The sequence below is a fragment of the Bufo bufo genome, chromosome 3 (genome assembly GCF_905171765.1).
Source record: "Bufo bufo chromosome 3, aBufBuf1.1, whole genome shotgun sequence".
In the NCBI taxonomy this organism is placed as follows: domain Eukaryota; kingdom Metazoa; phylum Chordata; class Amphibia; order Anura; family Bufonidae; genus Bufo; species Bufo bufo.
The window spans coordinates 614,246,641-614,390,819 of record NC_053391.1 but is presented as its reverse complement, the minus strand read 5'-3'; the positions used below and the strand labels follow the sequence as shown (position 1 = coordinate 614,390,819).

Here is a 144,179-nt window from a genome sequence, read left to right as displayed (position 1 = left end):
AGCTGCACTGCAGTAACGTCATGGTTCCTGCTGAGCTGAGCAGGGGGAGAGCACAGGATAGGGGGAAGGTGTGCTCTAATCATCTCGGGAACTGGGATAGGTGAGTATTACTTTTTTATTTTATTAAAACTACAGGGCAGCACTATTGTGGGGGACACTAAGGGGGCAACACTACTGTAAGGGGGGCACTAAGGGGGCCACACTATTGTATAGGTGGCCTTGTAAGGCTGCACGAAGGGCCAACACTATTGTAAGGGGCATTAAAGGGGCAACATTATTGCAAGACGGTGACTAAGGGTACTTTCACACTTGCGGCAGGACGGATCCGACAGGCTGTTCACCCTGTCGGATCCGTCCTTCCGCTACGGCAGTTCGCGGTGAGAGGCCGCCAGACTAAAAAGTTGGCCATGCAGTACTTTTAGTCCGGCGGCCTTTCGCCGTGCACTGCTGTGCTGCACGGGAGCTCCGCCCCCGTCCCCATTATAGTCAATGAGGACGGAGTGGCGGTCCGGCGAAATAGCAGAAGGACGGATCCGACAGGGTGAACAGCCTGTCGGATCCGTCCTGCCGCAAGTGTGAAAGTACCCTTAAAGGAAGCAAAATTGTGAGGAGGGCACTACTGAGTCAGCCTTACTGTGAGCAGCATTTATAAAGTGTGTGGGGCACAGCAATGTGTTAATAGGGCAATACTTCCAGCATTAACAAGGACAGAACATGCAGGATCAAGTTGCATCAAAGCCTCCCACTGAACTGGTGAGCACATATGAAGTCACAGTCCAGTCCCAGCCAAATAGGTGTCAGCTATCCAGGGAACAGACGTTATGGGAATGGATGTAACTATGCGCTGCTCCCCATACAGAGACAGCTCCTCACACACAGAGACCCCTCCTCATATTCAGACAGCTCCTCATACACAGGTTGCTGACCGTGATCTCCAAGTCTCTGCTCGTCACGCCACCACCCTCACCTCCCTCACTCGCGAGTCGCATCTTCTCCTCCAGTTCCGGCCAGTACTGCCACGGGAGCGGGAACACTCCCTCCTCTGGCTGAGCCTGCACCTACATACAGTGCTCTGCCTCCGCCCCTCTGAACTTAGCCGCCGGCGCCGCCTGCAGCGCACAAGTATTGCCCGGGCCAGGGCTTTATCCTTTATCTTCTGGGGGGCCCCGTGGGCCCCCCTGAATTAGGGGCCCGGTCGCAATTGCGACCACTGCGACCCTTATAGCTACGCCACTGCTGCTCCCTCATCTCCATCTACCACGCTACTCGTGCGCTCCGTTCTGTTAGCGACCTAAGATTAATAACCTCCATAATTTGTACCTCTCACTCCCGTCTTCAAGACTTTTCTCGAGCTGCACCTACTCTCTGGAATACTCTGCCCCGGAATACTAGGTCAATTCACAACTTCTCCACCTTCAAACGTGCCTTAAAAACACATCTTTTCAGGCAGACTTATCAAGCTACCTAAACTGACTATTCCCCGACTAAACCTCCCCCCACTAACTCCTCTGGCCTGAACTCGATCCTCTAGTAGTCCCAAACCCGAAGCAGATTGTCCGGCACCACTCCTGTGAGTTCAATAATGGCTCAAATCTTACTTATCACAATCAACTACCTTATGTGTCACCCCCAATTCCTCAAAGATTGTAAGCTCTTGCGAGCAGGGCCCTGACCCTGACTCCTAGTGTTTCAGTTGCATATTAGCCAGTTAGTTTTGTTTCGTACATGAACCCTATGAATTTGTAAAGCGCTGCGGAATATGGTGGGGCTATAAAAATAAATGTTATTATTATTATTATTAGTAGTAGTAGTATAGTATTCCCACTAGTATCTTTTCTGTAATTACTGCTAACCACCTTCTTCCCTCTATTAGGAAGTTTTACATCTAAGAAGGTAATGTCCTTAACCGATAATGTATAAGTGAACTGGAGAGTTATGTCATTTTTATTCATGTACCTCACACAATTAACAAAATCCTCTTCTGTGGAGTTCCAAACCATGATGATATCATCTATGAACCTCCCATACCATACGATCGAGGACAAAAATATATTGTCCTCGGTCATAAGGTAGAATTCTTCCCAATGGGACATTGGGACATATATATATTCACAAACGAGGGGGAGAACTTGGCACCCATTGATGCTCTCCTCGTCTCCAAATTAAAAGTCCCATTAAAGGAAAAATAATTGTGGCTAAGTAGGAACTCCACGGACATGTATAGGAATTCTTTTAGGGCTGTGCTGTATTTACTGTACAGATCTAAGTGTCTTTTCAAACTAGCTAAGCCTAAATGGCATGGGATCGAGGGATAAAGAGCAGCGACATCACATGTCGCCCATCTAAAGCCCTCTTCCCAGTCCAGATTACTGATTAACTCCAATACATGTTTTGTATCCCTCAAGTAACTTGGAATACGTTGCACAAGAGGTTGTAGATGGTGATCCACCCAAGCCCCCAAACGTTCTCCCTGACTCCCTATACCCTATACAATCAGAGGTGCACCTAGCCTTTCTGCTGCCTGAGGCAAAAATTGAAAAAGCGTCCCCCCCCAACCTATACCAAATTCTCAACCTAACCCCTTCCCTCCTAACATTATGTATATCACTACAGAACATACAGGCTAATACAGCACCCCATACCTCTTACATCCAGTGACGTTTCCTCTGATGTAGATATTCTCTTTCCTCATCTTCTCCTTTCAGACCAGACCACCATTTTTCTGTCATTTCTCGTCTCTGCAGTTTGACAAAAAAAATCTTAGTTTACTACTTTTCCATCATCCTCTCATCTTCTGGACAAATCATCCTACCACCCCCAATACTGTGCTGCTGTGCTCCCCAATACTATAGTGCAGAAACAAATAAACCCCCTGATAATTCTAGAACCATGCAGATAGTGCCCTTTAATAATTATTGTCACGCAGTGTCCCAAAATAACTGCACCCAGCAAACAGTGCCCTTGACACTAATGTGTAACTAGTGTAAACATAATGTCCCCTAAAAATCATTGTGATAAGCAGATACTGTGCCAAGGTGCCCCCACGGTAATAGTGCTCCCAAAAGTCCCACCAATAGTAATAATTCTTTGCTAGAGCACACATGGTAGTAATACTGCCCTACAGTGCCCCCAACATGTCCCCACAGTGCCTCAGAAGTAATAATGCTCCCATAGTGCCCATATTAGTAATCGAGTTCCCCATAGACCTCCAGTAGTAGTAAAGCCCACCATAATGCCCCCAGTAGTAATAATTCTCCTTATAATGACAGTACAAAAAATGCCCCCTTATAATGTGTGCCAGTGCAAAAAATTTCCCCTTATAATGTGTGGCAATGCAAAAAATACCCCCTTTTAATGCCCCTAGTTGAGCTAATGTCCCCATAGTGCCCCCCATAATGTATCAGCGTAAAATGCCCCTATATAGTGCCCCAGTGTCCCCCATATTTTGCAAGTAAAACATACCCCTTCTTAGTACCCCCGTAGATGACCCCATAGTACTCCTCTCCCCCCTTCCCCATAGTACCCACCATAATGTGTCCCAGTATAAAATGCCCCTACACAGAGCCCCCCACATAAAATACCCCTTCTTTGTGGCCTCAGTAGATGCCCCCATAGTGTTCCTCGCCCCCCTTCCCCCCTAGAGCCCCCATATAAAATACCCCTTCTTTGAGGCCTCAGTAGATGCCACCTAATAATGTGCCAGTAAGAAGTGATCCCATAGTGCCACCCAATAATGTGCCAGTAAGAAGTGCCCCCCATAGATGCCCCCCAATAATGTGCCAGTAAGAAATGCCCCCAATCATGTGGCAGTAAGAAGTGCCCCCCACAGCGCTTCTCTCCTGTACTGTACCATTTAAAAATAAATAAACACATATAATTACCTCCATCAGGTTGGCAGCGATGCGATGCAGGCCTCTTCCGGCGTGTGTCCCGCGCTGTACAGCTCAGGCGGCACGATGTCGTCATCGTGCCGCCTGACCGGCCTCTGATAGGCTGCAGACTTGTGCTTGCAGCCTATCAGAGGAACGGGGAAGGGAGACGCCTCTCCCCTGCCCCGCAGCATCTATCTGTATCACTGTCCTGAGGACGGCGATAAAGATGACTATGGAGATGAGCGCTTCCACAATGGAAGTGCTAATCTCCCTGTGCCCTGCCGCCGCCCCCCACTTGTGACCGGGACCGCGCCGCCTGAGGCGATCGCTTCACCTCACCTAATTGGCGGTGTGGCCCTGGATACAATAGGTCGCATCGGGAGGGGGGGGGGGGGTTTTCTTGTGTACTTTAGGGAGTGAGAGGAAAACTGGTACTACTGGCTTATTCACTAGGAGATAATCTCTAAGACTCAAATCAAGAACTTCTAATGAAACTCCCTCATCCAACAATTTGGTTAAGGCCAAAACAAACTCTGTAGTGGGATCTGATCTAAGTACCCTGTATATGGACGTATCCCTCAGTAAATCCTCATTGCATTTTTTAGATAAACCTGCATCCAACACAACAATGCAACCACCTTTGTTAGATTTCCTAATCACCAGATCTCAATTAACCCGTAAATTACTGAGTGCCCGTCTCTCCTGTCCAGTAAGATTGTCCTTCAATAAATTATTTTGGAGAAAAGGATAAGCCCTTTCTCAAAAGATAATAAATAACTTGATAGATTCAAAACTTCATCTTCTATTTCTGTTTCTCTACTGCCCTCCTTGGATATCTGGTGCTTTGCTGTGCCCCGCTCTCCTTGTTCGTTTTTTTACTTGTTCTCAGACTGTTCAGCTTGGGTGCTTATCTTGAGACTTCTCATATCCATTCTTATTTTTATTCCTATTTTTACTCATGTTTTTTAGAAGTTTTTCTGTAGTTGCTTAGGAATAACATCCACTGGACTGTCCCCTTCCTGCGTAGAAACAGTTGAATGCAATGAGTGTTCAGTACTCGAGAAGCTAATTCTATGTTGAGAATACTTCCTATGTATTTTATTTCTCAAGATGGATTTTGGTAAATCTGAGGATTTCTGTCTCCATGTATAGACCGTATCTGAAGAATAGTCCTGAAGATCTCTTCTGAACTTAGTTTCCTTTGTATTAATAATTTTTTCCTCCAGAGCAATAATTTTTTCTTTAAAAATTTTATCCATCGAAATGAAATCCTTCTTTTCATTAAACAATAACAAAGAATCTTGTATTGTCCTGATTTGTGAACAGGTCACTTCCAGGAGTTTATCTTCCTGTTCAACATAGATTGATGAGTTTCAGTGAGCATTCTGATAATGTGGCATTCCAGTCCTGCATAAATTCTGCCGAATAAATATACGTTGGTATTTTTTTCAGACTCAAACCTCTGGGAATCATGGATTTTTCCAGGTAGGATCTTAGCGTTTTCGCATCCCACCAGATCCTCATCTGTACCTCTAGGCTACATGCACACGACAGTGAAAAATGGCCATGTGACGTCCGTCTAAGTAACGGCCGTCACACGGCCATTTTTAGCACCAGTGAAAGTCTATGGGGCTATTCACATGGCCGTTCTTTTAACGGCCAGTGAATAGCGTCCGTCCAAAAATAGGACATGTCGTTTCGACCCTATCTAAATCAATTGGACCGTTTTTAACGGCCGATTGACAGGAGTGCACCCATCTAACGGCTGTTAAAAACGGGTACACAGGCCATTTAGGGGTTAAAAAAACCTCACCTCATCCACTTGCTCGCGGTGTGGCAGTCTCTTCTCTCTTCATTGAACAGGACCTGCCGAAGGACCTGTGATCTGCGTGGTGACGTAACCACGTGGTAGCGTGCAGTGACATCATCGCACAGCGTCGGCAGATCCCGTTCTGTGAAGAGAAATGAGACTGCTGCAGCGCGAGCAATTGGATAAGGTGAGGTTTTTTGTTTGTTTTTTTTGGCTGTGGGACTCTATGGGGGCATTATATAAACCATGGGGGACATTATAAAGCTGGGGGCCCTAAAAAACAAACAAAAAAAAAACACCACACACTATGGGGGACATTATTTAAGATGGGGCTCTACATTAGGGGCAATATTAAAGCTGGGGGCAGTAAAAAAATAAATTCTTACACTACGGGGGAAATTATTTTAGCTGGGGGCCTACATGGGGGCATTATTAAAGCTGGGGGCAGTAAAAAAAAAAAATCTTACACTACGGGGGAAATTATTTTAGCTGGGGGCCTACATGGGGACATTATTAAAGCTGGGGGCAGCAACAAAAAATAAATCCTACACTATGGGGGACATTATTTTAGCTGGGGGCATACCATCCTGTGGATGTTCTCAGAACGGTGGGTCTATAAATAACTGCCAATCAAATTCATCCATTTGTCATGTCTGTTTTTAACGGACACGAAACACGGATGCAAAACGGACATGAAAAACAGACACATGTCCGTTTTTAACTGACTTTTTTTTCACTGTCATGTGCATGAGGCCTAACAGTTTAAAAGTGAGGTTTAGGAAACACCTCTCGGATATCTCAAATTTAAAAATAGTGAATGTCTCTATGTTATCCCGACATTTTAGGGATATACATAAGGGGGATACAACAGATTTGGAGATCATGGGTATTGAGAGGGATTTTAAACCGACTAGGGGAGGGGATGTTAATAGATTGCCTTTTAATAGGGAATCCTTTTGGATTTTTTCCTTAAATACTAGAATCCCTAAAGGCATGAATTATAGACATGATCTTATTTTCGAATATTGATTCAGGTTCCTTGCTTTATTGTGTTGTAATCATATGCAGTTTATTTGTATTTTATTATGCCACTTGACACGCTCTCGCTCCTGATTCAATGATTATTCAACACATGGATAAGGGGGTGTGCCTGCAGTGCGGGATGATTTTTAAATCAGTAAGTTTGGTAATACACTATGGTCATTATTAAGACACTTTGTCGAAACACATAGCCCGCCACCTATTCCGGTCAGCCTATGGAATTTTAGAAGAAATTTAATAAAGGATTTGGATTTTACCCGTAGCCTGCGTGCTGGAATTTTGCTCCGTTATGGAAGAGGAGGTGTAATGATGTGGGGGTGCTTTGTACTTGACACTGTTGGTGATTTATTAAAAATTAAAGGCACACTTAACCAGCATGACTACCACAATGACATCCCATATGGTTTGTGCTTAGTGGGACCAACATTTGTTTTCAGGACAATGATACCAAACACACCTCCAGGCTACCTAAGGGTTATTTGACCAAGAAGAGTGACGGAGTGCTGCGTCAGATGACATGACCTCCACAATCACCCGACCATAACCCAGTTGAGATGGTTTGGGATGAGTTGGATCATAAAATAAAGAAAATGCAGCCAAGTACTCAGAACCTCTGGACACTCCTTCAAGACTGTTCGAAAACCATTCCGGGTGACTACGCTGGCTGAAATAATGCCAAGAGTGTGCAAAGCTTTCATCAAAGCAAAAGGGGCCTACCTAGAAAAATCTAAACTTTAAAACATATTCTGGTTTAACACTTTTTATGTTTACTACTTAAAGGGGTTTTCCTATCAAACCAGCACCTGGATCTGAATACTTTTGTAATTGCGTGTAATTAAAAATTTTGTATAGCCAGTGAGTTATTCAGTAAAATGTATCTGTCTAGTGCCACCTAATTTCTTATTTCTTTGACCGGCTCATTAAGAAGGCCACACATGCTCAGTTTCATCTTTCAACTGCCTCCTGAGCTGTGATACTGTAGTAGAGAGCTGCAGCAGAAAGGATACGCCCCCTTAGCTGCCAGCTTGATATAAATCTATCAGAGCTATAAATGGGGACATCTCTGGATCCATGTAAGGTACAGGACTGGTTCTAGCTTTGTTATAAAGGGTTTGTCATATTTTATATGATGTCTGATTTTCATTTTTTACATTATTCATGGGAGAACCCCTTTAACCACTTCCCGCAACTGTAACGCCGAAAGGCGTCATTGCGGCGGCTCCCCCAGGCTACGCTAACGCCAATAGGCGTCATCTCGCGTGAGCCGAGATTTCCTGTGAACGCGCGCACACAGGCGCGCGCGCTCACAGTAACGGAAGGTAAGAGAGTTGATCTCCAGCCTGCCAGCGGCGATCGTTCGCTGGCAGGCTGGAGATGTGTTTTTTTTAACCCCTAACAGGTATATTAGACGCTGTTTTGATAACAGCGTCTAATATACCTGCTACCAGGTCCTCTGGTGGTCCCCTTTGTTTGGATCGACCACCAGAGGACACAGGTAGCTCAGTAAAGTAGCACCAAGCACCACTACACTACACTACACCCCCCCCCCCCCCCGTCACTTATTAACCCCTTATTAGCCCCTGATCACCCCTGATCACCCCATATAGACTCCCTGATCACCCCCCTGTCATTGATCACCCCCCTGTCATTGATCACCCCCCTGTAAAGCTCCATTCAGACGTCCGCATGATTTTTACGGATCCACTGATAGATGGATCGGATCCGCAAAACGCATCCGGACGTCTGAATGAAGCCTTACAGGGGCGTGATCAATGACTGTGGTGATCACCCCATATAGACTCCCTAATCACCCCCCTGTCATTGATTACCCCCCTGTCATTGATTACCCCCCTGTAAAGCTCCATTCAGACGTCCGCATGATTTTTACAGATCCACTGATAGATGGATCGGATCCGCAAAACGCATCCGGACGTCTGAATGAAGCCTTACAGGGGCATGATCAATGACTGTGGTGATCACCCCATATAGACTCCCTGATCACCCCCCTGTAAAGCTCCATTCAGATGTCCGCATGATTTTTACGGATGCACTGATAGATGGATCGGATCCGCAAAACGCATCCGGACGTCTGAATGAAGCCTTACAGGGGCATGATCAATGATTGTGGTGATCACCCCATATAGACTCCCTGATCACCCCCCTGTCATTGATTACACCCCTGTCATTGATCACCCCCCTGTAAAGCTCCATTCAGATGTCCGCATGATTTTTACGGATGCACTGATAGATGGATCGGATCCGCAAAACGCATACGGACGTCTGAATGAAGCCTTACAGGGGCATGATCAATGACTGTGGTGATCACCCCCCTGTCATTGATTACCCCCCTGTAAAGCTCCATTCAGATGTCCGCATGATTTTTACGGATGCACTGATAGATGGATCGGATCCGCAAAACGCATCCGGACGTCTGAATGAAGCCTTACAGGGGCATGATCAATGACTGTGGTGATCACCCCCCTGTCATTGATTACCCCCCTGTAAAGCTCCATTCAGATGTCCGCATGATTTTTACGGATGCACTGATAGATGGATCGGATCCGCAAAACGCATCCGGACGTCTGAATGAAGCCTTACAGGGGCGTGATCAATGACTGTGGTTATCACCCCATATAGACTCCCTGATCACCCCCCTGTCATTGATTACACCCCTGTCATTGATCACCCCCCTGTAAAGCTCCATTCAGATGTCCGCATGATTTTTACGGATCCACTGATAGATGGATCGGATCCGCAAAACGCATCCGGACGTCTGAATGAAGCCTTACAGGGGCGTGATCAATGACTGTGGTGATCACCCCATATAGACTCCCTGATCACCCCCCTGTCATTGATTACCCCCCTGTCATTGATTACCCCCCTGTAAAGCTCCATTCAGACGTCCGCATGATTTTTACGGATCCACTGATAGATGGATCGGATCCGCAAAACGCATCCGGACGTCTGAATGAAGCCTTACAGGGGCATGATCAATGACTGTGGTGATCACCCCATATAGACTCCCTGATCACCCCCCTGTCATTGATCACCCCCCCTGTCATTGATCACCCCCCCTGTCATTGATCACCCCTCTGTAAGGCTCCATTCAGACATTTTTTTGGCCCAAGTTAGCCAAATCTCACATGAACTCACCATACCCCTCACGGAAACCAAATGCGTAAAAAATTTTAGACATTTATATTCCAGACTTCTTCTCACGCTTTAGGGCCCCTAGAATGCCAGGGCAGTATAAATACCCCACATGTGACCCCATTTCGGAAAGAAGACACCCCCAGGTATTCCGTGAGGGGCATATTGAGTCCATGAAAGATTGAAATTTTTGTCCCAAGTTAGCGGAACGGGAGACTTTGTGAGGAAAAAATTAAAAATATCAATTTCCGCTAACTTGTGCCAAAAAAAAAAATTTCTATGAACTCGCCATGCCCCTCATTGAATACCTTGGGGTGTCTTCTTTCCAAAATGGGGTCACATGTGGGGTATTTATACTGCCCTGGCATTCTAGGGGCCCCAAAGCGTGAGAAGAAGTCTGGTATCCAAATGTCTAAAAATGCCCTCCTAAAAGGAATTTGGGCACCTTTGCGCATCTAGGCTGCAATAAAGTGTCACACATCTGGTATCGCCGTACTCAGGAGAAGTTGGGGAATGTGTTTTGGGGTGTCATTTTACATATACCCATGCTGGGTGAGAGAAATATCTTGGTCAAATGCCAACTTTGTATAAAAAAATGGGAAAAGTTGTCTTTTGCCAAGATATTTCTCTCACCCAGCAAGGGTATATGTAAAATGACACCCCAAAACACATTCCCCAACTTCTCCTGAATACGGCGATACCACATGTGTGACACTTTTTTGCAGCCTAGGTGGGCAAAGGGGCCCATATTCCAAAGAGCACCTTTAGGATTTCACAGGTCATTTACCTACTTACCACACATTAGGGCCCCTGGAAAATGCCAGGGCAGTATAACTACCCCACAAGTGACCCCATTTTGGAAAGAAGACACCCCAAGGTATTCCGTGAGGGGCATGGCAAGTTCCTAGAATTTTTTATTTTTTGTCACAAGTTAGTGGAAAATGCTGATTTTTTTTTTTTTTTTTTCATACAAAGTCTCATATTCCACTAACTTGTGACAAAAAATAAAAACTTCCATGAACTCACTATGCCCATCAGCGAATACCTTGGGGTCTCTTCTTTCCAAAATGGGGTCACTTGTGGGGTAGTTATACTGCCCTGGCATTCTAGGGGCCCAAATGTGTGGTAAGGAGTTTGAAATCAAATTCTGTAAAAAATGACCTGTGAAATCCGAAAGGTGCTCTTTGGAATATGGGCCCCTTTGCCCACCTAGGCTGCAAAAAAGTGTCACACATCTGGTATCCCCGTACTCAGGAGAAGGTGGGGAATGTGTTTTGGGGTGTCATTTTACATATACCCCTGCTGGGTGAGAGAAATATCTTGGCAAAAGACAACTTTTCCCATTTTTTTATACAAAGTTGGCATTTGACCAAGATATTTATCTCACCCAGCATGGGTATATGTAAAAAGACACCCCAAAACACATTCCTCAACTTCTCCTGAATACAGAGATACCAGATGTGTGACACTTTTTTGCAGCCTAGGTGGGCAAAGGGGCCCATATTCCAAAGAGCACCTTTCGGATTTCACAGGTCATTTTTTACAGAATTTGATTTCAAACTCCTTACCACACATTCGGGCCCCTAGAATGCCAGGGCAGTATAACTACCCCACAAGTGACCCCATTTTGGAAAGAAGAGACCCCAAGGTATTCGCTGATGGGCATAGTGAGTTCATGGAAGTTTTTATTTTTTGTCACAAGTTAGTGGAATATGAGACTTTGTATGAAAAAAAAATAATAAAAAAAAATCATCATTTTCCACTAACTTGTGACAAAAAATAAAAAATTCTAGGAACTTGCCATGCCCCTCACGGAATACCTTGGGGTGTCTTCTTTCCAAAATGGGGTCACTTGTGGGGTAGTTATACTGCCCTGGCATTCTAGGGGCCCAAATGTGTGGTAAGGAGTTTGAAATCAAATTCTGTAAAAAATGACCTGTGAAATCCGAAAGGTGCTCTTTGGAATATGGGCCCCTTTGCCCACCTAGGCTGCAAACAAGTGTCACACATCTGGTATTGCCGTACTCAGGAGAAGGTGGGGAATGTGTTTTGGGGTGTCATTTTACATATACCCATGCTGGGTGAGAGAAATATCTTGGCAAAAGACAACTTTTCCCATTTTTTTATACAAAGTTGGCATTTGACCAAGATATTTATCTCACCCAGCATGGGTATATGTAAAATGACACCCCAAAACACATTCCTCAACTTCTCCTGAGTACGTAGATACCAGATGTGTGACACTTTTTTTGCAGCCTAGGTGGGCAAAGGGGCCCACATTCCAAAGAGCACCTTTCGGATTTCACTGGTCATTTTTTACAGAATTTGATTTCAAACTCCTTACCACACATTTGGGCCCCTAGAATGCCAGGGCAGTATAACTACCCCACAAGTGACCCCATTTTGGAAAGAAGAGACCCCAAGGTATTTCGTGATGGGCATAGTGAGTTCATAGAAGTTTTTATTTTTTGTCACAAGTTAGTGGAATATGAGACTTTGTAGGAAAAAAATAAAAAAAAAAAAAAAAAAAAAAAAAAAAAAAAAAATAAAAAAAAAAAAAAAAAAAAAAAAAAAAAAAAAAAAAAAAAAAAAAAAAAAAAAAAAAAAAAAAAATAAAAAAAAAAAAAAAAAAAAAAAAAAAAAAAAAAAAAAAAAAAAAAAAAAAAAAAAAAAAAAAAAAAAAAAAAAAAAAAAAAAAAAAAAAAAAAAAAAAAAAAAAAAAAAAAAAAAAAAAAAAAAAAAAAAAAAAAAAAAAAAAAAAAAAAAAAAAAAAAAAAAAAAAAAAAAAAAAAAAAAAAAAAAAAAAAAAAAAAAAAAAAAAAAAAAAAAAAAAAAAAAAAAAAAAAAAAAAAAAAAAAAAAAAAAAAAAAAAAAAAAAAAAAAAAAAAAAAAAAAAAAAAAAAAAAAAAAAAAAAAAAAAAAAAAAAAAAAAAAAAAAAAAAAAAAAAAAAAAAAAAAAAAAAAAAAAAAAAAAAAAAAAAAAAAAAAAAAAAAAAAAAAAAAAAAAAAAAAAAAAAAAAAAAAAAAAAAAAAAAAAAAAAAAAAAAAAAAAAAAAAAAAAAAAAAAAAAAAAAAAAAAAAAAAAAAAAAAAAAAAAAATAAAAAAAAAAAAAAAAAAAAAAAAAAAAAAAAAAAAAAAATAAAAAAAAAAAAAAAAAAAAAAAAAAAAAAAAAAAAAAAAAAAAAAAAAAAAAAAAAAAAAAAAAAAAAAAAAAAAAAAAAAAAAAAAAAAAAAAAAAAAAAAAAAAAAAAAAAAAAAAAAAAAAAAAAAAAAAAAATAAAAAAAAAAAAAAAAAAAAAAAAAAAAAAAAAAAAAAAAAAAAAAAAAAAAAAAAAAAAAAAAAAAAAAAAAAAAAAAAAAAAAAAAAAAAAAAAAAAAAAAAAAAAAAAAAAAAAAAAAAAAAAAAAAAAAAAAAAAAAAAAAAAAAAAAAAAAAAAAAAAAAAAAAAAAAAAAAAAAAAAAAAAAAAAAAAAAAAAAAAAAAAAAAAAAAAAAAAAAAAAAAAAAAAAAAAAAAAAAAAAAAAAAAAAAAAAAAAAAAAAAAAAAAAAAAAAAAAAAAAAAAAAAAAAAAAAAAAAAAAAAAAAAAAAAAAAAAAAAAAAAAAAAAAAAAAAAAAAAAAAAAAAAAAAAAAAAAAAAAAAAAAAAAAAAAAAAAAAAAAAAAAAAAAAAAAAAAAAAAAAAAAAAAAAAAAAAAAAAAAAAAAAAAAAAAAAAAAAAAAAAAAAAAAAAAAAAAAAAAAAAAAAAAAAAAAAAAAAAAAAAAAAAAAAAAAAAAAAAAAAAAAAAAAAAAAAAAAAAAAAAAAAAAAAACAAAAAAAAAAAAAAAAAAAAAAAAAAAAAAAAAAAAAAAAAAAAAAAAAAAAAAAAAAAAAAAAAAAAAAAAAAAAAAAAAAAAAAAAAAAAAAAAAAAAAAAAAAAAAAAAAAAAAAAAAAAAAAAAAAAAAAAAAAAAAAAAAAAAAAAAAAAAAAAAAAAAAAAAAAAAAAAAAAAAAAAAATAAATCAGCATTTTCCGCTAACTTGTGACAAAAAATAAAAAGTTCTATGAACTCACTATGCCCATCAGCGAATACCTTAGGGTGTGTACTTTCCGAAATGGGGTCATTTGTGGGGTGTTTGTACTGTCTGGGCATTGTAGAACCTCAGGAAACATGACAGGTGCTCAGAATGTCAGAGCTGCTTCAAAAAGCGGAAATTCACATTTTTGTACCATAGTTTGTAAACGCTATAACTTTTACCCAAACCATTTTTTTTTTACCCAAACATTTTTTTTTTATCAAAGACATGTAGAACTATAAATTTAGAGCAAAATTTCTATATGGATCTCGTTTTTTTTGCAAAATTTTACAACTGAAAGTGAAAAATGTCATTTTTTTGCAAAAAAATCGTTAAATTTCGATTAATAACAAAAAAAGTAAAAATGTCAGCAGCAATGAAATACCACCAAATGAAAGCTCTATTAGTGAGAAGAAAAGGAGGTAAAATTCATTTGGGTGGTAAGTTGCATGACCGAGCAATAAACGGTGAAAGTAGTGTAGTGCCGATTTGTAAAAAAGGGCCTGGTCTTTAGGGGGGTATAAACCTGTGGTCCTTAAGTGGTTAATTCAATATGTGTTCCTTCATCGTTTTCATGTCTTCAATATGAATCTACAATGTGGAAAATAAAAATGAAAAAACAAAACGAGATGAAATGGTGTGTACAAATTTTGGACTGGCAATGTAGGTTAGCAGTGCAAGTAAAAAAAAAACCATAGCAACACAAATGACGTGTGAATAAATTCTAACTAATTTTGTAAATAAAACAAGTTTAACCCGTAGAGGACCCGCGTCATACATGTACGGCGCAGATGTCCGTGACCTAAGGACCAGCGCAGTACATGTACGGCGCGGTGATCGGGCGGGTGCAGGAGCTGCGCGGTGATCGGGCGGGTGCAGTCACTGACAGTCGGACCTCTGCTGCATGGGGCGGCATCGGTGAAAACACCGATGCTGGCGCATTAACCCTTGATGTGCCGCGGTCCATGCTGACCGCAGCACATGCGCTGTCCATGCGGGGATCAGAGCTGCCATCGGGTCCCCGCGTTGCTGTGACAGGGACCCGATGGCATGGAAGGCAGCCCGATGCATTCCGGGAGAGCCTGTCTGTGACCGGCCGGGAGCTCCTCCTACTGGTAAGTGACAGGTCTGTGCGGCGCATTGCTTAATGATCTGTCACTTACCAGTAGGAGGAGCTCCCGGCCGGTCACAGACAGTGCAGCAGGTAAGTATAATGCTTCTAATATTGCTAAGTAACCATGGCAACCAGGACTGCAGTAACGTCCTGGTTGCAATGGTTACCGATCTGAGCCCCAGCGATTAAACTGGGACTTTCCGCTGCCACCAATGATCGGCGGGGGGGGGGGAGGCCGCACACTGGCCACCAATGATATTAATACAATAGAGGGGGGGCCGGGGGGGGCGCACACTGGCCACCAATGATAATACAATAGAGGGAGGGAGGGGGGCCGCACACTGGCTACCAATGATAATACAATAAAGGGAGGGAGGGGCCGCACTGGCCACAAATGATATTAATACAATAGAGGGAGGGGGGCCGGGGGGGCGGCCGCACTGGCCACCAATGAAATTAACATTGGGGAGGGAGGGGGGTCTGCCCCCTGCTGCCTGGCAGCCCCTGATCTCTTACAGGGGGCTATGATACGCACAATTAACCCCTTCAGGTCCAGGCAGCAGGGGGCAGTCATGTACACAATTCGTAGTATATTCTAACTAGAAGCGTCCCTATCACTATGGGAACGCCTCTGTGTTAGAATATACTGTCGGAAAAAGCTTTTATGCAGACGGATCTTCGGATCCGTCTGTATGAAAGTAGCCTACGGACACGGATGCCAATCTTGTGTGCATCCGTGTTTTTTCACGGACCCATTGACTTGAATGGGTCCGTGAACCGTTGTCCGTCAAAAAAATAGGACAGGTCATATTTTTTTGACGGACAGGATACACGGATCACGGAGGCGGATGACAAACGGTGCATTTTCCAAGTTTTCAACGGACCCATTGAAAGTCAATGGGTCCGCAGAAAATCACGGAAAACGGAACAACGGCCACGGGTGCACACAACGGTCGTGTGCATGAGGCCTTATACTGCCGATAGTATGGCCAGCAAAAAGTTGATGACAGGTTCCCTTCAAATAAATAAAAAAAAGTATACATAATAGGTATTGCCACGCCGTAACGACCGGCTCTATAAAAATATCACATGACCTAACCCCTCAGGTGAACACGTTACATCACAAAAAGTGTAATAGCAAGCGATCAAAAAGTCACATGCACCCCAAAATAGTGCCAATCAAACCGTCATCTCATCCTGCAAAAATTATACCCTATCTAAGACAATCGTCCAACAACTGTAAAAACTATGGCTCTTAGACTATGGAGACACGTTATTTTTTTTGTTAAAAAAATTATATCATTGTCTAATACTTACATAAATAAATAAAAGTAGACATATTAGGTATCGCCACATCCTTAACAACCTGCTCTATAAAAATACCACATGATCTAACCCCTCAGGTAAACACCGTAAAAAAATTAAAAAAATAAAACGATGTCAAAAAAGCCATTTTTTGTCACCTTACATCACAAAAAGTGTAATAGCAAGCAATCAAAAAGTCATATGCACCCTAAAATAGTACCAATCAAACTGTCATATCATACCGAAAAAAATGAGCACCTACACAAGACAGTCGCCCAAAAAATATAAAAAAGTATGGCTTTCAAAATTTGGAGACACTAAAAAATCTTTTTTTTTCAAAAATGCTTTATTATGTAAAACTGAAACAGCAGCCGCCGAGCATCCTTCCCTCACTGCGCCTGCGCCGAATGCTGAACAGCGCGAGATTTACACTGCAGACATGGCCGGCGGGAGGAGAGCAGCGCTGCCCTGGCCCTGTCAATCAAGAGAAGAAGAGCGTGAAAAAAGGTGGGCAAACGGAGCCTCTAGGAGCAGGCGCAAGGCTAATTAGCATATTATAAAAGTTTGTTTTTCTCAATAAAGGCTTTATGCAGTGAGATAGCACTAATATAGTTATGTTAAGCTGACATTAGCACATCGCTAATCTCAGCCAGCTTAATACCCATTTTTCAGGTGACAGAAACCCTTTAAAAAGTGGGTTTTGGAAATTTTCGGAAAAATTTCAAGATTTGCTTCTAAACAACTAAGGCTTCTAACGTCCCCAAAAAATAAAATGGCATTCACAAAATGATCCAAATATGAAGTAGACATATGGGGAATGTAAACTATTTTTGGAGTTATTACTATCTATTATAAAAGTAGAAATATTGAAATTTGGAAATTTGCTAATTTTTCCAAATTTGGTATTTTTTTATAAATAAAAATGAATTTTTTTGACTCAATTTACCACTGTCATGAAGTACAATATGTGACGAGAAAACAATCTCAGAATGGCCTGGATAAGTAAAAGCGTTTTAAAGTTATCACCACATAAATGGCCTGGTCGTTAAGGTGAAATATGGCAGGGTCCTGAAGGGGTTAAAGAAGACCTGTCATCACAAAATGCAATGCAATCTGACAGCACCATGTTATAGAGCAGGAGGAGCTGAGCAGATTGATATATAGTTTTGTTGGAAAAGATTCAGTAAAACGTTATACATTTATATCCTTGCTTTTCCTAACAGCTATCAGTATAAGGCCTCATGCACGCGACAGTATTTTTTTGCGGTCCGCAAAATGGGGTTCCGTTTTCCCGTGATCCGTGACCGTTTTTTCGTCCATGGGTCTTCCTTGATTTTTGGAGGATCCACGGACATGAAAAAAAAGTCGTTTTTGTGTCCGCCTGGCCGTGCGGAGCCAAACGGATCCGTCCTGACTTACAATGCAAGTCAATGGGGACGGATCCGTTTGACGTTGACACAATATGGTGCAATTGCAAACGGATCCGTCCCCATTGACTTTCAATGTAAAGTCAGGAGTTCCTATTATACCATCGGATCGGAGTTTTCTCCAATCCGATGGTATATTTTAACTTGAAGCGTCCCCATCACCATGGGAAGGCCTCTATGTTAGAATATACTGTCGGATTTGAGTTAGATCGTGAAACTCAGATCCGACAGTATATTCTAACACAGAGGCGTTCCCATGGTGATGGGGACGCTTCAAGATAGAATATACTGAGAACTGTGTACATGACTGCCCCCTGCTGCCTGGCATGACCCGATCTCTTACAGGGGGCTGTGATCAGCACAATTAACCCCTCAGGTGCCGCACCTGAAGGGGTTAATTGTGCGTATCATAGCCCCCTGTAAGAGATCAGGGGCTGCCAGGCAGCAGGGGGCAGACCCCCCTCCCTCCCTAGTTTGAATATCATTGGTGGCCAGTGTGCGGCCCCCCCCCGCCCCCCTCCCTCCCTCTATTGTATTATCATTGGTGGCCAGTGTGCGCCCCCCCCCCCCCCCCCCCCTCCCTCCCTCTATTGTATTATTTTCATTGTTGGCACAGTGTCCGGCCCCCCCCCTCCCTCTATTGTATTATCATTGGTGACCAGTGTGCGGCCCCCCTCCCTCTATTGTATTATTTTCATTGTTGGCACAGTGTGCGGCCCCCCCTCCCTCTGTTGTATTATCATTGGTGGCCAGTGTGCGCCCCCCCCGCCCCCCCTCTATTGTATAAATATCATTGGTGGCCAGAGTGCGGCCTCCCCTCCCCCCCCCCCCGATCATTGGTGCCAGCGGAGAGTTCCGATCGGAGTCCCAGTTTAATCGCTGGGGCTCTGATCGGTAACCATGGCAACCAGGACGCTACTGCAGTCCTGGTTACCATGGTTACTTAGCAATATTAGAAGCATCATACTTACCTGCTGCGCTGTCTGTGACCGGCCGGGAGCTCCTCCTACTGGTAAGTGACAGGTCTGTGCGGCGCATTGCTTAATGATCTGTTACTTACCAGTAGGAGGAGCTCCCGGCCGGTCACAGACAGCGCAGCAGGTAAGTATGATGCTTCTAATATTGCTAAGTAACCATGGCAACCAGGTCTGCAGTAGCATCCTGGTTGCCATGGTTACCGATTAGAGCCCCCAACTATTAAACTGGGACTCCGATCGGAACTCTCCGCTGCCACCAATGATCGGGGGGGGGGGGGGGGGGAGGCCGCACACTGGCCACCAATGATATTAATACAATAGAGGGGGGGCAGGGGGGGGCACACACTGGCCACCAATGATAATACAATAGAGGGAGGGAGGGGGGGGGCCGGACACTGTGCCACCAATGAAACTAATACAATAGAGGGAGAAGGGGGGTCGGGGGGAAGCAGCACTGGCCACCAATGAAATTAAAATTGGGGGGGGAGGGAGGGGGGTCTGCCCCCTGCTGCCTGGCAGCCCCTGATCTCTTATAGGGGGCTATGATATGCACAATTAATCCCTCAGATGCAGCACCTGAAGGGGTTAATTGTGCGTATCATAGCCCCCTGTAAGAGATCAGGGGCTGCCAGGCAGCAGGGGGCAGTCATGTACACAGTTCATAGTATATTCTAACTAGAAGCGTCCCCATCACTATAGGAACGCCTCTGTGTTAGAATATACTGTCGGATATGAGTTTTCACAAAGTGAAAACTCAGCTCCGAAAAAGCTTTCATACAGACGGATCTTCGGATCCGTCTGTATGAAAGTAACCTACGGCCACGGATCACGAACGCGGATGCCAATCTTGTGTGCATCCGTGTTCTTTCACGGACCCGTTGGCTTGAATGGGTCCGTGAACCATTGTCCGTCAAAAAAATAGGACAGGTCTTATTTTTTTGACAGACAGGAAACACGGATCACGGATGCAAAACGGTGCATTTTCCGATTTTTCCACGGACCCATTGAAAGTCAATGGGTCCGCGAAAAAAAAACGGAAAACGGCACAACGGCCACGGATGCACACAATGGTCGTGTGCATGAAGCCTAAGGCCTATAATGGCTTTTTCAGTGTTTTGCGGTCCGTTTTTCACGGATCCGTTGTTCCGTTTTTTGTTTCTGTTGTGTTTCCGTTTTTGTTTCGTTTTTCCGTATGGCATATACAGTATACAGTAATTACATAGATAAAATTGGGCGGGAAAAACGGGGGAAAAAAACGTCCGTGTGCAGGAGGCCTAAGGCCTATTGCACACGACCATATGGCTTTTTCAGTGTTTTGCGGTCCGTTTTTCACGGATCCGATGTCCTGTTTATTGTTTCAGTTGTGTTTCCGTTTCTGTTCCGTTTTTCCGTTCCGTTTTTCCGTATGGCATATACAGTATACAGTAATTACATAGATAAAATTGAGCTGGGCATAACATTTTCAATAGATGGTTCAGCAAAAAACGGAACAGAAACGGAAGACATACGGATGCATTTCCGTATGTGTTCCGTTTTTTTTGCGGACCCATTGACTTGAATGGAGCCACGGAACGTGATTTGCGGGCAATAATAGGACATGTTCTATGTTAAAACGGAACGGAAAAACGGAAATACGGAAAAGGAATGCATACGGAGTACATTCAGTTTTTTTTGCGGAACCATTGAAATGAATGGTTCCGTATACGGACTGTATACGGAACGCAAAAACGGCCAGTAAACGGGAAAAAAAAAACGGCCGTGTGCAGGAGGCCTAAGGCCTATTGCACACGACCATATGGCTTTTTCAGTGTTTTGCGGTCCGTTTTTCACGGATCCGTTGTCCTGTTTATTGTTTCAGTTGTGTTTCCGTTTCTGTTCCGTTTTTCCGTTCCGTTTTTCCGTATGGCATATACAGTATACAGTAGTTACATAGATAAAATTGGGCTGGGCATAACATTTTCAATAGATGGTTCAGCAAAAAACGGAACAGAAACGGAAGACATACGGATGCATTTCCGTATGTGTTCCGTTTTTTTTGTGGACCCATTGACTTGAATGGAGCCACGGAACGTGATTTGCGGGCAATAATAGGACATGTTCTATGTTAGAACGGAAAAACGGAAACGGAATGCATACGGAGTACATTCAGATTTTTTTGCGGAACCATTGAAATGAATGGTTCCGTATACGGACCGTGTACGGAACGCAAAAAACGGCCAGTAAACGGGAAAAAAAAACGGCCGTGTGCAGGAGGCCTAAGGCCTCTTTCACACGAACGTGTTTTTTTTCTCGTTTACGTTCCGTTTTTTTGCGTTTCATATACGGACCGTATACGGAACCATTCATTTCAAAGGATCCGCAAAAAAAAACTGAAGGTAATCTGTATGCCTTCCGTTTCCGTATTTCCGTTCCGTTCAAAGATAGAACATGTCCTATTACTGTCCGCATAACGGACAAGGATAGGACTGTTCTATCAGGAGCCAGCTATTCCGTTCCGCAAAAAACGGAATGCACACGGACTTTATCCGTATTTTTTGCTGATCGCAAAATACTGAAAAAGCCATACAGTCGTGTGCATGAGGCCTAAGGGTCCATTTACACGTCCGTGGTATATTGAGGATCCGCAATACACCCGGCCGGGCACCCCCCATAGAACTGCCTATTCTTGTCCGCAATTGCGGACAAGAATAGGACATGTTCTATTTTTTTGCGGAGTCGCGTCCCGGAAGTTCGAAGCCCGGAAGTTCGGGGCCGCGCTCCGGAAATGTGGATGCGGAGAGCACATAGTGTGCTCTCCGCATCCTGTTCTGCCCCATTGAGAATGAATGGGTCCGCACCCATTCCCCATTTTTTTCTTTTTTTTGGGGGGGGGGGAGGCAAGGTGGTCAAGGTGATCAAAAAAGCATATCACACATTTTGATTTTTTTAAATGTCATTACAGCATTCACCACGCTTAAATAGTTCAGACATTTTTGGATGCATAGGCACTAATTATGTTCATGTCACGGCTGTAAGTGAGCAACTAGAGCATACACAGAAAATAGAGCCACTGACCGGACCCAAACTAGGGAGGATAAAGGGTGACGCCTGTCAGACCCTCAAAGCTTTCCCTATGCTGCTAAGCACATACCCGGATCCTAATGGTGGAACGAGGCATGCCCGCGTACCTAAGACTGATGACCACTGTAACCCCTACAATAGAGGAAGGGGCACGGCCACCGGTGCCCTGCTCAGTATATGGAGGGAACCGTGGTCGCCTCGGATCCGGTCAGAAAACAAACAGATACACTACAATGTCTGCACACTTAGCTGAAGGTGCTGCGGCAGCAGAGAAGACGGATCCAAAGACAGGTGGCAATATCCGGAGTACTTGCTGCAGCAGAACAAAGGTCCAGTGAAAAGATAGCATACAAGTGAAGATACTCAAGCAAGAGCTACAACTCAAATGAGAAATATAATCCACACTCTACAAAAGGAGGAGGGGTGATTTAAAGACAGAGAAATCAAACATAGGTGGAACAGCTGGAATGAAGCAAACAGAAAGTAATGACCTCATCCCAGGGGCGGAGAAACAGAGCAGTGAGAACTCCTCCAAGCTCTGGTAGTGACATCATCACAGGGGTGGAGAAACAGAGCTGTGAGAACGTCTCAAAGCTCTGGTAGTGACAGTTCATTTATTGTTTACTTTAGATTTATAGACTTCATTTAGATTTAATACAATGATAGGGAGAGACTTTTTTATATTTGTGTGTGTTTAACATTAAAGGATAACTGTCACACTTAGACCCTAATTTCAATTTTCATATATGTAGTTACTAATAACATGATATTCCAGAATCAGTTACTATTAGGCCTCCTGCACACGACCGTATTATTTTGCGGTCCGCAAAAACGGGTCCCGCTTTTCCGTGATCCGTGACCGTTTTTTCGTCCGTGGGTCTTCCTTGATATTTGCAGGATCCACGGACATGAAGGCTACTACAGGTGCTGCCAGGCAGCAGGGGGCAGCCCCCCCCCCTGTAGTTAACACATTGGTGGCCAGTGTGGCCGGCCCCCCCCTCCCTCCCCTGTAATTAATATTGGTGGCCAGTGCGGCCGGCCCCCCCTCCCCTGTAGTTAACTCATTGGTGGCCAGTGCGGCCGGCCCCCCCCCTGTAGTTAACTCATTGGTGGCCAGTGGGCCCCCCTCCCTCCCCTGTAGTGAACTCATTGGTGGCCAGTGCGGCCGGCCCCCCTCCCTCCCCTGTAGTTAACTCGTTGGTGGCCAGTGGGCCCCTCCTCCCTCCCCTGTAGTTAACTCGTTGGTGGCCAGTGGGCCTTCTCCCCTCCCTCCCCCTCCTAATTAAAATCTCCCCCCTATCATTGGTGGCAGCGGAGTGTACCGATCGGAGTCCCAGTTTAATCGCTGGGGCTCCGATCGGTAACCATGGCAACCAGGATGCTACTGCAGTCCCGGTTGCCATGGTTACTTAGCAATTTGTAGAACCATTATACTTACCTGCGAGCTGCGATGTTTGCGTCCGGCCGGGAGCTCCTCCTACTGGTAAGTGACAGGTCCGGCCGGGAGCTCCTCCTACTGGTAAGTGACATGACCTGTCACTTACCAGTAGGAGGAGCTCCCGGCCGGACGCAAACATCGCAGCTCGCAGGTAAGTATAATGGTTCTACAAATTGCTAAGTAACCATGGCAACCGGGACTGCAGTAGCGTCCTGGTTGCCATGGTTACCGATCGGAGCCCCAGCGATTAAACTGGGACTCCGATCGGTACACTCCGCTGCCACCAATGATAGGGGGGAGATTTTAATTAGGAGGGGGAGGGAGGGGAGAAGGCCCACTGGCCACCAACGAGTTAACTACTGGGGAGAGGGGGGCCACTGGCCACCAATGAGTTAACTACAGGGGAGGGGGGGCCGGCCGCACTGGCTACCAATGAGTTAACTAGAGGGGAGGGGGGGGGGCCGGCCGCACTGGCCACCAATGAGTTAACTACAGGGGAGGGGGGGGGCCCACTGGCCACCAATGAATTAACTACAGGGGAGGGGGGGGGCCGGCCGCACTGGCCACCAATATTAACTACAGGGGAGGGAGGGGGGGGCCGGCCACACTGGCCACCAATGTGTTAACTACAGGGGGGGGGGGGCTGCTGCCTGGCAGCACCTGCCAGGCAGCAGGGGGCAGTCATGTACACAGTTCTTTTAGTATATTCTAACCTGAAGCGTCCCCATCACCATGGGAACGCCTCTGTGTTAGAATATACTGTCGGTTCTGAGTTTTCACGAAGTGAAAACTCAGCTTTGAAAAAGCTTTTATGCAGACGGATCTTCGGATCCGTCTGTATAAAAACTAACCTACGGCCATGGATCACAGACACGGATGCCAATCTTGTGTGCATCCGTGTTCTTTCACGGACCCATTGACTTGAATGGGTCCGTGAACCGTTGGCCGTGAAAAAAATAGGACAGGTCATATTTTTTTCACGGCCAGGAAACACGGATCACGGATGCGGCTGCAAAACGGTGCATTTTCCGATTTTTCCACGGACCCATTGAAAGTCAATGGGTCCGCGAAAAAAAACGGAAAACGGCACAACGGCCACAGGTGCACACAACGGTCGTGTGCAGGAGGCCTTAGACTGACTTACCCCATATTTAATAAGATTCAGCCCTTAGCAACCAGTCTGCATAAAACTGCAATTTCACTATTCAGTTAAGATGGCCGCCACTGCCCTCGCCCTGAGGCTAATCCCACCTGCCCTCACTAGCCAGTAACAATAGCCCCCCAAAAATGTCAGTAACCAGAGCCCTCCCCCCCTAAAGGGTTAATATCCTGCAGCACAAAGGGGTCCTCTTACCACATGTTGCTTTCATTTATACACTGAGCAGACGGCAGATCTCCCTTCCCTGGTCTGCGCTGCTTCAACTCTACTTCTTCAGCTCTGCTGAGTGAGGGAGCGTCTGCGAAGTGCACACAGCCCAGGCACTGTTATCAGCTGCTGGGGAGGACCTGGCTTTAATCATTTACTTACAGTCCCTGGCTGTCAGTAATCTGACCCTGCACGCTGCGTGCTCCGTCTATCTGTTTAGACGGACCATGCCTAGCAACCCTATTTTAAGCACAGGTAAAAGTAGGCAGTACAGGGAACAAAACTGTGGAATTAAGGGGTAATTGAATACACAGTGAAAAGTTGAAATAGGGCCACCAAGGTGATATTAATCACCACAATCCAATACTCCAAAAAAAAAATATACGACAGTTATACTTTTTTAACATTTTTTCTTTATTATGCTTTACTGTAATTTTTAGTCCCTTTAAGGGATTACAATAGACTACAACAATATACTATTGCAGTCTGTGGGATTTTTACTGCCTGCCTTTCAAGACCACAGGCTTGGGAGCCTTGACAAAGCCCAAGGATGCCAAAGCAACAGACTGGAAGCCCACAATTTCACTGCAGACGCTCCGACTGAAGGAAAGAGGAAGCCTTCTCCCCCTGTTTAACCACATAGATGTTGCAGTCGCTACTGACCTAGAATAAAATGACCAATATCAGAGTTATATCCAATCATGATCACTGCAGCCAGGTGTATTACATATTGTAGCTGGCACTCGCTGTGTATGAGCAAGCTCAGATTGTAAACCCATTCCATATATTCCCCACTCTCAAGTGACATACACATTATTTTGTGTTAACCCCTTATTGACCACCCATACACATTTTTATAGCGGTCACTCAGGGGCCTTAGGCTGGGCCACCGCTTTTTTTTGCGGTGGCCCAATCTGAGAGCTGCACGGTATCCCTGTGCAGCAGGGATCCGGCTATCACGAGAGCCGCGGCCTTGCTCTAACAGCCCGGACCGGCAGGAGTGCCGATCCGGGCTGTTTAACACTTTACATGCCGCGGGCAATGGCACCTGCCGCATGTAAAGTGCTGACAGAGGGAACGGACTCCCTCTGTCTCCCATCGGCACCCCGCAAATGCGATCGTGGGGTGCCGATGTGTGTGAAGGCTGCCTGGGGTCTGATGTAGGCCCCACACCAGCCTTGAGTAATTTCCAGCAGGCTGCACCTCTCTGGAGCAGCCTGCTGGTCAATGTCAGAATAGCATTGCCATTAAAATGCAATGCACTATAGAATCTGTGTTCTGTAGATTGTATTATTTTCCCTTATAACATGGTTATAAGGGAAAATAATAGCATTCTGAATACAGAATGCATAGTAAAATAGCGCTGGAGGGGTTAAAAAAAATTAAAAATAATTTAACTCACCTTATTCCACTTGATCGCGCAGCCGGCATCTCTTCTGACTTCTTTCTTTGCTGTGTGCAGGAACAGGACCTGTGGGTGACGTCACTCCGGTCATCACATGATCCATCACCATGGTAAAAGATCATGTGATGGATTATGTGATGACTGGAGTGACGTAACCATAGGTCCTGTTCCTGCACACAGCAAAGAAAGAAGACAGAAGAGATGCCGGCTGCGCGATCAAGTGGATTAAGGTGAGTTAAATTATTTTTTTATTTTTTTAACCCCTCCAGCGCTATTTTACTATGCATTCTGTATTCAGAATGCTATTATTTTCCCTTATAACCATGTTATAAGGGAAAATAATAATGATCGGGTCTCCACCCCGATCATCTCCTAGCAATCGTGCGTTAAAATCGTACCGCATCCGCACTTGCTTGCGGATGCTTGCGATTTTCACGCAACCCCATTCATTTCTATGGGGCCTGTGTTACGTGAAAAACGCACAAAATAGAGCATGCTGCGATTTTTTAACGCAACGCACAAGTGATGCGTGAAAATCACCGCTCATGTGAACAGCCCTATAGAAATAAATGGGTCGGGATTCAGTGCGGGTGCAATGCGTTCAACTCACGCATCACATCCGCGCGGAATACTCGCCCGTGTGAAAGGGGCCTTATAGTCCCCTTGTGGGACTATTAAGTGGTAAAAAAAAAAAAAAAAAATCCTTTATTCAAAAAAAAAACTCCCATTAAAAAAATTACGCTTTTATTCCCATTGAAAATATGTTTTTCAATGAAAAAAATCTTCCCCATATGTTTGGTATTGCCGCGTCCGTAACAACCCGGACTACATAAATATCACGTAAATTATCCCCTATGGTGAACGCAGTAAAAAAAAAATAAAAAAAATTTAAAAAAATTGCTAATTTATTCTATTCGAAAAAACGCAATAACAAGCGATCAAAAAGCGCATTTAGTCCAAAATTATACCAATGAAAAATAAAAATCGTCCCCCAAAAATCAAGCCTTCACGCAACTCCATAGAAAGAAAAATAAAAAAGTTATGGGTCTTGGGAAGTGGCAATGCAAAAACTTTTTTCTTTAAAAAAAAGGAGTTTTATTGCAAAACAGTAGGAAAACGTAAAAAAAACTATATGTATTTGGTATCACTGTAATAGTACTGACCCAGAGAATAAAGATATTATGTTATTTATACCGAAAAATGAACGCCGTAAAATTTATAACATAAAAACGCAGTGGCAGTATTGCTGTTTTTCCCATCTCCCTCCCAGAAAGAGTTAATAAAAGTTAATCAGAAAGTTATGTGTACCCCAAAATGGAGCCATTGAAAACTACAACTTGTCTCACAAAAAACAAGCCCTCATAAATCTAAATAGATGGAAAAATAAAAAACGTATAGCTCTTGGAATGCGACGATGGAAAAAGGAAGAAAAACGCTTGGTCAGTAGGGCCCAAAACAGGTAGGTCACTAAGGGATTAATGGGCAAATCAAGTGGTACCTCCAGCTACTCCCTAATTATTGCTGTCTCTCTCCAATCTAAGGTCTCTTGCACACGAGCGTTGTGCGCCTGTGGCCGTATTGCAGCCCGCATTAGGCGGGTCCAGTGGTGTGCCTAGTGTATTTGGCACCCGAGGCGGGTACTTTCTCTGGCACCCCCCTTCCACTCGCCGAAACCATAAGAAACTTTATTTTTACATTTAAATGTACTGAAATATTTATTTTGTTTGAAATAACATTTTTTATCGCTAATAAACAGAAAATTGCTCGTAAATGGAAATTTAAAGGGAATCTGTCACCATGAAAATACAATGTAAGCTTGGTATTACACATTTTGTGAAGGAAGGTGAAGAAAAAACTGCTGTTTTTGCACAGCTTTTATATTTTTTTTTTACAGGTTCACCTGAAGTGACAGATCATGTTATATTTTTATAGAGCGGGCTGGAGTTTTCACTGATGCCGGTGCACCCTGTCCTGACAGCCGGACCCGTGCCGCTGATCGGACGGGCACAGCTCCTGCACCTGCCCGATCAGCCCACCATATATGTACAGCGCTGGGGCTCAAGTCACGTCCTTCAGCGCCATACAGGTTAATACGCCTGGTCCTTTCCCATTCATACTTGAGCCCCTTGTAAATTTCTGCCCTGGCACTGGCTGGCAGCAGCCTTGTGACTCCTCAACACCCCCCCCCCCCCCCCCCCCCCCATTGAAAATTCAAGGCAGCAAGGCCCTTAACTGAAAAAATACCTCTCTAGTCTATTGCCTCTTGCCTGCATATTGTTCTGCCACAGTGCCACTGTCTGCACCACTCCTAACTGCCACACACCAGATTGCCACTGTGACTCTCTGCACCACTCCTAACTGCCACACACCACAGTGCCACTGTGACTGTCTTCACCCCTCATAACTGCCACACACCACAGTGCCACTGTGACTGTCTGCACCACTCATAACTGCCACACACCACAGTGCCACTGTGACTGTCTGCACCACTCATAACTGCCACACACCACAGTGCCACTGTGACTGTCTGCACCACTCCTAACTGCCACACACCACAGTGCCACTGTGACTGTCTTCACCACTCATAACTGCCACACACCACAGTGCCACTGTGACTGTCTGCACCACTCCTAACTGCCACACACCACAGTGCCACTGTGACTGTCTGCACCACTCATAACTGCCACACACCAGATTGCCACTGTGACTGTCTGCACCACTCATAACTGCCACACACCAGATTGCCACTGTGACTGTCTGCACCACTCCTAACTGCCACACACCACAGTGCTTTTTGCAGGCTCAGCTCCGCGGCAGTGTATCTGCAGACACACACAACACTGGTGAGGCGGTCACTTCACTAGAAGGCACAGGCCGCACAGCAGAGCCGTTTTCTTGATCAGGAGCACTGGAGCAAGCGGCTACAAGGAAGATGGGAGGTTTTCCCACCTGGAAAGTGAGCGGTGGCCGGCAGCGAGCATACAAGTGAGATAGGCGTGAGCACGCTCCCTGGCTTAACAGAGCGCGCACCAGGGGCGGATTAAGTATATCATAAGCTGGGGACTGTTTACCAATCTTGGGCCTCCTCTGTCCATTTGCCCCGACCATCCCCTCTTTCGCGCTGTGCCCCATATTTTTTTTCTTTCTGGTAAATATTAAAGAAAACGATAGCACGTATATAGTGTCGTTGCCCATTACCCCCGAGGATGCCAGGGATCTGGCAAACATTTTGGGGGCAGCGTATGAAGCGATTTTAGAGGACGGCTATCGTCAGTGCAGACTCTAAACCATATAATCAATGTGATTAATCAATGAAAAGGAAGCAATAGAGGGACGAGTGGTGACAGTGCACAGAACCACATCCCTGGTGCAGAAGTGAACGCAGAATAATACACTACGATAGCTCGCCGGTGTTTAGTGGTCGGAGGACTTTTAATGAAATAGAGTGGAATTATTATTACAGATTATAGGATAAATGTAAATTGGGGGCTATCAGCCGTAGGGGGGGCAGTCAATCACACTTCTGTGAAATCAAACTGTCCACTTAGGAAGCAACACTGAGTGACAATCAATTTCACATGCTGTTGTGCAAATGGGATAGACAACAGGTGGAAATTATAGGCAATTAGCAAGACACCCCCAATAAAGGAGTGGTTCTGCAGGTGGTGACCCCAGACCACTTCTCAGTTCCTATGCTTCCTGGCTGATGTTTTGGTCACTTTTGAATGCTGGAGGTGCTTCCACTCTAGTGGTAGCATGAGACGAAGTCTACAACCCACACAAGTGGCTCAGGTAGTGCAGCTTATCCAGGATGGCACATCAATGCGAGCTGTGGCAAGAAGGTTTGCTGTGTCTGTCAGCGTAGTGTCCAGAGCATGGAGGCGCTACCAGGAGACAGGCCAGTACATCAGGAGACGTGGAGGAGGCCGTAGGAGGGCAACAACCCAGCAGCAGGACCGCTACCTCCGCCTTTGTGCAAGGAGGAGCACTGCCAGAGCCCTGCAAAATGACCTCCAGCAGGCCACAAATGTGCATGTGTCTGCTCAAACGGTCAGAAACAGACTCCATGAGGGGGATATGAGGGCCCGACGTCCACAGGTGGGGGTTGTGCTTACAGCCCAACACCGTGTAGGACGTTTGGCATTTGCCAGAGAACACCAAGATTGGCAAATTCGCCACTGGTGCCCTGTGCTCTTCACAGATGAAAGCAGGTTCACACTGAGCACATGTGACAGACGTGACAGAGTCTGGAGACGCCGTGGAGAACGTTCTGCTGCCTGCAACATCCTCCAGCATGACCGGTTTGGCATTGGGTCAGTAATGGTGTGGGGTGGCATTTCTTTGGAGGGCCGCACAGCCCTCCATGTGCTTGCCAGAGGTAGCATGACTGCCATTAGTTACCGAGATGAGATCCTCAGACCCCTTGTGAGACCATATGCTGGTGCGGTTGGCCCTGGGTTCCTCCTAATGCAAGACATTGCTAGACCTCATGTGGCTGGAGTGTGTCAGCAGTTCCTGCAAGACGAATGCATTGATGCTATGGACTGGCCCGCCCGTTCCCCAGACCTGAATCCAATTGAGCACATCTGGGACATCATGTCTCGCTCTATCCACCAACGTCACGTTGCACCACAGACTGTCCAGGAGTTGGCAGATGCTTTAGTCCAGGTCTGGGAGGAGATCCCTCAGGAGACCGTCCGCCACCTCATCAGGAGCATGCACAGGCGTTGTAGGGAGGTCATACAGGCACGTGGAGGCCACACACACTACTGAGCCTCATTTTGACTTGTTTTAAGGACATTACATCAAAGTTGGATCAGCCTGTAGTGTGTTTTTCCACTTTAATTTTGAGTGTGACTCCAAATCCAGACCTCCATGGGTTGAAAAATTTGATTTCCATTTTTTTAATTTTTGTGTGATTTTGTTGTCAGCACATTCAACTATGTAAAGAACAAAGTATTTCAGAAGAATATTTAATTAACTCAGATCTACGATGTGTTATTTTTGTGTTCCCTTTATTTTTTTGAGCAGTGTAGTATACAGCACTCTACAATATGCAATATATAGTATAGCACCCCACAGTATCCAACGCCCCACAGTATAGAGTACCCCACAGTATGCAGTATAGAATCCTATAGCATACAGTATAGCACCTCACAGTATACAGTAGAGGAGTATAGCAGCCCACAGTATACAGCACCCTACAGTATATAGCACTTCACAGTATACACCTCACATTATACAGTACCCCACAGTATACAGCACTCCACAGTATACAGCACCTCACAGTATACAGTACCCCACAGTATACAACACTCAACAGTATACAGCACCCTACAGTATACAGTAGAGCAGTATAGCACCTCACATTATACAGCAGCCCACTATACAGTAGCTTACAGTATATTAGCATAACAGCCCTTGTCACCTTTTCCTGATGTAATCTTCACAAAAAAAGTTCTGCAATTATGGCAAACTTCTTCTGCAGCAACACTCCTGATAGAGAGAAAGGACCTTTGATGACCTCATAGCCATGTGACCAGTAATATCGATATGTTACTAGTCATCAAAGGTCCTTTCTCCTAAGAGAACAACAGCTCTTCTTCCTTGCAGAGACATTGGGCCGGGCGCTGCTCAGGCAGCACCCCCCTGTATAGCTGACAGCCTGACACCCGGGTCGGACCGCCTCCCCCCCCCCCCATACACGCCACTGGGCGATTCCGCAATACATGGGCACTGGCCCGTGTGCACTCCGCTTCATGGATGCGGACCTATTCACTTGAAAGGGTCCTCAATCATAGATGCGGAACAGAAGCATGGATCGGAACCCCACGGAAGCACTACGGAGTGCTTCCGTGGTATTTCTGTTTGTGCCTCTGCACCGCCAAAAAATAGAACTTTTTTTTGCAGTGTGGACGGATCACGGACCCATTCAAGTTGAATGGGTCTCAATCCGTCCCAGCCGCCAAAAAGACGTTGCCCGTGCATTGGGGACTGCAAATTGCGGTCCTTAATGCACGGAACCAGGGGTGGACATACCGCCTGTGCAGCCGGTGCGGCTGCATAGGGGCCCAGAGCAGGAGGGGGCCCCTTCTTACCGGCAGCAGGGGAAGATGAGCGCTTCCATTGTGGAAGCACTCATCTCTATTAATCTGTATCGCTATCCTTAGGACAGCGATACAGATGGATGCTGCGGCGGGGCAGGGGAGAGGCGTCTACCTTCCCCAGTCCTCTCATAGGCTACAGGCACTAGGCCTGAAACCTATCAGAGGGCGGCGCAATGACGTCATCACGCCGTACAGCGCGGGACACAAGCCAGAAGGCCTGCATCGCATCGCTGAAAGCGGCAAGGAGGTAAGTATGTGAGTTTATTTTTTATTTTATTTACACTTTACTAGGGGCCCTATCTGGCACTCATGGGGGCATCTACTGGGGGCCCTATCTTATGTACTGGCACACATGGGGGCACTATGGAGGAGGAGCACTATGGGGGCACTATTGAAGGGGGGGGAGTACTATTGGGGCCCTATTTTATATACTGGCATACATAGGGGCACTATGGAGGGGGGGGAGCACTATGGGGGCCCTATTTTAAATACTGACACACATGGGGGCACTATGAAGGGGGGAGTACTATTGGGGCCCTATTTTATATACTGGCACACATGGGGGACACTATGGAGGGGGAGGAGCACTATGGGGACCTAATCTTATATACTGGCACACATGGGGGGCACTATGGAGAAGAGGGGAGAGGAGCACTATGGAGGCATCTTTTGGGGCTCTATCTTATATATTGGCAGACACTATGGAGGGGGTGTAGCACTATGGGGGCCCTATCTTATATGCTAGCACACATGGGGGGCACTATGGAGAAGGGGAGAGTAGCACTATGGGGGCATCTATTGGTGACCCTATCTTATATACTGGCACACATTATGGGGGCATTTTATACTGGCACATTGTCAGGCACCATGGGGACAAGGGGAGGCGCACGATATAGGAGTATTTTATACTGGAGCAAATTATAGGGCACTATGGTGATCTAGGCTCAACAGGGGGCATTAAGAGGGTTTTATGGGCACAAAGCATTGGCACACATTATGAGGGTACTGGCACATGGGGGACACGAATGTGGCATTGGCCACATTCTGGCAAAAATGCAGAGAATCAGCGGGACACAAACCGCTGCATGCTTGAGTTTGTGTCCGGCCAATTAAATGCATTCTTTGCCGGATCAGGTGGCCGGAGCGTAGTGCTGCAGGTGTGAAAGTAGCCTTAACCTGTATGTTTTGTATTGCTATAAGTCAGGCATGCTCAACCTGCGGCCCTCCAGCTGTTGCAAAACTACAACTCCCATCATTCCCTTACAGCCTACAGCTATCATCCTACAGAAGGGCATTGTGGGAGTTGTAGTTTCACAACAGCTGGAGAGCCGCAGGTTGAGCATACCTGCTATAAGTAATGTTAGGACAGAATAGGTTATGTTGAGAATTTGGCTTGAGAAGGGGGGGCCCAGGCACATTCTTTGCACAGGGGCCCTCTGCTGTCTGTGTCCGCCCCTGCACAGAACGGACCCACAACGGCCGTGTGCAAGAGGCCTAAGGCTACTTTCACACTTGTGCTTTCCCTTTCCGCTATTGAGATCCATCATAGGATCTCAATAGCGGGGGGAAAAGCTTCCGTTTTGTCCTCATATATTGTCAATGGGGACAAAACTGAACTAAATAAAACGGAGTGCACCAGAATGCATTCCGTTCCGTTTGGTTGTATCCCCATCGCAAGCAGCATTTTTCTGATCGCTAAGTGGTGCGGACACAATAGAAAATGGATCCGTCCCCCACTGACTTACAATGGTTTTAGAGACGGATCCGTAATGGCTATAGAAGAATAATACAACCAGATCCGTTCACAATGGGTGCAGATGGTTGTATTATCAGTAACGGAAGCGGATCCAGCAAATACGCTGGTGTGAAAGTAGCCTAATCAATGTAGAAATCATGGCTGGAACTGCCATAATCCTCAGTTATATATATTAGCCCTGCACCATCCGATTTTCAGGTAGTGCTTGGAAGCATGTAAAGCAAATCCAACATCTTGTAGCAGAAAAGCATGGCACTCACCCTGTGGTATGTTTCTTCACTTTATTTAACAGGAGAATATATAGTATATGGAGAAAGTATGGTGATGGCCATTTTGTGCGCTCTCGCACTTCATTTGGCCCTGACAATCAGTAAGACCCTGCCTCCTTATATCCACATACTTCAATTACATATTAAAGAGGACCTGTCACCACTCCTGACATGCCTGTTTTAATAGCTTCATGCATTCCCCATGTTCTAACAATTCTGGAGCATCTGTTCTCATGGCTCTATGTTGTGCCATTCCTTTATTATTTCTAAAAGTTATGAATGACTTGCAAGCAGTCTGCAGTAAGGGTACAGAGGGGTGTTACCAGTTGGGGGGGTCAGGGCCGGCCTCAGGTGTTCAGGCGCCCTGTGCGAGCTAACCTTGTGGCGCCCCCCCCCAAATAAAAACAAAACACTGCTTGTTGCTGGCATCATGGCATAGGCTGGCTGACTATCCAACCAAGTAGTTACCAGCCCACACACCCCAAAGGCCGGTGTAATGTTATACTTCGTGAGATTTCCCTACCCTCGTCACTTCCGGTCGCACCGGACATGACGCGAGGCCAATGCGCAGGCGCAGTGATCGGATGGATATTCTCAGCTGAACACCGGCCGACACTGCGCATGCACCGGGAGCCTCACCAGCGGTTAGGGAAGGGAAAAATTACGTACGGGCCAGTGCTTTTTCCCTACCCTAACCGCTGGTGAGGCTCCCAGCGCATGCGCAGTGTCGGCCGGTGTCCAGCTGAGAAAATTAGTTTCCAATGTAGTATTAATAACTAAACAATTAAATAATAAACATATTGCATTGTCTACTTACCACCAGGACAATAAGATGATCTGGACTCTGGCTGCAGTCTGGCTCTGGGGACTCCATTGTCACTCTCTTCTCCCCCCCCCCCCCCTTCCCTTGTCACTCTCATTATCCCCCCCCCCTCTCCCTTGTCACTCTCATTATTTCCCCCCCCCTCCCTCCCTGTCACTCTCATTATTTCCCCTCCCTCCCCCCTTGTCACTCTTATTATTCCCCCCCCCTTGTCACTCTCATTATTTCCTCCCCCCCCTCCCCCCTTGTCACTCTCATTATTTCCTCCCCCCTTGTCACTCTCATTATTCCCCCCCCCTCCCCCCTTTTTACTCTCATTATTTCCTCCCCCTCCCTTGTCACTCTCTTTCCCCCTCCCTCCCTTGTCACTCTCTTCCCCCCTTCCCTTGGTGCCCCTGTTGCTATGGCGCCCTGTGCGGCCGCACACCCCAAAGGCCGGCCCTGGGGGGGTCCCTGCACAGTATAACTCTATCCAGTCAGAGTGCTGCCATTCTCAGACTGTGCATGGACACCCCCCAACTGGTTACCACCCCTCTGTACCCTTACTGCAGACTGCTAGCAATTCATTCATAACTTCTAGAAATAATAGAGGAATGGCACAACATAGAGCCATAAGAACAGATGTTCCAGAATTATTACATGGGGAATGCATGCAGCTATTAAAACAGGCGTGACAGGTCCTCTTTAATATAAAAATGCTTAAAATCAAGAGAACAGAGTAAACATTGCATTCATTATCATGTATATGACACCAAACGGAAGTATGAATTATATAATAAAATGTGCTGAGGTCGTTGTGGTCATTTAGGCCAAGCAGCCCCAGTGCCTCAGTCTTCAGGATCAGCTTGACTTCTCTCTGTAACAGCTGTTTATTTCTGTCGCCCTCCGCATAGTAACGAGGCCTAAAAATTGCTTATGTCTTACATTACCAATATGAAATTTCTGCATATACGTAATCAATTAATCTCAGGGATCCTATCCAGTGTGTAATAAGCGTACATAGTAATATCAGGTGCAGGCAGTGCTTGAGGGGACATGACAACCAAACCATTAGAGGCTCTGGGGGGAAATAATAAATGTAACCCCTGAGAAGTGACCTTATTTTGTAAACTAGGTAAAAGGTATTTCTTAACCCCTTAAGGACCCGGCCATTTTTTGCAAATCTGACATGTGTCACTTTATGTGGTGATAACTTTAACCACCTCCGGACCGCCTAACGCAGGATCGCGTTCCGGAGGTGGCAGCGCTGCGCAGAGTCACGCATATACGCGTCATCTCGCGAGACGCGAGATTTCGCTCAAAGCCGGCCCGCGCATGCGCATCGCGGGCCGGCAAAAGTTAAAGAAGAAGTTCGTCACCAGCCTGCCAGCAACGATCATTGGCTGGCAGGCTGGCGATTTTTAAAAAATCCAATCACTGGCCATATAACAGATCATATTAGTAAATATGATCTGTTATATGGCTTCTCTGCTGGTCCTTTTCGTCGGTTGGATCCAGCAGAGGAGCGTATCGCTAATCAGCATTTGTACTTTTATAGTATCTGTAAGTGATCAAAACTGATCACGGTCAGATCTATAATAGTATTAGTGTCACCTTAGCTCGCCCTCCACTCAAAACGCAGTGTTTGCCCGATCAGGCCTGATCGGTCGCCCACACGTGCGTTCACCCACGCCCGCCCCACCGCAGTGACAAAAAAATATTTTTTTTTGATCACTGCACATTCACTTTACACGCACTGCGGCGATAAAAAAATCAGTTTTGATATTTTTTTTTCAACCGCAGCGGCCTCCGGTACTTCGCTAGCCTCCCCTTTGTAAGACAGGTTTGCTTTTTTTCTTGGGTAGTCTCAGGGAATACCCCTAAATTTAGTAGTCCAAAATGTCAAACAGGGGGTATTCTTCTGAAGAGGCCTACAGGATTCTGACCCAGTCGGATGAGGAGTGGGAACCCTCATCTGACGAATATGAACCTGTGGAAAGCAGTGGCTCTCTGACCCAAAGTTCGGACGAGGAGGTGGAGGTCCCTGGCAGCACCAGGCGTACCCGGCCCCATGTCGCTAGACCACAGGTTGCGCAGGATCCGCTTCAAGAGCAGCAGAGTGGGGCTGTCGCTGCCGGATCACGTGGTGAGGCATACACCAGCAGCGCAGCCCTTCCTGGACCTAGTACCAGCACTGCCGTACAACATGGTGAAGTAGCGAGCACCAGAAGGGGAGTTGAAGCTGGTACGGTGGCACGTGCAATAGTTACCCCGTCGCAGCCACCGCACAGACAGGCCCGTAGAGCCCCTAGAATCCCTGAGGTGCTGGCAAACCCTGATTGGCAGTCACCAACTTCAGCTGCACCAGTAGTTCCCCCTTTCACCGCCCAGTCTGGAGTTCGGGTTGAGACGGCTCAAATCGGTTCGGCCCTGGGATTTTTTGAGCTGTTCTTGACTGCGGAGCTCTTGGACTTAGTCGTGGCAGAGACAAACCGGTATGCCACACAATTTATAACCGCAAACCCGGGAAGCTATTATGCCCAGCCTTTCCGGTGGAAACCAGTCCAAGTTTCCGAACTTAAAATTTTTCTGGGCCTTCTCCTCAACATGGGCCTGACAAAAAAGCATGAATTGCGGTCATATTGGTCCACGCACCCGATTCATCACATGCCCATGTTCTCTGCTGCTATGTCCAGGACACGATTTGAGACCATCCTGCGTTTTCTGCATTTTAGCGACAACACCACCTCCCGTCCCAGAGGCCACCCTGCTTTTGACCGGCTCCACAAAATTCGGCCCCTCATAGACCATTTCAACCAGAAATTTGCAGATTTGTATACCCCTGAGCAAAACATCTGCGTAGACGAGTCCCTAATACATTTTACCGGGCGCCTTGGCTTCAAACAATACATCCCAAGCAAGCGTGCCCGGTATGGGGTCAAATTGTATAAGCTCTGTGAAAGGGCCACAGGCTATACCCACAAATTTCGGATCTATGAGGGAAAAGATCAGACCCTGGAGCCGGTCGGTTGCCCTGACTACCTGGGGAGCAGTGGGAAGACAGTCTGGGACTTGGTGTCACCCTTATTCGGCAAGGGGTACCATCTTTATGTGGACAATTTCTACACAAGTGTGGCCCTCTTTAGGCATTTGTTTCTAGAACGGATTTGCGCCTGTGGCACCGCGCGAACTAGTCGCGTGGGCTTCCCCCAACGGCTTGTAACCACCCGTCTTGCAAGGGGGGAGAGGGCTGCCTTGTGTAACGAAGAACTGCTCGCGGTGAAATGGAGAGACAAGCGTGACGTTTACATGCTCTCCTCCATTCACGCAGACACGACAATCCAAATTGAGCGAGCAACCCGTGTCATTGAAAAGCCCCTCTGTGTCCACGACTATAATGCGCTCATGGGAGGGGTGGACTTCAATGACCAGATGTTGTCTCCGTATTTAGTTTCCCGCAGAACCAGACGCTGGTATAAGAAGGTGTCTGTATATTTAATTCAATTGGCGCTGTACAATAGTTTTGTTCTCTACAGTAAGGCTGGGAGAACACGATCTTTCCTCAAATTCCAGGAAGAGATCATCGAGAACCTCCTTTACCCAGGAGGTTCCGTGGCCCCATCCACCAGTGTAGTTAGCCGTCTACACGAGCGACATTTCCCCAGTGTCGTTCCTGGTACCTCAACCCAACCGTCACCCCGAAAAAGATGTCGTGTCTGTAGCAGGAGTGGAATAAGGCGTGACACCCGCTATTTCTGTCCTGACTGTGCTGACCACCCTGCCCTATGCTATGGAGAGTGTTTCCGGAAGTACCACACACAGGTACACTTAGCATAGGGATTGCATCTCACAGGACAGGCACACAGGGCTATTAGGGCCCTTTTACTCACAGCTGCTGCAAACCTCTCCTTTCACCTGGGATAAAGTGCATAACGTACTTTGCCACATCTTTGGGCGATTTGCGCTTTGCACATTGTCCCATGGGGAAGGAGAGGTTTGTTCTATAAAGGTAAAAAAAACTAAACAAAAAAAAAAATTACCGGTAAGTAAAAAAGTTAAAAAAAGTTAATATGTTCTGTTCTAAAGTTAATAAAGTTATTGCTTTGCGGCCTGGTTTTTTCTTTTCTTTTTTGTTTTGTTTTTTTTACCTTCCAGGTGGACCAACCGATCGACTAGCTGCAGCACTGATGTGCATTCGGACAGAAGCATTGCGCTGCTGTCAGATTACACGCAAGTCGGTGTATGCGGCGCTGCAAGACGAGATTTCTCCTCTGCAGTAAAAGATACGTTTGCCGAGGCATATGAGCTGAGGAGGTGGCGGTGTTCATATACTTTGGCAAACACTTTGTATATATATATATATAAAAAAAAAAAATCCCGGCAATGATTTATTTATCCACATCGATTGATGTGAATGGAGAAATCGGGTTTGCCAGGGCATACGAGCTAAGTGGGTATGGATGTTGGGCGGAGCTCCTATGTCCTGGCAGACGCCTTTCCCCTCCTTTTTCTTTTTTTGGCAGAGATTTTTTCATCCACATTGATCGATGCGAATGAAGAAATCTGTGCCGTTCATTTTTTTCTTTCAGCCCAGAGGCTGAACGGAAAAAAAAAATCTCATTACCCGTATGCTCAATATAAGGAGAATAGCAGAAACTCCTAATGCTGGCCATACATGTAATGATTGCGGAGACCCTCAAATGCCAGGGCAGTACAAACACCCCACAAATGACCCCAATTTGGAAAGAAGACACCCCAAGGTATTTGCTGAGGGGCTTATAGAGTCCATGAAAGATTGAAATTTTTGTCCCAAGTTAGCGGAAAGGGAGACTTTGTGAGAAAAAAAAAAATTAATCAATTTCCGCTAACTTGTGCCAAATTATTTTTTTTTCTATGAACTCGCCATGCCCCTCATTGAATACCTTGGGGTTTCTTCTTTCCAAAATGGGGTCACATGTGGGGTATTTATACTGCCCTGGCATTTTAGGGGCCCCAAAGCGTGAGAAGAAGTCTGGTATCCAAATGTCTAAAAATGCCCTCCTAAAAGGAATTTGGGCACCTTTGCCCACCTAGGCTGCAAAAAAGTGTCACACATGTGGTATCTCAGTATTCAGGAGAAGTTGGTGAATGTGTTTTGGGGTGTCATTTTACATATACCCATGCTGGGTGAGAGAAATATCTTGGTCAAATGCCAACTTTGTATAAAAAAATGGGAAAAGTTGTCTTTTGCCAAGATATTTCTCTCACCCAGCATGGGTATATGTAAAATGACACCCCAAAACACATTCCCCAACTTCTACTGAATACGGAGATACCAGATGTGTGACACTTTTTTGCAGCCTAGGTGGGCAAAGGGGCCCATATTCCAAAGAGCACCTTTCAGATTTCACTCGTCATTTTTTACAGAATTTGATTTCAAACTCCTTACCACACATTTGGGCCCCTAGAATGCCAGGGCAGTATAACTACCCCACAAGTGACCCCATTTTGGAAAGAAGAGACCCCAAGGTATTTCGTGATGGGCATAGTGAGTTCATAGAACTTTTTATTTTTTGTCACAAGTTAGTGGAATATGAGACTTTGTAAGAAAGAAAAAAATAAAAATAAAATCATCATTTTCCGCTAACTTGTGACAAAAAATAAAAAGTTCTATGAACTCACTATGCCCATCAGCGAATACCTTAGGGTGTCTACTTTCAGAAATGGGGTCATTTGTGGGGTGTTTGTACTGTCTGGGCATTGTAGAACCTCAGGAAACATGACAGGTGCTCAGAAAGTCAGAGCTGCTTCAAAAAGCGGAAATTCACATTTTTGTACCATAGTTTGTAAACGCTATAACTTTTACCCAAACCATTTTTTTTTTACCCAAACATTTTTTTTTTATCAAAGACATGTAGAACAATAAATTTAGAGCAAAATTTATATATGGATCTCGTTTTTTTTGCAAAATTTTACAACTGAAAGTGAAAAATGTCATTTTTTTGCAAAAAAATCGTTAAATTTCGATTAATAACAAAAAAAGTAAAAATGTCAGCAGCAATGAAATACCACCAAATGAAAGCTCTATTAGTGAGAAGAAAAGGAGGTAAAATTCATTTGGGTGGTAAGTTGCATGACCGAGCAATAAACGGTGAAAGTAGTGTAGGTCAGAAGTGTAAAAAGTGCCTAAGGAAGGCATCGGGCGGCCCTCCCTGCCATTGGGTCCCCGTCACAGCAGCGCGGGGACCCGATAGCCACCCCGCACATGCTGCTGTCAGCACTGACCACGGCCGTGCAAGGGTTAATGCGCCAGCGTCGGTGATTTCACCGATGCCGGCGTATGCAGCAGGGGTTCGGCTATCAGTGACTGCCGGTTACTGGGCGAGCGCAGCTCCTGTACCGGCCCGATCACCATGCAGTACATGTACGCCACTGGTCCTTAAGTCACTGCCAGATATAAAGTACATGTACGTCATGGGTTCTTAAGGGGTTTTCCAGGCTTTTGGTATTGATGACCTACCCTCAGGATAGGTCATCAATATCAGATCGGCGGGGGTTTGACATCTTTCACCCCTCGACGATCAGCTGTATGAAGAGAAGGCCGTGCGTCGTATTCGCATGCCGTCTCCTGTCTCTCTTTCTGCTCACTGTAGATATAGCAGAAGCGAGCAAGAAGGAGACGGCACACGCGCACGGCCTTCTATTCATACAGTCGGATCCCCGCCGCTCTGATACTGATGACCTATCATGAGGATAGGTCATTAATATTAAAATCCTGGAAAACCCCTTTAAGGGATGAAGTGAGCATTTTGATGCCACAGGTATTTTGCAGTAATTAATGCGCAATGGACTGTGCAAAATTAACATTGCAATTTTTCAACATATATGGTATTTCAGTGTCCAATATGTTGTTGCCCAGTGTGTGCCATCAGACACTTATAGGGTCATTTATCAAACTGGTGTAAAGTAGAACAGGCTTAATTGCCCATAGCGACCAATCAGATTTCAGCTTTCATTTTTGACAGCTATTTTGGAAAATGAAATAAATAATAATGTTATATTTTATGCAGTAACAAACAGCTGCAGGGCCCTCATTACTATTTGTGTGGCCTCGAGCTCGATTGTTTCATTTTATATTATTTTATTTATATTAGTTTATCAAATTCCTTTGGAACAAATACCATCATTATTAAATATATATTTTATAATAAATATATTTTGTTTACTTGTTCATTGAGCCTTGAGAGTCATATCTTAACCACTTCAGCCCCCATAGCTTAAACACCCTTAATGACCAGGCCACTTTTTACACTTCTGCACTACACTACTTTCACCGTTTATTACTCGGTCATGCAACTTACCACCCAAATGAATTTTATCTCCTTTTCTTCTCACTAATAGAGCTTTCATTTGGTGGTATTTCATTGCTGCTGACATTTTAACTTTTTTTGTTATTAATCAAAATTTAACGATTTTTTTTGCAAAAAAATGACATTTTTCACTTTCAGTTGAATAATTTTGCAAAAAAAACGACATCCATATATAAATTTTTCTCTAAATTTATTGTTCTACATGTCTGATTAAAAAAAAAATGTTTGGGTAAAAAAAAAAATGGTTTGGGTAAAAGTTATAGCGTTTACAAACTATGGTACAAAAATGTGAATTTCCGCTTTTTGAAGCAGCTCTGACTTTCTGAGCACCTGTCATGTTTCCTGAGGTTCTACAATGCCCAGACGGTAGAAAAACCCCACAAATGACCCCATTTTGGAAAGTAGACACCCTAAGGTATTCGCTGATGGGCATAGTGAGTTCATAGAACTTTTTATTTTTTGTCACAAGTTAGCAGAAAATGATGATTTTTTTTTTTCTTTACAAAGTCTCATATTCCACTAACTTGTGACAAAAAATAAAAAGTTCCATGAACTCACTATGCCCATCACGAAATACCTGGGGGTGTCTTCTTTCCAAAATGGGGTCACTTGTGGGGTAGTTATACTGCCCTGGCATTTTAGGGGCCCGAATGCGTGAGAAGTAGTTTGAAATCAAAATCTGTAAAAAATGGCCAGTGAAATCCGAAAGGTGCTCTTTGGAATGTGGGCCCCTTTGCCCACCTAGGCTGCAAAAAAGTGTCACACATCTGGTATCACCGTACTCAGGAGAAGTTGGGCAATGTGTTTTGGGGTGTCATTCTTCTTTCCAAAATGGGGTCACTTGTGGGGTAGTTATACTGCCCTGGCATTCTAGGGGCCCTAATGTGTGGTAAGTAGTTTCAAAATCAAAATGTGTAAAAAATGACCTGTGAAATCCTAAAGGTGCTCTTTGGAATGTGGGTCCCTTTGCCCACCTAGGCTGCAAAAAAGTGTCACACATGTGGTATCGCCGTACTCAGGAGAAGTTGGGCAATGTGTTTTGGGGTGTCTTTTACACATACTCATGCTGGGTGAGAGAAATATCTCGGCAAAAGACAACTTTTCCCATTTTTTATACAAAGTTGGCATTTGACCAAGATATTTATCTCCCCCAGCATGGGTATATGTAAAATGACACCCTAAAAGACATTGCCCAACTTCTCCTGAGTACGGCGATACCACATGTGTGACACTTTTTTGCAGCCTAGATGCGCAAAGGGGCCCACATTCCTTTTATAAGGGCATTTTTAGACATTTGGATCCCAGACTTCTTCTCACGCTTTAGGGCCCCTAAAATGCCAGGGCAGTATAAATACCCCACATGTGACCCCATTTTGGAAAGAAGACACCCCAAGGTATTCAATGAGGGGCATGGCGAGTTCATATAAAAAAAAAAATTTTTGCACAAGTTAGCGGAAATTGTTTTTGTTTTTTCTCACAAAGTCTCCCTTTCCGCTAACTTGAGACAAAAATTTCAATCTTTCATGGACTCAATATGCGCCTCACGGAATACCTTGGGGTGTCTTCTTTCCGAAATGGGGTCACATGTGGGGTATTTATACTGCCCTGGCATTTTAGGTGCCCTAAAGCGTGAGAAGTCTGGAATATAAATGTCAAAAAAAATTTACGCATTTGGATTCCGTGAGGGGTATGTATGGTGAGTTCATGTGAGATTTTATTTTTTGACACAAGTTAGTGGAATATGAGACTTTGTAAGAAGAAAAAAAAAAATATAATTCCGCTAACTTGGGCCAAAAAAATGTCTGAATGGAGCCTTACAGGGGGGTGATCAATGACAGGGGGGTGATCAGGGAGTCTATATGGGGTGATCACCCCCCTGTCATTGATCACCCCCCTATAAGGCTCCATTCAGATGTCCGTATGTGTTTTGCGGAATCCGATCCATGTATCCGTGAAAAACATACGGACGTCTGAATGGAGCCTTACAGGGGGGTGATCAGGGAGTCTATATGGGGTGATCACCCCCCTGTAAGGCTCCATTCAGACGTCTGTATGTGTTTTGCGGATCCGATCCATGGATCCGTAAAAACATACGGACGTCTGAATGGAGCCTTACAGGGGGGTGATCAATGACAGGGGGGTGATCAGGGAGTCTATATGGGGTGATCACCCCCCTGTAAGGCTCCATTCAGACGTCTGTATGTGTTTTGCGGATCCGATCCATGTATCCGTAAAAAACATACGGACGTCTGAATGGAGCCTTAAAGGGGGGTGATCAATGACAGGGGGGTGATCAGGGAGTCTATATGGGGTGATCACCCCCCTGTCATTGATCACCCCCCTGTAAGGCTCCATTCAGACGTCCATATGTGTTTTGCGGATCCGATCCATGTATCTGTGGATCCGTAAAAAACATACGGACGTCTGAATGGAGCCTTACAAGGGGGTGATCAATGACAGGGGGGTGATCAGGGAGTCTATATGGGGTGATCAGGGGTGAATAAGGGGTTAATAAGTGACAGGGGGGGTGTAGTGGTGTTTGGTGCTACTTATTACTGAGCTGCCTGTGTCCTCTGGTGGTCGATCCAAACAAAAGGGACCACCAGAGGACCAGGTATATTAGACGCTGTTATCAAAACAGCGTCTAATATACCTGTTAGGGGTTAAAAAAAAAATCGCATCTCCAGCCTGCCAGCGAACGATCGCCGCTGGCAGGCTGGAGATCCACTCGCTTACCTTCCGATCCTGTGTGCGCACGTTCACAGGAAATCTCACATCTCGCGAGATGACGCGTATATGCGTGACTGCGCAGAGCTGCCGCCTCCGGAACGCGATCCTGCGTTAGGCGGTCCAGAGGCGGTTAAAGGGGTTTTGTCACTTCAGCAAATGGCGTTTATCATGTAGAGAAGGTTAATAAAAGTCACTTACTAATGTATTGTGATTGTCCATATTGCCTCCTTTGCTGCTTGATTCATTTCTTCATCACAATATACACTGCTCGTATCCATGGTTATGACACCCTGCAATCCAGCAGAGGTGGCCGTGCTTCGACACTATAGATAAAAGAGCTGTCCTCTCTGGTCACCGGGACCGTAGGAATGTGAATTCAGCCAGCAAACGAGGCAATATGGACAATCACAATACATTAGTAAGTGCCTGGTATTAACCTTCTCTACATAATGCCATTTGCTGTAGTGTGACAATCCCTTTCATTTTTCTATAGGTACTTTTCTGGTGATGCTCTTGTGCAAGGGTTCTTTTTTTTGTGGGATGAGTTGGCGTTTTCATTGGTACCATTTTGAGGTACATATGACTTTTTGATCGCTTGCTGTGACAAGGCCTGATATGCAGACCTGGAGGTCTTTTTAAGGCCTCAGGCTGCCACCGCATCTAAGGTGTTAAACAGCCAGCATCGGCGTTCTCTCTGATGCTGGTAGTTACAGCAGGGGCCTGGCTGTCAGTAACAGCCAAAACCCTACCATGATCAAGCAAGCACAGTTACTGCACTATACATGTACAGTGCAAGTCAGAAAAAGGTCAATGTTTTTTTATGGTCATGCTCATCATACCAATGTCGGCCAAACTGTCAATTTTGACTGGACCTGCCCACTTTCCAAATGCAGATATTGGAGAAAGAAAGGTTGGACATGTTTGATTTCAACATGTCTGATCCTTTTGTTTTAGGCCTCATGCACACGGCCGTGTTCCGCGGGCGAGAGCGGTCCGTGGTAACCCGGCTGGGATTCCTGCTGACAGCAGGAGCGCACGGCGTCATTGGTTGCTATGACGCCGTGCGCTTCATGCCACCGCTGCACTATAGTAATACACTCGTATGATCTATACGAGTGTATTACTGTACAGTAGCGGCGGCATGAAGCGCACGGCGTCACAGCAACCAATGACGCCGTGCGCTCCTGCTGTCAGCAGGAATCCCAGCCGGCATTGGTATAATGAGCATGACCATAAAAAAACATTGACCTTTTTCTGACTTGCACTGTACATGTATAGTGCAGTAACTGTGCTTGCTTGATCATGGTAGGGTTTTGGCTGTTACTGACAGCCAGGCCCCTGCTGAAACTACCAGCATCAGAGAGAACGCTGATGCTGGCTGTTTAACACCTTAGATGCGGTGGCAGCCCGAGGCCTTAAAAAGACCTCCAGGTCTGCATATCAGGCCTTGTCACAGGAAGGGTCTGATCGTCAACATATGTATTGTAATGCATTATAAAAGTGATAAGGCCATCCAAAGTTAAAGTCCCCTGGTGGGACTAAAATAAAACAAAAATGTTCATGAGGCCTTAAAGGGAAATTGTCAGATGTGTTTGGTAGCGGCTTATTCCCCTTCCCCTGTTGAGAACACATGCACACTCCCAAAGGTGCATGAGAAAGAAGGAGGCCATAAGGAATAACCGTCAGCCAAACAAGCATTTTGCCACCTCAAAGGGTTTGTCCGCCTTTTATTAAAAGGGTATTCTGGTTACATCACGTTATCCTCTGGATAGGGGATAACTATTAGATCTGTGGGGGTACTAGTTATTGGACCCCCACCAATCCCAAGAACGGGGGCCCCTTACCCTCAGCAGCTCCTGGAAGTAAGTGAACGATGTACTTGGCTATCTTCGGAACTCAATGTGGCACTTGTGGTTCGCTGCGGGCATCCTCCATTGTACGCATTTCTTGCTGGGGACCGCCATTAGCAACGGACTACAAGTGCAGAATTTGCTCCCCCGGTTATAAATGCACAACTGCATATGGGGTTGAGCATTTCCTGCTTTTTGAGACCACCACCCCGTTGATCAGCCGTTCAGCAATATCCCCGGGCAAAAAGCCGAGACCTCTGTCTACTTTATAGTGGACTGAGCTCATCACTGCAGCGCTACTCCCATTGAGTCATAGATTGTAAGCTCTTGCAAGCACGGCCCTCACTCCTAGTGTTTCAGTTGTATATTAGCTAGTTACATTGTGATGTCTGTTACGTACATGAACCCTCTGAAGTTGTAAAGCACTGCGTAATATGTTGGCGCTATATTATTTTTATATCAAACCTTAGGTGGACAACCCCTTAAAATCTATTAATAGAATCGACAAAAATCATAATGGCAGCCTAGATTCTATAACCTCATGTCAGAATTAAATATAAATAACTACACACGTGTACTTGCTAAGCTTTATCTGGGGGGGGGGGGGGGGTCAGATGTGTTTAATATCCATGCTGAAATACAGCAGAGATAAATCACAATCTACATACATTATTATGGCAAAAACATTTGTACTCAGGCGGATACAGGACTATTAAAGTTCCTTAGTAAACATGACCTCACACTTGGGTGGGGTTTGACGTTCTCTGTACTCCCATTTCTGGTGTTACTGCCTATTCGGCATTTACTTGCACTCTATTAATACAGCACATAGAAAAGTGCAGCTAATATATGAGCTTGGTTGCAGCGACCACCCCTCACTAAACCTCCGTCCCTGAAGAACATACCAAAATACTAACGGCCATGGAAATTATTTCCTCGAATCCCTGAGCCTTCATTATATCACAGACAAGCAACACATGTCTGGAAGCGTGGCATCTAAACCCAGAAGATGAATCCCCCCCCCTCCTCTATATCTTCCTTTATGCCTCTGTGTAACCTTTATTCTAATGCTAGCAAATAAGCGAGCATGCTAGGACTTGTAGTCCCACACGGGGGAGATCAGGGTCTCGTTTTGTTACTTTATACGTGCGGATGAGACCATGTGACGGGCAGACTGGTGCCTACCCATCATTTCTCACACCTCTCGGAGGGCATGACATGCAGCATGGCCCTTGTTTATATGTTATCTGATCCCACCTGATATTCGAGAACACAGCAGATTTAGTATAAAATTATGATCAGGCCAGATTTCCTGTAACAGATCCTCAGCTCCACCACATAGAGCATCCCTCAGAAGACCACTTTTAGGTGGTCATCTAAAAGGGTTCACACTGTATTAGAGCTCATGCACACGACCATTGTTGTTTTGCGGTCCGTTTTTCATGGATCCATTGTTCCGTGTCTGTTTTTTTTTTTTGTCTCTTAAGTCCTCTTCGGCTCCGTTATTCCACAAAACATATCCGCATGGTTTCCGTATGCGATCCGTTTTTTGCGAGTCAGAAACAGTAACTTATTAATCACCAAACACATGAGCAATATGGGCTGGGCATAGCATTTCTACAGTACAGATCCTCAAAATACGGATGTGTTCCGTACTTTTTGCGGACCCATTGACTTGAATGGGGCCTTGGATCGTGATTTGCGTACAATAGGACATGCACTTTTGTGCGGAACGTAAAACCTTCCGTTGTTTTTGTGGACCACACAAAATACGGAACAGTAAAATACGTTTGTGTGCGTGAGCACTTAAACTGGAAATATATGTCCCAAAAATATGGCCAACATTGAGTTAATCTGCGCATTCACACTGATGCTGCCAACCAATCGAGCCCCCCCTTGACACGGTTTATCAGATGCGCCTTCTAGTTGGCGCTACTACAGCTTTTAACATCAGGGAAATTCCCCTGGCGCAACACAAACGGTTTTCAGTCTTTTTTGCTTCGACACAAATGTTTTCTGAGGTAAATGTCCCTAGCCTCCTCAATACCTCAACCTGCCAGCCACAAAATAAGTAATACTCCTCTATGTGGAGCTCAAACTCCATTACTGACAGAGACATGAGGTAACTAAGGATAGAAAACGTGGCCCTGTGAGGGCAGAGTCAAGGACACCACAAAGAAGCTCGCCCTCTGCATTATCGTGTCTCATATAACCTCCTCTACCCCATTATGTAAAGCTGTGGAGCGGAGGAGATACAAATATGAACACAGGAGATTTATATAATAGCTTCGGAGAAGCGCGTACAGCGACCCGACCGCCACCACAGCTGTTCTGCTGACGACTGAGGTAAAATCACTAACGACGACGCCCGTTATCGAGGCGCGCTCTCGCGACTTCCCCATCTTCCCGCCCATTCGGAGCTCCTCCTTCGCGCGTTCGCTTTTTTTAACACTTTAGCGCCGGACGGGTGACAAAGCCTACGCCTGGCGCCCGCGCGGCCGGGGAGAAGGGTTAAACCGCCGAGCGCGCTCGCGACGGGCCTCATGAATAATGCTAAGTAGGCGCAGGGGAGGCAGCCAATGGCGGGCCCCCGTCCCTCCCCCCCATCATGTGGGCCCGTGACGTCGCCATACTAGAATCTCCAAGACCCCTCCCGCTCGCTTTAAAAGCCGCGAGTGCGAAAGGAAGCGCTCAGTAGAGGGAGACAGAGGCTGCGAGAGGGGAAGTAGTGCTGAACTCATTCAAACTTCTGTCACATCTAAAAGGGGGCATAAACCAGCCAGTGCAGCAGCAGCCGCCCCCCCTAAACACCACGCGACGAGGGGTGACGGTCAGAAGTATAAGAGCCCACCATTATCAATACCCTCCCTTCTAGGCAGCCTCTCCTAGGAGCCTGGGGGGGGAGGCACAGGCTGCCACACAAAGAGAAGGGGAATGGGGCTGCTGTGGAGGAGACACACTGCGTAGTGTCAGGAAGGCTCCCCACTTCCAGCAGCCGCTTCTCCCCCTCAGTGGATGGGACTGCCCATGTAGCAGCAGCAGCACTATGCCCATTTTACTTTTCCTGCTAGATACGTCCGCCTCCATGAACCAGCGCACCTACCTGGGCACCACATACCTGGACATAGCAAAAGGCGCTGTAGAGACTTTCATGAAGGTATAGTAACCCTGTCAGTGAGCAGCGCCCCCTGCAGGCAGGCGAGAGGGCAGCAGCAGCTCCCCCACCTCGTGTCACCCTCAGGGGGTGCTCTCCTGTGCCAGTGCTGCCCGCTTCTGTGTCCTCCATGTAACTCATGCCCATCTCTGTTTCCCAGCTCAGATCTCGGGATCCTGCCAGCAGAGGAGACAGGTACATGCTGGTCACACTGGAGGAGCCTCCTTATGGGATCAAGGTAACGAGCTCGCCCTGCTGCACCCCTCCCCCCGCCTGTGTGTGCGCCCTGCTGTGCCCGGGTCAGTGCCGGCACTCGCACAGCACTGCTACACTCAGGAGCTGACAGGAACATGGCCGACATCCCCGCCCGAGCAGCTCAGCCGCAAGGCATTGTGGGAGACGTGGAGACAAGTTCTAAGTGACATTCCCGAGGGGAGTTTGCGGTGCTCGGTGCGGGCCCCGGAGTCCTGGTTACAGGGGCCCCTCCTGGGGCCCTGCTGCAGCATGAAGAGCACATATGAGGCAGGGCAGGAGCGCTGTGAATGTTTACCCCCCGACCCTAATAACCTGTTACTGTAGCCTTTATTCCTGCTCCCTATGTATCCACCATAGGGTGAGGCTGGTACACTGTGACAAAGCGTTGCTGTGACCTGTCAGGGCCTCTGCTTTCTGATATAGACATTATTAAGGTGGTGCTTCCACCTTAACAAACTTGGGGTTACCAGAGCACCCACAGATCCCCCAAATCTGTGCTCTCCAGCCCTGGAGGAGCTTGTCTTGTGTTTAGTCCAGGGATCAGCAACCTTCACCTCTCCAGCTGCCGAGAAACTACAACCCCCAGCAGGCACACTTGGCTGTTCTAGTAACTTCCATAGGAGTGAAAGGAGGATTCTGGGAGTTGTAGTTTCAGAATGGCTGGGCTGGCACTTCAGTTTGGGAATTGGTGATCTGACGCCCCCCACAGGGTCACCCCCCCCCCCCCCCCCAGATGACATCTTGTCACTGTCAAAAGTTTAGGCAGCTTTGCCATCCCTTGCTAATCTGCTGTAAGCACAGATGTTTTTTTCGACACAGTGACGAGACACCTCGGGGGGGGGGGGGGGGGGGGGGTTTACACCTGGTTAAAGGGATTTTCCGAGACCTTAACTGATGACCTGACCTCTGGATAGATCATCAGTATCTGACTGACACCTGGGACCCCCGCCAATCAGTTGTTTGAGAGGCAGCGGCGCTCACTATCCCTAGGCCAGTGACATCATGGTCATCAGTCATATGAGCTGCAATACCGAGCACAGCCACTATACAATGTACGGTGCTGTGCTCGGTAAGCAGGGAGGGAGGCCGCAGCACTCACAGGAGCTGATCGGCGGGGGTCCCGGGTGTCAGACCCCTAGTGATGACGTATCCAGAAGATAGGTCATCAGTTAAAGGCTCAGAAAACCCCTTTAAGAATCCGTGTGTGTCATTCGTATTCCACGTACCCTGCTTGGCTGGAAGTTTCCAGAGAATCTCCTTCCTGTGGTCCATGAGAATTACTGACAGAACACGGATGCCATCCGTGTGATGTCTGTGGTTTTCACAGACCCATAGACTTCAATGGGCAAGTTTGGTCTGCATCAGAGACCAAAGTATTGCACGTCTGTGGTTTTTTTTCACTGACCCATGGTCAGTGAATAATCGCTGATCTGTAAGTAAACACATTAAACTCAATGGGTACGTCCCTGATTCACTGACTAACGAAAGAGGCGAGGTGAGTGGGTTTTGTAGGTGTCAGTCATGTGACAGATCGGCACTGTGCCACAGTCTGTACAGTAAACGGAAACCATGATACAGGTGTGAATACGGACCACTAAGGGTCCATTCACACGTCCGCAACGTGTTTTGCGGATCCGCAAAACACGGACAGCAGCAATTTGCGGACCGCACATTGCCAGCGCTATAGAATATGCCTATTCTTGTCTGCAATTGCGGACAAGAATAGGACATGTTCTATTTTTTTTCGGGAACGGAATTGCGGACCCGGAAGTTCGGGTCCGTAATTCCGTGTCTGGGCAGCACATCGTGCTGCCCCTTAGGAATGAATGGGTCCGCAATATTTTGTGGAACAAAATTTTGGACGTGTGAATGGACCCCTAGGGTCAGTATGTGCCGTGGATTGTAAAACGGGGAATCGGTTGCTGTCTGCACTTGTGTCATGGCTTCTGCTCACACCTACACTGGATTACATGTAGGCTGCTTGGGCCAGTCTCCTGCTTGTAGGTGGGCTAGAACCCCAGTGGGGAAGTCAGAAATATTTTGGATATATTCATATGTTGTGCTCATGGGCTCACCAAAAATTTTTGAAACCGCACATATAATGTAACATGATTTATTAGTAGAAATACATATCAAATCTCATAATTATTAAAATAGCAGCACTGCATGAGATGCTGTGACAGGAAAGCTCCCCCTCAGGTGCACAGGACCAGAGGATGTGCACATTACATGTATAGAGTTTGGCAATAACTAATTTCAGATTGTAAATATGCATCAGAGTCTACAGATAATAATGCCAATAAGTAATAACATACAAAGAGGCAAAACTGGCCGAATGAGGAAATACAAAAGTTATAAAGAAGTCTCCAAATTAGTAAGGAAAATAAATACTAGCCTACCCTAGCTTCCTGTTGGGGACATTTATTGCCAAACTCTATACATGTAATGTGCGCATCCTCTGGTCCTGTGCACCTGAGGGGGAGCTTTCCTGTCACAGCATCTCATGCAGTGCTGCTATTTTAATAATTATGAGATTTGATATATATTGTATGTATTTCTACAAATAAATTCTGTTACATTATGTGCAAAGCACGATACAAATGGCTTTGACCGCGCATGTCGTTCTGTGAAAGAGCTTGAGGAGAACGCATCCAGTACCCACAGGCAAAAATGGCAAGCTTACCTGATTTGTAAAAAAAAAATTTCAAACTTTTTTTTTTTTTAGCAATAGGGCACAGGGAGCCATGATCGTCATTCTCAGAATACCCAATAAATGGCCAATATATGCCCATCTTTTTGGCATTAAAAACAAAACTTGAGCACGGTAGCATTAGTGATAAAGTAGAATAACATATTTATCCCCTGCTGCTCCCATCTCTCTGCTTTGCTGTGTGTGCCGTATAGCACTGAGGCCAGTGATTGGCTTCAGTGGGGTCAGAGGATTTAAATGGTGTTATTTTATTACAGATGCCGCCAAACAAGTGTGCATCTTGGAAGTTGTAGTTTCACCACAGCTGCAGTGCCGGAGGTTAGCCATCACAGGCCTAATATATATATATATATATATATATATATATATATATATATCTATCAGCATCTATAGAAGTCAGTAAATTCTGACCTGGAATTGGGGAAAGTCTACATTAGGAAGTTGTAAAAAAATTCAAAGACTCTTTAATAAGGGCCATTTAGTTCCTTGAAAAGGTTTTGTAACCTAAAGTTGCAACGTTTTGTAATGTCTTCTTGGGTAATGTTGAGTGTAAACATGACTTTCAAATCTGCAATATGTGATTGATGATCCCAGGACCAGGTCATTTACACAGTGGAGGATGCGGCCCAGAACTAAAGCTGGCCATGTATTGGGGATTGCAGGCGACAGTTTTCTAAGTGACTTCATGGTTGGTCCTATGAAGGTTTCAGATGACGATCCCATAAGTTAAAATGACAGACCATCGATCGATTTCCGCCATGATCCGTGGCCTGGTTTGGGCTTCCATTCAGGAGATCCAGATACGTTCTTTACAATTCTCCACTTCTAAACTTCAGGACCTGACCACAATGAAAATTTCCTATTGCAGATCCACTTTTTTAGATACCTGCCCTGTGTTGACTTGTTGCTCATTTGCCAAAAAAGTGCCAATGGTTGGCAGAAAATGGCCTAAATCTGCATTTTTAGGTGTTCAAAATCTCTAATATATGGCCAACTTTGGAGCAATTTTCTCTAAACTAAAGAAATCACCACCAGGGATCCGCTCACACCGGCATTGAGATATATATTATACTGAATCAAAAGGGAGATTTATCAAAACTGGTGTAAAGGAAAACTGACTTAGTTGCCCAAAGCAACCAGAGTTTTCCTTGGAAGTGAAAGATGGAGTCTGATGTTTCTATGCACAACTAAGCCAGTTTTCTTTTAAGTCAGTTTTGATAAACCTGCCCCAGAGTTTGCACAGGCTTACCTATTCTGATGGTCTAAAAGCAATAGATTCCTGGCAAAAAAAAAAACTTGTGAACAGGCCCTGGAATTGGCATTAAATTAGAAAAATGTTCGACATGGGATGTAACATTTTTATTGGGTGTACTCCATCTTAGGTGAAATGCTAAATGGTTTTTTTGCATATCCGCAAAACATGGATGCTGCCTGTGTGCAGTCTGCAATTTGTGGAACGGAATAGGCAGCCCATTACAGAAATGCCTATTGTCTGCAAAACTGACAAGAATAGGACATGTTCTCATTTTATTTTTTTGCGGGACCACGGAACGGACAGGAGCAACGGATGCGGCCCCATTGAAGTGAATGGGTCCGCATCAGAGCTGAAAGAAAAATGCGGCTCGGATGTGGCCCCAAACAACGGTTGTGTGCATGAGCCCTAACAAAGCGATGGTATGTGTCTGGGATACACCATCGCTTTTTGATCAGTGGTGGTCAGACCTGCATAATAGCCACGAGCTGAGAACTTGGGGCTGCAGTGCCGCCCCTTTCAGGGTGCTGCCGCATGGTGCCTTTGAAGTCATTGGGGCTGGACTGCGGGTCCTTGGTGCCGCGGTGTGGGAGTCTCGGCACTTAGAACAGCACAATTGTATACATTTCAAAATATAAAATCTGTAGCAGAAAAACGTGTTTTTGGAATGTGAACATGACCTGAAGTTGGTAAGCTGTAGTAAGTGTGAATGTTTTTCATGATTCTAATGTGACTTGATACTGATAACTCTAATGCTCTTTTTAAAGTTGTCCATGATTTTACTACTGATGGCCTTTCTGCAGGCTAGGCCTCAATGTCTGATCTGTAGGGGTCTGAGACCCCTGCTGATCAGCTGGTGCCGGACGTTGGCACTGGAACGACACGGCTCCATCCATTCATTGTGTCATGGACTGAGCTGGTTACTGCAGTGATGCCCCATTCACTTGAATGGGAGCAACCCCTCAGTAATCCCCGCTGTCCACAAAGCTGTGTAGTTCCGGCATCAAAGCTGCCACAGAGCAGCTGATTGGCGGGAGTGCACGGTGTTGGCCGTCAGTAGTAAGATCCTGGACGACCCATAGAAGTCTGGTTTCACACCTTTGTGGTATCATGATACAGTCAGCTTATCCGGCTTATTTCTTGGGCTGAGATTTAAAAAAAAAAGTGCGTGTGTATTTGTCTGCTGTAGTTGATCTGTTTTTCTTGGTATCCTTGATATTCTCAGAGATGGCTAGAAAATCTTGAAACTAATCAACAAATTGACATCTATTGCAGAGCTCAGAAAAGCATGCTGCAAAGAACCGCAGGTGTGAACCTGGCTAAATGTAGTGCTACGAGCTGCAGCACATGGTTTGAAGAGTCAGAGTTTGAAGACTGTGTCCTTTACTTTCTTCACAGGCCGGATGGAAGGAAAACCACGCTACTTTTATGAATGAGTTAAAAAATCTTCAAGCAGTTGGACTCACCGGTCTTGGTCAAGCGCTAAGGACGTCCTTTGATTTGTTAAATTTAAATAGATTAGTAACTGGCATAGACAACTATGGACAGGTAGGTGGGAGCATGGGAAGGAAAAATGCTTTCCTTCATTCATGATTGTCTTTCAATCCTCAAATGTTCAAACACATGCAACTGATGTGCCATTCCTACAAACCTAAATTTATGTAAATATCCTATAGCAAGAAAAACCTAAACATACAAATGTAGTGACCGTAAGTGCTTAAAACCGTCATGTGCGTTAGTTTTAGGACTAAACTTGTGTGAATTGTCGGTTTTGCCAACATCCACCAGTTAGATCTTTTATATTTAAACCAACTATGGAAGGTTTTTTTTTTTTTTTTTTTTGTTTAAGCCCCTCTTAAAACATAATTTCTATCTTTCATATACCAGTATATAAGTACGTTCTAAAACGCACACATTACCGAAGCATTTAAAAGGGTTTTCCAAGGCTTTATAACTGATACTTTACACAGGACTGCATCCCTGGCTGTGCAGCATTCAGGTCTCAAGGTAGCCCCTGACGGAGGTTCATGCCACCCGATCCATCGATCAGTGGCCTCCGTTGAACTGTACTGTGCTCGGCGCTGCTCATGTGCTAGCATTCCTTGATGTGCAGTTCAGTGGATTCCACTGATGGACCTTTTTAGTGGTCATCTTAGAACCTGAATGCTACACAGCCAGAGATGCAGACCTGTGCAAACCATCGGGCTGCGGATTTCAAAGCAAGGAACTGATGCAAATGTTCTACCTACTTTGTTAGAAAGCTGTTTTACGTGCGGTTTCCCCACAGTTTGCAAAATGGAGTAGCCTACCCCTTTAAGAGGTTGTCTAGGCAGTACTGTGGGCACCACCGCCTTCTCATTGTACCAATAGTAGTGGTCAGACCACATCACTCATTCACTGATCTGTATATGCAGGCAGCCCCAACCTTTGACCCTTGGAGGTTTTCTGCCTGCTCTGGTTTGTGGTACTTTTAATCTTTGGAGCACCCGTAGACTGTAAATGTGTGGGTGGTCTGTGTTTATCTCTGCAAGGACCTTTCTGATGGCTGGTATAAAAAAAAAAGAGAAAATACTAAAATAAAAATAAAGCCCAGTGTATTAGAGAAAAAATGCTGAAATTATTTAAGTAACTTTATTAATTATAGCTTATAAAGGCTCGTATTGAAAAATGAAATCGTGCCTATCAGGAAGGGGGGTAAATGAATGTTCTTACATTAACCAGCTAAAGGCCAAGCACAAACATTTCCCTCTACTAATCACATTTAGATACCTCCGCCATACACACGTATATAAAATCGGGCTTTTTTTTTTACACAATAAAAGCACAGAGAGCTATGGGGACTGGGTATTGCAGATGTGCTAGCGGCCATTTAGCAACCCATGTCCTCAGCTGTATACACAAAATCCCGGTGACAGGTTCCCTTTAATAGAGAAATGGTGATAACAAAGGGACTTGTCCAGATGCAGCTCCTGAATTAGGCCATGTCATGTTACCACAGTGACCTAAGACAAGCTTGTGGCTGCAATCCTGGGCAGAAAAGACTCACACAAAATCACACGTGCACATTCACATGCAGCTTATCTTATTGCAAATAATTACAGAAGCACCCATTAGAAAAATGACAGTCCATGTAAGCCATGCAGGGAAAGATTCCTAATCCCTAAAGTGCAGAGAGTTCATGTGGCTATGAGCATCTTTAAGGAGCGTTCCTGTATACACACGCCAATGGGGCTGTTTCACACTTTTCAAATTTTTTTTTTTTCTATTGTCATTTTATTGTAACTGACATTTTTCCAGTCCTGTAGATAAGCCTCTAGGAAAAATTGCATATCCTGAGCATGCTCTATTTGGAGAAATAAAAACCATAAGCCAAGCCTATTTGTTAAATGGTTCACAGAAAAGTACAGCTTGTATCTTGCTAAGAAAAATGTGAAATCAGCCCTTCACTAAGTTCAATCTTCATTGGCCCCAATATTCCAGTCCAAAAGATGCAGATTTACCGTCAACAGTACTGTATACAGTCCAGATGTGTGTGATTGAATGGTCCCAAGTATAGTGGTCCTTTTTTTAGCACTTTAGGGGTTAAATCTTTGCCCTCATCCAAGATGGCCGCTGTGTAACTAACTTCCTGTTAGGCATGTGGTGACTCATCAATAATTTGCACAGCTGCAGCTTCTAACCACAAGGTTTCGTTTTGTTTATTTATTATTTATTTTTTGTAAAGCGCAGTCTCCTTTCCCGTTCTCTGGAAGCGAGCTTTGTTCAGCGTGTGGAACCATGTTTTTGTTTTTTAATCCTTTCATGTGGATTCCTTATTCTGTGTTTAAGTAGTGAAAAACCCCACAGGATTTATAGCACTAATCTCCCTGTGATAGTCCGCCCATTAGACAGCAATTTAATTTTACCTGTTAGACCTGATCCAATGCAGCACAAGGAGTATTCAGTGAAAATGCAGTTTTGTGTGAGACAGTGAAGGGTTACTTGTTGGCACGATCTCATTACAGTGCTGCCGGATACTGTATATTGTAGTCCAGGGACAATATAGAGGATGGCTCCCGGATTAGTGAGCGTTTAGTAAGACTGGTAACACACGCAGGTTTTAGTCGAAAAACACCAGCTCCAGATGTTGCATGGAAGTCTAGGAAATATTAAATGCTGGACAAACGGGTATAGCCAACGGGTATAGCCATATGGCGGCGTGTATTTATTTTTATTTTTTGCAAGGCAAGTTGTAGTTTTTAATGTCTCCCTTTTGGGATTCACATACGGTAACTTAGATTACCGAGCGTAGGCCATCACTGGTAAAGTGGACAAACCCTTTAGTGACCAGCCTATTTTGGACCTTAGTGACCAAGCAATTTTTTATTTTTTTTTTCATTTTAACATTCCAAGAGTTAAAACTTTTTGTTTAGGTGAATAAGGGCTTTTATATTTTTTTGCAGGAGAAGTTGTAGTGTTTAATGGCTCTATCCTGGGGTACATATAACTTACTGATTACTTTTTTTGGGGGCAGGGGGGGGGGGGGGTGGGAAGAAACAGCAATACAGACCAGAGTTTTTGCGTAAAATTTTATGATTATACCAGATAACATACATTATAATTGTGTAGTGCGAGTTGTGACGTGATACCAAATACATGGGATTTAAGTTTTGCTATTTTCCATTGAGAACCTCCCCCCCCCCCCCCCCCCTCAACGGCAAATGATTTGTTAACGTGGAGATTATTTTTATTCAATAAAATGTTAACTATTAACCATTTAATAGTCTCACAAGGGGACTTTAACAAGTGATCTTTTGATTGCATTTGATACACTGTATTCCTAATGCAATGCATTATACTGTCAGTGCTGTACTGACAAGCACCAGCAAGGTGTGCCATAGAGGTGCAGCCTGATGGTCATACACTGCAGGCAGGGCTAGGGCATTCATTAGTTCCCAGGCAACCATGTGAATCTCATTCAAAGTGCAGATGGTAGGAAAAGAGAGCCCCTCCCTCTAAACTACTTAGATCGGGGATCAGCAACCTTCGGCACTCCAGCTGCTGTGAAACTACAACTTCCAGCATGCACATTTAAACCCTTGTTCTTGTAACTTCCATAGGAAGTGAAAGGATTCTGGGAGTTGTAGTTTTAAAACAGCTGGACTGCCAGAGGTTTCTGATCCCCCTACTTAGATTCTGCGGTCACTGTTGACCGTGGCATGTAAGTGCCTAAACAACCCTGAGCAGTGCTTCTTCCAATCCGGTCCCTTAAAGCAGGAGCCAAGCCCCCGCTCTCGACTGTATGGGAGACCCCTGCAATGCTTTTCTAGGCTGTCGTTAAAAGGCCTAAGGCCCGTTAGTGACCCTTCTATAAAGGCATATTGGCGGGCACTAACTGTACTCTGCTGTCTGCTTGTTCAGAACAGGATCTGCTGATGGCAGAATATTACCGGTGACTTTTCTGTTCTCAGTTGCAGCTTGTGAATTGATTCAGTTTCTATTGATTCGCCTGCAACAAACACTCCTAGCATGTACTTAAGCTTGTCCTCTAAGCTGAGAAGGCACAGTGAGAACAGGACATGATTTAGGATACTTGTATGCATTCCCGATGACCGAAGCATGTGCCCATAGCCCCCACAAAAGGGGCTTACTCTGGTTTTAACCCTCCTAGGAATGGCAGCTCTGGAGTGCAAACTGCTGTAATAAATGCAATTGCATCCAGGCTAGGAACAGGAACATTCATGAGCACATGTGCAGTTTGGGCAATTTAACCATAAGCGATGCATGTTTTTTCCAGCTATTTTGAAGATTGTTCACACTGACGGTTACAGTAAAATCATGTTTTCTGTGCAACTTTATTTTCTTCTTATAAGGAACAGCTATAAATGACTGTGCAACAATTGCATCTTCCCTGTACAGAATATCATTTGTGACATCATGTTAAAAATACAGGCAGATTGTCTTACAAGGTATCTGGAGAATTCCTGAGCGAATGTTGCCATTGCTGTGAAGACACGGTAGGGGGAAACCATTGCCTCCTCCGGAGTGTCTCCTATGTGATGCCATAGTGTAGATCTTGTTACCGTGCCCTCCTTCTAACCTCCCACCATGTCTCTCCTCCTCAAATGCATCAGGTCATGAGAGGATTCAAGGTTAAGGCCTCTTGCAGATGGGCGACGGTAAACTTGTCTGTATTTCGGGTGAAAGCACAGGACTAGTTTTTCAACTAACCACACACAGATGGACCCTCAATTCATTTACATGAGTGAGTCTTGTGGGAAAAACAAAGATAGAACATGCTGCCACTTTCTCTGCAGAGACTGATGGTTCCTGTGGAAAGTCTCACATGTCCGTGCTATGCTCGGACAACACCCAACTGGGAAACGTTGCCTAAGGATGCTTTCATGTGGTCTGTATTTGTCAACCAATATCAGGAGGGAACCTACAGAGAAGTATAATGGATCTAGTTGTGCCTTGGCATACAAATACTGACCGTATGAACATTTAGAAGGGTTGTCCCATGAAAAATATTCTCCATTTTCCAAACCAGCACCTGGATCTGAATACTTCTGTAATTAGATATAATTAAAAATTTAGTATAGCCACTGAGTTATTCACTGAAATCTATCTGTGTAGCGCCACCTGCTGTTTGCTCTTGAGATGGAAGCACGTGCTCAGTTCCATCGTTCAACTGCCACCAGCTTCAGTAGAAAGGACGAAGCCCCTCTGAGCTGCCAGTCTGAAATGAATCTAGCAGAGCAATTGTAGCAATGAGTTGGGAGATTCCTGGATCCATGTGAGGTACAGGGCGGGTTCTAAATTTGTTAGAAAAATTGTCTTGTACTGTATGTCAGATTTTTATTTTTTTACATTGACTGGATAAACGCCTTAACCCATTAGTGACCACCAATACGCCTTTTTGCAGCGGTCACTAAGGGGCCTTAGGCTGGGCTGCCTCCTTTTCATGAAACTAGAAGTCGTCCTGTCAAAATCAAGCCCTCACACAATTCCATAAAAAGAAAAATGAGTTATGGATCTTGGGATTCGATGATGCAAAATCCTTTCTTTTTAAAGAGGGTTTTATTGCAGAAAAGTGGTAAAACGTTAAAAAAATAAATGTATTTGGTATCACTGTAATCATGCTTTGGGTCAGTACAAAGATATCATGGTATTTATGCTGAAAAATGAACGCCACAAAATTTAACGTAAAAACTAATCGTCAGTATTGGGTTTTTTACCATCTCCTTCCCACAAAGAGTTAATACAAGTTAATAAAAAAGCTGTGTACCCTAAATTGGGGCCTTCAAAAACTACAGCTTGTTCCCACAAAAAAAACAAGCCCTCATACAGCTACATAGATGGAAAAATAAGTTATAGCTCTTGGAAGGCGACAATGAAAAAAGGAAGAAAATACGCTTGGTGATTTAGGCCCAAAACAGGCTGGTCACTGAGGGGTTAACATCGCTCACCTCTTTATCTTTCAGCCTTCGAATCTGGAGAGGTATTTGATTAAGTTCAAAATTCTTTTTTAACTTTCTACAGGGAAGGAATCCATTTTTCTTGGAGCCTGCCATTATTGTAGCAATAACTGATGGAAGTAAATTGACATCAACTAGTGGCGTGCAGGAAGAAGTAAGTACCTTGTGTGCCCTGTGTGGAGCGTGTAGTCAGTCCCCACAGTCCTGCATGGTGCCGCTTTATAGCACCACATTAGAGGTATTGTCCCCAGATGCTACAATTTTATGGAGAAAAATCTCCATAAAATGATGTCAGATGTAACATGGTGCAACAGTTTTGTCAGATTTCATTTGGATGGAATACAGCATATGGCGGTACAGTATCGCCTCATGCACTTCTATACATGCCCAACTTGAAGCTTGTAAAGAGTGACAATACTGTGAGCGTGAGATATTAGTGTGTGTCAGGGAGTATTTTGTAATGCATCCGGTTTCCCTTATTCATGGCTTCTATCCTGTGGCCAAAAAGTTGTAGGTAGAGTTTTATTAAAGCGAATGTGTCATCAGAAAATGACCTTGTTTAAACATGTTTATACAACAGATTTTTAATGAAGTTTAGATTATTTTTTTTAATTGTTTAATGTCCTTGTCTAGATTTTAAAAAATCCTGCAGCTTTTGGACTGTTCAGACCACTTTACTGCAGTTATCTGCCTATCAGATTAGAATCACAGCTTATCTGCTCCCTCCTGGCCTCTGCACAGAGCACGCCTAGAAAACTCTCCCAGAAGTCAGTGAGGTCCCATCCTGACCATTGTGTATTTGGCTCATAGTCGCTGCTGTAGCTTATCTCTAAATGCTGTTTACAGCAGCTAAGGCAAGATGGCTGCCTCTGTAATTATGGATATAGAATAAATAAAAACTGAAATTGGGGGTAACAGATGTCCCTGTCTGGGTTTTACCTGGCAGAAAAAGCGTTCAGTGACCCTTTCCCTTTAAATCTGGTGCAGCTGGAAAGTGTGGTAGCAGCCCAGCTTTAATTTACAAAGGGCTTCTGAAATAGGCAAGCTGTTATATGACAGCTTATGGTGATGGGCAGCTGCACCTCTTTACTCTTGTAGCTGGTTTCATAACTCTCCTCCATATTTTTGAAGTTTCTCAACCTGTCTTTAATGTAATACACCGTACTGTGTATTTTCTACTCAGCTCCACTTGCCTTTAAACTCTCCATTGCCTGGAAGTGAGTTAACAAAGGAGCCTTTTCGTTGGGATCAGAGACTTTTTGCTTTAGTTCTCCGCCTTCCGGGTGCAACATCTTTTGAGCAGGATCAGATGAATACCGTTCAAGTCGATGAGTCCCCCATCACGCCGATGTGCGATGTCACAGGTGGTAAGTAGGCTTTTGAACTTAAAACCTAGAACAACAAGACCTTGTGAAACACCTAAACTGATACCTAGATGCATACAATAGGTCTGTTCTCTTATACCTAAGTAAATTATCTGCACTGTTGGAAATTAAGCTTTTTGAATTGGGTATTAACCCTTAGGCTACCAGTGCCATACATGTACGGCGCTGGTGCGATGTGTAAACATGACGCCCACTCGCATGCAGAGACCTGCCGATCGCGGTAATTAAATGCTTTAGATGCTGTGCTCAAGTGAGATCACGGCACCTAAATGCGCAAAAACCCGGAAGCTCGCGCTCCCGGGCTTCCTACCTATGGCCCCGTGTGTCCCATCCGAGGATAGGTAGTTGTGCTGAATACTGGTAGCTTTACTAAGTAAGCGAACAGTATTCAAACTGCAATTCTTATTTTGGCCACCAGATGGCAGGTCAGGATAAGAAATGAGCAAAAGTAAGCAAAATAAGCTAATAATAAATTCCTGATAAACCAAAATTAAAAAAAAGTAAATAAGCTCATGTGAGGCACATAATAATCACAAAAAATAAAAAAAGTTAAATATATAAAAAAATAACTTCAAATCGCCCCTCTTTCCGTATAATTAAAAAATAAATACCTAAATAACAAATATAAACATCATGGGTATCACCGCGACCGAAAATGCCCATACTATTAAAATTGAAAAAAATACCAATACGGCAAATGGCGTAACGGAAAAAAGGGTGAAAATGGCAGATTTGGCATTTTTTCATTGCTTCTCTTACCCAAAAGTAATAAAATGTGATCAAAACGGCACGCATACTCCAAAATGTTATCGATTAAAAGTACAGATTGTTCTGCAAAAAAGATCCCGTAAACAGCTCAGTAGACATAAGCATAAAGTTATGGGGGTCAGAATATGGTGATTGAGAAAAAAAATAAAAATTCTCAATTTCGATTTATTTTTACACTATTTAGAACCTATACATTTGGGGTATCGTTGTAATCGTACTGACCCAGAGAATGAAGACCATGGGTCAGTTTTGCCGTGGGAACTAAACCCGTAAAACAGTGGAGGGATTGCGTTTTTTCCAATTCCACCCCATTTGGAATTTTTTCCCTCTTCCCACAACATTTTATGCCATAATTAATGGTGGCATTAGAAAGTACAACTTGTCCCGCAAAAAAATAAGCCCTCATACAGCTATGTGACCAGAAATATAAGTTATGGCTCAAATAGGGAAGAAAAATGAAAACAAAAAAACCTCCGGTATCCAAAGGGTTAAAATACTTGCTGCCAAAATCTTGCAAACTTATGTACACTGGCGTCCTAAGAGCTGCCCCTGTGGACGCACTGCGTACGTGGAGAGACCTTTATGTAGCACTTTAAACTATTTGTCCACTTTCAGATTTCTGTATTACGACGCATTTTAGAAATCCGTATAATGCACAATTTCTGCTCCTGCTAAGATCACCATAGAATCCTATGTTCTATGTCCAGTTCAGTCAAACTCCCACTTTCTTGTCTCGCTTGCAGTAGTTTTTGTAAAATCAGGTATCTGGTGTTGTGTGGCTTGCTTTCGTGAGATCCCCACACACACATTTGCACTGATAGAGATAGAGAGAGATGTAGAAGGTGATGTAAAAAAAAAGCAAAATCTACAGCATGCTTCAGATAGGATATGCCCCCATAGTCTTGTAGGTGCGGGTCCCATGGCTGGGACCCGCACCTATATCGAGAATGGAGCCCCGCAAGTGAAGGAGGGCACACTGCGCATGCACAGCCGCCCTCCATAAATTTTCTATGGGGCTAGCGAAAATAGCCGAGCGCTGGCTTGGCTATTTCCATTGGCCCCATAGAAATGAATTGGAGCAGGGGCCGCGCATGCGCGGTACGCTCCTATTCACTTCTATGGGGAGCTGGCTTGGTGGTGGCTGGACCGGAGTCCTCCACCCACCACCTTGCGGTGCTCCGTTCTCAATATAGGTGCCGGTCCCAGCGGTGGGACCTGCACCTATAAGCCTATGGGGGCATATCCTAGCAATATACCCCCATTGTCCATGATGAGACAACCCCTTTAACTACTTACTTTTCTTCGTCAGGTCGTTCCTATTGTGTTTTCTCACAGCGGACGTTAAACCAGTGCCTGGAGTCATTGGTGCAAAAGGTTCAAAGTGGGATTGTCATCAATTTTGAAAAATCTGGACCTGATCCCCCTCTTTCTGAAGGTTAGCATGTATATTTGTGTTCTTTTGCCTTGGTTATTCAGCAGTGAATTTTGTATGACTTTCTGTACTCCTAGTGTTGCTCTTCACCAACAGCTGTATGCTCCCATGAAATCTGACGAAATCTCCAGCTTGTCCCTATCAGAACAAAGCCTGATGTTGACTGGCACAATTGCCTATGAGCAGTTTTAGACTTGGGTTACCGGATTACTCTTGCTGCCTGTAATTGACCTGTCACTAGCAAAGAGTCACATAGTGTCACCTTGGCAACTTTATATTGTCGTGTGACACGGACTTTAGGCGTCATTCACACTGCGGAGCCTGTCTAGAGCTCCTGCGACTGCTACAGACCGGAGTCGCACTGCTTGCCTCGGCATGGTGACTCCTTATAGCACCATATGGTGAAGATTTTCTTCTCTGAACGCAATGTCTCTGTAATAGAGCATCTGATGGATCATGTCACTTCCAAAAGAGGTTTTCAGATTTTATATAAGGGGAGTTTAACCCCTTGATGTAATGGGTAGTTTGCATATATTGAAATACCATTGTTTCAATGTGATATTTAGCAGGAGGATGGCTACGATCACTAGCAATGGAGAAAACGCCATTCTCTGCTGTTAACCCTCTGTGTTGTGATCTACTCTGACCACCACACTGTACAGGGGAGGTCTTGTGGCCATGATCATGTCGCGGGAGGCAGCCTGGGATCAGATAAAGGTCCCCAGCACTGTGACTTGTAAAAAGCTGTTACGGTGTACCAGTCTCTGTTCACACACAATATAGTGACATATATTAACCTGATAAGTCACCTTAAAATTGGAAAAACCCTCCCGAAAATTTCACTGTTTTATTTTTTATTGTAGATTTTTAATGAGTGTCTGCAGTAAATCTTGCTGGCGTACAACTCTGGACACAATCGCATTTTTAACCCCTTAGTGACATGATTAATTTTAGACTTGAGGATGAGTAATATTTCCTCATAACTTTAAAAAAAATATATATATTTTTTTTCTGCTGGATTAGTTGTAACCATTTTTGGGTGTATATAGTGTTAAATAACTTTATTTTTAGGGGGAATGAATGATTAAAAAAACTGAAATTTTTACATTATTTTGTGGAATTCATTAATAAGAGTGTTTTAGACGATGGTCTTAACCTGTGGCCCACTAGTGTCAGATGATCCACTATTAAGAGGCGCGCACAACTTAATTGTTGAGCATCTCATGCCATCTGTGCACCAGAATTTGTGACACATTAAACTTTATATGTTAATCAAAAGTTTAGCTATTTGGAGGTATGAGCGCCAAGTCTCCCAATCTCTACAACGAGATTAGCACGCTCACCCTGTAAAGTCTATGGTGTACCAATATGCCTCAGACTTTTCCTGCCATTCATCAGCGTTATGAACCGCACAGGCAGCGGCGCATTGAATGTAGGCAGGCTATTATAGCTCAATGATAAAGTACATGGAAGATATACTATATTGGTATTCAGGTTAAAGTGCTGTGTTGGCACTTTGTGATAAGTGGGTTCTGATTTGCAGTTTGGGCACTCAGTCTGTAAAAGGTTCGCCATCACTGCCCTATAACATACTGTATTTTTTGCTCTGTAAGACTCACCTGCCCATAAGACGCACCTAGGTTTTAGAGGAGGAAAATAAGAAGAAAATATTTTTCAGACATCACCTCAGACACAATCAGACCTCCAATGTTAATCAGTCCTCAGCTTAGACCCCCAATGTTCAGAGGACCCCAATTAGACCTCCGACCACAGCCCCAATCCGAATAAGAACCCTCCATTCAGACACTAGATGTAAATGGCCCCCAAGCAGACCTCAGATTAGACCCCACAATGTGACTGACCCCCTCCCCCCTAAGAAGACCTCAGATCAGAACCTGATGTGAATGACCCCTGGGCTCAGGGAAGACATTAAAAAACAATTAACTTGCCTCTCCTGCCTCGGACACACACCACCACCACCACCGCTGCTCCTCACATCCACACTCTTGTTGTTCAGCCTGCTGTGCGGTGACCTGACGTGCACAGCGTACTGATGTCCTCACGCTGTGTGCAGTCAGCACAGTGAGCGGCCGAGGACCAGGAAGCGATGAGTCTGGGGAGCGCAGCATTTACTGCTTCCCAGTCCTCCGGTACTAATGATCGTTTCCATAATGGAAGCGCTCATTAGTATACACCCCACCTTGGGGGGGACGGGGGAGGACGTGCTTCTTATAAGGTGAAAAATACGGTATATCATGTGCAGTGCCACCTAGTCTCATGTCACGTGTATATATATGTGTGTGTGTGTGTGTGTGTGTATATGTATATAATATATATATATATATATATATATATATATATATATATTCTCTCCATCTATGTAACAAAACCCTAGAGTACTATATTTAGCTAGTTAAGCAAGCATTTATTCAAGGATCTCCCTTCTGCTGATGCTTGCATTGCAGCAATACACCACAGTAAGGGCCGATTGAGTTGTTAGGGGTTTTATATTGCTCTGCCTAAGCCTGTGTTGTACGGTGCCAAATTATCAGGCTCCCATTGCTACCATTCAGATCTTGTTACACATCTTGTGCCCTGGAAGCTGCATATAGATCTGCTGCAGTGGTGCTTTCCTGCCAATAAGTTACCATGGTGATTGAGCACTCTTTATGAGCCTCAAAGAATAGTTCCCCGACCTGTGATCCATGATTTATATTGGCAAGAGAGCTTTTTAAAATCTGAGTTGTAAAATTTGGTGATTCCCGTGCTGTGTTGTCAGGCCAGCTGGCGGGGAGTCATAACGATACGATACTTGAATGGAATCTTAGAGGCAGAGGACGTTCAATATTTTTTTTAATGGGGAGGGTCTCATACTTGGTCTTTTGGATCTCTTCACTTCCTCTGCTACAGTCGGAGATGCCCTGCACTTTGTACCTTACGTGTTGGCAAGAACTGCCAGTTATCCAGGGAACCTTCCTGTCACTTACAGCTTATGTGCATTGCAGTTATCTGCTGTTACACGTTGACAGTGCTACTTCTCAGAAACGTTACCTCTACCTTTTCAAATACTAATAGTTTTAACCTCTTCAGGACAATGACGTACCGGTACGTCATGTGTATTTCCAATCACCGCCGATCGGAACCCGGTGCCTGCTCAAATCATTGAGCAGGCACCTTGGCTAAATGCGCGGGGGGGGGGGGTTGTCCTGCTACCTTCCGGTGACGAGCCTGTGAGATCCAGCCCCCTGGATCTCACAGGCTGGAAGCTGTATGAGTAATACACACAGTATTACTCATACAGCCAATGCATTCCAATACAGAAGTATTGTAAAGGATTAGACCCCTAAAAGTTAAAGTCCCAGTGGGACAAAAAATAAAGTGAAAAAAAAGTTAAAAAAATCATTTTCCCCCCAAAATTTTTTGTTTAAAGTAAAAAATAAACGTCATTTTCCCCAAATAAACTTAGAAAAAAGTATACATATTAGGTATCGCCGCGTCCGTATCGACTGGCTCTATAAACATATCACATGACCTAACCCCTCAGATGAACACCGTAAAAAATAAAAACTGCTGAATAAACCATTTTTTGTCACCTTACATCACAAAGTAGAATAGCAAGCGATCAAAAAGTCATATGCACCTTAAAATAGTGCCAATCAAACAGTCATCTCATCCCGCAAAAAAGACCGTACCTAAGATAATCACAAAAAAACTGAAATAACTATGGCTCTCGGACTATGGAAACACTAAAACATGATTTATTTTTTGTTTAAAAAAATCATTGTGTAAAACTTGCACAAAAAAAGTATACATATTAGGTATCGCCGCATCCATGACAATCTGGTCTATAAAAATACCACATGATCCAACCTGTCAGATGAATGTTGTAAATAACAAAAAATAAAAACTGTTCCAAAACAGCTATTTCTTATCTTGCCTCACAAAAAGTGTAATATAGAGCAACCAAAAATTATTATATATATATATATATATATCTCTCTATATATATATATATCTACCCTAACCTAGTACCAACAAATCTTTCACCCTATCCCGTAGTTTCTAAAATGGGGTCCCTTTTTTGGAGTTTCTACTCTAGGGGTGCATCAGGGGGGCTTCAAATGGGAGATGGTGTTAAAAAACCAGTCCATCAAAATCTGCCTTCCAAAAACTGTATGGCATTCCTTTCCTTCTGCGCCCTGCCGTGTGCCCGTACAGCAGTTTACGACCACATATATGGGGTGTTTCTGTAAACTCCTAAAGGGGTTAAAAGGGCTTCTTCATGATTTTGTAAAGTTTGGCAGGGGGCAATGTTTAAAAAAAAAAAAAAAAAAAAACGCCAGCTCTGCTGTGCCTGTAGCGGTCTTGTGACGTTCATCTTTACTGTGATGAACAGCATATGACTGATACAGGCACAGCGATTATCGGAGCCACATGGCCTACAGTGGCGGTGTAGGACATTTTAAAGGTAAGGTGTTTTTTTCACTGCTGTCATATCTTTGAGAACCTATTTTAAAGGGTATGTTTAACTATCTGTCTTTTACCGAATCAGTGCATTGAAAAGAATTGAACAAGCTTTGCAAACAGTCTAGTATAGATAATACATTTACCATTTTATGTATACCAACATAATACGTGACTGTGTATTAAATTTCCTGAATGGAGATTTCCACCGGCAGCCGATTGCCAGGGCAGCTTGCTTTTAGTGCAGGTAGTTCATGCTGCCGGACCATCCCATGGTACTGAAATAGTTACCATAAGGCCTCTTTCACCCAAGTGATGGGGAGTGTCAGGATCTGTTCAGGGAAAAACTGTTGGTTTTGCCCTCAAGTTTATTCAGTTTTTTTTCTCCGATTGCATTGTGTTTTTTGTATCCGGATGCAAGGCGTTTTTAATGTACGTGAAGAATAATAATCTACATCTCCAGCAACCCTCAGTGAAAAACTCATTGCATATGGATGTCTTCAATTTTTCACACAAGCCCCATTCACTTCTATGGAGCCAGAGCTGCTTGACAAACACACATTATATAGAACATGCTGACATTTTTCCTGAATGCAAAGATGATGCGTAAAGAGCATGCTCAGACCCATTGAAATGAGTCAGGATTCAGTCTGGATGCAATGCGTTTGCTACATGCATCCCATCCGGACGGAAAACTCGCTCGTATGAAAAAGCCCTAAAACGATAGATGATCGGTGCTGATTTGTATGTGTGGGTTACTGTGTTCTCTGTAATCACCATGGAGTTCTATTGCATAACCGATAATGGAGATTCTCCCTGCATGACTGCCCATACATCAAGTTTTCCTTTTCTATCTGGATAGATTGGGTTTAATTCCGTCTTACTCTGGTTTAGCTTGTCGGGCATCCGCACAAGTTTTTCCTAATCATCGCTTGTCTTGCTGTGCGCGGTCTGCATACTGCAGAGTCCACATTAAGCTTTCTCCCTTTATAACGTGTTGTGTTTTAGATGGAATTGCTGAAACCATCAAACCAGTCGGGCCTCAGCCATGGCACAGCTGTCGGAAGTTAATCTACGTGAGACCAAATCCGAAAACGGGTGTACCGCTGGGCCACTGGCCGGTACCAGAATCGTTTTGGCCAGATCAGAATTCTCCGACCCTAGTAAGTTTAGAAGAACTTGTGAATAACATTGCAGTGCAGAAAGTAATCACATCGTTAACATATGACATAATTTATAATTTTGTGCATCACTGTTTAACTGGTTAGGTTTGAATGTTGAGAAAGCGAGATACAAGTGAGGATAGGTGTTATGAGCAGCAGGTTAGTCTCCTGGTGTTTGAACAAATTTTCTTTTCTTCTAACAGCCCCCTCGAACTGCTCATCCCGTTGTGAAGTTTTCTTGCACCAACTCTGAGCCAATGGTAATTGACAAGCTGCCATTTGACAAGTATGAATTGGAGCCATCACCACTGACACAGTATATTCTGGAGAGGAAATCCCCACATACTTGCTGGCCTGTAAGTTCATATCAATAGGTGACACTGATTTAAAAAAAAATTTTTCTTAACAAACATCTGAGTTATAATGAATCACAGGGCTCTGTGTCCTGTAAATCTCCAAGCAATAGCATTGTGTACAGGTAAAAATCAATGATGATCCTTAAAATGAAACCTGTAAACTGTAGAATAAAATTTAAGAAATAGAAAAGAAGTCTCATCTCAGTGAATGAATTCATCAGTGTGGCCCTGATGGACATAGATGTGGCTCAGTGGTTAGCACTGGTGACTTGCTGCGGTCCTAGGTTCAAATCTGACCAAGGACAACATCTGCATGAAGTTTGTATGTTCTCCCTTTGTTTGCATGGGTTTCCTCCCACACTCCAAAGACATACTGATAGATGAGGATCGACCAATTATCGGAGTTACCGATATCGGCCGATATTCATGATTTTTTTAAGGTATCTGCTTCTAACCTTGCCGATTTATGCATCCAGCGCGCTATCGCAGAACATGAGCGTGCTTTCAGCGCGCTCATGTTCCCTCAGCAGCACAGGGAAGGATTCACTCTCTCCCTCCCCCCTCTGCCGCGCTGCCAATGAGGAGATATGTGCCACTGCGCCACCAATGATTAATGTCTAATACAAATACAGGAGGTGGTGCCCAGCCTATATGACAGGAAGCTGCAATCAGCAGCAGTTAACCCCTCAGGTGCCGCTGATCGCAGCTCCCTGTCAGAGGCAGGGTGCCGGCTATGTGATTCTGCTCCAACACACCCGCCTCCTGTATTAAACGTTAATCATCATTGGTGGCGGAGTGCGCCCTCCCCCGTATTAAAAACATTGGTACTGTGCGCCCTCCCCACCTCCTCCCCAGTATTAAAATCATTGGTGCAGTGCGCCCCCCCACCCCCCAGTATTACTATCATTGGTGCAGTTCACCCCCCCCCCCCCCCCCCCAGTATTACTATCATTGGTGCAGTTCACCCCCCCCCCCCCCCCCCAGTATTAGTCATTGGTGGCAGTGGCCACGGGGTCCCCTCCTCATGGGTGGTGAAGTGGCAGCTTCTGATCGGAGCCCCAGCAGTGTAATCCTCGGGCGCCGATCGGTTACCATGGCAGGATGCTACTGAAGCCATGGCTGCCATGGTAACCTCCTGCTGCTGTGTGCACAAAATACAGGGCAGCAGGGAGTGTGAAGTCCTATTCACCCTAATAGAGCTCTATTAGGGTGAATAGAACAAGGGATTAAAAGATCCCAGGTTCTAGCCCCTAAGTGGGGAAAAAAAAAAGTTAAACACCAAAATATGAAGTATAATTCACCCCCTTTCCCAATTTTACATATAAAATGTTTATTGTTAATATATCACTTATTGCCACATCCGAAAAATCCAAACTATTAAAATATAAAAAAAATAATAAAATTGTGGTGAACGCCATAACGGGAAGAAAAAAAATTCAAAAATGAAAATGCACTGAATATCAGTATAAGTTATTGGCTATAGGCCTGAAAGGTCACAGGTTATCGGTATCGGCTCTAAAAAATAAATATCGGTCGATCCCTACTGATTGGGAACTCGTATCTGTAAAGTGCTGTGGAATATAACCGTGCTATAGAAGTGTGTAAAATAAATGATTAGAAACTAAATCCCTTTTTTTAATGAGCTGCACTAGTTCTCTGGGAATTGCCTTGAACAGTAAGGTTAATTCCCAACTTCTTTAGTTTTAAATGTGCCTTTTAAAATACCTCTTTAGGCCTCGGTCACACTTCCATGTCTGCTTGATGTCCGTGAAAAAAATCGGTTTTATCAGTGAAATGTTATTTATTTTTATTTTTTTTCACTGTCCCACGGTGAGTAAAAATACTATGAGAACAGACGCATTAAAATCAATGGGTATATGTACTGACCTTGAAAAATGTGGACAGCACCCATCAGTGAACAAAGGGAATTTGTATGAGGCCTTAGGCATCCTTAAAAGGGTTTTCTGAAATTTTTATACTGATACTTTTAGAAGGCAGAGGCTCTCCTGTGAGCGATGCTGCCTTCTCTCTGCTTACCAAGCACAGCGCCGTACATTATATAGCGGCTGTGCTTGCTATCGTGCTCATCCCCTTTCACTTCTATGGGGCATAGCTGTTCCTAGGCCACGTGATCGATTAACGTGTCTTAAGTGGCCTAGGAAAAGCTGTGAGAAGGTGGCAGTGCTAACAGGAGCGCCGCAGTTTTCTCGAACAGCTGATCGGCGGGAGTCCAAGGTGTCAGACCCCCACCGATCAGATATCTAGAGGAAAATCCCATTAGTTTGTTCCATAATCTGACTGTTCCCTGTTTGGTGCACATACAAAATATGTACTGGACAGTTAGATTGTTGCAAATCCCGGATTGGATTTGCAGGAACTCTCATAACATTGAGCTAATCCAATATTGGCTCTGAAAAATAGTACCAGTATAAGTGAATATAGAAACAATTTATCAGAGTAAAAAAAACACAACTTATCAGTGAAAACACCTTTGCAGAGTCCTACTATACATTCTCGTGGCATTTCAGTCATTTTCCAGAAGTGTATATGGTCTTGTTTTACAGTAATGGGTATGTGTGTACATTTTATTTGTTACGACCATTAGGTTTGAAGCAGTTACTACATGTACTACACATACACTATTTACTTAGGCTACTTTCACACTGCCGTTTTGGCTTTCCGTTTGAGATCCGTTCAGGGCTCTCACAAGCGGTCCAAAACGGATCAGTTTTGCCCTAATGCATTCTGAATGGAAAAGGATCCCCTCAGAATGCATCAGTTTGCCTCCGATCAGTCTCCATTCCGCTTTGGAGGCTGCTTGCTGCGTTTTGGTGTCCATCTGACGAAACTGAGCCAAATGTATCCGTTCTGGCACACAATGTAAGTCAATAGGGATGGATCTGTTTTCTATGACACAATCTGGCACAATAGAAAACAGATTCGTCCTCCATTGACTTTCAGTGGTGTTCAAGACTGATCCGTCTTGGCTATGTTAAAGATGATACAAACTGATCCGTTCTGAACGGATGCAGACGGCTGTATTATCTGAACGGATCCGCACCAAACGAAAGTGTGAAAGTAGCCTTAATCTGTCAGTTCAAAACACCCCTGAAACTAGAGTAAGCAGTGTATAGTTTAAAGAGGACCTTTCACCGATTCTTACCCTATGAACTAACTATACAGACATGTGGAGCGGCGCCTGGGGATCTCACTGCACTTACTATTATCCCCGGGCGCCGCTCCGTTCTCCTGCTATGTCCTCCGGTATCTCCGTTCACTAAGTTATGGTAGGCGGAGTCAGCCCTTGTTCTGCTGTATCGCTGGCCAATCGCATTGCAGAGCTCACAGCCTGAGAGAAAATGACCTCCCAGGCTGTGAGCTCTGCGCTGCGATTGGCCAGCGCTACAGCAGAACAAGGGCAGACTCCGCCTACAATAACTTAGGGACTGGAATCTCCGCCTACTATAACTTAGTGAGCGGAGATACCGGAGGGCATAGCAGGAGAATGGAGCGGCGCCCGGGGATAATAGTAAGTGCAGTGAGATCCCCGGGTGCCGCTCCACATGTCTGTATAGTTAGTTCATAGTGTAATAATCGGTGAAAGGTCCTCTTTAAGTGAGCATAACCATATGGCCTTATATTAGCTAATCTATTAACTATTTGCATTTTGTATCTTTTTATTTCAAGGTGTTTGTGGTAAACAGTGCTAAGTACAGTGAGCTCGGCCATCCATTTGGTTACTTAAAAGCCAGCACTGCCCTAAATTGTGTAAATCTCTTTGTGATGCCTTATAACTACCCCGTACTCCTCCCTTTATTAGGTAAGTATTTGCTGTCACACTATCCTTATATAAATGATATAAATGGTGCTGTTCATTGGTGGTCAACTCACTCAGCGGAAAAATGGTATAATAATTTTATAGGTGCTCAGCTGCAGAAAGCATTTTTTAAACGAGGGTTTTTACCTGCAACTTCATGTAGAGGGACGAATACTTCAGACAATAGTTTTTTACAGTTGTCATAAGACTGGACCCCGGTGATCTTAAAAAGGAGCAGAGGATTGTTGTAGTCATCCTACCTTTTCCATATAAATGTATGTGAACACCACAATGTAACCCAGCACAATAATTCAGGGTTTGAGGCATGAAGACGATTGGGTTGGGGCTCAGAGAAAAGTGATGTGCTCCATTTTGTTAGTTTCAATCCATGTTCCTTCTAAGCCTTCGTACCTAATGAGTGGAGTAGTTGGCGACCAGGACATTATTCTGTGAAGTAGGCAATACTGATCATCATCAAATATTAAAGTACAAACCCCTAATTGGCTCTAAAGCCAGACACACAGGGCCGCATTGTATCCAGGCAAGTAGTATAAAACTGCATCCGGGTTTCGGGTATTGAAGCCTATGGGGGAATATTTCATGCCCTACTATCCAGAATTCTGTCTTCAGAAGGTCGCAAAGCTCAAAGCAGGTGGAAAAGTGCATGCAGTTTGGTTAGCTATGTTAAGGCGTTTCACTCCATATTTGACCGGGAGGAGGTGGTGCAGGAAACTGCATTAGAATTTGTAGAGAAAAGTGTTAGCTGTAAAGATGAGCCGAATTGAACAATGAATGTGTGCCATTTGAGAAATTTAGTCCAAAGTATGCCAACGCACACCCAAAGAAAACTGACTTTAAATATTACCATCATGATAAATTCCCCCTTTCTGTCTTGGGTGGTTTAGGGCAGTGAATGTGTTAGTGTTGGTATCCCTGGTGGTCTAGGGCAAGGAAGGGGGTAATGCCAATATCCTTGGCGGATGGTAGAGGAATGGCTTTATAATGGTCCAGATGGTTAGCCACTTATCCAGGTTCCCTGGTTGTCTGCTGCAACAGGATTCTGAACACTGAGGCCTCGTTCACACCAGCGTGACGGATTAGATCCGGATGCGTTCAGCGAAACTCGCACCATTTTGCAAGCAAGTTGTCAGTTTTGTCTGCAATTGCGTTCAGTTTTTTCCACGCGGGTGCAATGCGTTTTGATGTGTTTTTCACGCACGTGATAAACTGAAGGTTTACAAACAACATCTCTTAGCAACAATCAGTGAAAAACGCATTGCATCCGAACACTGCTTCCGGATGCAATGCGTTTTTCACTAAAGCCCCATTCACTTCCATGGGGCCAGCGCTGCGTGAAAAACAGAATATATAACATGCTGTGTTTTTTACGCAACGCAGAACTGATGCGTCAAAAAATGCTCATGTACAGACCCATTGAAATGAATAGGTCAGGATTCAGTGCGGGTGCTATGCATTCACGTCACGCATTGCACCCACGTGACGTGAAAGATCCTTCATCCATCGCCTGGTTTCATGGAACATGTATGGTCACCTTGAACAACTGTTTTGGCCAAAATGAACTAAAATGTGTAGGTTGTCTGCGAAATGAAGTTCATCAGATGTTTGTTTAACTGCTGTCCAATCAGACAACTTTTAGCTAAGGTCTCATGCACATGACCATATGTATTTTGCGGAACTGCAAAATACAGATGACTTCTGTGTTGCATCCGTTCTTTTGCAGACCCATTGACTTCGATGGGTTTGGACCGCATTTTGAGAACAAATATAGGATCTGTTCTATCTGTTTCCCACATACGGATGTGGGAATGACAGAACATGTCTCATTTTTGGTTGCAAAATGCAGTCCACGAACCTATTGAAGTCAATGGGTCTGCAAAAAATAAAAATAAACTGATGGACATCTGTGTTTCTCGTGCATGGCATTGGGGGACACAGCACCATGGGTATATGTCCAACTACCACTAGGAGGCGACACTAGACATAGTGTTGGCTCCTCCCCGTTGGGCTATACCCTCTCCACAGGCATTAGGCTAATCAGTCTTGTTCTAGTGTCTGTAGTGTCTGTGTGTCAGTCCTGCCCTGCCCTTTTTGCGCAGGTCATCCTGCTACTTATTTATTTTATTTGTTCTTCAATCATTTTTTCTTTTTTCTTCTCTGCAGGTTCCAGCCTGCTGCAGGGGTGGCTCCATCGTGTTCCACTTTAGTTGCCCCCCTGCGGGCGCGTACTCAGGTACCTGGCAGCCACCCAGTCCCCAAATCTGCTTCCGCAGTGGAATTCCGGCAGTCCCCCGGTTCCCGTGTTGAGTTTGCTGAGGGGGTGGTTATTGCTGCGCCTGAAGACGTCTGAGGGTGAGTATGTTCCCTTAGATTAGGGTCTCCCACCCTCCTCCCTGGGCCTGGGCGCGTCTTCGACGCCCCCCCTCTCCTCCCTTCCCGTATACCTGCATCTCTTAGCTGTATCCTGGCCCCAGAAGCCCCCTGGCCTTCCGTTTTTTCTCTCTGGGGGTCGCTTCTCCAGTTCTCTCCCCCCACCTGGCCCCCGTTTGTCGCGGCAGCTCTGGAGCACTTCCGCGGCTGTCTGTCCCCGGCCACGCTCCACTAACTGAGGCCCCGGCTTTTTGGGCCTACTAGGCCGCAACTCCCCGCCCACTCCTGAGCTTCCCGGGCTTGCTCTGTCTCCTCCCCTCCGGGGGGGGAGCCTGGGAGGAGCCTCTCCTGCCTGTCAAATCCAGCTCCTGTGCGGGTTCCCTGCTCTGTCTCAGAGGGGCGTTTCTTCCTCCGGCTGCCGGCTCCTTCTCTCGCCGGTCGCCATCTTGCTGCTCTCCTGCATGGGGCGCGCTGTACAGCTCCTGGGGTCTGGTAGGCAGCCTCTGGCTGATTTGCTTATGCAGTCTCCCCCCCCCCCCCCCCCCCCCCCCCCCTCCCCTCCCTCCTTCTCTCAATTCTCATTCTCCTGCAGCCCTGACCACCTGATCCATAGCTGCTGCAGCACCTCTTGGGAACGTGGCATCCGGGGCTAGATAGGACAGCCCTGCTGCTCTGAGGCCTCTTCTCCCAGCCTCCCTATCGGATCGTCACGTATTTCACGTGCGTCCGTTGTCTACAGAGCTTTCCATATGGTCAGCTTGTCCCCCCTCCCACCCTTTTGTGTAGGTCCCCCCTGAATGGGCTCCCTCCCTGTCGAACCATGGGAACCTTGCCTGACTCTACCAATCCCTGGCGGAGTCGCTGGGCCGCTACCTTTCAAATTGCAGTTATTTCCCCCCCCCCCCCAGGGCACTCCCTGCTGATGGGTCACGCTCAGTTACAGGGTCACGCAAGGAGTAGCCCACAGACCAACCTCGGGTGGTCTCAATTAGCTCCACCCCTCTTCGGGTCGCTCCCAGGACAGGCCTGAGGCTGGTGACGAAGCCTTCTCTGTCAGTTGCCTCTGGGGACACCTCTGCACTGATTCCCTCGGAACAGAGCATCAGGCGGTCTTCCACCATACAGAATCCCTCTGTGAGGTCAAGACAAACGTGCACGGAGGAATCTACCCTACCCAGGTTTGGTGCCCCTCTAGTGGACTTTTGGATGGAGCTCTCCTGCCTGTACAGGTAATTACCGCACAGGTAAGGCAGCCGTCACCGTGCTTAGCAACTGGGACACCTACGCGGTGTCTCTGGTACGTACGCCCTCGTAGGCTGTACACGACAGACTTTCCTGTTTCCCCTATACCAGGGGCTATGTTCTAAGCAAGCTGATACAGGCAAACGCCTCTTGTAGGGTTGGTAACCCTTCTCAGCCTCTAAAGGTTATTTTGTAGTACCTGTACCAGAGATATACAGGCCGACTTCTATTCGTGGCGATTACATCTGTCTGTTTCCAGCCGCCTTGGTACTTTCATGGGTAGAGTTCCTACACCTACTCCAGGTGCTGTAGCCATTACTCCTGGCTGGCTCTATGGTGTTCCATGCGGCACTATTTCCCCCTACCGGGCGAGATATACAGGCTGCCTTCAATTGCCGTAGCAATTGCACCTGTCTGTTTCCAGCCACCTTGCTACCTTCATAGGTAGAGTACCTACACAATCTCCTGATGCTGTATCCAATATCCCTGGCGGGCTCTATTGTGTTCCGTGCGGCACTATTTCTCCCTTCCGGGCGAGATTAAGGCCACTCTCAATTGCTGTAGCAATTGCCTCTGTTTGGTTCTAGTGGGCACCAAGCTGCCACCTTGCTCCCTTCATAGGTAGAGTACCTACACTATCTCCAGAGGCTGTAGCCGTTGCTCCTATCTGGCCTTATGGTGTACCTTGCGGCACTATTTCTCCCTTACCGGACGAGATATTGAGGCCACCTTGTATTGCCGTGGCCACTGCACCTACCTCTTCTTAGTGTGCACCGAAAAGCCATCTTATTTCCTTCATAGCTGAAGTTCCTGCACCATCTCCAGATGCTGTTGATGCGGCCCTGTTTCCCTCTTTTCAGGTGAAATAGAGGGCCTCCTTCAATTGCCATTGCACCTACCTAATTGTGGTGTGCACCTGTTGTTCTTTGTGGTACCGTGCGGCCCTATTTTCCCCTTCCCGAATGCAACGGCCCCTTCCCGAGCGGTAGCCGTTGCACTTCTCCGGTCCTAGGGTGCACCATGCGGCCACATCGCTCTAATCTTAAATCTAGTACCTCTACCATCTCCAGATGCTGTACCCACTGCACCTGTCTGGTCGTTTCTCTGCACTACACAGCCATATTTCTACCTTACAGGTTGAGGACCTGTACCCTCCAAATGCGGTCGCATTCCAGATCCTGTGGCTTTGTTTCCACTCTCCTTAGAGTGCAACATGCAGCCACTTTACCTCGGATTTAGGAGAGTATTTTTAGTATCCCACGTGCTGGACCCTATGGTGCAATCCGTGGCCCATACGGTTTCTGTATTACTAGGTGCTTCCCTCCCTGGGCTCTAATCTGTGCTGTGGATGTTGATTTTACTCCCCTTTTTGGTTCTTCCATACATCTGCCACTCTGTTACTGTCGTGCTCTATGGTCTCCTTGTACTTTCTCAAGGCACTGTCCACAACAGGCTATCCTGGTTCAGCATGTACATGGTAACCATATCTGGCAGGGGTGGGCCAATCCAACCCCCACCTCTACCTTGTCGGTCTAGTGCTACTTCTGGCTACTTTTGTTGTCATCTGGTGGTTCAGTTCCTGGTTCCTTGTGAGCCCATACCGGGTACTCCTTTCTGGATTCCCTGTCCCCGTTCATTTGACCACACAGATTCTGTATGATCGTTGTTTTGGGGGGGCCTGGGTTGATTGTTCCCCTTTGTAGGTTCCAATAGCCTTGTGGACCTCTTGGGATTCGTGTCTATCTTCCCATCCTCCCACGTCAAGTATCTGGTATTGAGTGGTTTAATGCTACGGTTTGTATTTCCACCTTATGGTCTCCTTCGGGAGGGACTTCCTCCTGTTGGTAGAACCTTCCTCCTTAGACTGTTGGGAGTGCTCTCCTTCTCCTCCCATCTCTCTCAGTCCAGTGTATCCCTGCTGAGATTTCCTGGGCCTGCTTCTGGTCCCCTTTTTTCCCTGATACTTCATTTGGCCAGAGTTTCTCCTGTCTTAAGCTTCTCAGCAATATTTTGTTTTCAGAGGCTCGTTCCTCGTCTCCTGGTTTTTGGATGCAGGTCTTATCTTATTTATTTTTTTCCTGGCCTTTACTTACTACCCCCTCCCTTCCAAGGGTTGCCGGTTTCCCTTAGCGTCTTTGGGGTTTTCACCTTTCAATAGGGCGCTTAACTTCATCACCTGCTTTGCGGTAAGGGGATACCTGCTCCCTTCACATGTGAGCCTTGCTATGGCTTCCCTCACTCGATTGGCCTTCAGTGATTCCATGTTTCCTTGCTCCCCTGGCCTGTCAAGGGTTGGCCACAGGGTGTTTGTGCTTTGGTCTGAGACTGTTGGGTAGCTCCAATACGTGGTGCTGTCCTACTTTCTCTCCAGCCTTTGGATGAGCTGGGTGTTCCCCTTTGCCTACTTGCATCTGGCACTTTCTCCCAGGCATTTGTCCTGGGGTGCTGGCAGTCTTCGCTGTTGCTTCCTTGGGGTTTCTCCCTTATGAGGCTTCTTGCCTATTCCGTGCATTTCTCCTGTTTGGTCACATGGTTCTCCTCCTGCACCTGTATGCCCAACCGGTGGCATGGCTGTTCATTTCCCACCCTCGGGGACTGCTTTTGGACGTCCCATGGTGCTGTGTCCCCCCAATGCCATGCACGAGAAAATTGGATTTTTTGTACTCACCGTAAAATCCTTTTCTCGTAGTAGGCATTGGGGGACACAGATTCCACCCTGTTTTCTACTTTCGCTTCTCCGGGCTGGTCTCTTGGTTCCTTGCCTTCTCTCTTACTGCTTTTGGTACAAACTAATTAGCCTAGTGCCTGTGGATAGGGTGTACTTTTTATGTCGTGTCGCCTCCTAGTGGTAGTTGGACATATACCCATGGTGCTTTGTCCCCCAATGCCTACTACGAGAAAAGGATTTTACGGTGAGTTCAAAAAATCCAATATTTGCGGTCCGCAGAATACATATTAGTGTGTGGCCTAATGTGTATGGTCAGCTTTAGGAAGAAGTAGGTGACAGATTGAAAAATGGCTGCAGATCACTGCTTATTTGTCTGTTCCATGAAGTTGTCTGCCCAGCAGCTGTAGACTTAAAATGATAGATACATTTTATGAGATCTATTAAAAAATGCAGTTTCTTTTTTTTTAATTTAAATATTGCAGTTTAAAAAATGCAGTTTCTAATGTGCACCTTCCGTTTTGTGTTCGAGTCTAACTAAAAGAAAACCTAAGACCATCTTCTTATTTCCTTACAGATGACTTGTTTAAAATCCACAAGGCTAAACCTTCCCTGAAGTGGAGGCAACTTTTTGAGAACTATTTGAAAGCCATGCCACCTTACTACATTGGAGTATGTGTCACGTCAGTGTCTTGTGTTTTACATGTAGCCCTCCCTCAATGTGCTGTTAATTTCCTCTCCATTTCCAGCCTCTAAAGAAAGCACTAAGGATGATGGGTGCGCCAAACCTTATACCTGAGAACATGGAGTATGGACTGAGTTATAGTGTTGTCTCCTATCTCAAAAAACTTAGTCAGCAGGTACGGGGTGATAAACGTGTCTGTATCTGACACTTCTGATCTGGAGTATGCCACTGTTATAACCTAGTTGGCTGACATATGGCCAGTAATGTCACCAGACCAACTAACAAAACACTTGCTGGAATTTCATCGATTTCACCCAACAATGAACTTTGAAATGGAAAGAAATCCAGCATGTGATTTGGAAAAGTTTCATACTTGTCATAAAAACAATGTGTATAGATGTATTTCTAATGGCCCTATTCTACTTTAGGCTAAGATGGAATCTGATCGAGTCATTGGTTCCATTGGGAAAAAATGTCCACAGGAAACGGGTATTAAAGTAAGAAATGGCCCAAGTATTCCGTCACTGGCTGTGAGGAAGGATTTTAAGCAGTTACTGCAGGAAATAACAGGAGAAATTCCGCAGAGAGTGATTGAACTGAACGTGAAGGAGTTTGCTGGCTTCCAGATATCCCTGCTGAATAAGGTCTGTCTCTGACGTTTATCTGATGTGGTGCGTCCAATATACATTCTCATGTGTATTTATTTATTTTCCTCTGCAGGACCTAAAACCACAGACATTTAGAAATGCCTATGACATCTCTAGAACAAATCTCTTGGATCACCTCACCCGAATGAGGGCAAATCTCCTTAAGTCATCACGCAGGTTCTTCAGCGGACAGGATGAAGGTGAGATGGTTCAATGTGTTAATGAGAACCTTTTTTTTTCTTTAGTGGTCAGTTGTAGAATTACATTTGTAACGTTCTAGACTTGAAGGGTTTCTGTCACCACGATGTTCACCAAATGTCACCTGAATTTAACTCTATTTTTTTTTTTTTTAAAGTATGCTCCAGGTTTTGTGCAGTTATAACTTGTTAAATGCAAATGAGCCTCTAGGAGCAGGGCGGGCGTTGCACCTGCTCCTAGAGGCTCAGTTCGCCCATTTCATTCCACTCCCTTCTACTCTTGACAAAGCCAGGACAACGTTGGTCTCCTCCTGCCGGCCCTGTCTGTCGGGGAAATCTCACGCCGTTCAGTATTCGGCGCAGACAGTCAGTGAAAAACGCTCGCCGGCTTCCTCACCGTGCCTAATATGGGACGGCAAAACCAGTAGCATCCTTAAAAAAAAAAAAAAAATTTATTTCAGGTGACATTTGCACATTTATAATGTCAGCCTGTTTAATAGCGAAAATTGTGGTGACAGAAATCCTTTAAAGGGGTTTTTCACTTCAGAAAATAGGATTTATTATGTAGAGAAAGTTAATACCAGGCACTTACTAATATATTGTGATTGTCCATACTGCTTCCTTTGCTGGCTGAATTCTTTTTTCCATCACATTATACACTGCTCGTTTCCATGGTTACAGACCACCCTGCAATCCAGCAGTGGTGGCCGTGCTTGCATATTATGGAAAAAAGCACCAGCCTATGTGCGCTCCCACGGTCCCAACCACCAGACAGGCCGGCACTTTTTCTATAGTGTGCAAGCACGACCACTGCTGATGGATTGCAGGGTGGTCGTAACCATGGAAACAAAAAGTGTAAAATGTGATGGAAAAATAAATCAAGCCAGCAAAGGAGGCAATATGGACAATAACAATACATTAGGAAGTGCCTTGTATTTTCTCTACATGATAAATGCCACTCGCTCAAGTGAGACGACCCCTTTTAAGTCTTTTTACATCCATTCTGGCAAGTACTGGATGTAAATACTGAGGGCAGAGAATTCTGCAGCTACAGTTTACTCTCCAAGCTTGCTTCCTCATTTTGTCATGCTGCTTACTAGACAGATTTTTTTTTTTTTGGTGATCGCAGGGATTCTGAACAGTTACAGAGCCTACAGGCTGCTGAAAGATAAGGAAATGTTGCTGGCCCCATGTTAGGTTTTCATTTATTTACATATACTACTGATTTGTGCAAACAAACCATAATGGATCCTCTTTATTTACATGAGAAGCAAACAGACGTCACCTGTAAGTCTTCATCAGCCCATAATTTTTTTATTTCCTATGGGATCCAACATCAGATTTGCCATCAGTTATTTGAAGTTTATATGTAAAACTAAGAAAAATGTCTAATAAACGTAGCCTTATTTTGCTCTGTTGGCCCTGACTATATACTTGGCTTGTACTTTGTACACATGCATGTTCATCCTTCCACAGATCAGATACACAGTATACCTATAGTCCAGATGGGAAACTACCAAGAATATCTAAAGAATATCTCTTCACCACTAAGAGAGCTAGATGCCGATCAGCCCAAGAGACTGCATACGTTTGGAAATCCCTTTAAACTGGACAAAAAGGTAAAAATGTTAACGCTATGGCATTTTCTATCCCGATATTAAATTTAAAAAGGAATTATATTGGTGATTATTGCTGGACACGCTGCTGTGGTGTAGTTTGGGTTGGATCAGACACCTGTCTAGGTTATTGAAGACTTGGAAAAAGATTCTGTGATGAGTTATTAAAATAAGATTCCTCAGTGGTTTGATACCTCTTAATGGCTAGCTGAAAGAATGACAAAATTGCAATCTTTCGAGACTATTCCGGTCTTTCTCAGGATGTTATAAGACAGTATCTGAAGATTCACATATTTATACCCAAAAATACATAAGTAGAGGAGACAACTGATGTAAAGCAGGTCACTGAGTGGAGGGGAAACAAAGATCTGTAGCACTGATGTGTTGTAGCAGTTACAGAAAAGGTCCGGATATCTAGACGGGCCATGAACGTGCTGAACCTAAGAGGTCTGAATTCCCTTAAGAGATGTAGAAGGACATAAATCCATGTGACAGATTCATTCCTCATCTGAGTGTCAAAGGTCGTCCTGAGCTTGTACTCACTGTACTGTTGTGGTTATGGCTGCAAAAGTGTTTCGGTACAGGCAGATCTTTCCCTTCATTTATTGTGTGGTGATGAGTGTTCATTCTTCTCAGCTGTTGACCAGTTTCACAGACAGAGACCCCCAGTAGGACTTTTGGTACATACAATCAAATAGACCACCTTTGGTGTGGCTCGGGTAAAGCTACCTGGGATTGTGTAGTTATGTTATGTATTGGGGATCTGTACCTTGTCAGTGGTCATTATGTATGGGCCGGTCTTACATTCTGTCTGCTTGCAAGGAAATGTTCCTGTTGGTGAGGACAGTGGTGACATTTCTGAGATTAGGGGGCTGACTATAGAACAGGGGGGGTCTGGGAATATAGAACTTTTTATTTTTTTTATGGCATTGGATGTAGTCTCCAACAACCCTCATGAAAATCGCCAGATTTGGGATGTAGGCGACTCCGAGAGGTTCCTGATGGTTTTCTTGTTTTGCATTGTAGGAGCTCACTACTTGATCTGATGGCTCTGGTAATTTGGTTTTCCACTCTAGTTGGATGGCACCCCGATTCAAAAAAAAATCTTAGGGGCTTCCAAGGTTTTAATCCCTGTCTGTAAGGATCGATCATATGTGCTTGTATCTGATACAATACAGTAGATGGAGTTTTGTATGTGGTGGAAACTGTCCCATATGAGAAGTTGTGCAGCCAGTTTCTGGTAGTGATGTCTCCATTCCATTGTGCTGTATCTTGATGATGTCCAGAAAGTTTTTCAGGAAAGGAGTAGTTGAGTGTTAAATTGAAAATGGAATGAAACGGATTGCAGCGTTCAAGGAATGTTTGTACACGGTACAAAGGTATTTTGTCAGTTATTAATTTAAGATTTATCTACATTTCATTGGTCTTGATAAATTCTAATACACTTTTTTTTATTCTCGTTCTGTATTTTTCTTGTTATGCACTGGATAATCTCCACCTAATGGATATTTAAACACTGTTTTCATTTTGTGTCTCCAGGGGATGATGATTGATGAAGCTGATGAGTTTGTGTCAGGTCATCAAAACAAGCACAAGCGACCAGGCGAACCTAACATGCTGGGGGTCCCAAAAAGGAGGCGATGTATGTCTCCATTGTTATCCAACAAATCTCTGTCTGCACTTGTAAACAACCATATAGGAGGGAAAAGTCCACCATCTCCTGCAACCCAGACTTCACCAGACGTGCAAAAACCAGGCGCAATAAATAAATGTATGTATACAATCCTGGTTCACAGCCTGTTTACATAATCACTGTGTGTCCACCTTAAAGGGGTTGCCTCACTTCAGTAAGTGGCATTTATCATGTAGGTAAAGTTAATACAAGGCATTTACTCATGTATTTTTATTATCCATATTGCTTCCTTTACTGGCTGGACTCCTTTTTCCATTACATTATATACTTCTTGTTTCCATGGTTACGGCAACCCTGCAATCCAGCATCAGTGGCCGTGCTTGCACACTATAGAAAAGAGCTCTGGCCTCTCTGGTGGCCAGGACCATGGGAGCTCATATAGGCCGGCGCGTTTTCCTATATTGTGCAAGCACGGCTACGGATACTTGATTGAAGGGTCGTTGGAACCATGGAAACGAGAAGTGTATAAGTTGATGGAAAAATGAGTCTAGCCAGCAATGGAAGCAATATGGATAATAATACACTAGGAAGTGTCTTGTATTAATTTTGTCTACATGATAAATGCAATTTGCTGAGGTGAGACAACCCCTTTACAGTATCTGCTCCTGAAAAGCATATTTAAAGGTCTCCTTGCATGTTGTAACTTAAGAACATTACTAGTGTGAAATGTACCACTTTGGCAAAATGATGTATTAAACTATTAAACTGTAGTTGCCTATATCTACATAAGTAATGGTAGCCCCATAATTGTGGCAACTGTATAATCAGAAAGTTACATGTTTTAAATTGGGTTTTTAGTGTACTTCTTCTTTTTAGCTTATTTCTTTCTTATGCCTGTCAATTTACAAAGTGTTGCACAGCTTAGGCTACTTTCACACTGGCGTTTCTGGGTCCGCTTGTGAGATCCGTTTCAGGGCTCTCACAAGCGGCCCAAAATGGATCAGTTTAGCCCCAATGCATTCTGAATGGATAAGGATCCGTTCAGAATGCATCAGTTTACCTCCATTCCGCTCTGGAGGCGGACACCAAAACGCTGCTTGCAGCATTTTGATGTCCGTCTGACTATGCGGAGCCAAATGGATCTGTCCTGACTTACAATGTAAGTCAATGGGGACCGTTTTCACTGACACAATATGGTGCAATTGAAAACTGATCCGCCTCCCATTGACTTTCAGTGTTGGTCAAAACGGATCTGTTTGCATTGTTCATGGTTATGCAAACGGATCAGTTCTGAACGGATACAATAGTTTGCATTATAGGTGCGGATCCGTCTGTGCAGATACCAGACGGATCCGCACCTAACGCAGGTGTGAAAGTAGCCTTAATTTAAAAAAAAAACTTATCTTTCAAAATGCCTATTCCAGTGCTGCAGTCCCCACTGGCCTGGAAGTGACAGGGACCAGTTCATGGTCACAAGACCACCTCAGGTACAATGACATGTGCAAGACGGGCACCTCACTGCTGAGACTCGGCTCTTGTGTACATGAGCAGTGAGGCTGTTGATTGTTTGCAGCCCTCTCGTGATCAAGAACGGGTCCCTGTCATTCCGAGCTTGCCAGGTGTCGCTGCTCTGGAAAGAAGGGAATTTTGAAAAGTGAGTATTTTTTTCACACTGCTGCCTGTCATTGTTTTTTTTTTTTTTTTTTTTTTTTATTGTTCCGAACAACCCATTTACTACTCTAGTTTTCAGCTGGCCAGTTAAAGCACGCAAAATAGGCTTTCTTTTGTAGACAGGCACTAAAGATTTTAATTACAGGGCTGTTTTACTACTTGAGGTTTAGATAATAAGGCAGGATCTCAACACCTACTCGGCCACACTTGATCTGCCGATCGGATGTTTTCACATGCTCTGGAACCAGATATCAGAACTGCACAGCTCTGTACACTGTAATGGCTGTGCCTGGTTACTGCTCCACCGCACCTATTAAAGTGAATGACCACTAAAGTGTGCGGAGCTGTGCAGTTCTGGCACCGCAGGTATTGAGAACAGCTGATCAGCAGGAGTGTTAGGAGTATGATCTCCACCAATCTGATTTTGATGACCTGAGTTCTTGAAAACAAAGAATCACAGTGCTAGTGCCCTGACTGCATGAGCAGAAACCTCACCAAATCCAATATCCAAAACCAGAGGTGAACGTGAATAGATGATGCATAAAACTCAAGTGTATTCGGGGATTTGGATATTGATGACCTAACCTCAGGATAGGTCTATATCTGATCAGTAGGAATCTGACACCCGCACCTTCTGATAAGCTGTGTTGTGTAGCAACTGGTACTGAAAACTACACTGACAAAATTCTCCATCCATTGTGTAATGGCAGCTCTGCTCCCATTCGTTAGTAGCGGCAGCATATAGACGCAAAGATAATCAAATGGTAAATTCTCAAATGTTCAGCGTACATCGTTATGGTTTCTTCAGGGGATTGAAATGTATGTAAGATGTTTAGACAGTATCTGGGCATAGCTTTGACTGTGTAGGAGCTCTGGTTCGCTCCTCGAATTGCACTCCCTTGCCAGTGCATGTCCTGAATAGCATATTGGGAGCACCAGAATAGGGGCAGGTACAGCAAGGTAATGGTGGCCACCTTATTGGGAACACGACAAGTTGTCTTTAACTTGTCTGTGTAAGAGTTGTGAAGCGGTTTATCAAGGAAACATAACTTTCAAACAGTCTAAAGAATTCCGGACTTTTTTTAGGTTAATGTTCGATTCTTAACTACTTTTTTTTTTTTTCTTTTAAGATCCTGGCTTGCATAACAGTATGATGCCAACAGAAAATGAAGAAAATCACGTAGAAGACCAGCTCTCCACAGATGTGTACATGGATAGTTCAGACCAGTTTGAGACTTTGTCCCAGGTTTCCCTAAACTCTCTAGAAAGTGCTGACTATTCCACGGAAGATGGGGACACTGACAGTTTGGGTTCTAATAATTCCGATATATTTATTGGAAATTCAAAGGCACCTGAAGATATGGGAAATTGCTTTGGAAATGACACGGCTGCTTTTTCACACAAGATCAGGAGGTTGCGGCCATGTCGGAGCCATGAGGAGGTCAATGTAGAGCTGAAAAGTCGAATAATAAAAGAGATCAGGAAGCCTGGAAGAAGTAAGTGTACATATGGTACATCCTGAGGTCTGATGATCATTCTCCTTAGACCCCTTTATGGTGGACTATATTAAAACATGTCAACCACCTTTTTAAGTTGCATTACAGAGGTTTTCCACTAAACGAGTCGTCATTTTTGCAATGGATACAGTTTTGGGATGTCTCAGATGTCCATATCCAGCAAAACAATATCTTGCTAAGGCCAATTCTTTAATGCACAACTCCAACAGAGCTTTCCTGAATAACTGGAGCTACACCCATACAGCTGATTGGCAGGGATGTGGTGTGTATGACCCCACCACCGATCAGCTAGTCATGGCCTATCCTCAGGGAAGGGCAATTAAAGGTTGGACAACCTTTTTTAAATATCAATAACTTATCATCAATATAAAATCCGTAGGGACGCAACTCCCGGCACCACCGCAGACTAGCACTGCAGCCTCCTCATTGTATACAAGACAGTGCACAGTACCTTGTATACTGTCTGGTATTGCAGCTCAGTCCTATTCATTTGAATGGGACTAAGCTTGCAGGAAGGCCGTGTGACAGAAGCATATGGCGTCACAGTTCTAACAAAGGGGCTGTAGCACTCAACAGAGCACAAAGTCCCCTTTAACCAGCTGATTGGCGATGTCTGGAGTAAGGCCTCCACCAATATGATATTGATAACCTATCCTGATTTGGGTGGAAGAATACAGTATTTCTCCTGTAGTAATGTTTCATGCGGTATCTGTTTCTTGTAGAGTATGAGACCATATTTGCAATGTTAAGAGACGTACAGGGAAGTCTGCAAACACGTCTCATCTTCCTGCAGAATGTTATCAAGGAGGCGGCAAGGTGAGTGGTGCTTTATTCTGATAAAATTCTTCAGAAAGCCAGTGTAATAAATGCTGCAGCTAGAGATGAGCGAATCCACTTCGGATGAAACATCCGAATTTGATTCACTTAAAAGTAAGGCTACTTTCACACTCGTGTTCAGTGCGGATCCGTCTGGTATCTGCACAGACGGATCCGCACCTATAATGCAAACGCTTGCATCCGTTCAGAACGGATCCGTCTGCATAACAGCTTTTTCAGATCTGAGTTTTCACATCGTGAAAACTCAGATCCGACAGTATATTCTAACAGAGGCGTTCCCATGGTGATGGGGATGCTTCAAGTTAGAATATACTAAGAACTGTGTACATAACTGCTGCCTGGCAGCACCTGATCTCTTACAGGGAGCTGTGATCTGCACAATTACCCCTCAGGTGCCGCACCTGAGGGGTTAATTGTGCGTATCATAGCCCCCTGTAAGATCAGGTGCTGCCAGGCAGCAGGGGGCCAGACCCCCCCTCCCTCACCAGTATCAAATTCATTGGTGGCCAGTGCGGCCCCCCCCTCCCTCCCCAGTATTAAATTCATTGGTGGCCAGTGCGGCAGGGGGCAGTTATGTACACAGTTCTCAGTATATTCTAACTTGAAGCGTCCCCATCACTATGGGAACGCCTCTGTGTTAGAATATACTGTCGGATCTGAGTTTTCACAATCTAACTCAAATCCGATGGTATATTCTAACATAGAGGCCTTCCCATGGTGATGGGGACGCTTCAAGTTAAAATATACCATCGGATTGGAGAAAACTCAGATCCGATGGTATATTAATAGGGACTCCTGACTTTACATTGAAAGTCAATGGGGGACGGATCAGTTTGCAATTGCACCATATTGTGTCAACGTCAAACGGATCCGTCCCTATTGACTTGCATTGTAAGTCAGGACTGATCCGTTTGGCTCCGCACGGCCAGGCGGACACCAAAACGCTGCAAGCTGCGTTTTGGTGTCCGCCTCCATAGCGGAATGGAGCCAAACTGATACATTCTGAACGGATTCTTATCCATTCAGAATGCATTGGGGATGAACGGATCAGTTCGGGGCCGCTTGTGAGCCCTCAAACGGCTCTCGCAAGCGGAACCCCAAATGCAAGTGTGAAAGTAGCCTTAGTTTCAATACTGTAAGGAGTGGTATCTTGGAACCGAACCAGAGACTGCGAGATTTAATAACTTTGGCTCATCGGAGCAAGTACATTCTAATACTGTACGGCGCAGTATTGAAACGAAGTTTTATGCGAATTGACTTTGAAGTCTATTCGCTCATCCCTAGCTGCAGCAGTGACATTTTGTGTGTATACTATAGATCTTTAATAAAAATTTTTTAGAGACTTTAGTTGTATAATGCTGTACATTTTACATACATATGATACCAAAAAAGTACAATATACATGACTAACTTAGTGCCAGACTGGTAGCAAGTGGAAGAGGATCATAAGGGAGGGGAACAGTTCAGAGAAAAAAAATCGTTGTGGGAGTGCTTCTTTAAAGTGTAACAGTTTCAGTTCATAGTGTAAGGACAATGCTGTTTAACTTTTTTGTAATATACTGTTTAATGTAAAGATGTTTCTTTGTACTAGAAAAGTAGGTGTGAAGAATCTTCTAAGGCTAGTTTCACACTAGCGGCAGGGGAGTCCAGCAGGCTGTCCCGGAGGGTGAACATCCTGTCAGATCCGTCCTGCCACTAGTTCACATGTGCCCCCGGACTGCCGCTCCGTCCCCATTGACTATAATGGGTGCAGAGTTCTGGTGGCAGCACGGCGAGAGGCAGCTGGACTAAAAAGGTACTGCATGTCGTACTTAGTCCGGCTGCCTCTCGCCGTGTGCTTCTGCCGTAACTCCACCCCCGCCCCCATTATAGTCAATGGGGAAGGAGCTGCAGTCTGGGGGCACATGTGAACTAGCGGCAGGATGGATCCGACAGGCTGCTCACCATACAGAACAGCCTGCCGGACTACACTGCCGCTAATGTAAAAGTATCCTAAGCAAAGCTCTAAGTGTTGCTAAAGAGTCTGTCTTCAGTGGTGGTCTAAGCTCTGAAGACGCCTATGAAGTCAGATAGTCTTGGGCCGATGAGCAGTGATATTTAGGGCACATAGACAGCCAGGGGCTGAGGTAGTTACACACAGGCATCTTCAGCACTCAGTAGAACTGAAGATTGACGACAAACTATCCTTGGCAAAGCTCAGATTTGCTAAGAACATTCTTTACGTCCTGTTTCCTTGTACAAACAAAACATTTTACCCTAATACAATACAGTTTAAAAATGTTTAACATCCCTGTCCCTGCACTATATTAAAACTAAACTGAGAAAACCGTATGTATGTAACTGTATGTCCAGATTGCAAGTGATGACATACAGCTGATACCTTGCTGCAAATGCCAGGATTGGAGTTATCACTGATTCTACCAGCTTAAACCTCTTAGATGCTGCGTTCAGTAGTAACCATGGCATGTCAGTGGTTGATGGAGGAAAAGGACTCCCTCTGTCTAGCCTTCAGCATCCAGCAATGTGATTGTGAGGTCCCGGTGACAGGCCAAACAGTGGCCTCTGGGTGTGCCACCTTTGGAAGCCAGTTAGACTCGGGCCACAGGCAGGGTCTAATCATCTTGCAGACAGTGTAAAACTGACAGGTATAATACACTGCAATTGATAATTATGGCAGTGTATTAAACCTGCACTGTCCTAATCACTGATACAAGTCTTCAAAATATAAAAAAATATGAACTTTCAAGTAAGAAAAATTGCCCTTGATCACCTTACTGCATAAACATGGTATAAAGAGATAAAGAAATCATATTTACCCCAGTAATTAGAATATGGCGATGCCAACTGCAAATATTTTTTTTAGAAAGGGATTTTATTATGCAAAAGTAGTAAAATGAATATTATATAAATGTGGCAATGTGTAATTGTATCAATCAACAGAATGTGATCACATTCATTAAATATCAGATATACCCTAAAATGGCACCAATGGAAACTTCAACTGGTCCTGCAAAAAACACTCCCCCCTAATGGAAAAATAAGTGTCTTAGAATATAGAGATGCAAACTACAAATGATAAGTGATTTTTGTAATGCAAAGGTAGTAAAACATATACGATATACATTTGGCATCACCTAATATCAACTGGCAGAATAAAATTATTTACCTAACATGGTGCACCCCAAAAAAAATGGCAGAATGGCTATTTGCACAACTTGCCCCTCAAAATATGAAAAAAAGTAATTAAAAAGCCATATAATAGCAATATACCCCAATAAAAACTAAAGCCAGTTGATTTTGTGACCACATTTCTCCATCCTCAGGATAGATAGTCTAACAGTTTATGGGCTTTTACACCCTGTGAAAATGAAGATTTTCATGGTCCAATGTTAATAAATACTAAAACTCCTGTATGATCAGAGCCATCACTACTCCCCTAGCTGAATTCCTTGGGGAAGTGGTGTAGTTTCCAAAATGGGGTGGTTTCTGCACTTCAGAGTACTTGTCGCCCCCCCCCCCCCCCCCCCCCCCCCCCCACCGTTTGCCAAATAAAAGCAGTCTGTGACCACATGGGGACCACTATTTGTGGTATGTTCTTTTTCCTGTTAACTCTTGTGAAAATGAAAAACATTGAGCTAAAGATGCATATTATTGGAAACACCTGTGGGGTCAATCTCACCCATAAGTGTCCTCTGGAGGTCCCTCTGCCCCCCCTGCATCGAGCGGCAGCTTGAGTGTCCAACCAGAAGACCACTACAGCAGTCAATCACAGCATAGGCCGGCGTGGTGGAGCAGGTCAGTACTGGGGGCACATAGATTAGGGGCTACCACTTGAGACATGCATATGGAGCAGATAGAAGCAGCACCCCAGGTTTAGTTTAACTGCTTTCCCAAACATGCATACAGCGACCCTCAAATCTGTGTTTTTAGACCTCTTTTACTGAAGTCTGTGTGAAATTACTTTTTCAGGTTTAAAAAGCGAATGCTGATTGAACAGCTAGAAGAATTTTTAGAAGAAATTCACAAAAGAGCAAATCAAGTCAACCACTTCAACAGCTGTTAAATGGCCGCGTGGAGATCCCTTCTGTCTGTTTCGGGTGTAAAGTATGTGCACAAATGGACATCAGTCGTGGCCAAATAGTCTAAACGGTCTGAATACTGAACCGATAGATACCCTTTAATATGCTTCCATTTTTACGTACATGGATAGTATCAGCGTGATGCCTTTATTGGAATAATGGGAAGTTTTTTAATAAGATCCCGGTGATCATGGACTAGCTATGCTGACTTCTCTCAGGTTTCACAGCATACCCTCCACCTCACAAGTGAGTGCATCACTGGCTGCTATGAAGGTGTTTGCCAAAATCTTAACCTGTTTATTTACAGGTTGTTCAAAAACTGATTTTATAGCATTGGAAATCTGAACTGTCCGCCTCTGACGTGCACGCTTTCCACAGAGACTTTTTAAATGCAGTTAAATGCAATTTGTCCTTGATACCTAACTAGACAGAAGCACATGTGTGAACAAGGTCATATTTTGTACATAATTATTTTGGATATACTATTGTAAGTTGTACAGGTGTATTTTGAAAACTATTTAAAAAGAGGCACTTTTGTTATTCCATTAATAAAAAAAAAGCTCTATTTTAATACTTGCCATATTGCAGTTTATTTAAAAGTTGATTTATTATGGGTTAAAGGGCATCTGTCAGCAGATTTGTCCCTATGACTCTGGCTGACCTGTTACATGTGTGCTTGGCAGCTGAAGGCATCTGTGTTGGTCCCATGTTCATATGTGCCTGCATTGCTGAGAAAAATGTTTTAATATATGCAAATGAGCCTCTAGGAGCAACGGGGGTGTTACTGTTGCACCTAGAGGCTCTGCTCTTTATGCAACTTCTACACCCGCTGCACTTTGACAGGGCCAGGCTGTGAAAACGTCATTACACCTGGTCCTGACTTCTAAAGTCTCCCGCTGCACCGTGCACTTCAGTAACCGTGCTTTCAGGGGAGCAGCAGTTGCAGAGAGCTGAGCCTCTAAGAGTAATGACAACGCCCCCGTTGCTCCTAGAGGCTCATTTGAATATATTAAAACCATATTTCTCAGCAATGCGGGCACATATGAACATGGGACCAACGCAGATGCCTTCAGCTGCCAAGTGCACATGTAACAGGTCAGCCAGTGTCATAGGAACAAACCTGCTGACAGATGCCCTTAAAGGCTCTCTTCATACCGACATCATGGGTACTCTGATAAAGGAGCCGTGACGGACATTCCTGATCTGACAGGCCCTTTTGAGGTTCTGGTATATTCGATGGTAAGAATAACGGTACACACTGCTATTCTTGCTTTCAAAACTACCATAATCTTTAACGAAAGCCTAAAACTATAAAGTGAACAGAACCTTACCTTTTTGGTTGTTTCTCTTTTTGAAGTCTGTTCTCTGCAGACACGCTGTTGGATAACACAATTTACAGGGAGAGGGTTAAGAATTGCAGCAAACTGCCCCATTGTTTTTATAAATGTCATTCTGTCTTTAAAAAACAATACTTCAATTAAAAATTCACTTGACACGGAACATGCAGTCCTAGCTATGGGCAGCCAATTTATACAGCTGGACTCCTAAGCTCAGTGTGAGCACGAATTTCAGGGAAGGAATTACAGCTAAGGGCTCATGCACACGATTGTATGTATTTTGAGATCCGCAAAAAATACAGATGACATCCGTGTGCATTCCGTACTTTACAGAACAGCTGGCCCCTGATAGAACAGCTCTATCCTGGTCCATAATGCAGACAATAATAGGACATGTTCTATTTTTTTTTTTTGCGGAACGGACATATGGAAACGGAATGCTCATGGAGTACCTTCCGTTTTTTTTACAGACCCATTGAAATAAATGGTTCTCTATACAGTCCTCAAATAAACCCAGAACAGACATGGAATGAAAATACGTTTGTGTGCATGAGGCCGAATACTGAATCTTTTCCCAAAAAACGAAGTCTGCACAGTTCCTTCTGCTCCATGGCATGCTGACTGCAAATCGGACACCATGTTCAATGTAACAGGTTCCTTAAACAAGAGAGTTGAATGGCACTCTTCTTGGAGATGGGTGGTGCTCAGTGGTAAAGGACACTAACAGTAATGATAGAAACCACGGCACTCTGAAGACATTTTTGTAATGATTTCTTATTTATTTCATTGTTTTAATCAATCTGCATAATTACTGGCCAACGTTTCAGTCCTACACGGATCTTGTTCACGGCCTTAGTATCTTGGACATCCTGGATGGTGGACCATTACTATCAATGTAATAGGTTAACTTAATAAATCTACAGAAGCCTAAGGTGCTGCTCACATCACTGGGAAGACTGAGAAGATCCAGAATCTTTAGTTAAATCCAATTTTAATTAAAGGGACACTGACAGGCCCAATTAGCATATCTAGGAATATATATGTCAGTACAGGTCTTATAAAGTCTATTAAAATCATCTAAGTATCCCCCCTGTCCACCTTATAAATACCAAAATATAAAGTTTTATAACCTGCTTGTCCGGTCACTAATCTGCCCAAGGGGCGGCGTTTCATCTGAAAATGCGCCCAGCCAGCCGCTCCCAACTGCCGTCTGCAGCCCCGCCCAGCTCATCAATATTCACTTTGCTGGGCGGGGGCTACAACTCTCCCGACTCAAGATTCTGCGCACAGCCCATTCGATCCTCTGGGCACGTCCTCCGTCCAATCTTCAGCGCATGCGCCCGGCCGGGGTCACATCGCGCCTGCATACAGAGCGCTGCAGCCCCTGCTTTATGCGCATGCGCCGGGCACTTGAGTCGGGAGAGTTGTAGCCACCGCCCAGCGAAGTGAATATTGATGAGCTGGGCGGGGCTTCAGAACGGCAGTTGGGAGCGGCTGGCTGGGCGTATATTAAACGCCGCCCCTTGGGCCGATTGGTGACCGGACAAGCAGGTTATAAAACTTTATATTTCGGTATTTATAAGGTGGACAGGGGGGATACTTAGATGATTTTAATACACTTTATAAGACCTGTACTGACATATATATGCCTAAATATGCTAATTGGGCCTGTCAGTGTCCCTTTAAGTCTTCACATTAAAAACAAAGTGGAGCACATGCACAGGGAACTTATCCGTTTACATGTGTTGAACCTCTCTACAGTACATAGTCATGACTAAGAATCCTAGAGGGGTGGACACATGGCAGTAGAGTTGTTGCGATACCAATTTTTTTATTCGGTTTCGATACCATGAAAAAGTATTGCGATACTCTATACCATTCGATACCACGTGCATTCCGCATTTTAAAAAATGGCGAATCGCGCAGTTTTTATTTTTATTTTTTCTGTTCCGGCGTTCACTGCATAGTTTTTAAAAAAAATATATTTTAATAGTTTGGACTTTTTTGACGTGGCGATATGTAATGTTTATTGTTTATACATTTTATGTGAAATTGGGAAACGGGGGTGATTCATACTTAATATTTTGGTGGTGTTTTTTTTTTTTTTCCTTTTTTTTTTTTTTTTTGTTGTTGTTTTTTTTTACACTTTTTATTTAATAACTATTTCCCCCCTTAGGGGCCAGAACCTGGGATCTTTCATCCCTTGTCCTATTCACCCTGATAGATCTCTATCAGGGTGAATAGGACTTCATACTGTCCCTGCTGCTCTGTGCACACAGCATCAGGGATGTTACCATGGCAGCCAGGGCTTCAGTAGCGTCCTGGCTGTCATGGTAACCGATCGGAGCCCCAGGCTTACACAGCTGGAGCTCCGATCAAAAGCTGCCACTGCACCACCATTGAGGGGGAGGGGAGGGGACCCTGTGGCCACTGCCACCAATGATTTTAATACTGGGGGGTTGAGGGGCTGGCACACTGTGCCACCAATGATTTTAATGGGATGGGGGGGGTCACACTGCACCACCAATGATAATTACCCCTTAATACAGGAGGCGGGTACTGGCAGAACAGCAGCAGTTAACCCCTCAGGTGCCGCTCCTGATGGGTTTACTGCCGCTGATCGCAGCTCCCTGTCAGAGGCATGGTGCCGGCAATGCGATTCTGCTGCCGGCACCCGCCTCCTGTATTATGTGTTAAAGACGTGGGTCCAGACTTTCAGTATTAGGCTACACAGAGCGGCGCCCAGCGATGTCCCAGCACTTACTATTAGTCCTGGGCACCGCTCCGTTCGCCTGCTGTGCCCCATTACTGTCTCCTCTCCTGCTCTATATCATTACATTACATCAGAGCAATGGGGAGGAGACATCAGCTTCACTAGTGGGCGTTCCTTCTCCCTGGCTGTAGCGCTGTCCAATCACAGTGCAGGGAGAAGGAACGCCCACTAGACGCTGATGTCTCTTCCCCATCCCTCCAATAGTAATCAGCATGTGGAGCAGGAGAGGAGACAGTAATGGGGCACAGCAGGCGAACGGAGCGGCGCCCAGGAATAATGGTGAGTGCTGGGACATCGCTGGGCGCTGCTCTGTGTAGCAAAAGTCGTGTATCATTGGTGGCGCAGTGCGCCCACCCCTCTCTTCTCATTGGTGGCAGCACAGGGGGGAGGGAGGACTGCTTCCTTCTCCCCGTGCTGCTGAGGAAACATGAGTGCGCTGAGAGCGGTGCGCTGACTGCACTCATGTTCAGAGATACTAGACTGCGCAGCCCAGTATCGAAAAAAATGGAAATCCCGGTATCGTATCGATTGGGTATTGAAATCTCGATACCCGCAACAACCCTACATGGGAGCGTGCTCCATTTGGAAAAAAGGGTTGCAATGTACCAAAAAAAGTAAAATTTAGCAATAAAAACATTTGTTTTATAGTTTACTATTGACTTGCATCTACATCTCGCTGCATCTAAATGTGCCACCAAAGAAGCTGTGCGTAAAATGTCTTGACCTTTTTAAAGCTGTTTTCCAAGAGTAGGTTATCAATATCTGATTGTGGGGGTCCAACACCCTGCACCGCCACATATCAGCTGTGTGAAGAGGCCGTGTCGATTAGGTGAGCATGGCAGCTTCTTCAAAGCATGCTACGCACAGCGCCGTACATTGTATAGTGGCCATGCCTAGGAAGAGGCTGCAGTGCTAACCCCGGAGCACCTTGACTTCTTTAAACAAATGATTCTAACAAATTTTCAGCGTGGTACTGTAATAGGAGGCCACCGTTGCAACAAGGTAGTTTGTGAAATTTCTTCCCTCTGGCCTTAACATCAGCACAATAACTGTGCCGGGAGCTTCGAGTCATTGGGTTTCCATGGTCAAGCAGCTGCATTGAAGCCTTACGTTGCCAAGCGTTGGTTGGAGTTATGTAAAGCAGGCCACCGCTGGACTGTGGAGCAGTGGAAGCATGTTCTGTGGAGTGATGAATCACACTTCTTTCTGGTGGCTGAGTCTGGAGGACATTACCTGGCTGACTGTCAACCGTATGGTTGAGGAGGGATAATGTGATGTGTTTTTTGTTTTTTTATTTTTCAGGCTTGGTCTAGGTCCCTTAGTTACAATGCAGGTGCATCTTAATGCTTCAGCATGCCAAGACATTTTGGACAATTGTGTAATTCCAACTTCATGTGAACAGTTTGGGGAAAGCCATTTTCTGTTCCAGCATGACTGTGCCTTAAGCAAGGTCTATAAAGACATGGTTTGGTGTGGATGAAGTTGAATGGCTGCACACAGCCCTGACCCTTACCCCATCAAACTTTTGGATTAACTAGAACTGAGAGCTAGGCCCTCTCATCCAACATAGTCTGTCCTCAAATGTTGTTCTGGATGAATGGGCCAAAATTCCCACAGACACTCCTAAATATTGTAGAAAGCTTTCTCAGAATGCCTATGGATTTAGAATGGGATGTCATAAAAGCTCCTGTAGGTGTCCATGTAGTGTATGTCCATGTGTTTGTAGTGGTACAAAAGATATTAATTGTGAAACATCAATGCTTTATTAAGAAGCATGTATTAAATATACATTTTTACACATTGTCAAAACAGGCATAATAAATATAGAAATACAGAAAGGATCACATTCAGTGCAAAGGATTGGTGACTCTTCCAATGAACAGCACAGATCCTACAAAACAAAAAAGCCAAAATGGCGTTATTACATTTGAGGGAAAGAAACATGGATGGACATCAGTCATACTGAGATCTCTTAACATTTGTCTGTTTTATTTTACATATAGGTTATTGGAATTAAGCATTAATTTAGTTCATAATTTTTTGGGCAGATAATTTTTTTAAAATCAATTAATAGAATACAAACTGTAGCACCATTTTGTAAATTTGCTTCAAGAAGATCTTCACTGTTTCATTATACATCTTTGTGAGAACTGATCATGAGCACGAGGGCCATTTTATCCCTAGTAGCCCCCCCCCCCCAAAAAAAATGACCTGAGCGGCAGGTTGGGCATGCGCGCTGCAGCTCCATTCATCTGTGAGTTCTGGAAATAGATGAAAGCTGTACTGCAGATGCTTTCATTTTGGGGGACCATGAGGGGTACGGAGTCCCCGCAGTAGGACTCCCTCCATTGAGCTGATGGGTATCTAACTTCTCACAACCAGAATACCCCTTTTAAGGCTCAATTCAGACGTCCGCACCCGTTCCGCAATTGTGTGGACCCATTCATAGTAATGGCAGGCATCCTCAAACTGTGGCCCTCCAGCTGTTGTAAAACTACAACTCCCACAATGCCCTGCTGTAGGCTGATACCTGTAGGCTGTTCGGGGATGCTGGGAGTTGTAGTTTTGCAACGGCTGGAGGGCCGCAGTTTGAGGATGCCTGGTCTTTGGGGACTGAATGGATGCGGAGAGCACACTATGTGCTCTCCTCATCCGCATTTCCGGTGCGCGGCCCCGATCTTCTGGTCCGCAGCTCCGGAAAAAAAATAGAACATGTCCTATTGTCTGCAATTGTTGACAAGAATAGGCATTTCTATGTGGGTGCCGGCCGGGTGTATTGCGGATCTGCAATGCACTACGGACGTGTGAATGGACCCTAAAGGGGTTGTTCCATGATAAATATTCTACATTTTTCAAACCAGCAGCTGGATCTGAAATCTTTTTTAATTAAAAATGTAATATGGCCACTAAGCCTTTTACACATAGAAACATAGAATATGTCGGCAGATAAGAACCATTTGGCCCATCTAGTCTGCCCAATATACTGAATACTATGGATAGCCCCTGGCCCTATCTTATATGAAGGATGGCCTTATGCCTATCCCATGCATGCTTAAACTTTCACTGTATTTGCAGCTACCACTCCTCTTTTACTTTGTTGATTCCCTTTATGTATTTAAATGTTTCTATCATATCCCCTCTGTCTCGTCTTTCTTCCAAGCTATACATGTTAAGGTCCTTTTAATCTTTCCTGGTAAGTTTTATCCTGCAATCCATGTACTAGTTTAGTAGCTCTTCTCTGAACTCTCTCCAAAGTATCAATATCCTTCTGGAGATATGGTCTCCAGTACTGAGCACAATACTCCAAATGAGGTCTCACTAGTGCTCTGTAGAGCGGCATGAGCACCTCCCTCTTTCTACTGGTAATGCCTCTCCCTATACACCCAAGCATTCTGCTAGCATTTCCTGCTGCTCTATGACATTGTCTGCCTACCTTTAAGTCTTCTGAAATAATGACCCCTAAATCCCTTTCCTCAGATACTGAGTGTTTGATCATTGATTTCCATCATACACAGAACAGGAGCAAATCTTTTATTAGGGCTCATGCACAGGACCCTATGTATTTTGCAGTCTGCAAAAAATACGGATGACGTCCATGTGCATTCCGTATTTTGCAAAACTGAACAGCTGGCTCCTAAAAGACCAGTCCTATCTCTTTTAAAAAAAAAATATATATATATTTTTTATATCCCTATTTTTTTTTTTTTTGCGAACTGGAATGCACACTGAGCAACTTCCATTCTTTTGTGGATCCATTGCAATCAATGGTTGCAGATATGATCCGCAAAAAAAAACTTAACTGACACGGAAAGAAAATATGTTTGTGTGCATGGTCCCTAATACATTATCTCTATGTAGGCTTTTATTTATTTTTTTTATTTTATTTTTTCTCTTCTATTAATCACAGGAAATCCCCTTTAATGAGGTTCTCTGACTTAAAATAAAAAATTGTGATTTTCAGATTGATAAAACCTTTACTTTACCTGAGCTGGCTTGCCTTAAGAAAAAGAAAAATGGTCTGTCTGCTTTAAACACAGGCATGCGCGATCGTTTCAATAGCACCATCGCTGCAAGACACAAACATTTATAAGAATTAATATAGGCATAATATTGAAGTCAAAGATGTAATAAATTAGGCATTATTTACATAATTGCCTCTGGGAAATCCCAATGGGTGAATTCAGCTGGAAGCACGTGCAATTAAAAAAAAAATATGAAAATGTCATCGGTGGGTTTACTCCTGGAATTGAAAAATTTGAATATTGTGAAAAGGTTCAATATTCTGGGCTCAAAGTGTCACACTAGTCAGCTGATTAATCCATACCCCCTGAGCGTAAGGGTACCTGAGATAGTGACTTTGGGGTTTCATAAGCTGAAAGCCATAATCATCCAAATTATAACAAATAAAGGCTTGAAATATCTCACTTTGCATGTAATGAGTCTCTCTCATATATTAGTTTCACCTTTTAAGTTGCATTTCTGAAATAAATGAACTTTGCACGATATTAAAATTTCCACTTGTAAAAAAAAATAAAAAAAAGTATAAAGGAAAGACTGATGCGTCTCTTTTTATCCACTCCTGTTGTGCAAAAAAAAAAAAAAACTATGTATGACTCCAGCCTAAGGGTGCCTGCACACAATGCGGATTATGAGTGGCTTTTCACACAGCATAAGGGCTCATGCACACGACCATTGTTTTGCGGTCCGTTTTGTATGGATCCGTTGTTCCCTATCTGAGGGTTTTTTTATCTCTGATTGAAGTCCTTTACCGTTCTGTTATTGCACAAAACATATCTATGTTTTCCGTATTTGATCTGTTTTTTGCGGATCGGAAACAAACAGTAACTTATTAATCACCAAACACATGAGCAATATGGGCTGGGCATAGCATTTCTACAGTGTGGATCCGGATGTGTTCCGTGCGTGTTCCGTATTTTTTGTGGACCCATTGACTTGAATGAGGCCTCGGACCGTGATTTGCGGACAATAATAGGACATGCACTACTTTTTTGCGGAACGGAAATACAGAAACGAAATGCACACGGAGTAACTTCTGTTGTTTTTGCGGACCCATTGAAGTGAATCCGCATACGCTCCGCAAACAGAACGGAAGCAGAAAGAAAATAAGTTTGTGTGCATGAGCCCTAATACAGTACCAGCAAAGTGTATGAGATTAGATAAATACCATGTACACTAAGGGGTAGATTTATCAAGACTAGTGCTTTCTGTGCCCGTCTTGATATCGCCTGCGCTGCTGGAGTATGCTCCTACTTTATGACGCATCTCTTAGCAGTCTGTGTGCCTAAATAGAAATCTACAACCGCTCCGAGCTGCCGTAGATTTCTGGCTTCATTTGCACCAGTAAACTGGTGTAAATTACGATGAACCTGACTCTGCGGTTGGTCATACCCAAGGGTGGCTTTCTCAGTCGCATTTAAAAAGTCACAAATGCACAGCTTGTGGCTTTTTATGTTTTTTCTGACGCAGTGATTTTCAGTCTTTGCGTTTTTGTTTTTTGGTCCCTGCCATCCATAACTTTTTTTTTCAAATGCCTCCACTGCGGATTCACAGGAGGTTACCCCGCCTCCCCTAGGGACAGGAAACAACATGGAGATCTTTAAATAGCCCCCTCCCCTTACCTGCTCCAGTTGTTTTGCTTGATTTTCGTCAATACCCTTGGTATCATGGAAATTGGAGGGAATATGTAAGGCTACTTTCACACTAGCGTTCGGAGCGGATCCGTCTGATGTTTCATCAGACGGATCCGCTCCGATAATGCAGACGTTCGCATCCGTTCAGAACGGATGCGTCTGCATTAAAACTTAGAAAATTTTCTAAGTCTGAAAGTTGTCTGAGCGGATCCGTTCAGACTTTATATTGAAAGTCAATGGGGAACGGATCCGCTTGAAGATTGAGCCATATAGTGTCATCTTCAAGCGGATCCGTCCCCACTGACTTACATTGTAAGTGTGGACGGATCCGCTCGCCTCCGCACGGCCAGGCGGACACCCGAACGCTGCAAGCAGCGTTCAGGTGTCCGCTCGCGGAGCAGAGGCTGAACGCTGGCAGGCGGATGCATTCTCAGTGGATCCGCCTCCACTGAGAATGCATTGGGGCCAGACGGATGCGTTCGGGGCCGCTCGTGAGCCCCTTCAAACGGTGCGCACGAGCGGACACCCGAACGCTAGTGTGAAAGTAGCTTAAGCCAGCCTGAACCTCCATGTTATGGACAGAGCGTCTATCGCCAGATGATTGTCCTTGTAGAGGGAGCAGAATCTGTCCACCTTGGCGTTCAAGCGGGTAGCCATCAAGTCTATCTCTGGAGTACCCCACCAGAGAGTGATCTGGGTGAAAACGTCTCTGTTCAATGACCATTCGCCTGGAACTGGCAGACCCCGACTCAGCCGATCTGCAAATACGTTGAGATTCCCTCTGATGTGAACAGCCGAAAGGTGGGATAGACTGGTTTCTGCCCAAGCAAGAATTAAACCAACTTCCTGGATGAGAGGTTGAGATCTTGTGCCTCCCTGTCTGTTGATGTAAGCGACTACCGTCGTATTGTCCGAGCGGACTCTTACCGCCTTCCCGCGGATAAGAGGAGCAAAGTGGTAGAGAGCGAGACGAACTGCTCTCAATTCTCTCAGATTGAATGAGAGAAGCCTCTCCTGTGGACTCCAGGTACCTTTGTACTGGATTCTCCTTCAGATGGGCTCCCTAACCTAGAAGGGAGGTGTCTGTGGTCAACGTGATCCAACGAGGTTGAATCAAGGACCTCCCATCTAATAGGTTTCTCCACCACCTGAGGGAGGAACGGACTTCGGTAGACAGGGAGTGCGTCTTGTCCAACCCCTTGAGGTTGCGATTCCAGACTGCCAACACTTCTTCCTGAAGTGGACGTTGGTGTCATAGGGCCCAAGGAACTGCTTCTGCAGATGCTGACGTGGCTTAACATCTTCGTGAGTGTTCTGATGGACACCCGCCGAGGTGCCATGAGGAACTGCGCAGCTCTTATCACTCGATTCTTCCTCTCTGGTGAGAGGGAAAGGGTCATCCGTTCGGAGTCTACAAGAAAACCCAGGAACATCCTGGAAGTAGATGGAACGATCTCCGATTTTTCCCAATTTATGAGCCAGCCCAAGCGCTGGAGAGACTGAAGAGTCAGCTGAAGATGAGATAAAAGAACGTCTAGAGTGGCGGCTTTTAGAAGCCAGTCGTCTAGGTATGGCACGATTTCTAGCCCTAGAAGCCTGAGTTGGGCGACAACCAGAGCCACAACTTTTGTGAAAGTATGGGGAGCGGAAGATATGCCAAAAGGCAGCACAGCAAACTGGTAATGTTTTACCACCCCTCTTATGGAGACCGCAATTCTTAAAAATTTCCTCTGAGCTGGGTGAATGGGGATATGAAGGTAAGCATACTTCAGATCTAAGGTGATCATTAGATCGCCGGGGTTTAGGATGCTGATGAGTGATCGAATGGTCTCCATTCTGAAGCGCTTTGGTCTTATGAACCAATTTAGGTAACGCAGGTCTGTATGTTTTCCGTATTTTATCAGTTTTTTGCGGATCGGAAACAAACTAACTTATTAATCACCAAACACATGAGTAATATGGGCTGGGCATAGCATTTCTACAGCAGATCATGCGCCAATCGCTTGACGGCTTCGGGACTAGAAAAACGGGGGAGTATACTCCCAGCCCTTGTTCGCGAAGAGGAACTTCCTCTAGGGCCCTTTTTTGAACATAAAGGAGGACAGAATCCTCTAAGATAGACAGTTTGGTCTGGTTTAGGGTTCTGGTTAAAACAAATTTCTCTTGGGGAGGGGACAGAAAATCTATTTTGTACCCTCACATAATTGTTTCTAGGACCCACTAGTCTGGAATATTTTGCAGCCTCCCAATGGGGGGTTAAATATGATTTTATAGCTGTGCTGTACTTGGAGGTGGCAAGGAAATTTCTGTCTCGCCAAGGGTGAAGGATATCCGTATTTTCCTTTATCGCTGAAGCTGCTTCCTTCTGATTATGTATTTTTAATATATTCCCCTAGGTCAGGGATGTGCAAAAATCAGCTGAATCTTCTCAGCGTATCAAAAAATTTTCAATTTGCAAAAAGGGACTGCCTTCCAGTCATAAAAAAAAACCTTTGTGTTAAATGTCTGGAAAAAATTGTATCAAAGAGGAAGTGAGCAGTGCTGTGGACTGTAAAATGTCGTCCATATCTCAAAAAAAACTTCCACCTCCATGTCAGCAATGTCCGCCCCTTCTGAAATAAATCCGCAGGAGGAAGATTTTGATGAAGGGGAGTTAATTTCAGGTTCCAACTCTGATTCCTCTGAAGACGAGTCCAGTCGTCCCTTTTGCTCCATTGAAGAGTCAGATTCTCTCTTAAAAACAATAAGGGCGACCTTGAATCTGGAAGACTCTAAACAACAAAAATCCGTCCAGGAGGTTATGTTTAGAGGCTTGGGGGGGGGGGGGGGGGGGGAGGGGAAGGAAAAGGGTTTTTTCCTCTGAATTATTAATAAAGAATGGACTGACCCAGAGAAAAAGCCTGGGGTCTCCAGAATTTTTAAAAGGAAGTATCCATTTACAGAGGAGGATAACATCCTTTGGGATAAATGTCCAAAAGTTCATGCTCCGGTAGCAAAAATAACAAAAAAATCTGCTCTCCCTTTTGAGGATGTAGGTCTTCTAAAAGACCCTATGGACAAAAAAAGTGAAGCCCTTTTGTAAAAGATCCCGTGAAGCCTCTATGGCCATTTTAAGACCAAGTGTAGAGGCTACTTATACTGCCAGGTCCATAGCCATTTGGATTAACCAGATGGAGGAGCATTTAGTGGCAGGAACCCAAAGGGAGGATATTATTGCTTCCTTGCCCATGTTAAAACAGGCAGCAAATTTTCTGTTGGATGCCTCTGTAGATACTGTAAAATTGGCAGCCAGATCTGCAGCCCTCTCCAATGCCACTAGAAGAACGGTGTGGCTGAGGTCATGGTCAAGGGGATTCAGCCTCAAAAAATTATGCGTAATCCCCTGTGAAGGAGAAAGAGTATTCTAGTCCGTACTCGATGATAATATCCTTGAAAAAGCCACAGATAAGAAGAAAGGTTTTCCGTCAGAACCCAAAAAATTTAGTCAGTCGAACTTTCGGCTCTTCCACAGGACCAGAAAAAAAAAGTTTTTTTCAGGAAGATGGCAGACAGGTATAGGTACGGGTAGAGGATTTCTCTTTAACCCAGCAAATTCCTCTCAAAAACTTAAGAATCAATGACGCCAGAAGTGCTGTGGGAGGAAGGCTAAAAAAAAATCTTCCTACCTGGGAAAAAATCTCCAGATCCCCCTGGGTATTAGATGTAATATGGTCAGGTGTAAAAATTGAATTTTCCTCCCCTCCTCAAGATGTGTTTTGCATTACCAAGGAGCTAAAAAAAACAGTCAGTGCTCATAAATCAACTGATCCTGCTTCAGAAAAAAGCCATCGTTCCTGTTCCACCTGGAAAAGTCAGGTTTTTATTCCCCAATTTTCTTAGTAAGAAAACCAAACTGCTCTCACAGAGCAATTATAAACTTAAAAGGCCTAAATCGTCAGTACAAGCGTTTGAAAATGGAAACGATAAAGTATACAATAAATCTTCTCAGAAAGGACGTTTATATGGCAACCTTAGATCTGACCGATGCATATTATCATATCCCTATAGGCAGCGATCATCACAAAAAGGTTTTTCGGTACAGTGGGTGAAAAAGTTGTCCCATTTTCAATTCCAGGTCCTTCCCTTCAGCCTAACGTCAGTCCCCAGAGTCTTCTCAAAAGTTATGTCAGAGGTAGTAGCAAATTTACATCAGAAAGGGATACTTAAGCGCAGTATTATAATATATTACATTGTCTCCCCTGTGCGGCAGATTTTTGTGTTTCTGCCGCGATACCGCTGCTTCTACATATAGCATCCACTGAGCGCCACTGTAGCAACCCTTTATCTCCGATACTTGTATATACTTGATTTACTCATTGCCGCAGATTAAAAATAAAAATTGGAGAAAGTCCTAGGCTGGATGGTAAATCTAGAAAAATCAGATCTTCATCCCAAAAAGATGATTTTTCTTGGCATGTTGTTGGACATCTTATGAAGACCTTTCTCCCAGTAGAAAAGCTGTCAAAAATCAACCAGCAAATTTCTATTTTTCAGAGCAAAAGAAAAGTAGCTATTGGGTTAGTGATGAAGGTGCTGGGCCTTATGTCATCTTCAATTCCTGCAGTAAAATGGGCACAAACACACTCTCGGGTCCTTCAAGCGTTCATGTTAAAAAACTGGGACAAAAGCATATTCTCGTTAGAAAAGAAAGCGAGAGTCCCTCAACAGGTGAAAGACTCTTTACTATGGTGGCTAGACAAAAGAAACTTATGCGACGGAGTGTCATGGGTTGCATCAAAAGGGGCATAGATGCCCGTGATGAGAACATAGTCCTACCACTTTACAAATCATTAGTCAGACCACACATGGAGTACTCTGTACAGTTCTGGGCTCCTGTGAACAAGGCAGACATAGCAGAGCTGGAGAGGGTACAGAGGAGGGCAACTAAAGTAATAACTGGAATGGGTGGACTACAGTACCCTGAAAGATTATCAAAATTAGGGTTATTCACTTTAGAAGAAAGACGACTGAGGGGAGATCTAATAACTATGTATAAATATATCAGGGGGCAGTACAGAGATCTCTCCCATCATCTATTTATCCCCAGGACTGTGACTGTGATGAGGGGACATCCTCTGCGTCTGGAGGAAAGAAGGTTTGTAGACAAGCATAGAAGAGGATTCTTTACGGTAAGAGCAGTGAGACTATGGATGGTTATGGTGAGTGCAATAAAGGAATTCAAGAGGGGCCTGGATGTATTTCTGGAGTGTAATAATATTACAGGCTATAGCTACTAGAGAGGGGTCGTTGATCCAGGGAGTTATTCTGAGTGCCTGATTGGAGTCGGGAAGGAATTTTTTATTCCCCTAAAGTGAGGAAAATTGGCTTCTACCTTACAGGGTTTTTTTTTTTTTTTTTTGCCTTCCTCTGGATCAACTTGCAGGATGACAGGCCGAACTGGATGGACAAATGTCTTTTTTCGGCCTTATGTACAGTCGTGGCCAAAAGTTTTGAGAATGACACAAATATTAGTTTTCACAAAGTTTGCTGCTAAACCGCTTTTAGATCTTTGTTTCAGTTGTTTCTGTGATGTAGTGAAATATAATTACACGCACTTCATACGTTTAAAAGGCTTTTATCGACAATTACATGACATTTATGCAAAGAGTCAGTATTTGCAGTGTTGGCCCTTCTTTTTCAGGACCTCTGCAATTCGACTGGGCATGCTCTCAATCAACTTCTGGGCCAATTCCCGACTGATAGCAACCCATTCTTTCATAATCACTTCTTGGAGTTTGTCAGAATTAGGCTGCGTTCACACGAGTGTGTCCGGATTAGGTCCGGATGCGTCCCGGTGTGTTGCGGCAAACCCGCGCGAGTAGGAATGCAATTGCAGTCAGTTTTGACTGCGATTGCGTTCCGATGTTCAGTTTTTATCGTGCGGGTGCAATGTTTTTTGCACGCGCATGATAAAAAACCGACTGTGGTACCCAGACCCGAACTTCTTCACAGAAGTTCAGGTTTGGGTTAGTTGTAGTGTAGATTGTATTATTTTCCCTTATAACATGGTTATAAGGGAAAATAATAGCATTCTGAATACAGAATGCATAGTAGGTGATCAATTGAGGGTTAAAAAAAAATAAAAAAAATTAACTCACCTCCTCCGCGTAGTTCCCGGTCTCTTCTTTACTTCTTTAATGAACTACAGGCTAGGACCTGTGGTGACGTCAGATCACATGCTCCAATCACATGGTCCATCACCACGGTGATGGACCATGTGATTGGAGCATGTGATCTGACGTCACCAAAGGTCCTTTAGCCGACAGCTCATCAGAAGAGACTGGGAACTACACGATCAAGAGGAGAAGGTGAGTTAATTTGTTTATTTTTTTTTTAACTTCTCCAGCGCTATTTTACTAAGCATTCTGTTTTCAGAATGCTATTATTTTCCCTTATAACCATGTTATAAGGGAAAATAATACAGTGAATAGACTGTCACCTAGCAACCATGCGTGAAAATCGCACCGCATCCGCACTTGCTTGCGGATGCTTGCGATTTTCACGCAACCCCATTCACTTCTATGGGGCTTGCGTTACGTGAAAAACGCAGAATATAGAGCATGCTGCGATTTTCACGCAACGCACAAGTGATGCATGAAAATCATCGCTCATCTGAACAGCCCCATTGAAATGAATGGGTCCGGATTCAGTGCGGGTGCAATGCGTTCACCTACCGCATTGCACCCGCGCGGAAATCTCGCCCGTGTGAACGCAGCCTTAGTGGGTTTTTGTTTGTCCACCCGCCTCTTGAGGATTGACCACAAGTTCTCAATGGGATTAAGATCTGGGGAGTTTCCAGGCCATGGACCCAAAATGTCAACGTTTTGGTCCCCGAGCCACTTAGTTATCACTTTTGCCTTATGGCACGGTGCTCCATCGTGCTGGAAAATGAATTGTTCTTCATCAAACTGTTGTTGGATTGTTGGAAAAAGTTGCTGTTTGAGGGTGTTTTGGTACCATTCTTTATTCATGGCTGTGTTTTTGGGCAAAATTGTGAGTGAGCCCACTCCCTTGGATGAGAAGCAACCCCACACATGAATGGTCTCAGGATGCTTTACTGTTGGCATGACACAGGACTGATGGTAGCGCTCACCTTTTCTTCTCCGGACAAGCCTTTTTCCAGATGCCCCAAACAATCGGAAAGAGGCTTCATCGGAGAATATGACTTTGCCCCAGTCCTCAGCAGTCCATTCACCATACTTTCTGCAGAAGATCAATCTGTCCCTGATGTTTTTTTTGGAGAGAAGTGGCTTCTTTGCTGCCCTTCTTGACACCAGGCCATCTTCCAAAAGTCTTCGCCTCACTGTGTGTGCAGATGCGCTCACACCTGCCTGCTGCCATTCCTGAGCAAGCTCTGCACTGGTGGCACTCCAATCCCGCTGCTGAATCCTCTTTAGGAGACGATCCTGGCGCTTGCTGGACTTTCTTGGACGCCCTGAAGCCTTCTTAACAAGAATTGAACCTCTTTCCTTGAAGTTCTTGATGATCCTATAAATTGTTGATTGAGGTGCAATCTTAGTAGCCACAATATCCTTGCCTGTGAAGCCATTTTTATGCAACGCAATGATGGCTGCACGCGTTTCTTTGCAGGTCACCATGGTTAACAATGGAAGAACAATGATTTCAAGCATCACCCTCCTTTTAACATGTCAAGTCTGCCATTTTAACCCAATCAGCCTGACATAATGATCTCCAGCCTTGTGCTCGTCAACATTCTTACCTGAGTTAACAAGACGATTACTGAAATGATCTCAGCAGGTCCTTTAATGACAGCAATGAAATGCAGTGGAAAGGTTTTTTTGGGATTAAGTTAATTTTCATGGCAAAGACGGACTATGCAATTCATCTGATCACTCTTCATAACATTCTGGAGTATATGCAAATTGCTATTATAAAAACCTAAGCAGCAACTTTTTCCAATTTCCAATATTTATGTAATTCTCAAAACTTTTGGCCACGACTGTACTATGTTACTATGTCATGGTGACAAATAGTCCCTATAACAATAACAGACGCCAGCAGATCCGGTTGGGGGGCTCATTCAGACCTGTCTATAGTACAAGGGACATGGTGCAAAAATCAAAGCCTACGCTCCTCAAATCTAAGGGCGTTATCAGCAGTGTGGGAAACCTTAACTCATTAAGGACACAGCCATATTTTACCTAAAGGACCAGGCCATTTTTTGCAAATTTGACCAGTGTCACTTTAAGTGGTGATAACTTTAAAACGCTTTGACTTATCCAGGCCATTCTGAGACAGTTTTTTCGTCACATATTGAACTTCGTGACACTGGTAAAATGGAGTAAAAAAAAAAATGCATTTTTATTTATAAAAAAAATTGCCCAAAATTTGCAAATTTCCAAGTTTCAATTTCTCTACTTCTATAATACATAGTAATACCTACAAAAATAGTTATTACTTTACACTCCCCATATGTCTACTTCATGTTAGGATCATTCTGGGAATGACATTTTATTTTTGGGGGACGTTACAAGGCCTAGAAGTTTAGAAGCAAATCTTGAAATCTCTCAGAAATTTTCAAAAAACAACTTTTTAAGGACCAGTTCAGGTCTGAAGTCACTTTGTGAGGCTTAAATAATAGAAACCACCCAAAAATTACCCAATTTTAGAAACTATACCCCTCAAGGTATTCAAAACTGGTTTTACAAACTTTGTTAACCCTTTAGGTGTTCCACAAGAATTAATGGAAAATAGAGATACAATTAAAAGATTTCACTTTTTTGGCAGATTTTCCATTTTAATAATTTTTTCCCAGTTACAAAGCAAGGGTTAACAGCCAAACAAAACTCAATATTTATGGCTCTGATTCTGTAGTTTACAGAAACACCCCATATGTGGTCGTAAACCACTGTACGGGCACACGGCAAGGGACAGAAGGAAAGGAATGCCATACGGTTTTTGGAAGGCAGATTTTGCTGGACTGTTTTTTTTACACCATGTCCCATTTGTAGCCCCCCTGATGCACCCCTAGAGTAGAAACTCCAAAAAAGTGACCCCATTTTAGAAACTACAGGATAGGGTGGCAGTTTTGTACTAGTTTAGGGTACATATGATTTTTGGTTGCTCTATATTACACTTTTTGTGAGGCAAGGTATCAAGAAATAGCTGTTTTGGCACCGTTTTTTGTTGTTGTCATTTACAACATTCATCTGACAGGTTAGATCTTGTGTTATTTTCATAGAGCAGGTTGCCACGGACGTGGCGATACCTAATATGTATACTTTTTTTTATTTATGTAAGTTTTACACAATGACTTCCTTTTTGAAACAAAAAAAATCATGTTTTAGTGTCTCCATAGTCTGAGAGCCATAGTTTTTTCAGTTTTTGGGCGATTATCTTAGGTAGGGTCTCATTTTCTGCGGGATAAGATGATTGTTTGATTGGCACTGTTTTGGGGTGCATATGACTTTTTGATTGCTTGCTATTACACTTTTTGTGATGTAAAGTGACAAAAAAAATCTTTTTTTACATCGGATTTTTATTTTTTTGGGTGTTCACCTGAGGGGTTCGGTCATGTGATATTTTTATAGAGCATGTTATTACGGATGCGGCGATACCTAATATGTAAACCTTTTTTTTTTATTTATGTAAGTTTTACATAATGATTTTATTTTTGAAACAAAAAAAATAATGTTTTAGTGTCTCCATAGTCTGAGAGCCATAGTTTTTTCAGTTTTTGGGCGATTATCTTGGGTAGGGTATGATTTTTGCTGGATGAAATGACGGTTTGATTGGCACTGTTTTGGGGTGCGTATGACTTTTTGATCACTTGCTATTACTCTTTTTGTGATGTAAGGTGACAAAAAATGGCTATTTTTTTTTTTTTTACGGTATTCACCTGAGGGGTTATGTCATGTTATATTTTTATAGAGCAAGTTATTACGGACGCGGCAATACCTAATATGTATACTTTTTTTTAATTTATGTAAGTTTTACACAATAATATTTTAGAAAAAAAAAATCATGTTTTAGTGTTTCCATAGTCTAAGAACCATAGTTTTTTTATTTTTTGGGCCATTGTCTCATGTAGGGGCTCATTTTTTGTGGGATTTTTTGGTGTACATATGACTTTTTTGATCAATTTTATTACCTTTTTTGGGAAGTAAGGTGGGCAAAATTTCAATTTCATCATAGTTTTTATTTTTTATGGCGTTCACCGTGCGGGGAAAGTAACATGACCGTTTTATAGATCAGGTCGTTACAGACGCGGTGATATCAAACATGTGTAGGGAATTTTATTTTTTTCATTTTTAATCAGTGATAAATTGTTTTTTTTTTTTTTTACTTTTTTTGGACCCAGACCCACTTGGTGGGTCTGATGTTTGTATAATACAGTACAGTACACTATATAGTGTACTGTACTGTATTTTCACTTTACAAAGTCTGATTAAACTTCTGCCTTTAGCACCCACCGGCACATAATACAGAGGACTGCAGGGGGGGGGGTTAAACATAAAATAAAAGCATTTTGAAGTTTCTGATTGACCTGCGGTTTGCAACGATCCCCGATACGGGGGGTCACAGGACCGGCCGAGCGGCGGTGATCGGAAATACATAGGACGTACCGGTACACCCTGTGTCCTTAAGGACTCGGACATCAGGGCGTACCGGTACACCCTATGTCCGGAACAGGTTAAAAGCTCTTCATTTGGAAGTAAAAGGAAGAGATATAAAATCCTATCAGACAACATCACTACGGTCACCTACCTGAACAAACAAGGAGGTACAAAAAGTGCATCCTTGGCAAAAGTATCAAGAAAAATCTTTCAATGGGCAGAAAAGAATATACAGTCAATTACGGCGGTCCATATAAGGGGAAAAGACAACAGGATCGCAGATTTTTTAAGCAGAGATACTTTGAAAGAAGGGGAATGGAGTTTAAATCGACAGGTTTTTCTTCAGATAACAAAGAGGTGTTCAATACCACACCTAGACCTGTTTGCGATGCGGCAGAACAAAAGGAGAAATTTGGTTCCCTATCCTACAGAGATCACCCTTTGTTTGTGGATGCACTCTCCCATCCTTGGCCGAACGAGATTCTGTACGCATTTCCCCCGTTTTCTCTAATTCCAACAATTCTGTCAAAAGTGTTACAAGAAAAGTCCAAACTAATCCTAGTCGCTCCATACTGGCTGAGAAAATCTTGGTTTCCCCGACTATTGAACATGTCAGCAGGGAATTACTGGATTCTGCCGCCTCTCCCAGACCACCTTCATTAGGGTCCAGTCTTACACCCTAGGTTGGCACAACTACGTCTGGCAGCTTGGAACCTGAGGGGGAATTTTTGAGGAAAAAAGGGTTTTCGGAGGCGGTAATCTCTACTATTTTATGTAGTCGAAAATCTATCACGTCAAAGATTTACCATAGAGTCTGGGAAACATTTTTAACATTTTCCAAAAATAGATTCAAAACTGCCGATGCCCTAGATGTATCTGTCATTTTAGATTTTCTGCAGGAGGGTATAAATAAAGGTTTAAAAGTCGGTACCATTAAAGTCCATATCTCGGCCCTAAGTGCCTTTTTAGATACAAAATTGGCAGATCTACATTTGTGTTAAAAGATTTGTAAAAGGGGCACGGCGGAATGAACCTATAGTCAGATCCACAGTCCCTTCTTGGGATCTAAATTTAGTATTGTCCGTTTTAATCCCCATTTTAGTCCCCATTTGAGACGTTATCTGAAATTCCTTTAAGATTGTTGTCCTTTAAAAAATTTTCCTCGTTACAATTATTACAGCTAGAAGAGTGGGCGAAATACAAGCGTTTTCATGTAGAGCTCCGCTCCCTATCTAACTGTAAGAGATCACAGGATAGTGCTGAAACACTCTCCCACTTTTTTACCCAAGGTTGTTTTAATTTTTCACTGTCTGAAAGACGTTTCATCGCCATCATTTGGTTCTCCATCAGGTTGTCTGGAAGAAAGGCGTTTTCATAATCTGGATGTTCGCAGATGTGTGTTAGCTTACCTTAAGGCAACATTTTCAGGAAGACAGACAGACTCTTAATTCAGTTTGCTGGGCCAAATAGAGGACAGGCGGCAAGCAAGACAACCATTTGAAGATGAATCAGATCGGCAATCCTTTTTTGCTACAACTTCAAAGATGTCATTCCTCCGAAGGGACTAAAAGCTCATTTAACTCGATCAGTCCAGAGACAGCGGACGTCTCTCTGGAACAAATATGCCAGGCAGCCACCTGGTCTTCGCCTTCTACCTTTTTTATCATTATCAATTAGATGTGTTAAAAAATAAGGACTTATCGTTTGCTCGCAGAGTGTTATCTGCAGTGGTCCCACCCTAGTTATTAATTTCTCTGTTATTCCTCCTGTGAATCCGTGCCGCTGTGAATGCGTTTGGAAAGATTATAATTACTTACCGGTAATTGGTTTTTCCTCTAGCCTCCACAGCGGCACAGGAATTTGAAAAATAGATAAACAACATTATGTTGCATCCATTTCAGAGTTTCTCGGTTATTTACTGGAGCAGGTAAGGGGAGGGGGCTATTTAAAGATCTCCACGTTTTTTCCTGTCCCTAGGGGACACGGGGTAACCTCCTGTGAATCTGTGCCGCTGTGGAGGCTAGAGGAAAAACCAATTACCGGTAAGTAATTATAATATTTTCGGTTCACATATCCATATGAGGACTTGTTTTTTGCAGGACAAGTTGTACTTTCTAATGCCACCATTTAATATTGCATACAATGTAGTGGGAAGTGGTAAAAAAAATTCCAAATGGGGTGAAATTTGAAACAAAAAAAGGTGATTCCGCCACAGTTTTATGGGTTTTGTTTATACGGTATTCACTATGCGGTAACACTGTGCTTTTCATTCTCCAGGTCAGTACGTTTGTTCTTGCGTTTTAAATACTGGAAGAAGAAAAACTGGAAAAAATAATTTATTTTCTTATCACTGTATTCTGACCCCATAACTTTTTTTACAGTTATGTCTTCGAAGATGTGCGAGGGCTCATTTGTTTGTAAGAGGTGTGTATGACTTTTTGATCACTTTGTATTAAATTTTTGTGTGCCATTTTTCTTCTCCCATTACGCCATTCACCATATGGGATAATATTTTTTTAAAGGGATTCTGTCACCTTGTTTTAGCCTATAGAGCTGCGGACATGCACGGCTAGATCGCCGCTAGCATGTCCGCAATATACCTGTCCCATAGCGCTGTGTGCTTTTATTGTGTTTAAAAAATGATTTTATAGATATGTAAATGACCCTGGTAAGGAGCCCAAGGGGCTGTACTAACCTTCTTGGAGCCCAGCCACGCCCCCTGTGAAGGAGCCCAGCACCGCCTGCGTCCTCCGAATCTCCTCCTTGCTCACAGTTAGATCTCGCAATCTCGCAATGCACAAGCTCGCACATGCGCAGTTCCTTCCCTGAGGCTGATGCCAGCACAAGGAAAGAACACTATGCCGACACTGCGCATGCGCGAGCTTGCGGCGATCTAACTGTGAGCAAAGAGGAGATTCGGAGGACGCAGGCGGTGCTGGGCTCCTTCACAGGGGGCGTGGCTGGGCACAAAGAAGGTTAGTACAGCCCCTTGGGCTCCTTACCAGGCAAATTTACATATCTATAAAATCATTTTTTAAACACATTAAAAGCACACAGCGCTATGGGACAGGTACAGTCAGGTCCATAAATATTGGGACATCGACACAATTATAACATTTTTGGCTCTATACACCACCACAATGGATTTGAAATGAAACGAACAAGATGTGCTTTAACTGCAGACTGTCAGCTTTAATTTGAGGGTATTTACATCCAAATCAGGTGAACGTTGTATGAATTACAACAGTTTGCATATGTGCCTCCCACTTGTTACGGGACCAAAAGTAATGGGACAGAATAATAATCATAAATCAAACTTTCACTTTTTAATATTTGGTTCCAAATCCTTTGCAGTCAATTACAGCTTGAAGTCTGGAATGCATAGACATCACCAGATGCTGGGTTCAATTCCTGCTTGTTCTTGGGGCATTTTCCCTTCAGTTTTGTCTTCAGCAAGTGATTGACTTGGCCATTGCATAACATTCCACTTCTTTCCCTTAAAAAACTCTTTGGTTGCTTTTGCTATATGCTTTGGGTCATTGTCCATCTGCACTGGGAAGCACCGTCCAATGATTTCTGAAGCATTTGGCTGAATATGAGCAGATAATATTGCCCGAAACACTTCAGAATTCATCCTGCTGCATTTGTCAGCAGTGACATCATCAATAAATACAAGAGAACCAGTTCCATTGGCAGCCATACATGCCCACGCCATGACACTGCCACCACCATGCTTCACTGATGAGGTGGTATGCTTAGGATCATGAGCAGTTCTTTTCCTTCTCCATACTCTTCTCTTCCTATCACTCTGGTACAAGTTGATCTTGGTCTCATCTGTCCATAGGATGTTGTTCCAGAACTGTGAAGGCTTTTTTAGATGTCGTTTGGCAAACTCTAATCTGGCCTTCCTGTTTTTGAGGCTCACCAATGGTTTACATCTTGTGGTGAACCATCTGCATTCACTCTGGTGAAGTCTTCTCTTGATTGTTGACTTTGACACACATACACCTACCTCCTGGAGAGTGTTCTTGATCTGGCCAACTGTTGTGAATGGTGTTTTCTTCACCAGGGAAAGAATTCTTCAGTCATCCACCACAGTTGTTTTCAGTGGTCTTCTGGGTCTTTTGGTGTTGCTGAGCTCACCAGTGCGTTCCTTCCTATTAAGAATGTTCCAAACAGTTGTTTTGGCCAGGCCTAATGTTTTTGCTATATCTCTGATGGGTTTGTTTTGTTTTTTCAGCCTAATGATGGCTTGCTTCACTGATAGTGACAGCTCTTTGGATCTCATCTTGAGAGTTGACAGCAACAGATTCCAAATGCAAATAGCACACTTGAAATGAACTCTGGACCTTTTATCTGCTCATTGTAATTTAGATAATGAGGGAATAACACACACCTAGACATGGAACAGCTGAGAAGCCAATTGTCCCATTACTTTTGGTCCCTTAACAAGTGGGAGGCACTGTTATAATTCCTACACCGTTCACCTGATTTGGATGTAAATAACCTCAAATTAAAGCTGACAGTCTGCAGTTAAAGCACATCTTGTTTGTTTCATTTCAAATCCATTGTGGTGGTGTATAGAGCCAAAAATGTTAGAATTGTGTTGATGTCCCAATATTTATGGACCTGACTGTATATTGCGGACATGCTAGCAGCGGTCTTGCCGTGCATGTCCACAGCTCTCTAGGCTAAAACAAGGTGACAGAATCCCTTTAAATATTTTATTGGGCGATGCCCATTATATATTTTTTTATTGTTTTTTTATTTTGATTTTGGGGAATGATTTGCAATTGTATATTTTTGAAAACTTTTTTTTTTTTACTTGTTAGGTCCCCATCTGGACCCAAAATCGCAATCATCAGATTGCAATTTGTATAGAATGGAATTTGCTCTATTATTCTATACAGAAATCACTATATTACAGATCCTCAGTGCTGCCAACCTGAACTGTAATGTATAAGTAATGAGCCTGGAAGCCTAGTACAGCCTCAGACTCATTAATAAACGCCTTCCCCAATGTCCGCCCAGTGGAGGCCTTCCTTACCCAAAAGGGGTTAAAACCACTTTTGTGGCACAAAGGAAGATGATAAATCTTCCCCTTTGTTTTTTTATTTTTTATTTTATTTTTAGTTCCGTGCAGAATTGACCGGAAATGCCTATTTTGAAATTATTTTGTGAATGTTTTTTTTTTTTTTGTGTGCGGATTTCAATCTTTTCAATGGAAGGTTGAGATCTGCGGCAAAACCGCATCAAATCCACACCAAAAACTGCAAGTCAAACATGCATTTTTTGATGCAGAAATGCACAGAAATTTTTGATTATATTCTGTTACTAAACCTTCACATGTGTGCAGGTATCTTTAGGGTTGTTTCACATGAGCGAGTCCATTGCGGGAATCGGGCTCCGTGTGTCAGCGTGATCCTCCGTTCTGGACTTGCAGGAGCGCACAGCATTATACTGACTTATAATGTTATGTAATGCCGTGTGCTCCTGCAAGTCCAGAACGCAATGGACTCGCTCATGTGAAACAGCCCTAAGGATACCTGCACACGGGTGCAGATTTCAAAACCAAATCGGGCTGTGATGTCTGTCCTTACCAAAATCTGCATTCGTTACTTGTGGTTTTTGATGCAGATTTTCAGCAGATATCATCCTTGCATTGAAAAGGGTGAAATCCACACCAAAAACGAAAACAATTGACAAAATCCACTTTACACGTCAATTTCCATGTGAAAAAAAGCAGTGTGTACATGACATATGTCTATTCTCATTCACTTTGCTGGTACTGTACTACGCTGCAGTTTTTCCACACAAGAATCCACATGGAAAATTCTGTTCTGAGTGTGCACATACCCTGAGGAGGTTAGCTGAATGTTTATAGGAAATATGCTAGTGGTGGTTTATGCAATTTGATTTTTTTTTTTTTCTTTTTTTTTAATACAGCACGTTAAAGCAATAATAATTTTTTGTCAGGTGTTTTTCCTTTTCTATTGGAAAAAAATGTCAGAAAAAAAACCACCATCCATGCATTTGCTTAGAAAAAAAGCCATATGCGGTTTCTATGACCTTTTTACTGGTAAAGAAAAAAAAAAGCCAGAGCACATTGTTGTGAAGGAAGGCGTAATGACCTTTTTTACTAGTTATTTTAGCTCTCAGCATGGACAAAGTAAAGGGCCACTGTAGTTCAAGTCTTCTCCTAGTCGACCTCATATTGAAATGTCTACAAGTCAATGAAGCTAATAAACAGCTCAAAGCGCTTCTTTTTAATTCTAGTTTAAAAACTTGAATTTACATACTGAGGTGCATATCTTGAGAGGCAATTAAAGGATCCTGTCATCAACTTTATCCTGATCTTACTGAGGGCAGCGCAAAGTAGTGACATGTAGTAGTCATTCATGAGCTAAATGTAAGTGGTTGCCGAGAACCAGCATCATCATCATTGATGCTTGGGCCTGGGAAGGAGTCATGGCTGCCTGAGAAGAGTCATGGTTATTCATGAGTTCCTGTTCTCCCTGCCCACCTGCCGATGCATGGCAATTCTCTCCTTGGGTGAAACGTACGGAGAAGATGGTCAATCATCAGCAGGTGGGTGGAGAGAGCAGGAGCGCATGGATAACCATGACTCTTCTCGGGCAGCCGTGACTTTTCCAGGCTGCAATGATTATGAGGCTGGTTCTCAGCAACCACTTATTTTTTAGGTCCTCAATGACAGAATGCTGAAATTTATGCTGCTCAGTGATGGCAGCATAACGTTAATGATGGCTTCCCTTTAAGTGGGCCATGGGAGTTATGCCATTTTCATTGCTTATTGTTTTGAGGTTCTGGCTGGAGCCGAGGACTACTGACTCTCGGGCACTTTATTTTTGGTGGGAGCACATGGTTTTCAGTTTGTATCTAAAGGCAGCGTCTGCATGTGAGTTATTTGCTAGGTTTCCTGTCTCCAGCAAAAACTTGGTCTCAAGTTACTGCTCTTCTATGATGTTGATCTAGCTGAATTTGTGAGCCCCGGGGGAGATGCCCATGCTTTGTGTACACCATGGCAGGATATGTTGAGGCTGTGTACTGGTTAAACTGGAGTAGAACCCCTGGAGCAGAACTAAATGTGACTTTTACCCACCTGTGACTCCCGAACCTCTGGTGCCACCTTCCTCCACTTCAATCTCTGCTTTGTGAATTGCTTGAGAAACATAAAGGTTTCTCTGTTCTGAAAATAAATTGATTCTGTATAACCATATGTATATTAAATTTTAATACATTAGGTGCACAATATACTGTCATACAGTTACCTGAAATCCCTTTGAAATCTGCTTTCCTTGGATCAAATAGATCTGAGACTCCCAAAGCAGGCAAGGCCGTCCTTAAATCGCTGTAACTTTCCAATTTAAATCTGGTAAATACAGACAATTCATAATGATGACTTTTTAAATTTTTAAAAGCAAATGTTTATATTCCCTATATAAAACGTAACCGTTTTACCTGGGCAAAAAGACGTCCATTTTGATTCTTTTCATAGTGTTGTCCCACACTGCAATGCTCTTTGATGTTAGGGTAGATTCAATAGAGGATAAGGGTGTGCTCCTGTCTGTAGGACGTACCACAAACATACTGACTGTATCCCCAAGATAGGGCAGCTCCACCACCGTAAACTTTTCATGGGTTGGGGCTTCAAATTGACCTGAAACAGCATTTCACAAGATCAGTCTACGGTATTAGGGGTGCTGTCCCCACTGGAGCTCACAATCTAAATTCCCTATCAGTAAGTATGCCTTTGAAGTGTGGGAGGAAACCCACACAAACATGGGGAGAACATACAAACTTCATGCAGATGTTGCCCTTGGTCAGATTCAAACCCAGGAGCCAATGCTGCAAGGCACCAGTGCTAACACTGAGCTGCCTTTCTGAGCATTACAGTGCATTAAAAGGGTTATCTGTGATATTTTTTTTTGTATTGATGAGCTATCCTCCAGATAGGTCATCAATATCAGATCGGCCTGACGCCCTGCACCCCTGCCAAGGCGCTAGAACTACACGTCTACATCCATTGAGTAGTGGACGGAGCTAGTAACTGCAGTTCTGTAGTAATGGACTGAAACAGCTGATTGGCTGAAGAGCGGGGTGTTTGATCCTGAGGATAGGCCATAATATCACAGTTCCACCTATGGGACCTGCTCCTATGTGAAGAAAATGGGTCCCCTGCGCGGCGTGCTCGCTATTCACTGCTACAAGACTTGGGAAACTTTCAGAAGGTCCCATAGCAGTGAACAGCTTTTGTAGATTCATTGTGAATTTTTTCTGTTGGGTTTGCACCTAATGGGTCTGAATCACAACTGGCCGGTGCTCTGGGGATCTTCCACAGTATAAGGGATCATTTAGGCGGCCATAAGTGTTTTGTGGAGGACAAATTGCAGATACCGGTTATGTGCTCTCTGTATTTTGCCTATTCTTGTCCAGGGACAATAGGACATGCTCTATATTATTTGCAGGGCCATGGAACTACTGATGCTGTCCGCATCTTTTGCCACCCTATTAAAATGATTGGGGCGGAACGGATGCAGACGCTCACATACGGCTGTCTGAATGAGCCCTAAGGGTGTATTTTTTTGTCCGTGTCCATTCCGTTTTTTTGTGGCCCATATGCAGAACCATTCATTTCAAATCGGCTGCAAAAAAACGGAAATGACTGTGTGCATTCCATGTCCGTTCCGCAACAAAAATGGAACATGTCCGTTTTGCGGACAAGGATTGGACATTTCTGCAGGAGCCAAAAATAAGTGGTGGCATGCCCTCAGACGGAATCCGTATTTTGCGCATCGGCAATTTGTAGACCGCAAAAAACTTACGGCCGTGTGCACGAGCCCTAAGTCTGCAGCGTATCTGCCAGATGGTATAGAATTTGTTGTGGAAATGCTGTGGGTTTGCTGCATCTGCATTGCATAGAGTGAAATCTGTGGCAGAAATCCACAACATAGAGTGACATGCTGAAAATTTAGATCCCTGACTGCACATATCACAGTATGCCACAGTGTGTAGATGAGATTTGTTAAAATGCCATTCAGTTTTCCACCACTGTAAATGCTACAGATTTTCTGCATGCTGTTCTGCTGTGGTAAATCTGCAGCACTTACGCCATGTGTGGCCATACCCTAAGGGTTTTTTCCAGTGGCTCTGGATAATTGCTGCGGTCCCCTTTAGGCCTCATGCACATGAACGTATTTTATTTCCGTGTCCGTTCTGTTTATTTTGTGGACCATATGCGGGACTATTTATTTCAATGGGTTTGCAAAAAAAAAAACGGAAGGTACTCCATGTGCATTCCGTTTCCGTATGTCTGTATCGCAAAAAAATTGAACATATCCTATTATTGTCTGCATTACGGGCAAGGAGAGCACTGTTCTATTAGGGGCCAGCTGTTCCGTTCCGCAAAATACAGAATGCACATGGACGTCATCCCTATTTTTTGCGGATGAGTTTTTTTGCAGACCACAAAATACATATGGTCGTGTGCATGAGGCCTTATTCTGATGGTCAATGGAGGCTTTTGATGCCCAAGTATTGGCCATCGGTGTTTTACTTGTCAAAAGTTCTTCAGGGTGGAATCATACTTGCAGTTTTTGGTGCAGTTTCTGAGGCAGTATTTTGAGTGACAGCCAGAAGTCGAAAAATTTTATGGGTTTTCTGTGGAGATTCATAAAAAAAAGGGCCAAAAAGGGATAACAATGATATAAAAAAGTATTACTTCACCGATCCCCCACTGCTGCCTTTCCAATGTTGCTGCGATCCCAAAGGTGGAAAATCGGTGAGTTCCTGATTTAAGTCTCCCATTTCTCCTAAATTAAAGGGGTTTTCCCATCTCAGACAATGGAAGCATATCGCTAGGACATGACCTCATTGTCTGATAGGTGCGGGTCCCAGAGGTGGGACACACACCTAACACGAGGCCGGCAAAGTGGTGGCCGGCAGTGCCGGGTCCAGCCACCACCAAGCCTTCCTATTGGCCCGCAGAAAATAGCCGAGCAGTGTGCTCGGCAATTTGCGGAATCCCCTAGTATCAACTAGCATGGGCGGGGCTAAACGCTGTTCACTTGAATGGGACTTAGCCCCGCCCACGCTAGTTGATACTAGTCGTGACGTCACTGGGCCGGCGGTAAACAGTGAGAAGGCCGCGGCGCTACTGGAGCGCCGCTGCCTTCTCAAACAGCTGATCGGCGGGGGTCCCGGGTGCAGAACCCCTTTAATAAAAGAACTGCAAAGGATCATATCATCCATCATTTCAGCCATGACATCATTCTGTATATTGATTTTTATTCTGTGACTTTACAGTAACTGGATCATCAGTCATTCCTTACCGTAGTTGATATCTGCAGTTTGATGCATCATGGGAACTTTAACCACTGATCCATCTGGGCTAATAAAAGGCAATGTCTGTGTGTCGGCGAAAGAGAATTTTGTTTTCCATTTGCTTCTAAAATACATTGTGCTCACAAGTGCGATCTGCGTGAAACTGGATTCAAAATGTCCGCCAGGCACCAGCGTCTCTATCCCACCTGTAAATATCAGCACATGCCGCTTTTAATTCCAGTGCTTTTGTGCAGCTTCATATGCACACATACTATGGGGGACATTTATGAAGCATGCTATGCCTTCCTATTTTGCCGTTAAATTGTTGCATGTTTTGGCACACGTAACAATTTGCGCAAAAGTCTTGTGACTTTTGGCTTCCCATGCCACTTTCAGAAGCGAGTGCGAAGTGAATCTGTGTTGCAAAATAGATCAGATCACTTTTAAGGTGCATTTATGATGAATGACATTGTACGCCAGGGAGTTACCGGACAGTTACCAATCACTGAAAAAGGCGATGATAAATTTGCCGCAGCACTAGAAACCAAAAGCAGGCTTAACAGTGACAGCCGAAAAAACGGTGTAATTATTAAAATGCCTCCCTATGTCCTTATGTAGAAAGGATTCCCAGCGAGCTTTCGTATGCTTCAATCAAATGCTCTTTATTTTATCCATATATGAGACCATATAACAATGGACGCGTTTCTGCCCGTCCAGCCTTCATCAGCAGTGATGGTCAGTTCGCAGTGTTCGCCAGCGAAGACATGCAGGCTGCCATCTTTAGTAAGGTAGACTCACCCATCCGGCGATGCACAGGTAAGCCCTTACCTGTGCCGGGAGCCGGTCTGAAATCAAATGCGTTCACCGGGAGCCGGTCTGAAATCAAATGCGTTCACCGGGAGCAGGCAGTTCCAAGAACAGCCGCCGGGGGCCTTCATCAGCTGGCGTTTACTTGCCTTTGAGAATTTGTCCTTATGTAAACATGGAGTTCATAAGGTTAAGTTTACATTCCATGGTGGTCTACAGTCGGGAGGTCTTCTACTACATGGGTCCCTATAGATGGGGGTTCTTGAACCAGTTGCTAAATGGCTATCTAGCACAAGCCTCTTCAGTCACAGTTCCTTTTTTTGTTGTTGCAGCTTTTATATCAATTTGTTATTGTTACATTGTGTTCTGGCATTTTTCAGCCCCTATAGAAGCAAAGAAATAGCAGCAACAGTCTGGGTTCCAGTTACCTGAAGAAAGCTTTGTTTTATAGAAAGAAAAAAAATAGAGCAATAATGCTAGACACATCACCTTGTCTCGTCCCCTTTTCTATCGGTGTCCTTTAAGGCTCTGTCCTTGGATCCCTGCTCTTCTTAAAATACACCTTTGGACCGGGACAGCTCATACAGTCCCATGGCTTTCAGTATCTATGCTTACAACATGCAAATACCTCCCTACTATCCAGATATCACCTCCCTACTATCCAGGGTCCCACAAAGCTTATCTTCTATATCCTCCCTCCTCTCGCTTTCTAAAACTTAACATGCATAAAACAGAATTGACCCTTTTCCCCCATCTCACTGAGCCTCCCAACAAACCTATCACAATCAATGGCCGCATGCTCTCCCCTGTCCCACAAGTCCGCTGCCTTGGGATAACCTATGATCCTGCCCTGTCCTTCAAACCGCACATCCAAGCCCTTTCAACCTCCTTCCACTTCCAACTCAAAAATAGCTGTCGGATCACCCAGAGTCTGTAAAAATGCTTGTATTTTTTTTGCGGTGCGGACGGATCACGGACCCATTCAAGTTGAATGGGTCTCGATTCATCCCGGCCGCTGCACGGACCTTGCCCGTGCATTGGGGACCGCAAATTGCGGTCCCCAATGCACGGAACGGCCGTGTGCATGAGGCCTTAGGTTGTTCTCACACGCAGCAGCGTCTCTGTGCTTATTGTCATGATTTCAGGGAACTTGCAAAAAAAAAAAAACGCATTGCGGACACAAAAATAAATACTAGAAGTGCGTGTGGACAGCACAGTAATGACTCACCTCCTGTATTACTGTTTACCCACTGCTTTATCTGGATGGCCGTCCTGTTGTGCTCAGTGAAGTTGGTCAGCTGGAGGCTGCTGTTTGCCCATTGTACGGCATGCTCTGTAAACTGGGTGGAAAGAGGCGTCCCTGCTTGGACAAACAAGGCACATGCCAAATGGATGGAGGTATCTTGGCTGGAGTTGGTAAGTTCTCGATGCATGCTTTTTATAAAGCTCTCCACTGTTTTATCTGGTAGTACATACAAAACGTACAAATGCAAATCAATATATACATAGTAAAGGGTAACGATGAACGCTTACATTTGCTAATATGTATATTGTTAAATGGGGGCAGATCTCGGAGCAATATAGCTGTAGGTGAGCTGGTCTATTAGGGTACTTTCACACTAGCGTTTTTGTTTTCCGGTATTGAGTTCCGTCACAGGAGCTCAATGCTATGGAGTTTTATCCTAATGCATTCTGAATGGAGAGCATTCCGTTCAGGATGCATCAGTTCAGTCCCTACTACGTTTTTTGGACGGAGAAAATACCGTAGCATGCTGCAGTTTTCTCTCCGGCCAAAAATACTGATCACTTGCCGGAATGACGGATCCGGCATTCATTTACATAGTAACATAGTAACATAGTACATAAGGCCGAAAAAAGACATTTGTCCATCCAGTTCGGCCTGTCATCCTACAAGTTGATCCAGAGGAAGGCAAAAAAAAAAACCCTGTGAGGTAGAAGCCAATTTTCCTCACTTTAGGGGAATAAAAAATTCCTTCCCGACTCCAATCAGGCAATCGGAATAACTCCCTGGATCAACGACCCCTCTCTAGTAGCTATAGCCTGTAATATTATTACGCTCCAGAAATACATCCAGGCCCCTCTTGAATTCCTTTATTGTACTCCCCATCACCACCTCCTCAGGCAGAGAGTTCCATAGTCTCACTGCTCTTACCGTAAAGAATCCTCTTCTATGTTTGTGTACAAACCTTCTTTCCTCCAGACGCAGAGGATGTCCCCTCGTCACAGTCACAGTCCTGGGGATAAATAGATGATGGGAGAGATCTCTGTACTGACCCCTGATATATTTATACATAGTAATTAGATCTCCCCTCAGTCGTCTTTTTTCTAACGTGAATAACCCTAATTTTGATAACCTTTAGGGTACTGTAGTTGCCCCATTCCAGTTATTACTTTAGTTGCCCTCCTCTGGACCCTCTCCAGCTCTGCTATGTCTGCCTTGTTTACAGGAGCCCAGAACTGTACACAGTACTCCATGTGTGGTCTGACCAGTGATTTGTAAAGTAGTAGGAATATGTTCTCATCACGGGCATCTATGCCCCTTTTGATGCAACCCATTATCTTATTGGCCTTGGCAGCAGCTGCCTGACACTGTTTTTTGCAGCTTAGTTTGCTGTTTATTAAAATTCCTAGATCCTTTTCCATGTCAGTGTTACCGAGTGTTTTACCATTTAGTATGTATGGGTGACTTGCATTATTCCTTCCCATGTGCATAACTTTACTTTTATCAGTGTTAAATCTCATCTGCCACTTATCTGCCCAAGCCTCCAATCTATCCAGATCCCTCTGTAGTAGTATACTGTCCTCTTCAGTGTTAATTACTTTACACAGTTTAGTGTCATCTGCGAAAATTGATATTTTACTATGCAAGTCTTCTACAAGATCATTAATAAATATATTGAAGAGAATAGGGCCCAATACTGACCCCTGAGGTACTCCACTAGTGACAGTGACCCAATCTGAGTATGTACCGTTAATAACCACCCTCTGTTTTCTATCATTGAGCCAGTTACTTACCCACTTACAGACGTTTTCTCCGAGTCCGAGCATTCTCATTTTATATACTAACCTTTTATGTGGTATAGTGTCAAATGCTTTGGAGAAGTCCAGATATACGACATCCATTGATTCGCCGCTGTCAAGTCTAGAACTTACCTCCTCATAGAAACTGATTAAATTAGTTTGACATGACCGATCCCTCACGAAGCCATGCTGATATGGCGTTATTTGCTTATTTCCGTTAAGATGCTCTAACATAGCATCTCTCAGAAAACCTTCAAACAGTTTACCCACAACAGATGTTAAACTTACCGGCCTATAGTTTCCAGGCTCTGTTTTTGGACCCTTTTTGAATATTGGCACCACATTTGCCATGCGCCAATCCTGTGGGACATTCCCTGTCAGTACAGAGTCCGCAAATATCAGAAATAAGGGTCTGGCTATGACATTACTTAATTCCCTTAGGATACGGGGGTGTATGCCATCCGGTCCTGGCGATTTGTCTATTTTGATATTTTTAAGTCGCTGTTGTACTTCTTCCTGGGTCAGACAGGACACTTTTAATGGCGAATTTATTTCAGCATTCAGCATTTCATCTGACAGTTTATTTTCCTCAGTCAATACAGTGGAGAAAAAAATATTTAACAGCTTTGCTTTCTCCTCGTCGCTCTCTGCGACTCCCCCCTCATTACTCTTTAAAGGGCCGACACCTTCAGATTTATACTTTTTAACATTTATATAATTGAAGAACATTTTAGGGTTAGTTTTACTCTCTTTGGCAATTAATCTCTCGGTCTCTAGTTTGGCCGCTTTTATTCGTTTTTTACATGTTCTGTTTTTTTCCTTATAGTTTTTCAGTGCTTCCGTGCTACCCTCCTGTTTTAGTGTTTTATATGCTTTCTTTTTGTCATTTATTGCTTTCTTTACAGTTCTGTTTATCCACATTGGTTTCTTTTTGTTCCTTAACCTTTTATTCCCATACGGTATGTACCTCTCACAATGAGATTTTAGGATGTTTTTAAAGATATCCCATTTTCTGGCTGTATTTTTATTTTTGAGGACTTTGTCCCAGTTAGTTAGGCCTATGGCCTCTCTTAGTTGGCTAAATTTAGCTTTTTTGAAGTTTGGTATTTTTGTTCCTCCCTGTAGAAACGCTCTTTTGAATGATAATTGGAAGGTTATTACTTTATGGTCACTATTTCCCAGGTGTCCCCCAACCTGCACGTCTGTTGTTCTGTCAGGTCTATTGGTTAATATTAAGTCCAGTATGGCTGTCCCTCTAGTCGGGTCCTGAACCAGTTGGGAGAGATAATTGTCTTTGGTTATTGCCAAGAATCTGTTTCCTTTATGAGATATACAAGTTTCAGTTTCCCAGTCTATATCTGGGTAGTTGAAGTCCCCCATAATAACCACCTCATTATGATTTGCCGCCTTGTCTATCTCGTTTAGTAGTAGATTTTCTGTGGACTCTGGTATATTAGGTGGTTTATAGTAGACTCCTTTGAATACATTGAAGTGTATTAGTGCCAGATCCGACATAAAGTGTTCTGGCAAAACGAATCTGGCTTTTTGGTCAGCACATGCGCAGACCTTTAAAAATGCAAAAAAAATGTATACCGGATCAGTTTTTCCGGATGACACCGGAGAGACGCATCCGGTATTTCAATGCATTTGTCAGCCGTATCCGACAGGCAGTTCCGGCGATGGAACTGCCTGCCGCAATCCTCTGCCGCAATCCTCTGCCGCAGGTGTGAAAGTACCCTTAACATGGTACTTGTTAGGGAATACGTCAGGATTAGAGATGAGCGAATTTCATGGTATGAAATTCGTTCACGCTTTGTTTGGTGGTAAAAGCAGAATTGCGTTATGGATTCCGTTATGCAATTCTTTGACGGAATGCATAACGGAATGCTTTTAGAGGCATTCCGTTATTCATTCCGTCATAATAGAAGTCTATGACCTGCATAACGGATTCGTCCAGTTTCCGTTATGCAGGAGAGGACTCCCCTGCATAACTGAAACGGGACGGATCCGTTTTGCAACCCAGAGACTTCTATTATGACGGAATGAATAACGGAATGCCTCTAAAAGCATTCCGTCATAGAATTGCGTTATGGTCCGTTTTGAAAAGCTCCCTCCTCTGGGCGTGACGTGTTGGGCCGGGTGGAGGTGAGCTGCGCGATCATGTGATCGGGCTCAAGTCAGGTGACATGAGTGATGGAGATAGTCTAGGATGAGGCAACTATGGGGCAACTATGGATGATGCCCTTTAGACATGCGCAGAGCGAACTGGGAAACGCGAACATGATATACAGGGAATCCATGTGTTTGATGATGAAGCTCCAGCGGTCGCCATTGACCATGAGGTAACATAGGTTTTCACTAATTAATATCAACAGGAGGCGGTGATTATTGGTGATCACAGGAGAATGTTTTTATTGGACTGTTTTTGATTAGTGGTTGTTATGAAATTTTTCTATTGATCCCCTATACTTAGGGAGAAGGGATATGCACTATATAATATGATAATTTTCACTTAAATATGCTTGAAAAAGGCTACTATGTAGCCGAAACGTTGCATTTTCTTGCTCTTCTTTTGTATATTTTTATGTAAGTACGCTGAATAAATATTCATCTGGAGATGTTGCCGTCATTTGTATTTGATTGCTAATCTGTGGACTGCTGAGGATCTGCGGTCGTGGACAGGCTATTGCATTCCGGGAAAAGTCTATAAGGCCCACAAGTGCTGCTCCTAACTACTATTGTTACACTATTCTGAGGATAGGTCATCAATATAAATACCCAGGTAAGGCCTTTAATGCAGTGTGGACATGGAGGCAGATGCAGTACCTGCGACTCTGTAGTGAGAAGTCATAAGCACACAATGTGTCATTACATGGAGCTACGGTGGATATAAAAAGTCTACACACCCCTGTTAAAATGTCCACCTTTAATGTGACCTATAAACTGTACCCCTCAATTGAGAAACAAACTGAAATCTTTTAGGTGGAGGGAAGAAAACATAAAATAATGTAGCTGTGTTCAGAATTAAGCAATCACATTCAAAATCATGTTAAATAGGAGTCAGCATACACCTGCCATCATTTAAAGTGCCTCTGATTAACCCCAAAAAAAGTTCAGCTGCTCTAGTTGGTCTTTCCTGAAATGTTCTTATCGCATCCCACAGAAAAAGCCATGGTCCACAGAGAGCTTCCAAAGCATCAGAGGGATCTCATTGTTAAAAGGTATCAGTCAGGAGAAGGGTACAAAAGAATTTCCAAGGCATTAGATATACAATGGAACACAGTGAAGACAGTCATCATCAAGTGGAGAAAATATGGCACAACAGTGACATTACCAAGAGCTGGACGTCCCTCCAAAATTGATGAAAAGACGAGAAGAAAACTGGTCTGGGAGGCTACCAAGAGGCCTACAGCAACATTAAAGGAGCTGCAGGAATATCTGGCAAGTACTGGCTGTGTAGTACATGTGACAACAATCTCCCGTATTCTTCATATGTCTGGGCTATGGGGTAGAGTGGCAAGACGAAAGCCTTTTTTTACGAAGAAAAACATCCAAGCCAGGCTACATTTTGCTAAAAAACACATCTGAAGTCTCCCAAAAGCATGTGGGAAAAGGTGTTATGGTCTGATGAAACCAAGGTTGAACTTTTTGGCCATAATTCCAAAAGATATGTTTGGCGCAAAAACAACACTGCACATCACCAAAAGAACACCATCCCCACAGTGAAGCATGGTGGTGGCAGCATCATGCCAAGGGGCTGTTTTTCTTCAGCTGGAACTGGGGCCTTAGTTAAGCTAGAGGGAATTATGAACAGTTCCAAATACCAGTCAATATTGGCACAAAACCTTCAGGCTTCTGCTAGAAAGCTGAACATGAAGAGGAACTTCATCTTTCAGCATGACAACGACCCAAAGCATACATCCAAATCAACAAAGGAATGGCTTCACCAGAAGAAGATTAAAGTTTTGGAATGGCCCAGCCGGAGCCCAGACCTGAATCCGATTGAAAATCTGTGGGGTGATCTGAAGAGGGCTGTGCACAGGAGACGCCCTCGCAATCTGACAGATTTGGAGTGTTTTTGCTTAGAAGAGTGGGCAAATCTTGCCAAGTCAAAATGTGCCATGCTGATAGACTCATACCCAGAAAGAGTGCTGTAATAAAATCAAAAGGTGCTTCAACAAAGTATTAGTTTAAGGGTGTGCACACTTATGCAACCATATTTTATTTTTATATTTTTTCTTCCCTCTACCTAAAAGATTTGTTTTTCAATTGAGTTGTACAGTTTATAGGTCACATTAACCACCTCAGCCCCCAGTGCTTAAACACCCTGAAAGACCAGGCCACTTTTTACACTTCTGACCTACACTACTTTCACCATTTATTGCTCGGTCATGCAACTTACCACCCAAATGAATTTTACCTCCTTTTCTTCTCACTAATAGAGCTTTCATTTGGTGGTATTTCATTGCTGCTGACATTTTTACTTTTTTTGTTATTAATCGAAATTTAACGATTTTTTTGCAAAAAAAATGACATTTTTCACTTTCAGTTGTAAAATTTTGCAAAAAAAATGACATCCATATATAAATTTTGCTCTAAATTTATTGTCCTACATGTCTTTGATAAAAAAAAAATGTTTGGGTAAAAAAAAAATGGTTTGGGTAAAAGTTATAGCGTTTACAAACTATGGTACAAAAATGTGAATTTCCGCTTTTTGAAGCAGCTCTGACTTTCTGAGCACCTGTCATGTTTCCTGAGGTTCTACAATGCCCAGACAGTACAAACACCCCACAAATGACCCCATTTCGGAAAGTACACACCCTAAGGTATTCGCTGATGGGCATAGTGAGTTCATAGAACTTTTTATTTTTTGTCACAAGTTAGCGGAAAATGATGATTTTTTTTTTTTTTTCTTACAAAGTCTCATATTCCACTAACTTGTGACAAAAAATAAAAACTTCCATGAACTCACTATGCCCATCACGAAATACCTTGGGGTCTCTTCTTTCCAAAATGGGGTCACTTGTGGGGTAGTTATACTGCCCTGGCATTCTAGGGGCCCAAATGTGTGGTAAGGAGTTTGAAATCAAATTCTGTAAAAACTGACCAGTGAAATCCGAAAGGTGCTCTTTGGAATGTGGGCCCATTTGCCCACCTAGGCTGCAAAAAAGTGTCACACATCTGGTATCTCCGTATTCAGTAGAAGTTGGGGAATGTGTTTTGGGGTGTCATTTTACATATACCCATGCTGGGTGAGATAAATATCTTGGTCAAATGCCAACTTTGTATAAAAAAAATGGGAAAAGTTGTCTTTTGCCAAGATATTTCTCTCACCCAGCATGGGTATATGTAAAAAGACACCCCAAAACACATTCCCCAACTTCTCCTGAATACGGAGATACCAGATGTGTGACACTTTTTTGCAGCCTAGGTGGGCAAAGGGGCCCATATTCCAAAGAGCACCTTTCGGATTTCACTCGTCATTTTTTACAGAATTTGATTTCAAACTCCTTACCACACATTTGGGCCCCTAGAATGCCAGGGCAGTATAACTACCCCACAAGTGACCCCATTTTGGAAAGAAGAGACCCCAAGGTATTCGCTGATGGGCATAGTGAGTTCATGGAAGTTTTTATTTTTTGTCACAAGTTAGTGGAATATGAGACTTTGTATGAAAAAAAAAAATATATAAAAAAAATCATCATTTTCCACTAACTTGTGACAAAAAATAAAAAATTCTAGGAACTCGCCATGCCCCTCACGGAATACCTTGGGGTGTCTTCTTTCCAAAATGGGGTCACTTGTGGGGTAGTTATACTGCCCTGGCATTTTCCAGGGGCCCTAATGTGTGGTAAGTAGGTAAATGACCAGTGAAATCCAAAAGGTGCTCTTTGGAATATGGGCCCCTTTGCCCACCTAGGCTGCAAAAAAGTGCCACACATGTGGTATCTCCGTACTCAGGAGAAGTTGGGGAATGTGTTTTGGGGTGTCTTTTTACATATACCCATGCTGGGTGAGAGAAATATCTTGGCAAAAGACAACTTTTCCCATTTTTTTATACAAAGTTGGCATTTGACCAAGATATTTATCTCACCCAGCATGGGTATATGTAAAATGACACCCCAAAACACATTCCCCACCTTCTCCTGAGTACGGAGATACCAGATGTGTGACACTTTTTTGCAGCCTAGGTGGGCAAAGGGGCCCATATTCCAAAGAGCACCTTTCGGATTTCACTCGTCATTTTTTACAGAATTTGATTTCAAACTCCTTACCACACATTTGGGCCCCTAAAATACCAGGGCATTATACCTACCCCACAAGTGACCCCATTTTGGAAAGAATAGACCCCAAGGTATTCGCTGATGGGCATAGTGAGTTCATGGAAGTTTTTATTTTTTGTCACAAGTTAGTGGAATATGAGACTTTGTATGAAAAAAAAAAAAATCATCATTTTCCACTAACTTGTGACAAAAAATAAAAAATTCTAGGAACTCGCCATGCCCCTCACGGAATACCTTGGGGTGTCTTCTTTCCAAAATGGGGTCACTTGTGGGGTAGTTATACTGCCCTGGCATTTTCCGGTGGCCCTAATGTGTGGTAAGTAGGTAAATGACCAGTGAAATCCGAAAGGTGCTCTTTGGAATATGGGCCCCTTTGCCCACCTAGGCTGCAAAAAAGTGTCACACATCTGGTATCTCCGTACTCGGGAGAAGTTGGGGAATGTGTTTTGGGGTGTCTTTTGACATATACCCATGCTGGGTGAGAGAAATATCTTGGCAAAAGACAACTTTTCCCATTTTTTTATACAAAGTTGGCATTTGACCAAGATATTTATCTCACCCAGCATGGGTATATGTAAAATGACACCCCAAAACACATTCCCCAACTTCTCCTGAGTACGGCGATACCAGATGTGTGACACTTTTTTGCAGCCTAGATGCGCAAAGGGGCCCAAATTCCTTTTAGGAGGGCATTTTTAGACATTTGGATACCAGACTTCTTCTCACGCTTTGGGGCCCCTAGAATGCCAGGGCAGTATAAATACCCCACATGTGACCCCATTTTGGAAAGAAGACACCCCAAGGTATTCAATGAGGGGCATGGCGAGTTCATAGAAATTTTTTTTTTTTGGCACAAGTTAGCGGAAATTGATATTTTTTATTTTTTTCTCACAAAGTCTCCCGTTCCGCTAACTTGGGACAAAAATTTCAATCTTTCATGGACTCAATATGCCCCTCACGGAATACCTGGGGGTGTCTTCTTTCCGAAATGGGGTCACATGTGGGGTATTTATACTGCCCTGGCATTCTAGGGGCCCTAAAGCGTGAGAAGAAGTCTGGAATATAAATGTCTAAAAAATTTTACGCATTTGGATTCCGTGAGGGGTATGGGGAGTTCATGTGAGATTTTATTTTTTGTCACAAGTTAGTGGAATATGAGACTTTGTAAGAAAAAAAAATAATAATTCCGCTAACTTGGGCCAAAAAAATGTCTGAATGGAGCCTTACAGGGGGGTGATCAATGACAGGGGGGTGATCAATGACAGGGGGGTTGATCAATGACAGGGGGGTGATCAATGACAGGGGGGTGATCAATGACAGGGGGGGTGATCAATGACAGGGGGGGGTGATCAATGACAGGGGGGGTGATCAATGACAGGGGGGTGATCAGGGAGTCTATATGGGGTGATAACCACAGTCATTGATCACGCCCGTGTAAGGCTTCATTCAGACGTCCGGATGCGTTTTGCGGATCCGATCCATCTATCAGTGGATCCGTAAAAATCATGCGGACGTCTGAATGGAGCTTTACAGGGGGGTAATCAATGACAGGGGGGTGATCAGGGAGTCTATATGGGGTGATAACCACAGTCATTGATCATGCCCCTGTAAGGCTTCATTCAGACGTCCGGATGCGTTTTGCGGATCCGATCCATCTATCAGTGGATCCGTAAAAATCATGCGGACGTCTGAATGGAGCTTTACAGGGGGGTGATCAATGACAGGGGGGTAATCAATGACAGGGGGGTGATCAGGGAGTCTATATGGGGTGATCACCACAGTCATTGATCACGCCCCTGTAAGGCTTCATTCAGACGTCCGGATGCGTTTTGCGGATCCGATCCATCTATCAGTGGATCCGTAAAAATCATGCGGACGTCTGAATGGAGCTTTACAGGGGGGTAATCAATGACAGGGGGGTGATCAGGGAGTCTATATGGGGTGATAACCACAGTCATTGATCATGCCCCTGTAAGGCTTCATTCAGACGTCCGGATGCGTTTTGCGGATCCGATCCATCTATCAGTGGATCCGTAAAAATCATGCGGACATCTGAATGGAGCTTTACAGGGGGGTGATCAGGGAGTCTATATGGGGTGATCACCACAGTCATTGATCATGCCCCTGTAAGGCTTCATTCAGACGTCCGGATGCGTTTTGCGGATCCGATCCATCTATCAGTGGATCCGTAAAAATCATGCGGACGTCTGAATGGAGCTTTACAGGGGGGTAATCAATGACAGGGGGGTGATCAATGACAGGGGGGTGATCAGGGAGTCTATATGGGGTGATCACCACAGTCATTGATCATGCCCCTGTAAGGCTTCATTCAGACGTCCGGATGCGTTTTGCGGATCCGATCCATCTATCAGTGGATCCGTAAAAATCATGCGGACATCTGAATGGAGCTTTACAGGGGGTTGATCAATGACAGGGGGGTAATCAATGACAGGGGGGTGATCAGGGAGTCTATATGGGGTGATCAGGGGTGATTAGGGGTGATCAGGGGCTAATAAGGGGTTAATAAGTGACGGGGGGGGGGGTGTAGTGTAGTGTAGTGGTGCTTGGTGGGACTTTACTGAGCTACCTGTGTCCTCTGGTGGTCGATCCAAACAAATGGGACCACCAGAGGACCAGGTAGCAGGTATATTAGACGCTGTTATCAAAACAGCGTCTAATATACCTGTTAGGGGTTAAAAAAAACACATCTCCAGCCTGCCAGCGAACGATCGCCGCTGGCAGGCTGGAGATCAACTCTCTTACCTTCCGTTCCTGTGAGCGCGCGCGCCTGTGTGCGCGCGTTCACAGGAAATCTCGCGTCTCGCGAGAGGACGCGCCGGCGCGTCCAGGAGGAATGAATCAACCACCTCCAGGACGCGTCTGTGCGTACAGCGGTCCGGAGGTGGTTAAAGGTGGAAAAAGTTCTGAAATGATTTATCTTTGTCTCATTTCTTTACATCACAGAAACCTGAGATTTTAACAGGGGTGTGTAAACTTTCTCCCCTGGGGAAAAATATGGCGTGTGGCAAAATATAGCCTGATTTTTGTATGATTAAGGGCTCAATCACAGGACCGTGGTTTGGTTCCGCATCCGAGCTGCATTTTTTGCGGCTCGGGTGCGGACCCATTCACATCCATGGGGCCGCAAAAGATGTGGACAGCACTCCGTGTGCTGTCTGCATCCGTTGCTCCTTTCCGTGGCCCTGCAAAAATTTAATTTTGCGGACAAGAGTAGGCATTTCAATAAAGGGCCGTCCGTTCCGCAAATTATGGCACGTTCATGTGAACAAGCCCTAATTCTAATAGAAAGAAAAAACTGTTTGGCTTCTAAATAAGAGGCGTACAATGTAGGGTGCAACTGACGTATGTTTGTGAGGTTATTTTAGACTACTTTCACACTGCCGGCAGTAGTTCCACCATTGCCAGACGGTAATGGAACGCCCACCGGCCCGATTTACTATAATGGGGTCTGGTGGAAATCCGGCCGATACTCGGTGATACGTTTTTTTTTTTTTTTTTTGCGGATCCATTGTAACAATGCCTAAAACGGACAAGAATAGGACATGTTCTATTTTTTTTTTTTTTGCGGGGTTATGGAACGGACATACTAATGCGGACAACACACGGTGTGCTGTCCACATTTTTTGCGAACCGGTTGAAATGAATGGGTCTGCATCCTATCCGCAAAAAAAAAACTGAACGGACATGGAAATAAACAACGTTCCTGTGCAAGTAGCCTTACAAAGATAATCAAGATTACAATGCTGCAATCTAGAAGTGGCTCCAATCATGTAAAAAACGTTTGTATCACTTTTCGTGTGATCTTGCAGTAACATATACAATCAATACCTAGACCAGACCCGGCATCTTGTACTGCGGCTGCCGATTTGGTTGCTTCCCTTGCTTAGGCAGGTGCTGTATGGAGACTCATGGTTTGGAGACTTATTGGCCATGCTCCATGCGAAACAAATATACAGAGGTATCTCGCAAGATTGTTTCTTCCCTGGTAAAGCCTTGCAGACGTGCGCTGTGCATTGGATAAGACCTGGTCTCCATGCAGCATGGGGTGCGCACCTAATCCTGAAGTCTTGATTTATTTAAATGAAAATCCTTTAAGTATTTAATTAAAATCAAATACAAGCATTTGAAACTAATTTCCTTCCCTCACGCTGAATGACCCTTTGGAAATGAAGTTGTTATTGTAAATTATTAAAGGATTAAGACGGAAGGAAAGCTGATACACCGCTTGGGCAGTAAGTAACGCTGCAGGCGGAGAACGCTCAATGTGGCTTTTATCTTGTGCATGCTATACTGATTTCATATCCGCTGCAAAGATTCGTAGAAAAGCGCAGACTGTAGATGTATGAGGCGTACTGCTGTACTGTGTATGACACCTCCATTATAGTTTGTCTACACAATTTGTTTAGAAGTGTCCTTTTTTTAATATATATAATAATAATATAGAGCTCTAACATATTCTACAGTGCTGTACAGAGGTTGTCACCATTCACATCAGTCGCTGTCCTCAGCGGGCCTCACAATCTATTTTCTGTACCTCAGGCACACAGAAAGATGCTGGAAGTTAGGCCTCATGCACACGGCCGTTGTTATGGTCCTGCATCCGAGCCGCCGTTTTGGCGGCTCGGATGCGGACCCATTCACTTCACACATTGCTGTCCGCATCCGTTGCTCCGTTCCGTGGCCCCGCCAAAAAAATATAACCTGTCCTATTCTTGTCCGCGCTTTGCGGACAAGAATAGGCAGTTATATGTAAAGGCTGTCTGTGCCGTTCCGCAAATTGCATCCGTGTTTTGCGGACTGCAAAACACACCACGGTTGTGTGCATGCGGCCTAGGGCTGCTTTCACACTAGCGTTTTTGCTAGATCCGGCAGGGTTCAGCAAAAACGCTTCCGTTACTGATAATACAACCATCTGCATCCGTTATGAACAGATCTGGTTGTATTATCTTTAACATAGCCAAGATGGATCCGTCATGAACTTCATTGAAAGTCAATAGGGGACAGATCTGTTTTCTCTTGCTCCACATCCCAGGACGGAAAGCAAACTACAACATGTTGCGGTTTGCTCTCCAGTCTGGGAACAGAATGCATTTTGAAGCACTCCGTTCTGTTCAGTTCAGTTTTGTCCCCATTGACAATGCATTGGAACAAAACTGAAGCGTTTTTTTTCCGGTATTGAGCCCCTATGACAGAACTTAATACCGGAAAACTAAAACGCTAGTGTGAAAGTAGCCAAGCTGCATGCAGATGTTTTCAGTGGTCAGATTTGAACCCAGAACCTCACTGCAAACACCTTGCAACTATGCTTCCCACACAAACATTACACCACCCTTTCCATTCCATCTTCCATATAAAAAATTGAACAGATCCTTCCCATTAGAAATGTATTCCATGTTGCCTCTAGGATTCTAGAATAATCAATATCACTTCATGTCAGTTTAAGGCTAAATGCACACGATCAGGATTGCGTGCGGAAAATCTGCACTGTAGGTCATGCACATTGTATTCTATGAGAATTTGAAATTCTCATGTACACGACATGGATTTTTTTCCGTGCAGATTTTGACCTGCGGTGCGGATTTTAAAATCTGCAGCATTTCAATATATTTTATTTTTCCTGACCGGATTTTCTCTATTCACTTCAATGAGTAAAATCTGCATGTAAGGCCTCGTTCACATTTCTGTTTTTCACTGACATGCGCTGTCGGGATTTTCTGTGTCTGTTCACATGTCCGTGGGTCACTAAAAAAAATCACGGGGACATGCACTACTTTGATCTGTGATGTGGACCAAGCTTGTCCTTAGAAGTCTATGGGTCCATGAAAATCACTGACACACGTCCGTGTTGTGTCCGTGTTGTGTCGGTTTTTCACTGAAGACTAATAGAAGATTCTTTGGAAATTAATTTTAAGCTGAGCAAAGTCAGTGAATTATGAATGACACACGGACCAACCACAGATCCTTCACGGACATCTTCACATATGAAACACATATGCTTTTTTTCACAGACGTGACACTGACACGGAAATGTGAATGAAACCTAAATCTGCACTAATTTGCTTTGGGTTTCACCCTAAGGGCTCATGCACACGAATGGGCTGCAAACAGTGGGTTCGCAATGTACGGGCATCGGCCGTTTGTGCACCGCATCAAGGATGCGGACCCATTCACTTGAATGGGTCCGCAATCCGGAGGTACGGTGGGGAACGGAGGCATGGAACCCCATGGAAGCACTACGGAGCGCTTCCATAGGGTTTCTCTCCGTGCCTCCGCACCACAAAAAAATAGAACTTGTTCTATTTTTTTGCGGTGCGGATGGATCACGGACCCATTCAGGTCTAATGGGTCTGCATTCCTCTGCGACAGCCACACAGACGGTGGTGCTTGTGAATTAGGGACCGCAATTAATAAGTTGGGGTCTGTTCACTGCTGGAAAAAAAATGATACGGATTCTGCTTGAGGATTCCACTTGTTTTCTTTAGCAAGTGGTTTGTATTGCACATTTTTTGGTGGAGTTTTTGATCCGGCCATTTTATTGGGAAGTTTGGATGTGGATTTGACGCTGAATCTGCACCAAGAATGAACGTCACTTCTTTTTCCACGCCTTGGTTTTTAAAACTTCAAGCAGAAAAATGACGCACCGTTGTAATCAATGGGAAAGATTTACAAGCGTGTTGGGCACAGAATCTGCGCGAAAATCTGCTCTGAAAAAACTCCATCACCTGAATATACCCTAAAGATACTATTACACCAGCAGATGTCATACAGATCATGATAAACGAAGATGTATCAACTCGTTAACGACGATAAGTTTGCTTGTTAAACACGTTAGAATGATTCATGTTCATGATGCTCATAAGAAACAGATTCAGCCCTGCCACATAAGCCAAGAACAAAAATAGTGCAAATAAAGATCCGTGAATTGTAGCTACGGTATATACAATACGGTCAATATAGCCACAGGTAGGGTTGGTATGGTTATTGCCCAGACCAAGGAATCAGATTACAGCTGCTATGGCACTATACAGGTGAAACTCAAAAAATTAGAATATCGTGCTAAAGTCCATTTATTTCAGAAATGCAAACTAAAAGGAATTGCATTAATGCAGCTTAAAATTAGAATTTTGTGAAAAGGTTCAATATTCTAGGCTCAAAGTGTCACACTCTAGTCAGCTAATCAATCAATACCCCCTGAGCAAAGGGGACCTGAGATAGTGAGTTTGGGGTTTCATAAGCTATAAGCCATAATCATCCAAATTATAACCAATAAAGGCTTGAAATATCTCGCTTTGCATGTAATCTCATATATTAGCTTCACCTTTTACGTTGCATTACTGAAATAAATGAACTTTGCACGATATTCAAATTTTTTGAGTTTCACCTGTATATGTATATCATTAGACTTTACATACAATAAATAAATGACGTATATAATATAATAATTACCGTAAACATTGTATCCCAGGGCCTTTTCTATCTGAGTGAAGGTGCTGCCCTGAGCTCCGAACTGCAGTAGCCCCAGAGAGCTGGCCACACTGCTTGGAGAGATGACTATGTTTGTCCTGTTCTCTGTGGTCACGGTTGTCTGGTACAACTTCACTGCAAACTCCGTGTTCAGCTCCCTGAGTCGGTCATAAAGGTGGCAGCGTACCTGGCAGAGGCAACATGAATACAGGAGGAACCAGAACAAAACTGCAGGCATCGGGTATGTATGTACAGGTGGGATCCAGACCTGGAGAAGACAGAAGATCAGTCTGTACAGTATAAGGACATCATCATACCATTATGACCACTGACAAGAGAAATGAATAATACTGATTATTTCATGACAGTGGTACCTGTAAAGGGGTGGCATATAATAGGCAGTCCATTCTTGAAGGTGACTTCTTGGAAGCAGGAAAAATGGGTAAGCCTAAGGATCTGTGCATCATTGAAAAGGACCATACTGTGATGGCTAGACAACTGGGTCAAGGCATCTCCAAAATTGCATGTTTTATGACTTATTCCTGGTATGTAGTGGTTGGTACCTAAGAAAAGTCATCCAAGGAAGAACCATGGTTGACAAGTCATAGGCACGTAACGCTCATTGATGCGCATGGGGTGAAAAGGCTAGCACAAATTGCTAAAAATAAATAAAATTGGTACTCTCTAGGATAGGAAAGTTTCAGAGCATACATTGCTCGCATTTTGCTGTGTATTTGTAGACTGGTCAGAGTGCCCAGGTTGACCCCTGACCACCACTGAAAGTTCCAACCATACAATGGGTACATGATCCTTAGAAATGGATGATGGAACAGCATCACTTATCTCTGTATATTTATCCAGTTCTGACACCAGATTGTGAGATTTATCCGAATATTATTTACATACACAGCAATGGTAATGTTTCACTGGGCAGTATCATCCTATGAACAATTGAAGCCATTATTAACCCCAGTCACATCTACTCACAGTGTGTGCTGTCCTGTGCTGGCCTCTGGATGTCACCCCCTGTGAATGTCCTTCTGCTTGGCACTTTGATGTGTACATGAATAAATCTAAGTCATGAGACGGCACTGACAGGCACATCCAGTGGCTGCAGCCTCTATGGCGATGTCTGTACCACTCTGGTGAAATTCCTGTGCACTTGTGGCTCTATATAGAGACAGGCAGAGAGGCGGTCAGCAGCCAGCAAATCCAGTGCAGGCGCAGTGAGGAGGAACACCAGGGGATGGGGATGTGAGGTCTGATTACACTTTACTAGATATCACTACATAACACTCTAAGCTTACAGCTACTGATTGTTTTAGAGAATGCACTAAATTAAAAAATATAATTTTTTTGCGATTATTTTCAGTCATATCATTATTCAGCATAGACATGAGATTCCTGACTATACTTGTGCTCCATGCCACTGCAAACAGTTATGACCAAGCACAGTCAAAAAGTGTCAAATGCTGTAGGTAAAAAAAAAAACATTTCCTAATCTTCATAAAATACGGATTCATAGATAAATACTGGTGGAAAAGAATACAATAATATATTTTTTTTACAG

At 43.9% G+C, this 144,179-nt stretch overlaps 2 protein-coding genes across 5 annotated transcripts; one reads left to right on the top strand and one right to left on the bottom strand.

Annotated features, from left to right (window-relative positions):
* Positions 1-49,576: 49,576 nt before the first annotated feature.
* On the top strand, positions 49,577-94,838 carry INTS6 (integrator complex subunit 6). 4 transcript variants are annotated; one of them, XM_040426043.1, is made up of 18 exons: positions 49,577-50,040; positions 50,198-50,275; positions 55,653-55,802; positions 61,776-61,865; positions 62,895-63,078; positions 65,174-65,299; positions 70,769-70,923; positions 71,127-71,279; positions 74,967-75,099; positions 81,969-82,063; positions 82,141-82,251; positions 82,505-82,720; positions 82,797-82,923; positions 84,397-84,539; positions 86,076-86,307; positions 88,971-89,336; positions 90,080-90,173; positions 94,164-94,838. In XM_040426043.1, exons 1-18 carry the CDS (start codon positions 49,930-49,932, stop codon positions 94,255-94,257), a joined length of 2,658 nt encoding a protein of 885 aa, XP_040281977.1. In that variant the 5' UTR covers positions 49,577-49,929; the 3' UTR covers positions 94,258-94,838. The 4 variants fall into 4 exon arrangements, with proteins under 4 accessions (XP_040281977.1, XP_040281979.1, XP_040281978.1 ...); XM_040426044.1 differs by having other exon boundaries at positions 49,940-50,040; positions 50,203-50,275; XM_040426045.1 differs by lacking the exon at positions 55,653-55,802.
* Positions 94,839-100,140: 5,302 nt separating this feature from the next.
* Positions 100,141-142,847, bottom strand: SERPINE3 (serpin family E member 3). Its single transcript, XM_040422433.1, has 8 exons — positions 142,592-142,847; positions 127,027-127,260; positions 125,000-125,197; positions 122,130-122,328; positions 121,940-122,040; positions 121,771-121,857; positions 102,367-102,450; positions 100,141-100,274 (listed from the first exon to the last, which is right to left on the bottom strand). Exons 1-8 carry the CDS (start codon positions 142,845-142,847, stop codon positions 100,231-100,233), a joined length of 1,203 nt encoding a protein of 400 aa, XP_040278367.1. The 3' UTR covers positions 100,141-100,230.
* Positions 142,848-144,179: the final 1,332 nt, after the last annotated feature.

Excerpts from the sequence above, each read along its gene's own strand:
- INTS6 (XM_040426043.1), top strand. The coding sequence starts at position 49,930 with ATGCCCATTTTACTTTTCCTGCTAGATACGTCCGCCTCCATGAACCAG. Across the intron at positions 50,041-50,197 it reads CTGTAGAGACTTTCATGAAG|CTCAGATCTCGGGATCCTGC; the intron begins GTATAGTAACCC and ends TCTGTTTCCCAG. Across the intron at positions 75,100-81,968 it reads CGTACTCCTCCCTTTATTAG|ATGACTTGTTTAAAATCCAC; the intron begins GTAAGTATTTGC and ends ATTTCCTTACAG.
- SERPINE3 (XM_040422433.1), bottom strand. The coding sequence starts at position 142,847 with ATGCCTGCAGTTTTGTTCTGGTTCCTCCTGTATTCATGTTGCCTCTGC. Across the intron at positions 121,858-121,939 it reads AGATTTCAAAGGGATTTCAG|AACAGAGAAACCTTTATGTT; the intron begins GTAACTGTATGA and ends ATTTATTTTCAG. Across the intron at positions 102,451-121,770 it reads CAGAGGTTCGGGAGTCACAG|CGATGGTGCTATTGAAACGA; the intron begins GTGGGTAAAAGT and ends TGTGTCTTGCAG.